At 38.9% G+C, this 144,179-nt stretch overlaps 7 protein-coding genes across 11 annotated transcripts; 4 read left to right on the top strand and 3 right to left on the bottom strand.

The window, feature by feature from the left end:
• Positions 1 to 48,024: 48,024 nt before the first annotated feature.
• LOC129242605 (RCC1 domain-containing protein 1) lies at positions 48,025 to 50,043 on the bottom strand. Its single transcript, XM_054879361.1, has 4 exons — positions 49,935 to 50,043; positions 49,328 to 49,862; positions 49,190 to 49,265; positions 48,025 to 49,132 (listed from the first exon to the last, which is right to left on the bottom strand). Exons 1-4 carry the CDS (start codon positions 50,014 to 50,016, stop codon positions 48,659 to 48,661), a joined length of 1,167 nt encoding a protein of 388 aa, XP_054735336.1. The 5' UTR covers positions 50,017 to 50,043; the 3' UTR covers positions 48,025 to 48,658.
• A 362-nt stretch (positions 50,044 to 50,405) lies between these two features.
• LOC129242615 (ADP-ribosylation factor-like protein 3) lies at positions 50,406 to 56,719 on the top strand. Its single transcript, XM_054879373.1, has 5 exons — positions 50,406 to 50,490; positions 55,572 to 55,700; positions 55,803 to 55,934; positions 56,033 to 56,269; positions 56,362 to 56,719. Exons 1-5 carry the CDS (start codon positions 50,488 to 50,490, stop codon positions 56,398 to 56,400), a joined length of 540 nt encoding a protein of 179 aa, XP_054735348.1. The 5' UTR covers positions 50,406 to 50,487; the 3' UTR covers positions 56,401 to 56,719.
• Positions 56,720 to 59,221: 2,502 nt separating this feature from the next.
• Positions 59,222 to 70,818, bottom strand: LOC129242592 (uncharacterized). 4 transcript variants are annotated; one of them, XM_054879340.1, is made up of 6 exons: positions 70,472 to 70,818; positions 68,408 to 69,527; positions 68,185 to 68,333; positions 62,605 to 62,884; positions 59,718 to 59,972; positions 59,222 to 59,494 (listed from the first exon to the last, which is right to left on the bottom strand). In XM_054879340.1, the coding sequence occupies exons 2-6, from the start codon at positions 69,257 to 69,259 to the stop codon at positions 59,414 to 59,416; spliced, it is 1,617 nt and encodes a 538-aa protein (XP_054735315.1). In that variant the 5' UTR covers positions 69,260 to 69,527; positions 70,472 to 70,818; the 3' UTR covers positions 59,222 to 59,413. The 4 variants fall into 4 exon arrangements, with proteins under 4 accessions (XP_054735315.1, XP_054735308.1, XP_054735322.1 ...); XM_054879333.1 differs by having other exon boundaries at positions 68,408 to 69,397; XM_054879347.1 differs by having other exon boundaries at positions 68,408 to 69,384.
• Positions 70,819 to 80,549: 9,731 nt separating this feature from the next.
• On the top strand, positions 80,550 to 81,735 carry LOC129235528 (luciferin sulfotransferase). Of its 2 annotated transcripts, XM_054869417.1 has the most exons (4): positions 80,550 to 80,884; positions 80,954 to 81,068; positions 81,140 to 81,508; positions 81,554 to 81,735. In XM_054869417.1, the coding sequence occupies exons 1-4, from the start codon at positions 80,550 to 80,552 to the stop codon at positions 81,683 to 81,685; spliced, it is 951 nt and encodes a 316-aa protein (XP_054725392.1). In that variant the 3' UTR covers positions 81,686 to 81,735. The 2 variants fall into 2 exon arrangements, with proteins under 2 accessions (XP_054725392.1, XP_054725391.1); XM_054869416.1 differs by having other exon boundaries at positions 81,140 to 81,735.
• Positions 81,736 to 88,166: 6,431 nt separating this feature from the next.
• On the top strand, positions 88,167 to 89,949 carry LOC129242571 (caspase). The gene has a single exon (XM_054879301.1). The coding sequence runs from the start codon at positions 88,459 to 88,461 to the stop codon at positions 89,434 to 89,436; it is 978 nt and encodes a 325-aa protein (XP_054735276.1). The 5' UTR covers positions 88,167 to 88,458; the 3' UTR covers positions 89,437 to 89,949.
• Positions 89,950 to 90,365: 416 nt separating this feature from the next.
• Positions 90,366 to 91,674, bottom strand: LOC129242581 (electron transfer flavoprotein subunit beta). Its single transcript, XM_054879311.1, has 2 exons — positions 91,475 to 91,674; positions 90,366 to 91,300 (listed from the first exon to the last, which is right to left on the bottom strand). The coding sequence occupies exons 1-2, from the start codon at positions 91,523 to 91,525 to the stop codon at positions 90,590 to 90,592; spliced, it is 762 nt and encodes a 253-aa protein (XP_054735286.1). The 5' UTR covers positions 91,526 to 91,674; the 3' UTR covers positions 90,366 to 90,589.
• Positions 91,675 to 92,763: 1,089 nt separating this feature from the next.
• Positions 92,764 to 94,298, top strand: LOC129235527 (tRNA:m(4)X modification enzyme TRM13 homolog). The gene is made up of 2 exons (XM_054869415.1): positions 92,764 to 94,111; positions 94,170 to 94,298. The coding sequence occupies exons 1-2, from the start codon at positions 92,802 to 92,804 to the stop codon at positions 94,219 to 94,221; spliced, it is 1,362 nt and encodes a 453-aa protein (XP_054725390.1). The 5' UTR covers positions 92,764 to 92,801; the 3' UTR covers positions 94,222 to 94,298.
• Positions 94,299 to 144,179: the final 49,881 nt, after the last annotated feature.

Genomic DNA, 144,179 nt, shown 5'->3' with positions numbered 1-144,179 from the left:
CTAACATGGCAGCCACCGTAGCCGAATAAGTTGATGCGTGACTGTGATTCGGAGGGGCACAGGTTCGAATCTCTGCTCATGGAATACCAAATGATCAAAAAAGTTTTTTCTAATAGCGGTCGGCCCTCGGCAGACAATTGCAAACCTCAGAATGTATTTTGCCAGCGGCACACACAACATATTTTTCTAGTGGAGGAAATAAAACTAAAAAAAAAAATTATAGTAATATTAATATTAAAAAACATGTTTTTTTTTAAGGGTTATTATTTTAAAATACGCAAACTTATACCACAATTTGTGTATAAGACATTATTACTTTTTTTTCAATTAAGGAGACTTGATACAAACCTTAGAAAAATTGATACCAGCCAGCTAAAGGTAATGTAATGTTTCTTAAATTACAAATAGAGCGTCCCAAGAATTGAAATTTTTAGAAAACTGAGTCCTGTTGGAATTTCATTTAGCATGCAAATAGACGACACGTCCTTAGTAACCCAAAACGTAGTGATATACTTAGGTACTCAACTTGACTGCAGGCCTACTTTCTGGGCCTAGATACTGCAAGCGACTACCAAAGAAGCAAAGGTCACGAGTATGCTAAGTAAATTAGACAACACAGAGCAAAAGAAAGCTAATTATGGCGGTCACAAGCTCAATTCTCCTGTGCGGCAGCTAAGTATGCGGAATTGTGCTAAACTGCAAAGCCAAACGTAAAGCACTGGAGGCTGTGCAACGAACAGCAGCACTCAGAGTTGCCTCAGCCTACCGCACTGTCTCAGGCGCAGCAATTTTCGTGATCAGCGGGCAGATACCCGTCGACCTCACGGTTCCGGGAACAAATATATCTATTGATAAATTGGTCCAAAGGAACTTCGGGGAAGTGAACTACTTTTAACTCAGTTCCTCTCGGGCCTCGGAAACTTCGGGAGGTACCTATACCGCATGGGCAAGGTAACCGATTTCGAGTGCATACACTGCGAAGCGCTGAGCGATGACGCTGAACACACATTTTTTAGTTTTAATAGATGGCTCGAGGAAATAAATGCTCTCAGGGAGCAGATTGGCGACCTAGCAACATAATCAGCAAAATGCTCGAACGCAAGGACAGCTGGAACGCGGTAAAGAAATACATCGAGAACGTACTACGGCAAAAAAAGATCGACCTCGACACAGTGCAATAAAGCGAGGCCGCACAAATAGCGACACAAGAAGACGAGCCTATAGCATGAAAGCTGGCTACAAATATGGGGAACCTAGTCGTGGGTGAATAGAACTGGTACCTTATAGATCCGAAGTAATATAGAAAGCAGTTCCGGCGTCTCCCCAGAAGGAGAGGAGGAATCGTTTAAGTGGTCACACCACCCGACGCAGAAGACGACGGTCGCTGTAAGTGCGAAGGAATTTTGAACCCACAAAAAAAACGTATATTGCAAGGCAGATAAGCCGCTGTTATGAATAATATTTAAAAGAAAGTAATTTTCGATAATAAAAATTTATGTTACTTACTTTTATCTCAAAACTTAAGTAGCAACCCTCATATACAACTAAATCTAATTAAAATGCGTTCCGCAGTAAGATTCCAGGAATGCACAGAACTTTACAAAAATTATTTTGTTTTACAATATTTCGATGTCTGAGTTGACCTCCGTTTCGCTATTACTTTTCCTACTTTTAAAGTTTACGGTTTTTTTTTCTTCTAAGCAACAACAAAATTAGTTCGCCATTAGCACTAAAAACTTTGTAAAGTTCGTAATCTCCTGGTCGTAATGTACGCAAAATTATTTTACAACAACAATTAAGTTTCAATTAAATTGATGTAAATGCTAATAAGGCTAACAAGCCATGCCTCTATACCTTGCCAACTGGCGAGAGGTGCGTGAGTAAGAGAAATATTACAAGTGAAAACATGTCAGGAAGACAATTAAGAATCTTAAAATTAGATGTAGAACTTTGCTTCCACCGCTTCTTTTACAAAAACAAATTGATTACATATTCATATCACGGCGTACTAGCCAGCATTTACCACTACCTTTTCCATTTTACCATTACCTTTTACCGCACGAATTTTACCTTTTTAGCGCGCGAATTCTACACAAAAAGACATGCCATGAAACGAAGCATTTTTTGATTTTTTCATAAGAGTGAAAATTCTGATCGGTTATGCGTTATCGAGTGGGAAAAACCTGTAGTCGGAAGGACAGCATCTGGAAAGTTCGGCGAGTGAGGTAAGACCTACAATTTCAGTGTGTCTAAATACGTCTTCCCAGCTTAAGCATCCGAAAGCCGAGAACTATTAAGCTGGAGTTTAACTTTGTCTGTCTAACTTTGGCCGCCGTAATCGATTGCGTTGGTGTGTGACTACCATTCCGAACCACTAAGGCTCGAATCTCCTGACATGAAACAACAAATAATACAGGGCCCGCCATCTATCGTTACGGATTTGAACTAGGTATTATTTGAAGAATGGTAACACTTAGCTGTCATCTGATTTGACAGAAATTTAGTTTTATTCTTCCGCTGAACGAAAATGGTTGTGTATACGCTCAAAGAATGCTGGGAAATGTTGCGACATTACATTGAAAATCATGGTAATGTTGCAGAATGTCTACGAAAATTACGTACGGCAATGGGAAGAAGAAAAGCACCGAATGAAGCGTATGTGCGTTACTTTGCGTTTAGCCGCCTCGGAGCTGCGATTTGACGCCGTTGGATTATTATCTTTGGGGTGCCGTCAAAGACCAGTGTTATGCCAACAAACCAGCAACAATTAATGCACTGAAGACCAACATACGCGATGTCATAGGTGAAATACAGCCGCATACAATCGAAAATGTGTTGAAAAATTGGACCGATCGTATGGGATGGTGCATGGCTAGCCGAGGCAGCCACATGAATGAGGTTGTGTTCCATCATTAACCGGAAGGATTGTACTTCAAAATAAAAAAACAGTTTGGAAAAATATTGAGTAGTTTCTTTTTTATAGCATTTTTAATTCCGTAAAGTTATATGGCGGACCCTATAGAAAATGTTTTTTTTTTAATACCGGTTGCCCTAAGGAAGGTAACGGCAAACTCTCGAGGAGAACCTCGGTCAAACACCTAATTGTTTATTTTATGATTTCGTCTAATATCTATCGTATCCAGTGAGAGTTCGTACACTCTCTCTTTTTGCAAGTAGAAGCCTATTTGAAGTTCTTCTTGATGCTTGGCTCTGCGTTTGACTCCCTATTCTTTGTGTGGTGAATTCCCTTTCCTGCCAGTCTTCTATAAATTCCTATATGTGGGTTTTGGCGAGCCTGCGAAAGGATGTTGGTTCATGTAATTTTGAGATGGTATCTAATTTCACTTGGCAGTCCACCTGCTTGTTGCCATCATAACCTACATGTCCTGGTACCCAGCCCAGCCAAACACAGTTCTTCGCTCTCATGATTTTGAGGACAGCGAAGCATTATTCAACGACTTTGGATGCTTTTATGTAAAACTACAGTGCTCATAAGGCTGTCGGAATGTCTAACGAAATTCAGATGCGCTTCGAAGTTGTGCCATCGATGGCTTTCTCTGCCGCTGATAAATTAGAGCTTGGCCGTCAGCGTGAATGCATACGCGGCCTTTTCTTAAGATTTTCCCTGCTTCAGATTAGTGTTGCAGAAACTTTTTTCCTCGCAAATTATAATGCGATCTAGAAACCCTTCCTTGTTTTTGTCTTTAAAGTAAATGTTCACAAGTAAAAACTCGATTTTCACCGTCTCTCAGCTCCAACTCGCACCCATAGTGCTTGGTCCTGAATCGTTTCCATGACTTTACGATGTTTCGAAGTGGAATTTTAAGTTGATTCTATAGAATGACCCAACTTTGATCTCACCTTCGGCCATATTTGGCCACACAACCTCAGTTCGGTTTGGATTCAGTTACAGACGAAAAAGAGTCGAACATTGGCTGAACATTTCCGTAAATTTTTTTGTTGAAAAATTCTATAAACCTCCCACGGGCAGATATCTAACACACAGCCAGTCAGGGCGATTGATGTAACGCAGAAGGTTGGTGGAATTTAGGTTGGATCACTGCCCCATGTTGTCGAAGAAAGGAGTTATTCATTACTGAAATCTAAGCGCCACTTTGAAAGACCCTTTATTTCGACAAGCGCTTACCACTTACCACAGCTAACCATCTGAAATGGGCGAAAAAAAATGTTCATGCCAAACTATGTATTAAAATTATGCTCAATTTGCGGGTGTATACGCAAATGTATCCTATGAATGTAGCGCGAATAAATTTGCAATCGGTTGCACAAAAAAGGCAAGAATTGAATGCATTAAGAATATTATAATAGAATACAAATCAGAGAAGAAAACAGTAGCTAAACGAAAAATTATAATTCTATGCTTAGTTTGTTATTTGAGTATTAAAATTCAAAAGCTTACGAACAACGACGTAACTACCACTTGTACACGCATCTAATTGTAAGAAAATTAAAATGTGCGCAATTACCCAAATACATACACATGCACATACACACATACGTACACATATACAAGCATGCATGTGGAATAGAATTTACAAAACAAAAACAGCTAATTCAACTCTCAACTGGTTAACTGCTTAACTGGCTGCTGTTCTGCTGTTCTGCCGCGCTGACTTAACCACCTAAGTAAACGAGCGAACAGGCTAAGTACTCACAGCAACAGCAACAAGAAGCGGCGCATAATTTTTTGTGTTTACATTGCAATTATTTGCAGTTGAGTTGGCAACATTGTTGACGGAAAATTATGTTGCGAAACACAGCCGTTATGCTTGTAGTTTTTGCCGTTGCCGTTGCCGTCTGCCGCTTCTTGTGCTGCTAGTTGCTAATTTTTCGTCTTTCTTGCCTGTTTATGTAAGCAAAAATGCTTGAGAAGCAGCAAATATGCGCTTTGTTGTTCTGGCTCCTCCCCATTACACTCCACCGCACGCTTACATGGCATTACATTTATTTTGTTAAATCTAAAGTAATTCTCAAAATATCGTTTACATATTTAATTGCTCATGCGGCATGCACCGAGCATTAACTCTGATGTTTTTTCAATATGCAACAATAAAAACAACAGCTATATATAATTATGGTAGTTGATGTGGCTAATACAGGGTTGGCACAATAAAACCGCCAGTTTAGCTAATAAATGCATGCAGCACACCACTACACATACACCATGTGCTCCTCTATTTATTTGTAGCCAGATAAGCAGGTGTGTAAATGTTTGTATGCCGCATTGTAATTTGACAGCAAGCGCAGCTATTTTCCCAAAGGCCTAAACGGTCGACGGAGCTGAGTATGCGGGCTTACAGGCACACACCTACATAGGTAGCACTTCCTGAACTTGCGCTTTTTTGCTCAAATTTGTCTACACACACACACGCATATGGCTTTACCCCATCCCAATTAGCTGAGAGTCATTTCCACTCCAGCGGCACTGCATCTTTTCGGTAAAACTACACAGCGCGCAATTAAAGCAGTTTAATTGTTTTTTCGTAGTAATGCATATCAACACAATAACCCCCCCTGTAGTGTCCCCCGTGCAACCTACATTAGTATGTGTTTACATGGCCGCTCATAATTTACTCACCCGTTTGCATTTTTATGTATAGTCAAACATTCATAAACGCAGCTGAATATAAGTTGTTGCCTAATTGCATATCTATTATAAAAACATGCATTTGTATGTGTGTACGGGGGCTATTAATTGTTATGTAATTGAGACTTATACTTATAGTATTAACAGAATCAAATCGCTGATCGAAGTTCGCCGTGTGAAACTTTGGTGTCAAAATTCAAGGCGAATTGAATACCTAAAGGTGAATTAGAGGTACCATTACCGCAACCACATAAATCTGCTGACCAAACTAACCTAGGGCAACACTGTCATCGATAAGAGATGGCATACCATAATGTCGTAGTCGTAACCGTAACCGATTCAATTGGTCTGGAATGTTGGCTTTTCGCCTTAACAATAATCAGCTGATTGTTGCTTTTTCGCATTGTGGCATACGAGGTGTATTCAAAAAGTATCGCGAATTTTGTGTTTTTTCAAAAATGATTTATTTATTCATTAATATCTATTTTGTCCCCTTCAAAGTAATCCCTATGAGATACTATGCACTTGTGCCAAACTTTTTTCCAATCTTCGAAGCACTTCACAAAATCATTTTTTTTTATCTTGTTCAACACCTCCTTCGATGCCGTCTTTATCGTAGCGTATCGTCGACCTTTCATGGGCCTCTTCAGTTTCGGGAACAGGAAAAAGTCTCAGGGGGCCAGATCTGGGAATACGGTGGCTGTGGCATCATTAGTGTGTTGTTGTTGGCCAAAAAGTCGCGCACAAGCAGCGATGTGTGAACAGGGGCGTTATCGTGAAGCAAGAGCCAGATTTTGTTCTTCCACAAATCCGTGCGTTTTTCATACAGGTTCTTTGATCCATCTTTTTGCAGAGGTAGACGAAGACGAGACGAAACACGTGCAAGCAAAGCAGCTGTCAACAATTAACTGAACATTCAAAATGGCCAAACTCGTCAGCATGAGGGAGAGACATAACTACGAACATATCGCCACAAAAAAATCGAAACTCGAATATACGTAACCTGCGAAAATTCAAAATTCGCGATACTTTTTGAACACACCTCGTATAATGCTATATATTAATGAATAAATTACTAATTTCCTCGTCACTGCTCATGTTGTTACATTTTCTTCAGTTTCTTCACTTTCGAAATGAACAAATAACACATGGGCTGAAAAGTTCCGGGTCTAACCCAAAGATGGCACTAGTTTTATTGCATTCACCTTTTTTTCAATTAGTACTAACCTTCAAAAGAACGCTGTTAAAATTTCATGATATTCTATTCATTAGTTCGTGTGTTATTCTGCTAAAAGTGGCGCTACTTTTGCTTTTTTTGAAAACAATGGATCAAAAAGAATTTCATAGAGACACCGATGATGCACAACGAAGAATTCAAGAAAACATCAAAAAAATTCCAAAAAGAAAAGTGAAGTTGCGCGAGTTGCCTGGCATCGTAAAGATATCAAAAGAACATCTAGGCTTTATTTTGCACGAGTATTTGACTATAAGAAAGCTTTATTCAAAGTGGGTGCCGCGTTTGCTCACTGTTGGCCAAAAACAAGACAACGCACGGTGTCACAAGTCAATCAAAACAGTGACAAAACTAAGTGAACTGAACTTCGAATTGCTCCTACATTCACCCTTTTCGCCATATTTGGCTTTCATTGATTACTGGCTGTTAGCAGACCCAAAAAAATGCTCGTCGGTTAAAAATTTCGCTCCAATTATCGCTGAAACTGAGGCTTATTTTGAGGCAAAAGTTAAATAAAAAATAATAAAAATGGCATTGAAATGTTAGAGCGGCGCTGGAATGATTAAGTTGTCTTTGATGGAAATTACGTCGATGAATAAAGCTAATTGTGAACAAAAAAACGTGTTTTCTTCGTTAGACCCGAAACTTTTCAGCCCATGTGTTATATGACAAGATATGGAAAGGCTACGGGTAAGGTTATGGCGTCATGGTATGGCACCGCTAATTTAACCTTAAGCTGGCGCCTTCCGAAAACCGTTTATTTTTCCAAATTTGACAAGTGTGAAAACACGGACTAGAAAAATACCTGCAATTCCTGCGTTTTTATGCGGATAAGGCCATGACAAGAAAGTGTATAATTTCTTGGGTCTAGTAGTTTCTTATGATTTTGCCTACTATTCATATTCACAAGGAAGTGATTTCATATATTCTCGGAGCATGACGTCGCAGCGAATTCGTAAAGCGCAACCTCTTATGGTATCATTATTGGTCAAAATTAAAGCCCACTGCAACATCTGAGATTGCACACAACAAAAGCGATGGCGAAGTTCATCCTGAATGGATTTACTTTTAATTTTACGCTGCCTCTGACGACAAAATCTGCTCTCAGTGAAAATGTAAACAAATATTCTTCGCAAACATTGTCTCATATGCAGAAATGCCTTGCGTATTGTAAACATGATATTAAAAACTTTCATAATTTGAATTAATCGAAAAAAAAATGTGAATGCATCCTTTCGCTGATGCGAATTTCATTTCGTTTTTGGAAAAGTTGCGACGAATATCATTTGACGGCTCGGCGAAGTTCGCTCAGCAATTTGATTCAGTTTATACCAGGCGCTTTCGATTCGCCTTCTCTGGGCTCTGCCCGCTTGACGGAAATATTTCTTGTAAATGCAACAACAAAGTTATCGAGCAGTATTCGACACTTCCTAGTATGGTTATACTTTACAATTATTTTAAATGGTGCCAACTCTGTTTCAAGAGAGTTTCATTAATCCACGTTCATACAGCGAAGCTTTCGTTGCCGCAATATTGCGAGTTCAATTTTGGTGTTGCCTGTTGCCTTCCCACTTCCTGCATTTGTTAGTTTTTAGTCTTAAGTCAAACTACAGCATTGAGAAGAACGAGACCATGAAGGGTGTTGATAGAACGCTAGCCTCACAACTAACGAGTTGAAGCAACAAAAGTTGCCCTGTATGAACGCAGTCTTACTAATACTCATTAAGTGCTTCGTACCATATTTCAAAAAAACCAATAACAATGGGCCAAACCACTTCCATTTTCCAGGCGGAGGTCCGCGCCTTAGAGCTGTGTGCCAGAGAATGTCTACGGAGATATTAACATTCTCTCTGACAGTCAAGCAGCTCTAAAATCGCTGGATAGCTTCTCACTCCAATCAAGGCTGATCTGGGAATGTTTTAAAATCCTCAACACCCTAGCATCAACAAACTCTGTTACCTTGGTGTGGGTTCCGGGACATCAGGGGAATGAAGGGAATGAAATTGCGAACACTTTAGCAAAACAGGGGGCAAACATTTGCTTCATAGGTCCTGAACCTTTCTGCGGGGTAAATAACAGCTTCAAAAGCGCCTTTCTACGTGAGCAGGTACAACGAGGCCTAATCGACTACTGGAGAGCCCAATCGGGCACGCGGCAGTCGAAAAGACTCATAGATCCAGAATGAATAAAGGCAGAAGCAATCCTTAACATAAACAGAAAGGGCATAAAACTTTACAGTGAACTACTAACAGGACACTTTAAACTTAATTATCACATGAAAAAGATAGGCGCGATAGAAAACGATTCCTGTAGACTCTGCAAAGAGGCACAAGAAACATCAGAACACTTTCTATGCGACTGCCCAGCAGTGGCACGACGCAGACCTAATTACCTGGGAAATGGGGCTATAGATCCAAACCTTTTGATGGAAATTATGCCTACAGCAGTTTTAGGATTTACTGACAGCCTAAAACTGTTTAAGTAGGCTATATGGCTGCACAAATATCTCTTCAGGTCGCAGTGCACAAACAGCGAATCAATAATAATAAGCGCTTCGAAACAAATGAAATTTTTGGTAGTTCTGGACGAGTATGGTAATAAAACAAATTTAAATACAGTAAAAAACATCTGCGGTGATAGAACCGAGATAATACCGAGATAAAACACAGGATAGTTGACGTATAGGCCTGTTTCCATAATTCAAAAGAAATGAGGTCCGATGATGCTGTCATGTCATGTCACCGATCAGTCAAACAAAAAAAATGTTTAACTGCTTTTGTTAATTAAGGGAACAGATTACAGTAAAAATTCAAAACAAAAATTTTTTTTTTCATAAAATGTTAATATTTATTTATTTATTATTTATTTAATATATGGAAAATAACAATAAATTATTATTTTACAATAAAAAAAAAGAATATGTCAAAAAGATTTTAGAACGTAAATTTAAGTATTTCTTATATTATGGATGGTCAGGCCTGGCGACCCTATTCTTTGCGTTCGAGCGCTGTTAGAGGTCTAGTTACGTTGCCGACTTTAGACGCGAATTGGAGCACACGATAACTGGAAAAGTTATTGACGGATCTCCCTGAAATTTTGCACACTTTTTTATGATATTACTTTCTATGTGGATTTACAAGTTTTCCAAAATTTTTCGAAAACTTAATTTTTTCGAAGCAAAAATAGCAAGAAAATTCGCCCCAAAATTCATTTTTTCTTTTTGAAGCATTTTATTCCGCGAATTTTTTTCCATTTTTTGTTTGGTTTTTTTGTATTCAGGTCACTGACGCCAATGCTACAATGCCCGTCGATTGAGAAGCCCGCTGCGACATTCCATTTAAAATGATTAAATTAAAAAAAAAAATTATGTTATTTTAATGTATAAATTAACTGTATGCCAATTATGAAAAAAATATGTTGACTTCTTCATTTTAAATAATTTTAATGAATATCAGGGAAAATATGGCCCTTTAAGGCTTGTAATTTTTAAAAACTGATTTTAAAATAATATTAATTCTGTCAAAATATATTTAAAATATAAGGTTGTCAAAAAGTCTTGCGGTATTTTTATTGAATTTTCAATTGTTCATAAAATTGGTTATAATAATGCGATTTAAGTCAAATATGCGCCGTTTTGTTCGATGACGAGTTCCCAACGAGATGCCACCTTCATAATGCCCCTCTTATAGAAGCTCGCTTCCCTATTGTCAAAAAACTTGGAGAGCCAATTTTCACAGGACTCTCTTGTGGACAACTTCCGACTACCAAGCTCGTTCGCCATGAACAGAAATAGGTGGTAATCACTTCGTGTGAGATCCGGACTATACGGTGGATGCAAAAGAACCTCCCATCCGAGCTCCCGGAGCTTCTGGCGCGTCACCAAAGATGTGTGTGGCCTGGCGTTGTCCTGATGGAAGACAATTCGGCCTCTGTTGATCAAAGATCAGGCATCTTCTGCATGAGTGCTGCATTCAAGCGGTCCAGTTGTTGGCAGTACAGGTCCGAGTTGAGCGTTTGGCCATAGGGAAGCAGCTCATAGTGTATGATTCCCTGCCAATCCCACCAAACACACAGAAGAACCTTCCTGGCCGTCAATCCAGGCTTGGCCACCGTCTGGGTAGCTTCACCGCTTTTCGACAACGACCGTTTGCGCTTCACGTTGTCGTAAGTGACCCACTTTTCATCACCAGTCACCATCCGCTTCAAAAACGGGCCGATTTTGTTGCGATTCAGAAGCGATTCGCATACATCCATACGGGCAAAAATGTTTTTTTGCGTCAAGTCGTGTGGCACCCATACATCGAGCTTCTTTTTAAATCCAAGCTTCTTCAAATGGTTTATAACGGTTTGATGACTCATGCCCAGCTCTTGGCCGATGCTACGGCTGCTACTATGCCGGTCTCTTTCGATCAATTCAGCGATTTTATCGCAATTTTCGACGACAGGCCTTCCGGACCGTGGCGCATCTTCGATCACCTCTGCACCAGAACGAAAAGGTTGAAACCATCGTTGTGCGGTGGAAATGGAAACTGCTTGCAAAGACAAGCTTGCGGAAATACCGCAAGACTTTTTGGCCAACCTTATATATATACAGCTAAATTTCTTATGATTAACTTGTGCGAATGCATCCAGTGATGCGACCGCCAACAAAAACACAAGCTCAATAGAATCAGCGCGAAGTCCGACTGGGGTTTTTCTTTTAAGCCTCTTATGACGATGACCTGCTCTCATTAGACATGATATCAAAGTATTTGGCTGCAAGAATAATTTCTCTTAATAGCGGGTTGCTGTGTTTTTTACAATATTTCGGTCGGTTTTGACCGAATCTAAAACCTTGCCCAACTAGCTCGGTTGGTTACTTTCTGGAGCCAGTTGATGACACCGAGTGCTACCAGGTTATGGCACACTTGATCTCCTCGAATTGGATTAAATCTTCCTCTTCATCCACCAGTGGATTCCTCTGGGTACCCGCAGAGGACAAACGATTTTTCGGAAACTTTTTTTCTCGAACGCTACTCCGTGTATGTTGACAGCAGCTACTTTGTTTTACTCTCGTTCACCTCAAGACCCGCTATTTCTACTTCGATCTCCAGACTGGAGTACGCTGAACATACGGCACGGTTTTTCAGGCCGAGAATATCTACTTCGTCAGCATACGCCAATAGCGTGAGTGACACTTTTGTAGTAAATTGTGCCAAGCGGTCCAACTCAGCAGCGCGAAGAGTTTTTCCAATATGAGGTTAAAGAAATGACACGAAAGGGGATCGCCTTGTCTGAAACCTCGTTTGGTATAGCTTGGTATTTTGAGATCCCTTTGAATTTGGACATTTGAGACATACCAAAGGTAATTTATTATCACCCTGAATACTTCAGACTGAAATCTCTGTCGTATTTCGATATTTGAGTTGGCTGCAGTACCCCATAGCTGGATACCGAATGCCCAAATGTGTTTTAAAATGGCCTTATACAAGAGAAATTTTGTGCTGAAGCAGCAAATGGATTTTGTTATTTAGTAACCAGTAGAGAGAAGCAAGTTTTAAGCCCAAAGCATTTCTTTTTTTGGTCAGAATGTGAGTTTTGAGTCCATATGGATACCTAAATACTTAGTTTCGTTCGACTGTGGGATCTCGATGCCATTGAACTTTACTGAAGAATAATATTTGTGGATGAATTGATGCTTGATCGAACACCTGGGCACCTGCGGATTGTGTTCGCTCCAATGTGTTCGCAATTTTGCTCGTTGATGTAGCCGCTGAGCCAAAAATTGGTCTCATGCGAAAAAATGATTTGTTAGCCAAAATCCGAGCCAAATATTCATACTATCGTGAAATGATGCAAGATAAAATAGCGAATGTTACGAAGTTTTTTGACAGCTAGACATGATTGAAAACTTAGACAGCTGCTGAATCGTAACAACTAGAAAACCTATCATTACTATCTGGCCATCCTTTAGTAGTCTAAATATACAATAACGCAAATTGAGCCTTTTAAACAAACTCATTATGAGTTTAAACTTTTCAACAATACTCGACAAGTGCAATTAATTCAAATCATTGTAAATTATGCAAAAGCCACACTTTCAATACCAAAAGCCATCAGAAATGCTTGCATACATTTTTCACACACCTCTTATCTAAAACTTCAGAAGATAATAAATCACCTTTCAGGCAGCTCAAATAATTCACAGTTTTTACAATTGAATTTAAATTCAACTTCCGCAATAAATCTTCCACTAAATTTGTACTTCCGTTCGAAAAGTTTCTTCGTAGCTGGTTTGCCAGCACCTCACGCCAAGCGCATGGCTAGAAAAGAAGGGAGTTGATCAAAAAATGCAATAAATTCGTTTCTATGCAAGGAGATGTGCACCTACGCACGTACGCGTATGTATGTATGTGTGTGTGTGTGCGTAACCTTATCTGGCTACGCGTAAATCGCACCGAAAACCTACAACTTCCGCTCTTCATTACGCGCCGTTACGCACTATGCACTTTGCTGTGTACCGTTGTATGTTTGTATGTAAGCAAAATTCATGCGTTAGTTTGCTTTGTAAGCGCTAAGAAAGTTTTGCGTTATTTTCATTACGCACGAAAACCAAGCCAAGTGCGAACGGTGAATTTAGCTCCTAAAAAGCGCACCAAACTACACTACCACCATAGTAAATGTGAGCTATGTGTGTGTGTATACACTACATTGTATGTAGAAATATTTGAAAAAAAATTCAGTTCCCAAGCAGATCCTTGAGCTCCACACTTAACGACTCACTCGGGCGCCGTCGTCAGTTACCACGCAGCCATTCACACACTTCCACACTTATAACTCACCTACGCAAATTCCGCAAGTATTCATATGTATGCTCATACACATGTATGTGTGTAAATATGTAATCGTATAGTGCGTATGAATGCATTCTTCAAATTTACATGCAGTTTTAGAACCCTAAAGTTTCTGCATAATTATTTCGGCGCTCATGCAGTTTTATGTGTGTATAGAGGCGCACATGTGCGGGTGCGTTGCGGATAAAAATTGCACGAAATGGCGTTAGTTTACTTTTCCTGTGGTTGCGTGCGTGCGTGCATGAGGAACTTACACCTTATTTAGTCCAACTTGCGAAATTCAAAAGTTACTAAGGAAAATTGATTTTCTATTTTGTGATTTAGTGCCTTTTGATGGACTAGAAACGACTAAGTCTTATGTTGCAACCTCATTAATCAAACTAAATAAAATAAATAAAAGAAAAAATATTTGAAGAAAATGGAAATCAAGGTACTACAGGGTCCGGCACTCGAAGTGTGACCAACTTCAGACCACTCGCGCAGCTGATTCCCGCACCTGCTGTTACTAGAGCGCGGAGGCATTTTACCGACAGTAAACGCGAAAAAAGAAAAGCAGTAATGGATTTCAAAGAGGAAAATCACAACCAGCGCTTGTTCGTGAGCTCGAGCACCTTAAAGTAAATCAAGTGTTTGTTTATCGCACCATTACTCGTTGCAATGATACTGGTAGCATCGTGAAACTTCATGGAGGTGGTCATCAAAAGACTGCCACGTCACGTGAAATGGTTCAAAAAGTGAAAAGCGACTTGAGCGAAATCCCCACGAAGTGCCAATCAAATGGCGAAAGAACACAGAAAAAATATATAACCGTAGTATCCGCCGCATACTGAAAAATGATCTCAAACTATCGCCTTACAAGATTCAAAAGGCGTATGATCACACCCCAAAGCATCAACAAGTCAGACTTGAGAGAGTGAAGGAGTTGCTTCGCTTGGCCGAAAACGGTCAATTTCCCAACATTGTGTTTTCTGAAGAGAAAATTTTTCAAATTGAGCAGTTCGCAAACTCTTAAATCGATAGGGTTTATTTAACCGATCGTTCATACGAGAATTTTACTCATCGAGGCAGCACCCGTCACAGGTAATGGTTTGGGCCGCTGTAACCGCAGATGGGCGCTCTCTAATCGTTTTCATCGAGCCTGGCGTCAAGGTAAACTCGAAATATTATCGGGAAAGTATTCTGGAGGTTGCTTTGAAGTCATGGGCAGACAAAAATTTCGGTGGGTAGACCATGGACGTTTCAACAGGACTCGGCACCGTCTCACATAGCTCGAGTGAACCAAGAATGGCTAAAAAACCAACGTTCCGGACTTCATAACGTCCACACAATGGATCTCAAATTCACCAGACACGAATCCGACGGATTATTCTCTTTGAGCCATTTTGGAGAGCAACGTCCGCATTAAAAGATTCACCAGTCTCGAGACGTTGAAAAAAGCTATTGTCCGCGAGTGGGCCAAAATACCTGTAAGTCACATTCGGGCAGCTTGCGATTCGTGTCTGGGCCGTCTCAAGGCCATAGTCAAGGCAAAAGGTGGTCATATCGAACAAAAGTAAATTGATATGGGCTTTTTAATTGGTTACACTTCGAGTGCCGGACCCTGTAGCTATGTTTTCCTTATAAAAATGTCACCGTCATTGGGTTGAATTTTATTGCGATTCTATAGTAAACGAAATAGCTATATGGAACAAACCAACTTCATATTTTTTTTCTAAAATAGCTGCGTAATATTTTCTTGAGTTGCCTTATAATGAAGTTAAACGTGTGCACGAACTAGTGTTAACGGTAGTTCCAAAACGACGCCGTTACAAAAACGACTATAACCAGGCGGCCATTAAATCAATGAATGCGGCTATACTAAGATCAAAGGTTGCACAGGAATGCCGAGCAGCCCTAAATGATATTATCGTCGTATTCAAGGTCAGCCTTCTTTAGATTCCCGAGGCACAGAGATATTGAGGGAAACTGTAGAGCTGATGAGCTAGCCAGAAAAGGCACTGCTCTTCAACTGTTCCTGATAAAAGTACCATTGGAATACCATTGGCCACGAGTAAATTAATAGTAAAACACAACATTATCCAAGAGACCAATAGGTCATGGGAAGAAGAAGGTACATGCGTAACAGCCAGGCTACTATGGCCGCAAATAAACAAGAAAAAGACAAAGGAATTGCTTAACCGCTCAAGAGAAGATATCTCGAAGGTCGTGGCTTGTGTCACCGGTCACTGGCTATTTGGCAGGCATTCCTTGAGACTAGGAGTATTCTCCCATGAATATTGCAGAAGTTGCAGAGATGAGGAAGAGGAAGAAACAGTTGAGCACTTCCTTTGCAATTGTCCAGCCCTAGCTAAAATCAGAGCAGGTTGTCTAGGTAAACACTTTTTCAATTCTCTTTCAGAACTATCTGGCGCGGGTATAGGACAATCCTGCGCTTCCTAAGAGCCTCCAAATGGTTTCATGAAGATAAATAAACAAGAATCCAGTGTCGCACAGTGGCATCTGTGAGGTCTAAGTGAGTTGGTCATACGGACCGACTACCGCCATAACCTAACCTAACCTAACTTTCATGTTAAAATCATTCCAGTTGTACGAGAATATACTAATGTTGAAGTACTATTAAAAGAGCTTAGTCTTACTTTGTACTATTGATACAAATAAATAAATAAATAAATAAATAAATAAATAAGAGAATCAAACTAATTTTTGTAAAGAAAAATGAAAATAATATACATTTTTTTGTAAAGTTTAAGTACTAATAAACAATGTATACTTTTTGACGTGATAACGTCTTATAATTCGATTTAGCCGGCTGCACGCACGAAAAAATGTATCGTTACCTTGCTCATTTGTCGTTACCTTGTTCATTGCCGTTACCTTGCTCATTGTCGTTACCTTGCTTATTGCATTGAATGAACTGCAAGCGAAAGCGCGGAACGAACGACAAAGCAAACAAAGCAAACGAACGGCAACGTTCGACATCTTGCTCTCTCTTACTTAAGTGAGCGTATGTATATATGTATGTATATGCGCATATGTACATATATAAATTCACGTATTTGTATTTGCATATGCCTTCTTATTGATTATTATTAATTTGATTTACTTGAAGAATTTAAAATAAAACCAAGTTTGTTAATAATACCTGTTGTCTTAATGTTATTATTATTAATTTTTTTATTATATATGAAGGAAAAAATGTATGGTAATATTTACCATATACCTTATAAGATATGTTGTATACTAATATATGTATATAAACATGCATATACATATACAATTTCGCGCAATTTTCAAAAAGAACAAATCTATATGTAAAGATGCATACAAATCATATGGACATATCAAATATACGAATCTATTCCGTACGCAAGCATCTGGCTCTGTCCTACTTGAGTGAGCATATATATGTATGTATATGCGCATATGTAGGTATATAAATTCACATACTGCATATGCCTTCTTCCTGTGTGCATGGTAATGAACCATTTCTCTGTTGAGAATAGGACGATGATAGAAAAAGTAGGAAATGAAAGGGAGTGTTTCGAGTATAAAGTGTCTTGAAAAAGGCAAATCGATGATGGTGCCTCTTAGGGTTGTTGACTTCTTAACGTCTGATGCACAATCGAAATTGAAGATATCTTTCATGAATTTGATAAATGTTTCGTCATTTTTCACGTTTGTGTAAATGTGACTTGACCTATTCCATTGCAATTCCATTTACCTCCTCCTCTATATCCATACAAAATATCTATCAAACAAATAAAATTAAAATTTTGAATTGAATAAATTTTGAAAATTGTAACCCTTACATCAGTATTTTCTTATGACGTTGTCACGTTAAACTATCGTCAGTAAACCGACTTTACAGACAACCTCTTTTTTTAACAGTTTTTTAGCGCATTTTTGGCGTTGTTGGACGTATGTAAATCCTTAAATGCTGTGAATAAATATGAATCAGTACAAAAACAAGTCAAAGATAAATAAAGAGTGCTATTTGTTGCTATTGAAATCGAAAAATTGAATTTATTTTCTATGTTGAAACTCATTCTTGGCATACTGTACATACACACCTACACGTGCAAGATTTGCTCATTTAAAGCATTAAGATGCTCTTCAGTAATTTAGTATAACTTGATTTAACTGTCTTATAACTCAGAATTCAGTAACTAAAACTAAAGTGAGTAATGAGACAACCATCACAAATTTGATCAAGGAATTAGGGTATTCTTGGTACGTAAGACCTATGTATGTGTGTTCCCATGTATTCATAAATGTATTTGAAATACCCCAAGTCAGCGCTGAATATCCGTTGCAATGTGTAAAAGTTTATACATATAATATTTATATTTTAAGCTGCACGTAATATAATTACCCAACCGCGACGAAGTTAGTATACGCACACACACATGCATACATAGCTTTACTGCAGTCATTATGTGCACACTTTTATATTCTATGCCAATAAAAGTTCGGTCATTTAAGCCCATTCCATGTTTCCATTGCTTACGCACTTTGCCGAGTACGGCACTCCTTTCATGCCCGCGTCCAGCAGTCGGAGTGCACCAACTCGATTTGTTTGGCCGCGTTTCGAGCCCATCGATGCCACGCAGCAGGCCATTCGCCCTACCATCGCGCACGCCACCCACAAATTCATGGTAGAGGGAAACTGAAAGGCTCGCCTTGGAAGAGCGTGCAAATGCTGTCTCTGTGTTTTTGTGTGTGTGTGGAATATTGCACTAATTTCGTTGTTGAGTTTATTGTGTGGCGAAGTTGCGTTTTTGTTGCATATTTAGTGGGGCACGTAGCGCGTTGCGCGTGGAGGGAGCACACATACAACATATGTACATGCACACACACACACTTATGCATTATGTAATATAGACATTTTGCGAGCATTGGAGAGGGGCAGTGCAATGCACTCTATTCATTGGGTTTATTTTATTGTTTGCCCATACAATTCCGCAAATATAAACTACGCAAGTGTGTGTGTGTGTGTGTAAATACACCTTCGAGGCTCTTTTCACGCCACATTGGAAATTTTCCACAAGAACACCCTTTTGCGCAATTTTATGTCAATGCGTTTTTGGTATAACTCAACCACTCACACTCGTGCACTTTTGTGCCACAATCCGCAATGCACGCATACTCACGCACACATACACCCATACATGTGTGGATATAAATGCATTTGCACACTTAAATAGATGCTTTCTTTATAAATAAATAAATAAATAATGCGTAAATTGTTGTAATTTTAGAACGGGCTCACTTTTAAGCACCAGCACGCATTCACTTACACACACACACACATGTGTACTAGTGTATGAACGCACCTACACACATAAATATGCGGGTTTTGCGTATGGAATGCAAATTACCTTAAATTTTATTGACACTAAAAATATGACTTGAATGCGTAAATTACTTAATTTCATCAACTCACCATGAAAGCTGTGGGGAAATGGGGCAGAAGCGAAGCAGTTATGTGCACACAAAAATAGCTTAAGCAGGTGTGAGTATGTGTTTGCATATTTGTAAATTCGAACTGTTTTAAGGCACGCAATTTGTTAGTGACTCTTGAATTTCTTCCTTTTTCACATTCATTATTCTATTCTTGTAATAGCAATAATTTCAAAAGTCAACAAATTTTAGATGGATAAGAGTTTATTAAGTAGCAAGCAGGGGTTGGGCTACATTTCTCTTTCCAGATTGAACCATCCTCAGCTTTTGACAAGGTGTAAAAGGTTGTTGATACCTAAAGTTTATAGATCATCCATATTCATTAAAAAGTAGGATCTTAAATATCTGTTCCTGCTTATGGTTAGAGCCGGCCATGTGCAAAAAAGGTGTTGAATTGTTCGCAAATCCTCCACATTTCTACAGCTACGACAGAAATCATTCATGTGATGCGTGATTTTCTATAAGACAATGTCCTGTGAGGGCTCCTACTAAGGCCCTAATTTGATGCCTACTCAATTTTATAACATTCTTCGATAGACGTAGACTTAGCTTTGGCCATGTTTGCCTAGCAATTTCACGGGTATTAGCACTAATCCATCTTTGATTTACAGAATTGATTAGTACGTCCATAACAGGCAGCTTACAAGTTGCGAGAGGTACCCCCATAAAACGATTTATGTTTGGCATACAGGTACCTTATCCTGCAAATTGGTCAGCTCTACAGTTCTTACAAATTGGTCACCCTTTACAGCCTACAATGTAAGACACTCCTTGATGCTCTTTGGAATGCATCCAGAGCTCGCAGCTTGGCTGTCTGATAGAATGCAGTTGATGATATTATGTTTATCTCTAACCATTTTAAGGCTTAATGAATAGCGTTTATTTCCACTTAAAAAACACTACAGTGATCCGGTGGTATAAAGGATGCACTAATAAAAAGCTCCTCGCAATATAACCTTAATCCTATACCGGTATCCATTTTAGATACGTTCGTGTAGATCTTAACGGGTATATTGGGTAATAAAACTTAATCCAACATCATAATGCTTATATAATTATCCCAAGATGCCACTGATTTTAAACCTTACAGACAAATTTTGTGTTTGATCTGACAAAATCTTAGGGTTTGACTCGTCATGAAGCTTTTTGGTGGAAAAATCCCACGCGGGTCGTGAGCTCATTTTAAGTACCTACCTTATTTTCGCTGATTTGCTGTTTTTTCACATACTCCAGGCTGGACAGGCATATAATATGGCTAAATTGTCTAAAATATAGGCTTAAAATATTCGTTTATTTTCATAGCTCAAACCAGAGCGTCTATTTACATTCTGTCAAATTGTTCAAAAAAACGCAAAATAATTTTTTAGACAACAAAATTTATTTTGTTGTTTTCAAAATAGGCTCCATTCGAAGCAACACACATATGCCAACGATTCGTCCGGTCATCAAAGCACCTTTTAAACGCGTTCGAAGAGATCTTCTTCAGCTCCTTCAGCGAACTCTACTTAATGGCCCCTATCGACTCAAAGCGAGGTGAATACGGTGGTTGTTCGATGATATTTGTCGAATTTTTGGTCAAAAAAGGGTTCACAATATGAGCCTTAAGAGACGGTGCGTTATGATGGTGCAAGGTTCATGAGTTTTCTTTCCACAAATTGGACCGTTTCCTACGCACAAATAATTTTCTTTATTTACCGTAGAACCATTTGGAACGAATTCCGAGTGCTCAACACCATGAAACTCAAAGAAAACGAGTAGCATGACTTTCACTCTTGACCGACTTTGACGTGGTTTTTTGGGTTTCGGCTCATGTGGATATCACCATTCAGCCGCCTATTAACTGGTTTGCATGTCGAACTCATATACCCACGTCTCATCACCTGTTATGACTGTTATGATGCGCTGGATAAACATTGAGTCCGAATTCACTTGCTCAGCCACCTTCTTCCGATGAATTTTTTGAAAAAAGTTCAACTCTCTTGGAACGAGTCGAGCATCCACGCGTCTCATGTCCCATTGATGGTGTAAAATGTTGCGAATTGATTCGTGAGACACGCTAAGCTCACGAGCTACCTCCCTCAAACTTAAATGATGGTTTCGCAGCACCATTTCCTTGACTTTGTCGACGTTTTCATCCGTTGAAGACGTTGATGGGGGACCAGATCGGGGCAAATCCTCCACGACTTCTCGGCCCTCTGAAAAAGCCTTATACCACTCAGAGACCCGTGTTTTTGATAAAGCACACTCGCCATAGGCTTTCTGGCACATTTTCAACGATGCGGCACACGAGATCCCATTCAAAACACAAAATTTGAGACAAATTCTTTGTTCGATGTTTTTATCCATAGTGAAATTCGCGGAGCACACCTGCAGTTGACTGATATACCATAATTGAATGCCAAAGCCAAGCTAATTCACAGATCGCGCTCAAACTCTGCGACACTATAGAGGACAGTTGTACCAACATTTCAGCGAAAAAAAATTTAGGCATACTTGTATATGTAATGCGCGCTTTTTAAATGAACAACTCCCGATATTTTTTTGACAGAATTTATTGAGGGATATTACTTAGTCCTGCCATAAGTTCTGTTACAAGCTAAGTCCGTTATGGATATGAAATTATAATACTTTTTTAATGAAATTTAACGATATAAATATTAAAAAACAAAAAAATTAAAATTTTCATTCGAAATGGTCACCATTTGCTTTTAAGCCTTCAAACGGTTAGACCATTCAGCTCTTGCAGTGCGCAGGGTTCCCATGGATATTGACGTTGCTGCTCGAACTAAAGATTGTTTAAGGCTCTCCAAATTTCTGTGAGGCAGGCCATGTTCTCCAATTCTGATCACAAACTGTAATCCAATGGATTCAGATCTGCATTTCTGCGGCAGATCAGCATTCTGCGGCTATGAACCCAGGAATATTGTTTTTAGCCACTGCTGGGTGGTTTTTGCATTATGGGCTGGAACGGAATCCGCCTGAAAGATCCAAATTGAAGAGAGTAGTGCTCAACTGCTTCACCACGCCTTTTAAGACATCCTTCTGGTATACTTTCGCCCCGGTCTTAACTACTTTTTCCCAGAAATGAAGAGATGTTACGTCTTTAGAAGACACTCCTCACCAAAAGATTGCGGAGGTTGAATGGTGGCCACGCTGAACCCTTGGAACAACTTTTGTCTTTAGAAGATTTAGTGTAGATTTTCTCGTTTTGCTTATTAAAAACTTCTCATCTGTGAAAATAATATTTTCATGGCCGTTGACCGCGAGCCCCCGAAGAAGCTGCTTGCATCTGTCGAGTCTAATTTTCTTTAGACCCGTCGATGACCAGTTGAGCGACGGATGGATTTCATGTGTAGACCAATTCTAATTAGTCGTGACGTGGATCTGGTCGATACATTCTTTTCCTTGATTATGATTTTCTGCTTTCTACGGGGATTTCTGCGAATTCTTTCTCGAATGGCTTTTATGGCTGCACTGGTTTGAACCACGTGAAGACGACCACTGCTTTTTCTGTCTGTCACTTCAGACGTTTGTGAAAAATTATTGATAGTGCGGTAAACGAACATTCTGGGAATACAAAGTTTTTTCAGCGATTCGTAAATCTCACTTGCACTTTTGCTACTTTTTATGTAATGCAATCACTGCAATGCGACTTTCTTTAGCTCCCCACACGATTGCTAACAAGCGAAATTCGCCACGAAACTGAGTATAATTTATGAGTAGACAATGCATACGAACGAATGAGATAATAATGGAACTTTTTTCTGCGAATTTATTCTGACAAGACTAAAATAATAGATATTTTAAATAAATACTATAGAGTTAATACATCTTTATTTCAAATACTATTAAATACTAAATACTGTTGTATTAACTATTTATTTCAAATAAATTTTTATTTAATACATACCTTTTTCGCACCACAGCCGAGCAACTCAATCAAAAATGTCTTTTCAGCTTGTCGCTCCACTTGGGTCCTAATTGGAAGTACTTTTTCCAAATGATTGTTTTTAACAGATCAGGCATGTCTACTGTCAAACTAAATACATAATTTGTTTCAGTATTCATTGACATTTCATCATGGAAAGACTTTCGCCTCAATAACGTTTATAAATCGTGCAATTATATAATATTACGAAAATCGACGCTCAGTGAAAAAAGTTCATCGCGCGCTCAGGCCAACTGGTGGTATACCTAACCATCCTTCAGAACGCACTATTCGCTCAGAATAATTGAGAATAATTTTACATTATTGGATGATACTCGACCGATTAGACCACATACAACCCGAAGTGAAGATAATATTGCGGCTGTAAATGGGAGTTTTGCCGGAGAGGCGGAACAATCGATCCGACACCGATCTCATTAATTTGGCCTATCTTAAGGGACTACTTGGGCTGAAGAACAACAACAAGCCGGCCAATCTTCCAAAGCGTCATAATTTCAGTAGTTGAGCTCTGGAAGCACTCGCCGAAAATCCGCATTTTGAGACTAGAATTTTGTTCAGCGATGAAACCTATTTTTGGCTTAATAGTTACGTCAATAAGCAAAATTGCCGTATGTGAGCTGAAGAACAACGCGCAGCCATTCAAGAACAGCCATTACATCCATTAAAAACCACAAAGAACCGTTTGGTGCGGCCTATAGGCTGGAGGAATCATCGGCCCATATTTCTTCAAAGACGTGGCTGGCGTCAATGCCACAGTGAATGGCGAATGCTGTCGCGCCATGATAAACAACTTTTTAATGCCGGAAATTGAAGCCCGAGAACTCCACAACACGACAAGATGGGGCTACTCGCCATCCAGCGCGTGAAACAATGGATTTACTGCGTTGTCGTTTCAGTGAGCAATTTATCTCTTATCTCGGACCAGTGGATTGGCCACCAATATCATAAAATATCACACCTTTGGACTTTTATTTGCGGGGGTATATAAAGTTTAAATGCTTTTAGGATAAACCAGCTTCGTTTGAGGCATTGGAAGCCAACAGTACTAAAGCTATTCCTGAGATACCCAGCGAGGTCCTCCCGCGAGTCATTCAAACTTGGTGTTTACAGATAGCCGAATTACGGCGCAGTTGCGGTCAACATTTAAAAGGGATAATCTTTAAAAAATAAATTTCATTAATGGTTCTACACAAAAATAATAATGATTGCCCAATCAATTTGAATTTTCGTTGTTTTATTTCAATTTAAAATCCGAGGCCTCTAAATTCATCTTCTTCTTCTTAATTGGCGCGATAACCGCTTACGCGATTTTGGCCGAGTTTAACAAAGCGCGCCAGTCGTTTCTTTCTCGTGCTAACCGGCGCCAGTTGGACACACCAAGTGAAGCCAAGTCCTTATCCACCTGATCTTTCCAACGCAGTGGAGGCCGCCCTCTTCCTCTGCTACCACCAGCTGGTACCGCATCGAATACTTTCAAAGCCGGAGCGTTTGTATCCATTCGGACGACATGACCCAGCCAACGTAGCCGCTGGATCTTTATTCGCTGCGCTATGTCTATGTCGTCGTAAAGCTCATACAGCTCATCGTTCCATCGTCTGCGATATTCGCCGTTGCCAACGTGCAAAGGTCCAAAAATCTTACGCAGGATCTTTCTCTCGAACACTCCAAGCGTCGCTTCATCGGATGTTGTCATCGTCCAAGCTTCTGCGCCATACGTTAGGACGGGCATGATGAGAGTCTTGTAGAGTGTTAGTTTTGTTCGTCGAGAGAGGACTTTACTACTCAGTTGCCTACTTAGTCCAAAGTAGCACTTGTTGGCAAGAGAGATTCTACGTTGGATTTCCAGGCTGACATTGTTATCGGTGTTAATGCTGGTTCCTAAATAGACGAAGTCTTTTACAACCTCGAAATTATAACTGTCTACAGTGACGTGGGTGCCGATACGCGAGTGCGCCGACTGTTTGTTTGAAGACAGGAGGTACTTCGTTTTGTCCTCGTTCACCACCAAACCCATTCGCTTTGCCTCTTTATCCAGTTTGGAGAAGGCAGAACTAACAGCGCGGTTGTTAAGGCCGATGATGTCAATATCATCGGCATACGCCAACAATTGTACGCTCTTATAAAAAATTGTGCCTGAGCGATTAAGTTCTGCGGCTCGTACGATGCTCTCCAACATCAGGTTAAAGAAGTCACACGACAGCGAGTCACCCTGTCTGAAACCTCGTTTGGTATCAAACGGCTCGGAGAGGTCCTTCCCAATTCTGACGGCGCTACTGGTGTTGAGCAACGTCATCTTACATAGCCGTATTAGTTTTGCGGGGATACCAAATTCAGACATCGCGGCATACAGGTAACTCCTTTCCGTACTGTCGAATGCAGCTTTGAAATCGACGAAAAGGTGGTGTGTGTCGATTCTCCTTTCATGGGTCTTTTCCAAGATTTGGCGTATTGAGAATATTTGGTCGATGGTAGACTTTCCAGGTCTGAAGCCACACTGATAAGGTCCAATCAGTTGGTTGACGGTGGGCTTCAGCCTTTCACACAATACGCTCGCTAGAACCTTATAGGCGATATTTAGAAGACTAATCCCGCGGTAATTGGCACAAATTGCAGGATCGCCCTTCTTATGGATTGGGCAGAGCACACTTAAATTCCAATCGGCAGGCATGCTTTCATCCGACCATATTCTGCATAGGAGCTGATGCATGCACCTTACCAGCTCCTCGCCGCCATGTTTGAATAGCTCACCCGGTAGTCCGTCGGCGCCCGCGGCTTTGTTGTTCTTTAGCCGCATTATCGCTATTCTCACCTCGTCATGATCGGGTAGCGGAACGACAATTCCGTCGTCAACGATTGGGGTATCGGGATCTTCACTTTCTCGGTGACATGCGCAGCTGTCACTGTTCAATAGGTTCGAGAAGTGTTCCCTCCATAATTTAAGATTGCTCTGTACGTCAGTCACCAGTTCGCCGTCTTTGTTCTTACAGGAAAACACCCCGGTCTTGAAACCTTCTGTAAGCCGCCGAACTTTCTGGTAGAATTTTCGGGCGTTGTTCCTGTTGGCCAGCATCTCAAGCTCTTCGCACTCACGTATTTCGGCCTCTCGTTTCTTCTTTCGGATAATACGTCTCTCTTCCTTTTTCAGCTCTCTGTAGCGATCCCACATGGCTCGCGTTGCGCCCGATCGCAGCGTGGCTCTATAGGCGGCATCCTTTCTTTCTGCGGCAGCATGACATTCCTCGTCGTACCAATTGTTTTTTCGGGCTCACCGGAATCCGATTTCTTCTTCGGCGGCGGTACGTAGAGAGCGAGAAATGTTGCTCCATTGTTCGTGGATGCCGGTTTGTTGGGCAGTGCTCTCCGAGAGCAGGAGTGAGAGTCGAGTGGCGAATCTTCTGGCTGTCTGTTGTGATTGCAGCTTTTCGATGTCGAACATTCTTTGCGTAGGTAGATGCACGTTTTTTGCTGCACAGAGGCGGGTGCGTAGTTTGGCTGCAACAAGGTAGTGATCCGAGTCAATGTTGGGTCCTCGGATCGTACGTACATCTAATACACTAGAAGCGTGTCTTCCATCTATCACAACATGATCGATCTGGTTTCGTGTTTTTCGATCAGGAGACAGCCAGGTGGCTTGGTGAATCTTCTTATGCTGGAATCTGGTGCTGCAGACTACCATGTTTCGGGCCCCGGCGAAGTCGATCAGCCTCTGTCCGTTACCGGATGTTTCGTTGTGCAGGCTGAATTTTCCGACTGTGGGACCAAAAATTCCCTCCTTGCCCACCCTGGCGTTGAAGTCGCCAAGCACGATTTTTATGTCGTGGCGGGGGCAGCGCTCATAGGAACGTTCCAGGCGCTCATAGAAAGAATCTTTGGTCGCATCGTCCTTCTCTTCCGTCGGGGCGTGGGCGCAAATTAGCGATATGTTAAAAAAACGTGCTTTGATGCGGATTGTTGCGAGACGCTCGTCCACCGGAGTGAACGACAGTACTTGGCGACGAAGTCTCTCTCCCACAACAAATCCGACACCGAATTTGCGCTCCTTTACATGGCAGCTGTAGTAGACGTCGCAAGGTCCTTTGGTTTTCTTTCCTTGCCCCGTCCATCGCATCTCTTGGATGGCAGTGATGTCAGCCTTTACTCTCACGAGGACATCAACCAGCCGGGCAGAGGCACCTTCCCCATTAAGGGACCGGACATTCCAGGTGCATGCCCTCAAATCATAGTCCTTAGTTCGTTTGCAGGGGTCGTCATCAGTATAGGGAGGTCTCATCCGAGGCTTTTTTAAAGTTTTCATTGGGGGGGATTTTTAAGTGGCGGGTCCCAAACCCAACGCACAACCAGCTATGCTGGAATGTTTCGCCTTCTCACTTTAGCTCACTCCCGAACGGGTGTTCGGAAGCTACCCAGAGGATACGTGGGCTAATCCCGGCCGTTGTGAGCTGCTTGAACCATATGCAGAAGAATCGTCCTGGCCATTCCCAAGTGAATGGCGATCAGTAACTTTCCCCACTTGCGTGGACTTCTACACATGGAACCATCCTCTAAATTCATCACCGTTATTTAATAAGTGGAGTTAAATAATAAGTAGTTTTCTATCGAATATCTCGAAGCGGCTAAGTTTATGATATTCAATAACCAAATTGATCAAAAATGACCCAGATAATAATTCCTAATTGTATGTGCGTACTCGTGTTGCAGTCCAAATGTAGAATAGAAGTTCAAGGTTAGTTGCTGCGTATACAGAGATGTGTATAAATATAAATCACTTCAAAAATGTATACAACTAAAATGAATAAATTATTATTATATACTTCAAAATGTATTTATACACAAAGTACACAGCACTAATTTATTACATATCTATGCATCTATAATACATTTGCGTCTAATATTTTCACTTTCACTCAGTCATCTAAAAATATTTGCATACACTTAACGAAATAATGGCAGGACCAAGTGAAGTACATAAAAAAATTAATTTTTAATTCTTAAAGAAATGTATGACATTTTTATTTTTAATATCAGCTTATCTTAGTTTTTTGATGTAACCAAAAACCCATTTAAAGTGTGGACTTAAACAATAAAAAATAACTAAATAATTTCACGGTACGAAATAATAATAAGGCCAATATTTATAAGCCAAAATTTTATAGAAATTAGCCGTTTAAAATTAACGTCAGGATTTGTATATTTTTGGTTATGAGCCTTTAAATCAATCAGTATTCTTACGGTATTTTGGTCAATTTGACCCCAGTCAGATCCGATTACATCGTTGAATTATTTAACATTGTTAAATTGTCGCCCAATTTTGAAAACTTGTTGTTATAGGATGCACCAAAGATTCTCTATTTGCTGGAGGTCTGCACTACAAGCGGGTCATTCTAATAATGAGATACAATTCAATAATGGATACAGCTCCTCTAGTGGGTATGGCATAAATCGGGTGCTAGTGAATTGGATTCGTTCGATGCTGACCCTAAGAATCGTCACGGTGCGAGCAGAGGAAGATCTGCTGGTGCGATCCGGGGTTAATAGAGGTTACCCCCAAGACGGTGTGCTGTCTCCATTGCTCTGGTGCATGGTAATCGATCCTCTACTCACCACCTTAAATGGTGCGGGAGTCTACGCGCAAACATATGCGGACGACGTTGCCTGTTTGGTAACGGGCCCTTCGCTTATGAACATCTGTAGAAAAATGCAGAAATCTCTGGGTATGGTTGACACTTGGTGCTGTGTGAATGGGCTATCGGCAAACCCTACCAAAACTGGTATTGTCCTTTACTAGACGTAAAAAGCTTGATGGACTCGTTCTGCCTAAGCTAAAAGGTATCACAATCCAGTTGTTCAAAGAAATCAAATATTTTCGAGTAGTCCTCGAGAGTAAAGTGCTTTGGAAGTCACATGTTGAAACAAAGACATCCAAAGCACTGACAGCCTTCTGGCAGTGCAAGGTGTCTTTGGGAAAACATGGGAAAACGTTCTCTTAGCAAGATCCTATGGATCTACACAGCTATGATGACCTATGCATCAGTGGTCTGGACGAGCAGACTCTCTCTCTCTCGTGGGAGTCAGAAGGACCTTATAGAGACTGTAACCATATGTTGTCCCTGAGATTTTCCACCTACTTCAGGCCTGGCCATGAAAGGCCATCTACAGGCTGAAACACAATGGAAATTGGCACGGCTCCTGTACGGCATTAGACAACAGAGACTGGACTTCGATGCAAAGATTCTCTCCATGTCCCTCGACACCATGGCATCAGAAGTCGTACCTGAAAAAAGATGCAGTGCGGTGCTGCCAGAGGCTCAATTGTGGTCAAACTGTGAAAATGAGTCCGGCGAACACTGTTTTTGCATTTCCATGGACGGCTCGAGGACCAAACACGGTTCCGGCTCTGGTGTTTACGTGGAATCCAGCGATACAAAACTATACTTTCCTCTTGTAATGTATGTACACATCTGTGTTTAAAGCGGAGTTATATGCTCTTCAAGAAGCAATGAACTTTGTTGGCGAAAACAGGTGGTGAGGCAAATCTGTATGTGTCTGCAGCGACAGCAGAGCTGCGCTCATGGACTTAGGCAGCCGTCCAAGCCCTTCAAGGGTAGTTCAGTTCTGTAAATTCAAGCTGAACTATGTCGGTAGAAATTATATCCTGACGCTAACATGGGTCCTGGGGTACGTGGGTAGTGCGGGTAACGAGCTCTTTAGCTACGACTAGCTCTGAGACCAATTTTTTTTAACCCGTAGCTTGTATCATGTGAGTTACATTATTTGGAAATAATTAACGCCCAAACAACTCCCATGAAGAGGTTCTTGCAGTCCGTTTACGGACGGCGATGATTCTATGCTATGGGATGTACGCAGGTTTTCGCGGCTGAAAACCAACCTGCTGTCTTCGCAATGTATCGCCATTTTTTTCGCTGATATGATTAAGGATAATTTTACATAGGAATTTGACCTACATGCCCTACATCCAGTCTGATGGGAACTCTTCCGCGTGCCATATATTCTGGAATAGAGGGAAAAAATGTATTGTCCAATCCGCTTGTCTTTCCTGATTTCATGCCGCTTATAGCGCGCACTATTTCAACTATTTGTGCGTGAACAGAGCTAACGTGGGATACTTTTTGAGTGCGACGGGGTAGAATTACTGTTTCAGGCAAGGACTCTGCAGCTGCGGTTCTACTAAAGACTTCTTCGAAGTACTCTAACCCACAAGCGAGCTTGGCAGGCTGAGAGAGGCTGCAGATGGACAAAACTGATGTTTGTTGATGAAAAGGTGGGCATCTCCGACAGTGCTCTCTGCCCAGCATGTGGAGAGGACGAGTACCACTTTCGGTGCGTCTGCCCAGCCTTCTCTCGAAGCAGGCTTGAGGTCTTTGGCACTGCTGTGTTAAGAAGCGACCACCTTGGCTCCTTGGTACCACAAAATCTACTCAGATTTCTTAGGAGGTCGAGTAGTTTTAAAGAAAATTAAAAAGGGAACCCGAGTGCAGTGCAATTGACTTAACTGTGTCTGAGTGCTGTACTTGCTAGTCTGTCCCGCCAAACAAAACAAAAAAATCATGCCCTCGTTTGAGTTGTTCTTAGGAATCAGTTTTAAGTTTCCCGCGTTTATCTTTGGCCCTGTCATTATTTCGCTAAGTGTACATGAATTATTAAGCATTCGTGCGCGTAATTCATGTTGATTACCTAAACAGTTATATACCAGAATTTGGTTAACTAATACATACACAAAGCAAAGATTAATTAAGTGCTGATGAAAAACTCCATTTACATATTTTGTGGTACTGGCATCCGCTGCGTACAATTTACTCCTAATTACACACACACATACATACATATACCTATTTACATTCACAAAAGCATTTAGAGATGCCAGATAAAAAGCAACAACACGCATATCAAATCAGCTTAGAACACAAACAAGCACATGACTGCACACATACACACGCACAAATGCTTGAAAATTGCATCAACTAAAAATAAGCACAACAAACCACCGCCAACCACCAACCAGCCACTCGTTCGGCCATCCAGCCATTGGGCCAGACGGCCAACCAGCCAAATACATAACTTTAGCATCACAATGACCATGAACTGAATTCCAAAGTCAATTGGAATTTTTCGGTTTAGGCTTGGATGCGCGTCGCCATCTGCACCATTGTTGCGAATTTTGTGAATGAATGAATTTGCGCGCAGCCACAACAACAAACCACAAATGAAATTTACAAATGCCAGGCACAGACACACGCAACCGTACACACATACATACATACATATATGTAGATAAAAATGAATGTGCAATTCTAAGTTGGCACGAATGCATGAGTGTGAGTGTGTGTGTGTGGTGTGTGGCGCGCATGCATTTGGCTGTACGAATCTATAAGCAAAGCGCCGCCAGCATTAGCACTAAGCTCCATCTAATTCATTCGTGCAGCTGCAATTCATGCAGTCACGCGCATGTGTGTGTGGGTGGAACCAGCAGGAGCTGCTGCTGCTGCTGGGGCAACAACGCCTGCAAGCGACTAGTTGACCGAATGGTGGCTGCACTCAGCCGCTGATCATCTAGCGATGCCAGTGCGAACAGGTAAATGTTGCCTGTTGCACGTTGCATATTGCCAGTATCGCACATGTGGCATGGTCGTGGCGTGGTGTGCTTTGTTGTTTTTGTTGATTATGCTATTACTGCGGCAACAATTGTATGTTGTCGTGCATCTGCAATTCGGCATCGGCGAACGCCAGGTTGTCTGGACTCTGCACTGCATAGAAGTAAGAGATATTTCCATGTATATTCACATATATGTACATATGTATGTATATGTGTGTATTTATGTGTACGAACGTTCGTGTGTTTATCGGCATACTTAGCAGTGGGCTGGGCAAATGTAGGTTGAATGAAAGCGAAAGTGTTGCACGAACAAGCGGTTCAATTACAAGTGTGTTGCATGCGGCTGCAAAGTTGAATCTGATACGTGGAAAGGAAAGGGAATTTTAATTCAAGGTCAAAGGCAACAAACGCTTAAGGGGCAAATAAAATAATGTAGTAGTAGTATTTGAATTATTACAAGTTTCGCTAATGTATTTCATTTTTAAATAAATTCCTTCAATAAATTTCTTTCCAAACCCTCGTATTAAATTTAGAAACTGATTAATTTTCTTGGACAATTATTTTTATTTTATTATTTGGTAGGAACTCCTTCTTCTTCTTCTTTTTTTTTCTTGTTCACTCATCTCGCCAGCATAGGGCCTCGACAAAACTCAGTCTTGCGTTGGTTTCGTTAAGGGGGGGGTAGGGTCACAAAATCGAAATTTTTTTTCTTCACTCATCTTATAGTAAATCATTTCAAGAATGTTGTGTCAAAATTTTAAGTGGATCGGAGCAGAACTCTCAATGTTATAGCCTTTGTAGGCACTCTACCTCGAATGCGGAGCATCGATAATTTCTCAGAGTCATTTTTTCAAACGCGTTTTTCCCGAAACGACTTCTTAAAAGTCGGTGCCAATCACAACTCCGAAACTATTCAACCGATTCTTTTCAAATTTGGCACACGTTTTCTAAATCAAAAATACCTCCGCCCACACTGTTTTTTTTATTTTATTTTTTTTAAGGTTATTTTTCACTTACAAATATGGCGAAATTTTTCGCCAAAAATGCTGGTTTTACGTTTTTTTGCCACCAAAACTACAAAAATGAAAAAAAAAAAATTTATTCATGTGGGGGGAGCATTACGTCATACTTTAACTGAAAAATTCGACTTTTTTAGTTTCAGATGATTCTACGACGAATGCCGATTGGCACCGCAGAGCACCTCTCGAAAAACATATCTCCAAAAAAACTCTGTCATGGGCTTATTTGTCAATATTTTATTATTAATATTTTTTAAAAACTTATTGAAAAGATGTACAATAGCATGCAACTGATTTTATTAAAGTATCTTAAGCCATATTTCTGTAAAAAATTAAAAAAAAAAGTGTTTTTTTAGCGCTAAACCCTACCACCCCCTTAATCTATTTTGATTTGTGACAGGGTAGGAGATTAGCCTGCCGCTACCAGTCTTAAATAGTGGAAATGCACACCTGTCGTTGCTTAAGGGGTAACACCACTGTAGAAATTTCAAAAAATGGATTTTTTTTTTATAAGCTTAAAAAGTTCTTTGAACCTTTTAAAATACAGAACAAAAAGTTTTATACGTTACCGAAGTTTATTTCATAAATATTTTAAGCTTTTAACCAAGCGTTAGTGACTGCTACCTAACGACTTCTCCAAATTTCCAAACTTTAAACGCGTTTTTCTCAAAACACGTTTTCTGAAATTGGCACGCAGCATAACTCAAACAATTTTAAATATTTTCAATCAGGTTTTTCACTACGTCTGTATAATAACCTTCTTAAGAGAAGAGCGTAGGGGATTTTCGATAGATTAATTTAAACGATTGTTATAATTATTTAAGTGCCGTTTTTTTAGTCCAAAATAGAGTTTTTTCCTTCAAATGCTTGCTAATTCCACAAAAATAAATATTTTTTAAATCCCCTACGTGTTTCTCTAGCTATTCTTATCTAGATTAAGAAAAAAAATGTTTCTTTGTTCCAGATTAAAATTTGCACCCTCTGTGTTGCGTGCCGCGGAGCTCCTTCAAGAGAAACCACATCACAAAAATGTCTCCAATGCCGCCATTTTGTAAAATTTTTCGATCAAACTTTGTAGTTTTGTATTTTAGTATATAAGTAATAACTTCCCAAATCAGAGTGATTATTTTCCCTTTCCTTCTATACAAAAAAATTCTTTAAAAATCGTGTTTATTTTACGCGTGTACAGTGGTGTTACCCCTTAATAACAACGCCTTCTTACTGATTGAAGCGCCATCTGTGCGTCACATTTTTCTGCAGAAAGGATCGGACAGATGGTTGAGGACTTTGCTGGCGCCACTAATGCAATGTGTAACTGTGTGTTTTTCTTTGTTTTTGCTTATTTTATCAGCCACAATAACTGACTGCACAATAGTAGAGTGAGGATGGAGAGGATACGTTTGGCTTTGGGAAGTGAGTTTTCAAAATGTTTTTGGAATAGAAAGGTGTTAGAAAGAGGGAAATCAGGTAAATGCGGGGACCCTGCTTCACGTGGGATTCGAACCCACAACCTCTGGGATGGCAGGCTAGTGCACTTACGCTAGACTACCAAGGCCGGTTCTTTATTATAGGATGAAATCCTGTTCTTCGAAAATGTTTATATAAAAAAATAATACTTATCGATAGAGCTGGATGTCCAATACTCGTTACAGCATTTGAGAGACATCCGAATGGCCTCGTAGTCCTCAGCTTGCCCGTCATTACTGATTGAGCCAACTTTTTATCGGGGGTGCGTAGCACATGATTTTTACATTAGCTTCTCCGTTCAACCAAACAATGTGTGTCGCCTATTCCTCTAATCTCTTCGTTTCTCATGAGATCTCTGCGAGTATGCCCTGTGATTGATCGCAATGTTTCCATCTCAACCTTGTTCATTGCTTATTGTGTTATAGTAGTATCTGCTCGGGTTTCAACGGCACCGGTGAGTACAGGTCGCACGCATGTTTTGTAAATTCGAACTTTGCCTTTTAAGCTTAGCTGCTTATTTCGCCACTTTACATCGCATAAGCATCCAGAGATTCGTACTGCTTTGTTCATGCGGTTGTTTACTTCGGCTGTTAATTCTTTCGGTGACGTAATTAGGGTACCCAAGTAGCAGAATTTCATAACTTGTTCGTTACTCTTTCCATACACTGTGAACACATTGAATAAGAGCGGCTGTTTAGGTATTGTCATGGACTTCGCCTTGCTTATTGATATCTGCTGAATGCAGAAGCAGCTTTCTCGAAGGCATACAACATTCGCTGATGGTCGTCTTCGTGGTCCAATATTATAACTGTGTCATCGGCGTAGTACATTATCAGGAACTCCAGAACACCTTTAAAATTTCATCTGGGAAAGTATCAGTCTGAAAATGTAATTTTTCAATCTGCTTAATAATTATAGTTTACTCAAAAAATTTTCCAAGATTTTGAAAATTGTAAACCAGACCTTTTAAAAACTACTTCGTGGAAAAAAATTATGCACATAATCAAACTGAAATACTATCTGCCATATACAATATCAGAGAATTTTGACTTACATGGGGCTTTTTTAATTTCGCGGAAATGTGTACCATATTTTTATGTGCAGAGATCAACTTAGACAGAAACCTCCGGAATAGGCGAATTGCCATTCTGAGCCGTGTCCATGTGGTTGTCAGCTCAGAATGAAACAAGGCGAATTCATTATGTGTTTTCTAGTTTCACAATACTTTTCTTTGACAATCAAACGTTCGGAACATTGTTGTTGGTCTAGTGCCACCACCTTTAATGAATGTGCCTTGGGTTAAGTTCTCATTAGTCTTTGAGTGAATTGAATAACTGAATTAACCGAGAATGCACAATCGTATCCGGCTCATATGAATTCCAGGATATAGAAACGAAGTAGCAGTTGCATTGCTGAGACTGCACCCTCGATATTAATTGGACACGAGCCCTTGCTTGCCATGGGACAACACACCATCAACGAGGAGCTTAGAATGGAACAGCTAAGGCTGGATTCGTCAAGGGCTGCGCCAGGTTCAGACAACTCATTACCCTCCTTAAGAGCAAACTAAGAATGTTGACGGGCATTCTCACAGCTCACTTCAGATTGCGCAACCATCTTCACAGGCTTGAGGTATGGTCCACTGACACTTGTCAGTTATGCGATCACTCCCCGCAGACTCCAAGCACACTTTCCACGCAAATAAGAGAAGAGGATTAGATACTTCAGCCGGCGGAAACTGAAAGAAAGGCACATGCACTCGGTATTATCTAAGGTTTATTGAGAGAGCTGGACTTGGATAAGGTACTGTGATAGGTACAGCGAACAAAAGGCCGTGGGGTCGGAATTCATCAACTTGGCGAAGGGAGTTTAGAGCAGATTATAACATGGCAATCAAAGGAAGCGCTTGAAACACATTGAATTTGGATATGCTTGTTTTCTGAGGTTTAGGTTATTATTTTTTTTTACTGGTAACAGGGTGACTGGTCGACCGGACCGAAGCAAACCATTATACCCAGTAGCACCACTTTCCACTCTCTGTGCCACTTGCAGGTTTGCGTTTTCAACGTTGTCGAGTTCTCATGAAGCAATTCCATGTGATATGATCCAAATATTTTGAATATTCGTCAATTCTGCTAAAAATTGTATTTTTATAGGCTTAAATACTAACCTATAATAATTGCATAATACGTAAACTGAAAAATTATGACGAAAATTCAATAATTTTGAAATTTATTCAATCTGAATAATTTTGTTATAGAGCTTGTCAATATCAAATATCTTCGGTTCTTTTAAACATTTTTACACTTTTTTTATTTACATTTTTTTTCAATTTTTTTTATGATGTATACTTAAAAAACACTTTAAAAAACATTTTTTTCGTCTTTTTTGAAAAACACCCAAGAATAGAAAAAAAATTAATATTATATATAAAATTTTTTCGCAAAAAATTTAAAAATATAAATCATAACAATATTAAAAAGAACCGAAAATATTTGACTTTAAAACTCTATTCAAAAAATGTTCAGTAATTAGTGCGTTCGAAATTAGTCGGAAAATTCCCCTCGACTACATCCAAAACTTCGATATTAGGCATAGTAGGAAACTGCTGGGCTTATGACCTGGCCACACAGGGAACCCTCGGCACAGTTTTACTGCAAAATGGTAGGATTGGGATTCCCTTGAGAACCTGTGGTTTGCTCCTGGAACTATGGCAACTCAGCGAGCGCTGGGTTAGTGCGCAGCCGTGCAAAGTCGCGAGATCCTTCTGACCACGGGTAGATCTGGGGCGCTGGAGGGAAATTCTGAAGCTAACAAGCCGCAACCCTCAAGTTCGAGAGTGTCCTTACCGGGCATTGTCCGTTAGTTGGGCGTGCGGTGAGACTTGGTATTGTCGCAAGTTCTTTCTGCAGAAGTTATGGACAGGGTGGCATTATCTCAGCACTTTCTCTTCAGCTGTTCTGTTCTCGTCGGGCTAAGATTCAGGTATCTGGGATCTCACTTTTTCGGTACACCTGCGGATATTGCGGGTTTAAAATTTAACGTAACAGTTAACGTAAAATGTCACCGTTTGGTCATCATTCTCCTTCTTCTTTCTTCCCTCCTTTCGGTTTTTGTTTTGTTTTCCCCCTCTGTTTCTCCTCTATATGGCATCCCAATGGACAAATTTGGACTAAGAATTCTCGCAATAAAAATTAAGCAACCCCAAAAAATTGTTTCTCAAAATTATAAATATTAATCCCAGTTTCTTACTGATTAACAAATGGATGGAATTTGAATTTCAAATTGATAAATTAAAATTACTTAGGCCATAGAAGAAGTGACGTAAGCAGCTGTTCTCCAAATATCCGCATCCCATTTTCCCCTGATTCTGATTCATCTTCACAAAGTGGAGCCAGGAGAATGGAGAATTTCATCCGAACTTTGTACAAACAAATAAATACCCGAAACAGCTGTAAGCCATTTCACAGCTATTAGTGTTGGAACAACAGTTTTGTGGCAAAATTTCTATGTACTTCGGTTTGTCGCAGCAAGCAAACGCATGGAAAATTTGATAATTTCACAAACTTTACCCTTCTATTGCAAAAGCAACAACAATGCAAGCACAACAACAAGGACACTAAGCATTTCACTGAGCAATGCACCCGAGAGTCGAGTGTTCACTTGTTATAGTTGCAGTTACCAAAAAGTTTTAAACTGTTTGCAAAATTTGCGAAAACCACAGCATCATTTCGTATATGAATCGTACGAGGGTCGCCATTTATATTGTGAGCCCAATGTTAAAAAAAAATTTTTTTTTGCTATTTTCCTTTGTGGTTCATGCTGTTTTGCAAGCCTTCGAACAATTATTTTATGCGATTTTTCTGTATTTGCCTTTAAATAGAAAGAAACCGCAGGGGGCAGCATCAGATCTTTACGGTGAGTGATCCATTAATTCGTTGTTCTAGATGTTATGCCTTGGTCCGGCTCTGAAAGTATTCGATGTGGTACCAGCTGGTGGTATCAGTAGAAGAGGAAGGTCTGCTCTGCGTTGAAAAGATTAGGAAGAGAAGGGCTTGGCTTCACTTGGTGTTTCCAACTGGCACCGCTTAGCACGAGAAAAAGCGCCTGACGCGCAAAGGTAGAATTATCTACATTTGGCGGTGGTATTCAGCTTCAAGCTCATACGAATTATTTCCATATTCGTTACCTGTTCGTAAGTATATGCGTATTTTGACTCTTGGACTCCAAATTTTTGTGGGAAAAACATGTCGCATTGAATCCTACTTACGAAATTTCTTCTTTCTCTCTGGATATGTTGTGTGGCTTTCTGTAAAATATGTGGTATATCACCTAAGAAAGTGCCATGAATTTACACTGCAATGTACGTTCCTACATAGCAGTGTACTCTGCAAGGCCCAAGAGAGGTACTCAGTACTTTAACCAGTTTACCAACTCTAGATTTGTGCCTTTTGTATGAACATTTTGTATGGTATGAAACTTCAGTTCTACATAGATGCATTTTGTCTCGCATAAAGGTTCGACATTTGCCTCCTTGTGTATCGGGCGTTAAGGGGCTAGAAGGATTATTGTCGTAATATCCGACCATAACTAACGGTTTTTACTATCAGAACTAGGTTCAGGATAGTGTAGAATTTTACGAATGAGTCTGAATTAGACTTGGATCTGGATAAGAGATACTTCATGAGCAGGGTTACATCAAACTTGTATATTATCTAGAGTGCGCACTACTGCCTTTGATTAGAGACTCTATAGAATACGTTCCCACGACAGTGCATAAGTTCTACCCTACTCTAACAACCCAGCTGTATTATCCGCCAATGACTGTCATTTAAGCAGCATTTACCGAAAATATGTAGGTGGAGAAACCATAAAAATGCCTTTGTTTATTGGGTACCTGGTCATTGAAGCGCATAGAGAACAATGCTGCTGATGAAGTTACCAGGTGGGGCTCTGAAAGGTGGCTAGTACAGAGAACAATCTTGGTATATTGAAACGTCAGTGAAGTAGTATATCCACAAGTAGGCCTTTACCCAGCATAAGATTAGGTGGCAAAACGTCTTCAGCATTTATCTATTCCCTAAACACGAGATTTTAGGCTACTTGACGGTATTTTAACCGGCCATTATATAAGTACTTATATAAGTAAGGGTTTTCCATTAGGAGGTGTTATTCCCGTAAAAGATCAATGGTTTCGTTGCTTGTGTGGCACGTAGCGCCGTCTTGTTGAAAATAAACGTTGTCCAGATCAATACTATCCAATTCCGGTCAGAAAAAATCGTTAATCACCTTTCGACAGCGCAATCTATTCACCGTAACTGTTGCTCCAGCTTCATTTTCGAAAAAGTAAGGTCCAATGACTCCGCCGGACCATAAACCACACCAAACAGTCACACGTTGGAGATAGAGAGGCTTTTCAACAATAACTATTGGATTTTCTGAACCCCAGATCCGATAATTTTGCTTGTTGACGAAGCCACCGAGGTGGAAATGGGCCTCATCACTCAAGAAGATTTTTCTGGAATTCCGGATCATTTTCATGCATTTCAACGACCCAATCAGCAAAGATAAGACATTGTTGATGATCGGCCGGCTTGAATTCTTGTTTTAACTGGACTTTATAAGCCTTAAGACTCAAATCTGTATGCAAAATACGGTGTAATGACGTTTGTGGAATGCCTAATTCCAAAGAATGACGAGGAATGGGCAAACCTGCGTTTTCTTCAACACTTTCGGCTACAACAGCAACATTTTCGGCTGTTCTTGAGCGACTTGCACGGGTTTTATTCTTCACATCACTAACTTATCCCAACAACTTGAATTTTTTCACCAATTTCTGTATTGCGGTCCGACAAGGTGCTTCACCATTTTTATAGTGAATTTTAATAACTTCAATGCGCTGTTTAAGCGTGTATCGTTCCATTTTTATTAATGGCGTAGTTTCTACTGGTCAAATATCAAAAAATTACAGCTTCAAAAGTGGCATCTACCGAAATAGCGGACTATTCAAAATAGCACCACAGGGCAGCGTCCGTAACCGAGTAGGTTAGTGCGAGAAGTGCATGGCTTGAAAAAACTTCTCCGCACAAATAGGAGGAGGAGCTCGGGCAAACAAGCAACACAGGGTAAAGGGTATTTTTATAGAGCCTGAGAACTTAAAATAATAATAAAAAACTGAAATATTTTTGGATTGAATTTATTTTTATTATAGTCTGATAGATAATTTTGGCATTTATTTTCTAAATGCGATATATGGCATATGTCCGTCGCGGCCACGAGTTACATGGTCCATTTGATCAGGCTAATTTTTTTTTAAATAAATCTGGATAATAAACCTAAACAACGCAGCGATGGTCAATTGGCTGTAATTCTTGCGCGAGCTGTATTTTATAGGCCCTTTAATGGACGCTTAACCCAAGATCCTAACCCAACACGTTGTCGAAAAACCAACAAGCGAGTCAACATTTCGGCGAAACTAAGTAGTATGTGAAACTAATGGCTGATTGTCTCAATTCCAAATTTCACATCGGTTCTTGCACAACATCAATGTTTTCTGACCCAACAACTGAATTAAACGATCTTCACTTACTCTTTTCTTAAGGGGTTAGGGGTAGTCAGAGGGCCCAAAAAATTTGCTTGTCAATTGCTTTATTTTACTAAAATAAAAACATAGCATTAATACATCATTTTCCGACTTGACTCTAGCAAACATTAATAATTGTAAGAGTCATCGCTGTTTGTGTGGAGCCCGTTTCTCCAGAAGTGTCTTGCGATCTTCACAAGTCCTTGCAGATTCCTCTAAAATCAATCGGACAAGAGAAATTAGTTTTATTAATAGATAATATTGTGCCTTATCGAAGCTTTTTTTAAAAAATTAACAATATGGGGCCTCAGGAAATATTTTTTAGATTTTCGAGAAAAAACCAGCCAATTATTTGTTTGGAAAAAAATCGAAATTTTTGGAAATAAATGCTTCGATCAGTCACGAGTATTTTATGTTTTTTAAAAGCAGTATACATTTTATTGAAATCTACTAAGCGGTTTTTAAGTTACAGTGATCACCAGTTCAAAAAACATAGTTTTAAGAAAAACGCATTTAAAGTTTTGCTATCGAGTCGGAGCGCTCTTTGTTAATTCTTGAATAACTGGAAAAGTATATGTCGGCTTCACTTCAAATTTTCACACAATATTTTTAAGACATTATACTTTAAGAAAATGCAAAAAATCCAATTTTTTGAAAATTCTGACTACGCCTAACCTCTTAGTAAAAAGCACAATCGCGTTATAGTTCCCACGACAGTCGCATTTACATTATCGGAATGACCCGGATATACACATGTACATATCCTTCAAGCTCTTCTGTAGAAGTGTCAGCTACTCAAAATGTATATAGTGGCCCTCGTAAGCAGAATATTCTAGCCAGCAAATTCGGTAAGCAGAGGAGGCACATGTACGAGTACGAATGCATCTCAAGACTAAGCCACGTTTGTGTGCTTATTTTCAGTTATCACAAAGCAAATGAACTAGTGCTATGTACATATTTTCTACAATGTTGTTGTTTAACAACAAATAACTAGTCAAAAGCGAGGTACATACATATGTTCATATAGAAGTTTGCATGTTTGATTTGGGTATTAAACCGAAGATTAGTTTCGGTGTAAATACTTTTGCTGTTGTTTCTGTTATAGGATATGTTTTAGCTAACTCAAAGTTGATGTTTTAAACGAAACCGCAATTGTGGCTTGACTATTATAACTTACAAGCCATTAGAGGTAAATATTTCTCAAAGTCAAAACATCTGCATAAATGTGAAAACATTTTTATTGGCTTCATTATTTACTGCTTCTGTTAATTAACATTTGCAATATTTGAAAACTTATTACAATCTCTGTTATATATTAACAATATGTAATTTTTGTACAATTAGGGTCAATTATGTTCTTTTACCAATGTAAGAAGAATCTGTTTTTTTTTTTTTTTTTTTTTTTTTTTAATTACACTGTAAATCTTATAGTTAGATCAGTCTGTGAGTCGCTTTTATCTTCGTTTGATATTTTCTGTCAGTACTATGTATTTTCCACATTTGTTTATTTTGGTGGACTGATAGTCGCTGTACCGGGTTGCCAATATTCGACGGACCCACGTGTGCATGTTAAATCAAAGCAAAACACAATTTTTTTGATGTTGACGATAATAATCATTTTATTTGGTTCAAGTAGATTTGTTGCCATCACTTTTTGAATATGATATCTCTCAAATGGCCGCCTTGAGCCTGTACGGCGTATTGTGCCCGTTTTGCAGCATTTTCCATAGTTTTATCTAACATTTCTGCTGGAATAGCGGCTATTTCCTCACGGATGTTATTCTTGAGCTCTTCTATGGTCTTTGGCTTATTAATATAAACCTTTGATTTTAAATGTCCCCCCCCCCCCCCCCCCCCCTCCCCCCACAAGAAGAAGTCAGGTGACGAACGCGGTGGCCAGTTAAAATCGCTATTTTTCGACATCAAACGACAAGGAAACAATTTCTTCAAAAAATCGATTGTGGCGCGAGCTGTGTGTGGTGGAGCGCCGTCTTGTTGAAGCCAGAACTGCCTCATACGCTTTCGACGAATAATAGGCATCACAAAAGTGGTTATCATTTCGCGATAATGCTCCTGATTGACGGTAACAGCTTAACCATCTTCATTTTCGAAGAAAAACGGCCCAATAATCGTTTTCGCACTAACGTCGCACCAAACAGTGACTTTTTCGTCGTAAAGAGGTACCTCTTGAATTTCGTGAGGATTTTTAGTGGCGTAAATACGGCAATTTTGCTTGTTTACCGTCCCATTCAATAAGAAATGAGCCTCATCGGACATGATGATTTTGTTCCAAAATTGCTCGTCATCTTCAGCCATATACGCACGTTGAGTTTTCACAATTGACCTCTTTTGTTGAATGTAAATTTCAACCATTTGGGAGCGCTCGCGTGGCGTGTACTGTTCCATGGTAAAAATCTGCTTGGACTGACGCTTCCAACGCGGTATGTCATTAAGCGATCTCTGTCAAAAGATACAGGGTTGCCAGATGGGTCCGTCAAATATGGGCAACCCTGTATATGTTTAGTGTTACATTTTGTGATTGTTTCTTGGATTGTGTCTACGTTTAAGTCACGATGTATGGCTTCATTGGAAATAACATTTGTTATATTTCGTAATATTTTGGATTGTGTTCGCTGTATAAGCTGAAGATTTGTGTTTTTAGCCGTTCCCCATATTTCTATTCCGTATTTCCAAATAGGAGTAATAATTGTTTTTTATATAATCACCTTATTATAAAGTGATTAATTTCATTTCTTTTGTAAATGATATGCTGTTTCCAAGTTAGTTTTTCGTCAATAGTTATTCCAAGATATTTTGCTGCTGGGCAGATTTTTATTATGTTGTTTTTCAAAGTAAGATTAATTTTGATGTCTTTTTGTTTGTATACATATATAACGTGTATAGTTTTGTCATTAACTTCTATACCCCATTCGTCAAACCAGTTTACTGTATTGTTTATTAATTTTTGAAGTGTGAAGGTCGACAGTTTTTCGTCATTGTTTGATGCCATTAATACAGTATCATCTGCGAACGTTGATATTCTTCATGAATGCATTGTCGGAGTTGGTACATCTGCGGTGTACATATATTAGCTATAAAAGAAGTCATTGTACACTGCCTTGCGGTACTCCAGCTGTCATTGGTAGGATATAGGAATATTCGTCTTCATATCTTAAAGTTCATAGTATTTTTGTGGCAAGATTCGTTTCAGCTTATGTGTAAGTCCTTTAAGCCAAACTTTATCAAAGGCCTTTGCAATGTCCAAGTATACAGCTACACAATATTTTTTGCCATTCATATCGTTATGTATTTTATTGACAACCCTATGGATTTGTTGGACTGTTGAGTGTTGCCGTCTAAATCCGAAGTGATGGCTTGGTATTACTTTTTTGCTGTCAAAATTGGTTATAGTCGGTCGAACAATATTTTAATAATAATAATAATAATATTTTTTTAAACACTTTTGAAAGTATTGGCAATAAGCAGATGGGCCGATATGAGGCAGTTTTGGTGGCATCTTTTCCTGGTTTGGGTATGACGGTAATTTGAGAAACTTCCCATAGTTGTGAGAAGTATTTATTCTCTAGCATGCATATATTATTTCTTATGAATTGCAATGCTATTTCAGATAACTTTGGAGCTTTTTTATCGTTTAGCTTTCTTATTTGATTTTTAATTTCACTTATGGTAGTCTTTCTTGTTTTGGTTTGCTGAACGTTTATTATGTTATCAGATTCAATGTTAATATTTTAATTATCCATTTCGCTTCTAAATGTGTCTAAGAAGTTTTTGGCTAGTGTATAGGCTTTTTCTTTGCTTGTTTTTGCCCATATGCCGGTTTCTGTTTTGATAGGAGTTTTATGTACTACAGCGCCATTAAGTGTTTTGTTGCTTTCCATAAGGAGTAATTTGTAGATGCTGCTGTTCCCAAGTTCGCCAAACAATTTCGAAGTTTACTCTCCTTGTGTTTTGTAAGCAATACTTTTAGCTCATTTGCCGCCTTATTAAGTTTAGTTTTATCTGCTCCGATTTTCTCTTTAATATTAGTTGAGATATTTTCTTTATTTGTCATTTTCGGTGTTGGTGTAGAGGAAGCAACTGCTTGTATTACGCTATCATTGAAATATAAATTAGCGGAATCCATTTCATCTTGAGTTTTCCGTGATATATTTATTTGAGTTTTTGTTCCATTTTTTGAAAAGCATTACTTCCAGGCGTTTTTAGCATAATTAGTGGTGAATGGTCTGAAGATAACTTGATTTTATTGTCAGACTTCCATATGATATATTTTCAATGATGCAGAAGTCAATTAAATTCGGTTGCTTTTTTTTTTGTATCCGTTGGCCAGTAGTTGGACTAAAATAATACTAATTCAATCTTAACATATATATACAGTTTGTCAAGAATATCTTTGCTCAGTGAAGAAAAATTTAAAGTTCTAGCTTTGATCGAGAATTCCAACAACAAATAAAAAAGCAAACAAAAAATAGAATTTTAAATTTTTCTTCACTATGCAAAGATTGCCGACAAACTGTAATATACTTCAAAAATATATGAGTTGGCTGCAGTACCCGATAGCTGGGTACCATATTACCAAATGGATTTTAGAATGGTCTTATACTAAAGAAAATTTTTGTTTCTTGTTTAGTAGCCAGTAAAGAGAAGTAAGTGTTAAACCCAAAGCTCTTCTTTTAGTGAGGATGTGAGTTTTCCAAGTGAGTTTTGAATCCAAATAATTGCGTAAATACTTAGTTTTTTTGGATGGATATCCCATATCGATGCCATTGAGTTTTACTGGTGGGCAGTGCTCACGTCGGCTTGTAAATGTTACCTGAACCGCTTTAGTCTCACTCGCTTTAGTTCCCCACTTTCGCAGCCATTGGGTAATGTCATCCAGACAAGTTTGCAATTTTAGAGATGCTTTATTCGCGACTTTATCTGCAGCTAGGGCAGCTGTATCATCTGCAAATGTTCCGATTAGGGCACTTGAAGGGGCAGGCAGATCATGCGTGAATAACAGGTATAATATGGGATCTAGGACGGAGGCTTGAAGCACACCAGAATTTTTTGGTGGAGATTGGTTGCTTCATCGCTTTGTTTGACAATATAATAATATAATTAATTTATGGTTATATTGTATATATCCCCTATAAATAATAATAATAATAATATAATATATGGAAATTTGTTGGGAGAGATTTTTTTACTTTGTGAAGCAAGGGAGGCTTGAGAGATGTCGAGTCGAGAAAAGCTGCTGTGCAAAATTCTTTCGTTCGAAAGCGTTATTTATGTCTTCGACGAGTCGGTGCCCTTGCACAAAACATAAGACTCAAAAGTGTGTTTAATGAAGCACAAAAAACTGTTAACATTTCAGTGCTAAGACTCGATTTGGAGGTCTTGTGAAAACTAAATAAAATAATATTTATAGTTTCAACAAAAACACCCAAATTACTCTAAAAGTGAATATTATTTCAAGCACGAAATTATTTTATAATTATTATTTATTTAACTCATAAAATTTAATATGAGGCTGATTATCTTTACTCACAAAAACTACATCAATTTTTTGTCCCGCCGAATTGCACTTCTGTATTTAAACGCTTTAATAATGTAATTATTTTTACAAAGCACATAATTTTACACATCTTGCATATCTACAAGTAGGTTGAGTTAGTTAGCTGTATCTGGCTGATCTGAATAGATCTCACTGAACAGAGCTCAGTGTTGTTGGAGTCGTGTTAAGCATAGTTTGTGTCTTGGCGAGTTTTAATAAACAGTTTAAACTTTTGCCAGCAATATCCTTCAAAGATGAAAAGTTTACGGATCGCAGACACTTGTAACGAATTCTGCTTAGAGCAGGGCAATGGCAAAGGAGGTGTTCTAACGTACCCTTTTCTTCTGCCTCATTTACACGGGTCGTTCTGGACTAATCCCATTTAAGCTACGTGATATGGAGGAGACAATGATCAGGCAGTACTACAAATGTTTAACATTCCTTCCTTGGTAGTTTGAGAATAACGTGAGTTGTTTTTGTATTGCAAGTAGCATTATTTTGGCAATCCTACGGGAAACCGAGGTTTCCCATATAGACTGTGCTCCCAGAGTTAGTTCTTCGTCTAGTTCAGTCTACAAAACTGAGAGCGAAGGATATATATTCGACGTACTCATCCTAGGAAAGCGGGTGCCTGCCTTAGCAAGCTCGTCAACTCTCTCATTCCCCTCTATTCCCTTGTACGCTGGTACCCAGTAAATTATGACCTGTCTATTCTTGCAGAGTTCGTCCATTCTGGATCTACAGTGTTGCACGCATTACGAGCAGCCATTATGGCTTTAATAGCAGTTTGACCATCGATGAAGCTGTTTGTGCGAGTGTCGAGGGAGGTAAATTCCAAAGCTAATTCAGCTGCTTTTGTTGGGGCATAAATTCCATAGATTGAAATAAACTACAGTGATTAGAAAACCTGAAGGACTTTTGGCGATCAAACTGCGGGCAAAAGACAGTTGCTCCTACTTCTTCATTTTGAAGCCATCTGTAAAGAAATTGTATGAATAGTATGTGGAGTCTAGACCTTTCTGCCATCCATTTTGCTCTATAATGACGCTAAGCTTTTTGTCAAATTTAACGCATGGAAATTCGTAGTCTGACCTTCCGTTTGAATCCAGAATGTTGCTTTGGCCAGAAGGGCTCTGTGTCAATTGTACTAAGATCTTCATTCTTAGAGAAGATCTTTTGGCTGAGTTTCTTACTACAGGGTGGGCCAAATAAGACCTACTAATGTCAAGCACAAATAACTTTTTTATTTTTTGACATATTTATTTTTCTCTTTTTGTAGGTTATAATTGAATTGTTGAAATTTATTATGGAACCCTACAGTACAACACAACGCGTTAAGATTATCGAGTTTTTCTATTCTTACACAATTAGCCACTCAGATTAATTTTTTAAATGATATCTTGATGTCGGATGAAGCGCATTTCCATTTAAATGGTTATGTCAACAAATAAAACTGTAGATTGTGGGGCTCTGAAAATCCAAGGGCAACACACCAACATCAGTTGCACCCATCTAAATGTACTGTTTGGTGCGGTGTTATGGCCACTAGAGTTATCGGTCCATATTTCTTCGAAAATGAGGTTGAAACGCCGGAAACGATTTCAGGAGCTTCTTACAGAACATTGATTGAAAACTTGTTGCGGAGAATGGCGGAGCAGTATCCTAATTTGTGGTTTCAACAAGATGGAGCAACTGCGCATACTGCTAGGCAAACTATGAACCTGCTGCTGGACATTAGTAGGTCTTATTTGACCCACCCTGTACTAACTTGATCGGATGCCTCTTTCTATTATATTTCTTTACGGGGTAGTATCAAGAAAAAAACATTTTTTTTTGTCCTTCTTATCCTCAGCTAAGATAATATAGAACATTAATTTACATAATTCTCAATTCTAAAAAATGTTCTTATTCATTTATTTTTAACGGTAGTAATCGCCTAAATGACTGGTTGCCGAAATATTTCGAGAAAATCAAACAATTTAGTGGCTGACAGAGTAAAAGTGCTGAGTGAACTTAATTTGTTTTATCAAGCGTACACAGAAACGTGCATACAAACATTTTTTTATCATATTTATAACTTTTCTACTCAGCTACGATTAAATTTCACAGAAATCAAATATAATATTAAATACATACATACATACATACATATTAAATTTCAATTATATTACTCATTCATCTCAGCTATTTCATTATCACATTTAAGGCTTTAATTATTGTACAAACTAGAGATAATAATTAACTATGCATTACTCATATAAAGGGACTGTTATTCACAAAGTATGTATTAGCCTCATTTTATATACACATGAATACTCTAAATCTGAAACTAATTAATTATCAACTTTTTCTAGCAATTACAGTACTCCACGCGCCACAAAAAACCCCCAATCCTTCAACTATGCCCTCAATAGAGGTTATATGCTCAAACTCATCACAATATTCGGTCTGACGTCCCACACCCAACTGGCCATGTGCATTCCAGCCAGCAGCAAACAATACACCACAATTCATTTGTAGAATCGTATGTCGTGCGCCTGCAAATACTTTTACTGGCACACATTCCGCTGCTACGACCTCTCCCTGTGCTGCGCTATCAATTTCCTCAACATCTTTGGTGCGCAGGCACTTGCACGCTGGTATTTCCACAATTTGTGGTAACACAAACACTGCTGGCTCTTTAAGTTTTCCCGAAATCGTGGATTTAAATATGCGTAAACCTAATTGTCCGTTGGAATTGAAACCCCAGGTATAGAGATCGCCAAAAGCGGAAATAGCCGCGTTATGCCAGCCTCCAGCCGCTACAAAATTTATCTGTAAACAAGCGAATTTAGTTTGCGTTTCGTGTTTTAATATAGAAATGGTAGCTACTTTCACGCCCGCGAGCGCTTCTATCAGCACCGGCGTTTCCTCTACACGCAGCACATCCTGACCCAATTGTCCTCGACTGTAAATACAATTTCATTTATAAAGTTACTCAAACGGGTAGAAACAAATGTATTCACTTACAAGCCGTTGCCCCAACTGTAGATATCGCCATTGGCGCTAAGCAGCAGCGCATGTTCAAACCCACATTGTATTTGACGCACACGAAAATGCTTTGGGAATTGATGGATTTTACTGGGCACGCTGTAGACTGCATTTGTTGCACTAACAGCAACGGTGATGTTGGAACCACACGCGATGTGCGTAATATGCAAACGTTCTGCTCGCTGCGGTGTTGGACGCGGTTCGCCAAAAATAGAGCGTTTCTGCGGCAACGTTTGCACTTCGGCATCAATCTTCACCTCCTCTAGTTTCCCGTCGATTTCGGGGCGGACTTTAAACAATTTGCCATTTTCGCATAGCGCAAGACAGAACTTATCACAAGCGGCCAATTGTGTAATGATATCTGCACTTCGTATGCAAGTTGTAGATTTTGGTTTACCAGATAAAAAGCCTCGCAATACGAGCTGATTTTCTGTGGCGTAAGCAGTGTAACTCCAACTGACAGCAACTAGCAAATTACCATTCTGAAAGTTCGTTAACTTTTCGGAAGATATATCTAAAAAAAAATCAAAAAATATTGTTATAAAACATAGAAAAAAGCATTATACACAAAAAATCTCGTTTGCACCTATAAAAGTATTTTCGCTTCGTTGACGATCGCCGCCGAACTGGCCAAATCCATTGAAGCCACTAAAAGCAAACATTGACATTATGTTGCAAACTAAATAAGTTCGTCTCTCCAAAGTAGTTGATGACGCGCACTCATGCGGAGATTAGTGAGTATCAACTACAAAACAAAGTACGCGGTTGTCAAGATACGCAGTTCAAACATAGTAAATAGAGCACCATTGTACCTACGACCGCTAACGTTACTGCTGCGCCTCCGACCTCTGTCAAATTTCAAGCCTCCTCGCTATTACTTTGCTCCCTTTCCACTTGTAAGCTAAACTTCCGCTGCATGCACATACATGCATACATACGTATGTCGCAGATAATGAATGGTATGACGGGCCGTGGTTTGCCCTCTCAGTTAGTCTACATTCATTTGCCAATAGAAACGGTTATATTTCCTTTGGAATAATCCGCGCTCGTACAGAAATTATTTTCTACAGGAACTATTTTGGTTCAACGTGCGGCAAGTTGTTCCCCGCTTTTTATCTACTCCAGCATCTCTTCAAGAAATGGCAAGTAATTGTGAATGTGTAAATTGATGTGATTATTACGAAACATACCACATAGCGGATTTATCAATAAACTGCGACATTGGAAATTGTGAAATTTTTAACTTTAGTTTGTTTATTTCGTGCGCGTTGTCACGGAAACGAAAAAACTTCCTGCAACGGATGGGAAAGTTAACACACCGCAAAACAACAATTTTTATATAAATATAACAGCTGTTTGCCCCTGTCAAAATATTCATGGCCCACATTTGCCCACAGTGGTGTGGACTGTATTTGTGGAAGCCATAGCGCTATGTGGTGAAAACATTTAGAATTGGCGGAAGTGAAATTTAATGTCGTTAGCAACATCAAACGTCATTGCCTCGTTATTTGTTTTAAATTGTACAGTAATTAATAAACCGGTTATAGAATTGATCGTTAAATTTCTTCAATAGACTCTTGAAACAAAGCACATTAAAAAGTTATATTTGTTGTGAGCAATTTCAGTGACTTGCTTTATTCAAACAGATTAGAAAAAAATGGAAAATTATAATGTTAACCATGAAGCAATAATTAAAGGTGATTTAAGAAGTTGAATTTTCCCCACGCGTCAGCCATCGCAAGCTATTTAATAAATCCATGATGTTTTTGCCATAAAACGTGGGCAAGAGAGGGCGTTAAGTTTGTTAATGTCGCAAAAGACGAAATGAAAAAAAGATTGGGTAAAATCGAGGAGTACTACAAAGTTTGAGTGCCTTACATTTGGATTTTGAGACCGGGTCAGATCGGAAAAGTTGTCCAGTGCCGGAAGCGAAATTTTGCATTGCTGGAATGAGGCCGAGACGACATATCATTTGGTTGACGCTTCTACGTAAACAGAGTAAATTTTGATTTAGATCATATACTCAACCCCGCATATTTCACCTGGAAAAGAATTGGTCAGTCAAATAACGGATGATTTTTTAGCTATTATCTTTTTAAACAGTTCGTTTAAACAGCTGACGCACGTTTCGTGTTTTGTTTCACTGTCAAACATCTTCAGTTTGGCCTATAATTTAACCATGAATCGTCTTGCAAACGAACAACTCTTGCAAATCTTTGAATTTTATTAGAAAAATGCGTGTTCTGTTAAGAAAGTTTATCGCGCGCTTCTTCCATTTTATGGTCAGTTTATTCGACCCACTGAAGCGGCTATTCGAGCTATTGTGACTAAATTTAGAACCAAATTTACATTATGGGACATCAAACCACCAACACGCTTACGTAGAGTGCGAACTGAAGAAAATATCGCAGCTGTATCGGCCAGTGTAATGATGACCATCAATTATCGATTCGTCGCCGTTCGCAGCAATTGGACTTCTGTTACTCAACAACGTGAAAAAATTTGCGAAAGGATTTAGGTGTGAAACCTTTCAAAATACAGCTGGTGCAAGAATTGAAGCCGAACGACCTACCGCAACGCAGAATTTTTGGTGAATGGGCTCTTGGAAAGTTGGCCCAAGATCCACTTTTTTATCGAAAAATCGTGTTCAGCGACGAATTTCATTTTTGGATCAGTGTATGCCAAAATTGGACGTAAATAAGCAGAATTGTCGATTTTGGAGTGAAGATCAGCCAGAAGAATTGCAAGAGCTACCAATATATACAGAAAAGGTCACAGTTTGATGCGGTTTATGGGCTGGAGCGCTTCCGTGAAATGTTATCCAACTTTTTTTTGCCCAAAATGCAAGAGCTTAACTTGCATGACATGTGGTTTCATTAAGACGGTGCCACATGCCACACAGCACGCGTAACAATGGACTGGTTGTGAGGCGACTGCGGTGAACATTTTATTTCACGTTCGGGACCTGTCAATTGGCCACCCAGATCGTGCGATATAACGCCTTTAGATTATTTTTTGTGGGGCTATGTTAAAGCTCATGTCTATTCAGACACGCCTGCTTCAATTAACGCATTGGAAGACAACATTAAAGCATTTATATGTGAGATACCGGCCGAAACATTGGAAAGAGTATGCCAAAATTGGACTAAGCGGATGGACCATTTGAAGCGCAGTCGCGGGCAACATTTGCATGAAATAATCTTCAAACATTAAATTATAAGGACTATACTATCGATTTAAATAAACATTTCATGTATTTTTCTGGACTTTACGTGTGTTTTTTTTTGAAAAACTTTCCTATAGTTTTAAAAAATCAGTCTTTACTTTCTAAAGGGCAGATTAGAAAGTTGAACGACCCAACCAAAACAATTAATTTATCTGTGGATGATATGGCACAGGCAATATCCAATATGCGTACATGGATTAACATAGATCTTCTGAGAATAGGGATTTTTTTTCATATATACGTAGTCTTGCCATAAGTTCTGTTACAAGTTAAGTCCATTATAGATATGAAATTATAATACGTTTTTCAATGAAATTAGTTTTATTTAATCATGTCAATATAAAAAAAGGTTATTTTCATTCGAAATAGTCATCATTTGCTTTTACACAGGCCTTCACACGATTAGGACAATCAATTACTGTAGTACGCATTGTTTTCATGGATATTGACGTCGCTGTCGAACCAAATATTATTTGAGACTCTCCAAATTTCTGTTATGTCTTCGACAGGCGTTCTCCAGTTCTGACTACAAACTCTTCAATTAATTTTAGTCTTATCTAACCGAGCTACTTCCCCTCACATCAATCTATCATTTAGATTACCCGACTACTGTAGCGTATTCCAAGCGGAAGTATGCGCTATCTGGTATGCTGCGAAAACTCTCTTAGAAAATAGAATATCACTAGAGGATATCCGCTTTTTCACCGACAGTCAAGCGGCCGTTCGAGCACTCAGCTCCTGTTATACCCACTCAGATGTGGTTCGATCCTGTCTCTTATCTCTTAACGAGATAAGTGTTCAGAATTCTGTCAGTGTGTTCAGTTATCTGGATACCGGGTCACAGTGGATTCGAAGGTAACTGCAAAGCTGATGAGCTCGCAAGAGCTGGAGCTGCGCAATCAAATGTTAGTAACTTACCCACAATCCACATTCCGCTCTCAACATGCAAATTGCTCATTAATCGAGAATTTCACAGCATTGCTGATCGGAGGTGGCAAGTGGAAACTACTTGCGCTACGACCAGACAAATCTGGCCATCCTACAATCTGAAACAGACAAAAACCCTTATAAGTCTTTCGAAACACGAACTAAGGCATATAATATCTCTCATCACCGGTCACTGCCTTTTGGGCACTCACGCACGTCGGCTCGGGGTTCCTCAAAACGACCTGTGCAGATACTGCGAGGACGAAGATGAGGAAGTATCGAGCAGACACTTGCTGTGCAGTTGTCCCGGTCTAGCCAGAAGTCGACTCGCTCTTCTTGGCTCTCCAACAATTGACAATCTTTCAGTACTCGCGAACCTGAAAATCGAATCTCTCATCAAATTCTCGAAACGAATTAATATCTTTGACCAAAATCTACAATAAAAATCTCGGTTAGGTGGGGAAATCATATAACATAATGAGCTCTAGGGCAACACAACGGACCCAACTTGCGGTCTATGTGGCACTCCGATGCGGGGTCACCCTTAAACCAACCAACCAACCAACCGAGCTACTTTTTTTAGCCGTCAGTGAAAATGATTACATCCTTCTCAGAAAATCTCGCACAACTCTTCACCGATGAGACGGTGCATTATCGTCGTCTGTCAGATTAAGCTTACGAAGACTTAAACTCGGCTACAATGGCACACACACAGAATTAAAATTTTCATTCGAAATGGTCGCCATTTGCTTTTAAGACTTCAAACGATTAGGCCATTCAGTCCTTGCAGCACGCACGGTTTCTATAGATATTAACGTCGCTGCTCGAACTAAAGATTGCTTGAGGCTCTCCAAATTTCTGTGAGGCCATGCTTTCCAATTCTGATCACGAACTGTAGTCCAATGGATTCAGATCAGTACTTCCAGGCGGCCAACCTGCTGCGGCTATGAACCCAGGAATATTGTTTTTTAGCCAGTGCTGGGCTGTTTTTTGCATTATGGGCTGGAACGGAATCTCGCCTGAAAATCCAAAGCTCTCCATTGAAGGGAGTAGTGCTCAACTGCTTCACCACGCCTTTTAAGACATCCTTCTGGTATACTTTCGCCCCGGTCTTAACTACTTTTTCCCAGAAATGAAGAGATGTAACGTCTTTAGAAGACACTCCTCACCAAAAGATTGCGGAGGCTGGATTGTGGCCACGCTGAACCCTTGAAATAACTTTTTTTGCGTCTTTACAAGATTTAGTGTAGATTTTCTCGTTTGGCTTGTTAAAATTTCTCATCTGTGAAAAGAATACTTTCATGACCGTTGACTGCGTGCCACCGAAGAGGCTGTTTGCATCTGTCGACTCTAATTTTCTTCAAACGCGTTGTCAAAAGACGACCAGTTGAGCATTTGCCCAGTTGATACCACAGTATGGTTCTGGATCGTGAAAATCTGCTACCGCCACACCATAGCGAGTTCATCAACAATTTTATATCCTTTTATTCCAGTGCTATATGTACCGTTGTTTGAATGTTGAATTTCAACCTGAAAGACGCTGGGGAATTTGACTTGGAGATTTTCGTCTTGGGACCATAGATTCTCGCACTGACTCCAGTATTTGTTTCCGAACCGTCTGTGAACCATCGGGATCGATCCAAGATCCTCCCAGTGCTTATTGACCACGAGCTGAGATTATGATTTCAAATATACAGTTAAAAACGCAGTAATAGTAGTACCAATAATGAACACTGCGCCACCCAACAGCGGTAGGAGAAATTAGGAAGATACAGGGAAATTGTGTTCGCACCAAATCACTATGTACCACTAAAAAGTTTTACTACCCTGTTCCCCCCCCAAGTATAAACCTCTTAGAAAATCAAATGATTTAAATATAACCAATATAACCATAATATAATGAAAGTAAGCATAGGTGTTAAGTGAGCTTTTGCACTTTCGGTTTAGTTTACTTGGACGATTTCGAAAAAATTTTTCCCTAATTTTTTAAATTTATTTTTAATCCCTATAGTTTTATTCTCAACTTTTTATATTATTCATTATTTTACTTTCTATTTTTCCCCCTTTCAGGGCTTGTTATCATTATTACGAAAACTACGCCCCAGCCCCGATAAAGAAGCCAGAATACTGTTACTTGGCCTAGATAATGCGGGCAAGACGACAATTCTGAAGCAATTGGCATCCGAAGAAATTTCTACGGTAATTTTTTTATGAACCACATAGCGATTGTAACTCTTCGATTTCTATGTGTGTATGAACATATGTCCGCACATAGTCTGTATGTTTGCTCATTTGCCACAGGTGACGCCAACAGCTGGTTTCAATATAAAATCCGTGGCGGCCGATGGTTTTAAACTCAATGTCTGGGACATTGGCGGTCAATGGAAAATACGGCCGTACTGGAAGAACTACTTTGCGAACACGGATGTATTGGTAAAAGTTGCAGCATAAAGAACAACAACAACAACATTATAAATGGCAATGGCAAAGAAATAAAACATTTATTTTCCTCTTTCTTGCTTTCTGCACAGATTTACGTAATTGATTGCACAGACCGTGAACGGTTGCCCGAAACTGGAAACGAGCTCTTCGAACTGCTCATGGACAATCGTCTCAAGCAGGTGCCATTGTTGGTGTTCGCCAACAAACAGGATCTGCCAAACGCACTTACCGCGTCTGAGGTAGCCGAAGCGGTGCAATTAGTGCGTTTAGAGGAGCGCACCTGGCAGATAATCGGCTGCTCAGCGGTCGCTGGCACAGGCATCAAAGTGAGTAGCAAGCACGAATGAATAAGAAATGAATTATTTACCTACTTGTCAGCACACATACATATGAATTTACTCTGTTTTTAACATTGCAGGATGGCATGGATTGGGTCTGCAATAATATGAAGAAGTGAACTACTCTATTTAATTTATTTATGTGTGGGTATGTGTGTGTGCATGCACTGCATACGCATGTTCAGGTAGTATTTAGGCTATGAACTCACTTTTGTGCAAGAAATAGCAGATAACTCAGCTCTTTAAGTACTCAGATAAATGTGTTTGTGTGTATGTATTTAAGAAAGTGTCCAATTAACTGATAATTTTAGTTCTTAGAATACATTTTATTTATAATCATTTAACTTTTGAAGTGAGTCTTCAGTGATAAAAAAATAAAATACGTCAAACTCAATACCAAAAACAAACAAAAAACTCTAACAAAAGCCTGTAAATCGTGCTAATATAGTAAAATATAATAAAATAATTCAATTGATTAGTTGAAGCTTAAATTGTGGTAGTCAAGTTTTGTTTATTGTACTAATAATTTGAATCATACGGGCATCGAACGTACTCGATTATGGCATTCAGTTCAAAATATACTTAGTATTGCCATAAATTCTGTGACAAATTTTACAATGCATACGGCGAGAACAAGTTGGCGAGAAAAAAATTCCGTTATTTTCGTTTTTTTTCGGCATTGCTACTCATAAATTATAATCAGTTGCGTGGCAAATTTCGCCAGTTAACAATGAAGTGGAAAGCTAAGGAAAATCGCATTGCAGTGATTGCAAGACATAAAAAGTAGCAAAAGTGCAAGTGAGATTTACGAATCGCTGAAAAAACTTTGCATTCCCAGAATGTTTGTTTACCGCACGCTCAATTGTTTTCACCAAACGTCTGAAGTGAGAGACAGACAGAAAAAGAAGGGGTCGTCCGCTAGTGGTTCGAACCAGTGCAGCCATAAAAGCCATTCGAGAAAGAATTCGCAGAAATCCCCGTAGAAAACAGAAAATCATGACCAAGGAAAATAATGTATCGACCAGATCCAAGTCACGACTAATTACAAAATGGTCTCCACATGAAATCCATCCGTCGCTCAACTGGTCATCTTTTGACAACGGGCCTAAAGAAAATTAGACTCGACAGATGCAAGCAGCTTCTTCGGGGCACGCGGTCAACGGCCATGAAAATATTATTTTCACAGATGAGAAGTTTTTAATAAGCAAAACGACAAAATCTACACTAAAACTTCTAAAGACGCATAAAATGTTGTTCCAAGGGTTCAGCGTGGCCACGATCCAACCTCTGTAGTGGTTTGGTGAGGAATGTCTTGTATAGGCGCTACATCTCTTCATTTCTGCGAAAAAGGGGTTAATACCGGGACAAAAGTGTAACAGCAGGATGTCTTAAAAGGCGTGGCGAAGCAGTTGAGCACTACTCTCTTCAATGGAGAGCGTGGGATCTTTCAGAGAGATTCCGCTCCCACCCATAAGGCAAAAACCACCTAGTAGTGGCTAAAAAACAATATTCTTGGGTGCATAGCCGCAAAAGATTAACCGTCTGGAAGTCCAGATCTGAATCCATTGAACTACAGTTCAGATTCTGGATTTGTGATCAGAATTGGAGAGCATGGCCTGTCGAAGACCTTACAGAAATTTGGATAGCCTCAATCTTTAGTTCGAGCAGCGACGTCAATATCCATAGAGACTGTGCGTACCGCAAGGGCTGAATGGCCCAATCGTTTGAAAGCTTAAAAGCAAATGGTGACCATTTCGAATGAAAATTTAGGAGATTAAATAAAACTAACTTCATTAAAAAAAGTATTATAATTTAATATCTATTACGGACTTAATTTGTAACAGTACGTATGGCAGGTCTAAGGATGTACCCTCTTTTCACAAAAATACGAACTTTTTATAAATAGGGAGAAATAATCACACGCGTGTGTCACATTTTGGCCGAGTTTAAGTCTTCGTAAGCTTAAGCTCACAGACGACGATAATGCACCGTCTCATCGGTGAAGATTTGTGCGAGAATTTCTGAACGGGATGTAATCATTTTCGCTGGCGGTTAAAAAAAGTAGCTCTGAGAACATTTTTGTAGTGATTCGCAGAGTTCTTCGGCACATCAATGATATCAGGCATGCCCCAGATTAGATATATTACCAGGTATTTTTTTTAGCTGCACGAGAACTGTCGATATCTATAACCATGGTTTGACAGCTGAGGATGGCAAACTGTGCTGAGATTTCTGATCAGTAAGGTTTGGCAAGTCATCATGAATCGTTTAAGGCCAGAGCACGCTTCCAAATTGTGGAAATTTACTATGAAAATAATAAGTATGTTCGGTGGCAGGAAGGAGCTGTCGTTACAGTGAATGGCGAGCGCTATCGGGCCATGCTGGCTGACTTTTTGTTTTCAAAATTTAATCAGCTAAACTTCAACGACAACATTGGTTCCAACAAGACGGCGCAACTGGCCATACAGCCAGGTTAACAATCGCAAAATCTATTCTAAAAGGTAATCAAAATTTGGACTGATCGAATGAACCATGTAGCTCGTACCTGCGGAGGGCGTATGGCGGATGTCATTTACAAAAAATAAATGCCATGAAATTATCAGATTTAAAAAACATAATCATTCCACCAATATTTCTGTTTTGTATTATCATTCAAGTTCTCAAACTCTTTACAAACCCCCAATGCAATCCTGGACATGACAAAAAAATGTTCTGACTCTAGTATTCCTAAGAATGCTGTCGTTCTTCCAGCAAGCAATCGATTTGATATCTTCTGCGGAGGAGCAGGCCTTCATCCTCCTCTGCTTCTCGTAATACTTCTTTTGTAAATTTGAAGACCTGATAATATTATTTAATTTGAATAATACTTCACCGATTTTAAATTATTGTTATTGTCTATGTTGAAAATCCAATTATTGCACCATGACAAAAAAAATTTATTTTTTAAATACATTTACACGTACATATATTAGTTTTATACTCTCAATATAGGCTAAATTTTGTTTTTAAATATAACTAAAAAGCTAACTAACATTAACTAAAATTATGCAGCCACAATCATTTTACATTCCGATCGCAGCTTTGTAGATCAACATCACATCCACAGCTTCCACTTTTTTTGCCATTTTATACTCACAACTCATTGTGCACGTACTCAGTGGTCACTTTAGCCTCGCCCTCATGGAAGCCGCTACAATCGACTGGGTACTTGACCTACAAAGAACGGATAAAGAGAGAAAACACACGCACACAAACACAAGTTAAAACATAGCTATTTACAAATATGTGGTAGGTAGAAAAGTAACTGTAATCTTTATCAAACTTATTTAATCAACGCAATAAAACGTGGAACTGTGTTATATTCTTTGTATAAATTAGAGGCGTTTCTGGCATCGCCAAGTGCTAATTAATATAATGCACGTTCATGTGTACTTACCTCGCAGTTCTCGGGCGCATTTATCACACCAAACAATGTCCAGAACGGTGTGCCAGTTTCGGTGCTAATGAATATGGACGCTCCCATGCTGCCAATTTTCACGATTTTCGGACTGACACCTGAAATAAGGCCATGCGCATTTCCAGCTGCATTCCGTTCGGGCGAATTCAATTCACATAGCACGTAACGGTCACATTGCGGCGATTTCAAGATAAATCTGTAGGCGCGATGAACTTTCAGCACGGGTTCGATGACCTACAAATAAGAAGAAGCATGTTTTAGAATAGAAAATGTATTAATGAAACAAAGTCCAGTGCTTTTTGGATGACTTTCTTAGGATTTTGGACAAATAAATAGCATAGTCCAGACACTAACAGACAAATGGAATAGATTGGCGAACTAAGTTAATTAGTCAAGCGGTACAGTGCAGTAAGTCGAAAATTGAAAGGTCAAAACTATTAATACTGAATACCGAAATCGGAATGAAAAATCAAAATTAGATTTGGCGAACAGTAAAAATTTTGAAAAACAAAAAAAAAACAAAAATTAACAAAAATTTGAATCAATATCAGATTTTCAGTGCTAGTTTATCTGGCCCTAAGCCAGTCGTTGGCCGTAGTAACGAAATGTGTTGGTGCATGACTACCATTCAGAAGTTCCCGGAGACGAATTTCCGGTTATTTTTTTTTTATTGAAACGTTATAAAATTTGTATACATTTCATGGTATTACGCCTTGTTTAAGCTAACAAGTAACATTATTCTATCCTTAACATTGAAATTTAAAAACAATTATAAATATTTTACAAACAATTATGCAGTGTTGGCGACTAAATCTCGTGGCTTAGTTTTTCGAAGTCTTCTTGTGCAGACCGTTTTGGTAAGCTCACTGACCTCCGGGTGTGTGTGCTCTTTCAGCCTGGTTTCATGCTTATTTGCAAGAATTGGGATTATATCAGCGACTTTTTTCACCGACAGATCATTGTGCAGGTCGTGATTTCGCACATACCAAGGTGCGTTGACCATGTCTCTGAGAATCTTATTCTGCAGGCGTCGTACAGCTTCAATGTTTGATTTAGTGGTACATCCCCATAATTGAATGCCGTATGTCCATACCAGCCTAACTGCTTGGTTGTATATTAATAATTTGTTCTGTATTGGCAATGTAGACTTTCTGCCAATTAACCATTTCATTTTTTTTTAATTTTTAAGTTAATTTCAGTTGCTTTCATTTTGACATGCTCTTTCCATTTGAGCTTTGCATCCAAAGTTATACCCTAATATTTTGCTGTATTACTATACGGAACAGTAGCAGATGATATTTTCACTGGGTTATAGGCTATTTTCTTGTTTGTAAAGTCTACGTGAACAGACTTGCTTTCATTTAGTTTGATTCTCCAGTTTTCAGTCCATGCGAAAACTTCGTCTATCGATGGCTGTAACTTTCTAGTTGATTCATTTGCATTATTTCCATAGGCTAAGATACACGTGTCATCAGCAAAAGTGGCTATCTTACTTGTATTTGAAACAGGTAGATCTGCAGTATAGAGCAAATACAGTACTGGCCCAAGAATGCTGCCTTGTGGTACACCAGCTGCAATTTTTTTAATGTTTGAGTATGCTTGGCTTTGTTTCACTCTAAACTATCTGTCTGTGAGATATGATTCCAATAGCGCAGTATATTGATATGGGAGCATCGCTCTGAGCTTGCGGATTAGACCACATTTTATCAAAGCCACACTTTATTTGCTTTATTGGCTTTATTGGAATATTGCTGAACACACTCGATTGTTTCTATGGTCTCTTCTATGATGTGTACTATACGATGTATCGTTGAATGATCTATCGTTGAATGTTTTTCTCGAAATCCAAATTGGTGAGATGGTATTAATTGTTTATTAGAAATTATATTCCGGTTATGAAACACCAAATAACGGCAAACGTTTTTTTGCGATGGATTTTGCACCATGAATACGCACAGTGCCATCAGTATCCATGAATTTTTGACCAAGAATGAAACAAATACCATCCATCTTACAACAGCAATCGAATTCACCTGATATGGCACCATGCATTTTTTTCTGTTTGATGGAATAAAAAAACACTACAGGGACCGCCATAAGGAAGTAATGGAAAAATCCAACACGGCTCTGATGAAATTCGAAATTAATGTTCCAGAAATCCACTTTCAAGAGCTGAATCAAACGCTGGCTTAAGTGCATTGCAGTTGATGGGGAGTACTTTGAAGGCGATAATATCAATTTTGACTTATAAACTTATATTCTGAATTTTCTGGAGCCATTCCGGATTTATTTTAAGTAGGGAACGCGATTTTTGTTTCTATGCAGAAAAGTACTTGAAGCGGCATGTCACGATATTTTGTAGAAAATAAGTTGTTTTATTACCTCTGTGGTATTTTTTACCCAGTAACGACGAACGCCGGGTTAATTTTCCAGTTTTCTAGGTTTTTAGGCCCTTTGCACTTTTTTGACATTATTTTTCGTTCTATCATGCCAACGAAACAAAATATGAAGTTTAGTACTCAGGAAAATTTTAAATTTATATTACAAGCTGGCAGTCAGCACGTTTGTAACTGCAAATTATACCGTGAAAATTATGCTTAGATGCGCCACATTATTATTGTTATTGCCACTATTATCGTTATTATACAATAAAGGTTACAAATTTTCTTCGACTTATTTAACTATTATTTTCTATTATTTCGCTCGACAATTATTTGCTCTACCCACAAGTATTAAGGTCATTATTCAATATTTACACTTCATGCACAAATACTCTCCAGAGCAGATTTCTCCTCGACATATACCAAGTGTTATACTAGTAGGCACATATAATCACAATCACATCACCTCTCACTCTTCTACTCACCTCCAAATTGAGTGTATCGGTTAATTTGTCACTCAGTTCGGTAGCATTGAACTGCAGCAGGCCTCGCGCTTGACCCAATTTCAGCAATTCTTTGGCATAACCCACAGCCGGTTTTACATATTGACGAGAGTCGATCTTCACATTGAGGTGATGTTTGGCCACATGATCGAACAAATTCGAGATGGTCTCACTGGCGCGACTGGGATCGAAGTAGGTAGTCTTTGGATAACCTTGAGATTTTAGAAAACCGTTGAACATCAGTTGCGCAGTCTGGAAATATCTGCGTGGAAAGACAGAAAAAGAGATAAGAATATTTTAAAGGTAACTGTGAATAAGGGAAGACACATATGCACTGCATACACACACACACATACATAAGTAAATGAGCGTAAATAATAAAGGGAAGCTTCGCGACCTGCTCGCAAACAAAGTGAAAGCCAGTACGTACGTAAATAACTACATTTTTTTAACTTGAACTGCGCACATTCTACCAAAAAGATATTTTGTGCTTTTTCCCTTTCATTTATTGGCTGCTAGAAAGTGTTTCTCTGATTTAATGGTGAAATTAACCAGCGGGAAATAAAAGGTTGTGACTTTGTGACTGTGGTTTGCTCTGTCATGGAAGAAACGCTGCTTTAATTTTTTTGTGTTATTTTGTTTTTTTTTCATTTGGTTGACTTTGTTTTTGTATATGCTGCAATATTACTTACTGCATAGACATTGGCTATTTAAATTAGAAATGCTCATTTTCAATTGGAATTTTTATGGTTTCGATATTTAGAGCACATTCGAAATTAGTTTTCATTTAACTTTTCTGGTGCTTGCTTGAGAAGAGTAGGTTCACTGATAAATAAATATGTAGAATCTTAGATATCAGGTCAGTCCATAAGTTCGTGCGTATTTGACCCATAATTTGACTTTTGTACGATTTTTGCATATAAAAAATTATTAGCGGAATATAACGGAACTATTTATATTTTCTTTGATATATTGTGCATTCAACAAGTGATTTCAGTCGCGGATAGAAGCACGTGTTGTTAAAAAATAAAATGGAATCTTTGACCGCGTATAAGAGGCATATTTTGTATTTTGTTTTTATAAAAGTGGTAAAAATGCAACAACTGCTGCTGCAGAAATAAACACTGTTCACGGAGAGAATACCGTGAGTGTAAGGACTGCGCAAAAGTGGTTTTATTAATTCCGAAGTGGTAACTGCGACGTGGAGGATGCCCCGCGTCCTGGTCGTCCTGAAGTCTTTAACTCCGACGCCTTGCTCGAGCCAAATTTGACAGTCGATATGATAGCTCAGAGGTTAAATTCATCGCATGGAACAGTTTACAGGCACCTGGTTCAGTTAGGAAAGGTTTTAAAGCTGGAAAAATGGGTTCCGCATAGACTTTCCGTCGCCAACCTTTAGCACAGAGTGAATGTGTGTTCTCAGCTGCTGCAACGGCTTGAAAATGAAAGTTTTTTGAACCGCATCATTATTGGTGATCAAAAATGGATCCTTTACAATAATCCTGTTTGCAAGCGCCAATGGTTAGATAAAGATGAAACACCAGAACCGACCCTTCACCTCAAGAAGATTCTCCTGTCGATTTGGTGGGATATGGCCGGTATTGTTTATTATGAACTTCTGGAACCAAACCAGACTATAACTGTCGATTATTATTCCCATCAGCTATCAAACCTGTATGAGGCACTTAAAAAAATCGACCGTCTTTAGTGAATAGACGCTAAGTTTTGTTTCACCACGACAATGCAAGACCTCATACCGCAAGCTGAACGAGCTCAGATGGGAGCTAATGCCGCATCCACCATACCCTCCGGATATTGCACCTTGTGATTATCACCTTTTCCGTGAACTTCAATCCTATATGAGGAACAAGAACTATTCCTTAAAAGAAGCTAAAAAAAGGGATATCGAAGTGTATTTTGGCTCCAAGGACAAGCAATTTTTTGAGCAGGGAATTAAAAGTTTGCCTAAATGTTGGAAAGACATTGTCAATAATGAAGGAAAATATATTATTGATTAATAAATACTTTAAGCATCTTTTTTATTCATTTTAAAACCACCTTTAAAAAACGCACGAACTTATGGACTGACCTGATATTTTCTAAAAGCACCAAAAAATTTAAAGTAAAAGAATGCGAAGTTTTTGCTTTAACGAGGCATCTCAGATCCATAGCCAATAAACGAACCCCTCACAAAATATAATAAAGGGTGATCAGATTGTACGCACTTTTTCCAATAGGGGGCAGATCACGCGTGACTACAGTCAAACTAAATACATAATTTTTTTCAGTATTCATTGACATTTCATCATGGAAAGACTTATTCCTCGACAATGTTTACAAATCGTGCAGTTGTATTAAGAAATCGGTGCTCTGTGAAAAGTGTTCATCGCGCGCTCAAGCCAACTTATGGAGTGCAGCGATGAGGCCTTTTTTTACTTAATGTCTACGTCAATAAGCAAAATTGTCGTATTTGGACTGAAGAGTAACCCAAAGCCATTCGAAAACCGCTATTAAATCCATTGAAAACAACTGTTTGGTGCAGCTGGAGGAATCCCCTGCCTATATTTCTTGAAAGACAAGACTGACTTTACACCAGTTGGCAAAATTGTAAAATTTCGGCAAATTTTCAATCTTCTTACTTAGAATTTGTAAAAAAATTTTGGATGCAGTTTTATCACACGGATTTTTAAATCACACTGATTTTTGAGAACTTTTGAGACCGTGTCCGAAGTCTTGTGGATTTTCTCCTTTCAATGCCTACTCCACATTTGTTTAATATGCAAGAAAACACTCAGCACCGTCAGCCGAACAAATTTAAAAAATCAACATAATTTTATAACCAATTGAAACTTGCACTTTATACGAGGTGCAGTCTAAAATAAATAAGACTGGCAACATAAAAATGTTTTTGATGGCGCCATCTTTTTATTGAGTTAGTGCGTTGGAAGTTACATCCCTAGCTTACTTCCAGTGAAAGCTTGGTGACATTCGGTTCAGTGGAAGCGAAGTTATTGCGTCTAAAGTATCAGTATGTTTGTGTCATCGGTACAGAAATGAGTTTCGAACAAAGATCTAATACAAATTTTGATTAAAATCGGTAAAACATTTACCAAAACATTTGAATTGAATCGAAAAAATTTTATGGCGCTGATTGTCTATCTCGTGCCAGAGTTCATGAGTGGTTTACACGTTTCAGAGATGATTGTGAGGCCGTAAACAACAATGAACATACGGGCCACCCAAATTGTTCATAAATTTATCAAAAATGAACCGAAATGAACGTGGAAATTCATGGAATCGGAGTTAAATATCTCCAAAACATCGATTTATCGCATTTTAACTGATCATTTGGGCTTACTGGTCTGAGCACGTTTCAATCCGCACAAGTTAACTATGCCAAATGGAAGGCCCCAGGCGAGCCACCACCCAAAAAATCGCGTTTGAAGAAGTGAAAAATCAAGTCGATGCTCATTTGTTTTTACGATTCCAAGGGAATTATCCACAAGAAGTTCGTGCCAACGAGCCAAAAGATCAATGCAATATTCTATCTTGGCATTTTGAAGCGTTTGTTGCATCGCATTCGGCGAATTCGCCCTAAATACCGCGAAGGAGTAAGCAAGCACTTATTGCATGATAATGCACCATCTCATCGATCCACTCTTCTGACTGATTTTTTGACTAGAAATCCCATGTTAACCATCAATCACTCACCGTATTTGCCTGATATGGCTACCTATGATTTCTACCTATTCGGAAAAAGTGCATATTTGGCGATGAAAGGAAAAAGTTTTGCGTCCGTAGAGGACATCCAAAAGGATTGTACCGACATCCTGAAGCACATTCCGATCAACGACCTGAAACATCCTTTCGAAAAGCTTTTAAATCGCGCAAAACAATGTATCGAGGCCAGATGAGACTGTTGAATAAATAAACTCGAAGTTATCAGAACAAAGCTCCTGTCGTTTCTTTTTTAGCTCAGTCTTGATTATTTTGGACTTCACCTATTTGTACTAAAGTTCAATGGTCTATAAAACTGCATGCCCGAAATTTTTTAAAGACTTCCAGTAAAAAGATACAACACTTTTACTATTATTCTTATCCGAAATACGCAACATTTTCGTGTTCGGGCGTGTGGCAATATTTTCGTAAACGTCGGCATCTATTGAAAAAACATTTTTTTTTTTCGACGGAAGAAAACACTATAAGATTTGTGTCACACAAGCTGACAGACAACGATAATCCGCCGACTCTTAGTGAAAAGTTGTAGGTGAATCGTGAGAAAAGTTATTATTCAACTTCACATTCACCTGATTTGGCATCTCGCCACAAATATCTGTTCTCGCAACTATATTTGAAAAAAAAAAAAAAAATCATGAATGTTGTTGTTGTTGTAGCAGCATAAATATTCCCCAAAAATGTACGGGGAATGCTGCTGGAGCGATAGTCCTCAGCCGAACATAAATCTGGGTCGTTCCGGTAACGTAGAACCGACTGTCTTGGGGGGGCCGTTTGAGGCCATTTAAGCCGCTATTACCACCATTCCAAACAATATTCCCTAATTTTGGTAAACCGAGCAAAATTGTGTACTAAGGCAAAAGACGATTACTGAAAAATATTTATCACAAAATATACAAAAATAGTTTCTAGGTGCGAGTTTCTTTTGGGATATTATTAAAAAAATAGCACAATATTTATTTCCCTACCTAGAGCTCGATAATATAATAACAAAATCTCCTCCATACAACAATAACACTTAATTAGAACTCATTGGGTCTAACTGCTTTTCATTCAGAGCGGCTCGCTGAGCAAATCGTGACAAAAGGAAAATATTTATTTTTCTTATTTGCAGTTTTGGTTAATTGTAATAAAAAGTATGACGCCAAGCGAATAACGGTAACGCCTTAAAGTAATGCCAAAGCCCAGCTTTCGGTGACAAAGTAAGGCACTAGGCTGAAGACGTTGGAGACGCACGTCTGATTTAGTTGCACTGTCATGCATGAGAGGCGGACCAAGCCATTAACGCAGCATATCTAACAGGCACGTCGAAATGTGGGTCAACACTTTGGTAACAGCGAAATTGTGTGCTTGTATGAGTAAGCAACAAAGTCGAAAAGACAGAAGAAATGTATGAAGAAATCCAAAACCGGTGCGGAGAAAATGTGTAAATACCAATGCGAGAACAATGAAAAGAAATGCGACTGCGTGCTCAATTGCGAAAGAATCGGCGCTCTCTATTTTCTTTTTAGGCGTGAGAGAATGAGTAAATTGTAAGCCACCACTGAAGCTAAGCAAATACTCAAGCGCTCAGGCGAAATGTGAGTTGTTTGCGAATTTGCTAATCAGCTGGGCTAACTGTAATTTCTTCAAGACACAAGAACACCTGTATTCGGAAGAGCCCAGTAAGAAAGTAATCCAGCCTGGATTGATTAGCGTGCAAAGAAATAGTCATAGCAATACTTTTTTTAATTTTATGTCACGCCTACTTGCCAGCCAACTCGTAGTTATGGGCCAACCGATGTTCCAATAGTTTCAAGCAACGAAATCTAATTGAGAAACACTTACTTGAGATAGACTTCCGGATTTGCCAAATAGCTGGCCCAATCGGCCAAATAGAGTGTCGCCGATTTGATCCAACGTCTACGGAACGACTGATTGTTCAGCGAATCGAAAAGTTTGTCATAGTCCAATTTTCCATCGCGGCCCTTGAATCCCTGAAGATCACAAAGTAAAAGAAATAATATCAGTTAACCACTCAAACCACGAATCATTGCAGCAACAAACCTACCTTCAATATCTTATTAACGCCCGACTTTTCGTAGAGCGCATCGGCCAGTTCCGAGTTCGAGAAGTGATCCCACACCACATGCAAATGCTCCAAGAATGGCGGCAACACCCACGCATGACCTTTGTGCTTTTCTTGTGTTTGTTGTCCCTCAGGTCCCGCAAACGAGCTAACTGCCTGCATGACCAAGGGTAAGAGACTCATGAAGCCACCATTGTCCTCCGAATCTACATCGACTTCGTTCTGACGCATATTTGCACGATTGTCCGCAGAGCGACGCTGCTGATGATGCTGATGTTGCTGCTGGCTGCCGCCACCATTGTTGGCATTCATGAACACCGAGGCAATTTGAAGTATAGAATCCAAGCCAATGCCTGCATCATTACCGCCATGACTGCGTGAATTAGCGCCCGCATCATCGGCATCTGAATCGCTGTTTGTGAACATTTCGAGAACGTTGCCGATGATGGCGGGATCAAAACCACCGGCGCTGCCACCAGAACGTGCACCATTTTGGCCCGCATTCGCGAGCAAGCTGCCGATGCCGGACAGGATTTGCATGGCACCGGACGCGGTCGCCTTACCTTGACCGGCAGAGCCGCCGCCACCATTGGCCTGCATGAAGCTGCCTATCAGCGAAGCGACGCCTGCGAGACCAGCGCCGCCGCCTGCACCTGCACCGCCCGCACCCCCACCACCATTACCCGTTTGACTGTTCAACGCTTCTTGTATGAACATGGAGGCCATATCGAGCAGTGGATTCGAGTCATCTTGCTGTTGGTTCGCCGAGTGGGTGAAGGATACGTTCACACAAAGCAGTGCGAGCAGAAAAACCGCTTTCCGTAGCAGCAACATGGTGAAGTGGCAGCTACAAATTCACGACAATTTTGGTATTAACTTTCACAATTCGCACGCACAAGCCAAAGCTTTATATTTTTTAGACTTGCCACACGCTACTGATTTTCGTCGGTCGACCGCGACTGCGCGCAACAACTACAAACGTAATAACCGTATGAATAAGCAGATATGTATGTGTGTATGTAGACTTATGAGCTACGTTTGTGGCACCAAAAATCGCAAATGGAGAAACACAACAAGTACGTAATAACAGCTACTTAGTCAGCTATGTATGAATGTTGAAGATATGTAAGAATTAGCACCGCGCATGCGCTAAAGCATCCGTTTAGTTGGCAAGAAGACAAACTACTGCTAAGCGCTTGCACCGCACAAAGACGTTATAGTTTCATAGAGACTTTCTTTCCACTGTTCAACAGGTAAATGAGAAACACTTCTTGGGCCGCTAAAAACACTCAGCCACACGCGAGACTCAGTTAGCAAACTGCGAGCAGCGCTGGTTAGTTGGCCTGAACTTGAGTGGAATTGCACTTTGGCGAACGCCAGGTGCTGAGAATTCATTGTTGGTTAATTGCCGATGAATTGTTGGCGACAGCAAAGGTACACGTCAGTGCTCGGCACTGTGGCTGTGAACAATATTTCACTTCAACTTGGTGCTAACGCAAATGGAATTGTGTGCCTGTGCCCGGTTGTATAGTTGTGTTGCAAGCGCTTTTTCAAGCCGATTCTACTCAACTCAAGCACTTAAAGTGGCTCCGGTTGTTTGCTTCATTTGTGGTTTGCCTACTTTCTTTCAGAATGTCGCTTCTTGGCAATTTGGGCCTCTTTTTATAAAGAGTGTACAGTGGTTTCCACATTGTTGCGGACAGTCACGAAAAAATGTATGTGAGAAAAATTAGTCTTGAATTAGTTTAAAGCAAGGTGCATTCATTAAAGATGGTGGCACTACACCAACAACACTGTTCTGTACGTTTGATTGTCAAAGCAAAGTATTGAGAAACTCGAAAACAAATAATGAATTCGCCTTTTTTCATTCTGAGCTGACAGCCACATGGACACGGCGAAAGAAAAAAACAACCCAGCTGATTTACCAACACCACTTTTAATAGATTCGCCTTGGTTTAAAGGGTAAAACCACACTGGCGGCATAAAAATTAGACAATATTTTTTTTTTTTGTGAAACTATTTGGCGTAGAACTTTTTCACACTTACTTATTCCGCATGAAGCAGTTTTCCCAAGGCACTTTTTGGCGATATTTAACTAAAAGTAGCAAATAAAGAGACGGCCGCCGCACAGTAGTCGAATGATCGGCTTTTATGGGATTCAATTAAAATTTAAAGTTGTGTTAAGGCGTCGAAATTATTTTTATTTTATTATTTTTTCACACAATTTTTAAAAGGTCACACAGGTTTCCCACATTTTTATTCTGTTTACCGAATTCTTCTTCATTAACAAATCAAAACTTTTGTGTAATTAAAGCCGTGAAATTTTACCAACAACAATGATTGTCAAATGAAGAAAAACGACAAATTTAAGAGCATCGCCCCAGAAGCAATTGACGAATTTCGATAAGAAAAATGTTTTTAAGCAAATTAAAACAGATGAATATATATTGACAGAAAAAAATATAAAGAAAATTTACTTACACTTTACATTACTTTACACTTTGCAAAGACGTTTCGCTCGAGAATCCCAATCTTCGGAATATAGGAACTAAGAAACTTAAGTCGCAAACGAACTGTCAGTTTTCGCTCAATGTTAAATGGCATGTGCAATTTAAATAGGTGTGAAAAACTGTTGCGCGGTGTTTCCGCGGCGTGAACTGAGTACTAATTTGCCGTGAAATACATACGAAATTTCACGCATATTTCACGGCGCTGCAATTTGTATGGCTTTTGACAGCCATTTCACGTGAAACGCGAACTTATTGCTACGGTTAAAGGTCAAAATTCTCTTTTTCTTATCGTTAATTAAATGTCTTCAAATTGTCAAATTAGCTGATGTGGGGCTTACAGACAATGGAACATATGAAATTCAAACGTATTAAAGTTAAATTTTTTTTTCATTGTAATTGTAAATAATCAAATTCAGCTGCTACTTCTGCAATTTCTTACAAAATTTAACTTTTTAGATACAATATCGGCCTCCAAACGAGATTTTTTTGAAATATGACAAGATGCGAAAATTCCTTCCGAAAATATGCCTGCCATGAAAACACATACATATATGATACTTTCTAATATTAACCATTAAAAAACTAGTATAGGAACAAACAAAAATTATTTTAAATTTATTTTATTCTTTTGTGTTAAAAAAAACAATGTTTAAAATAAAAGAAATATAATTTTAAAATTAAAAAACTATATATTTAAAACTAAACAGAAAACTTTTTAATCTAATTAAAAAACAGAAAAAAATTAAAACGAATTATGTTTTTTTGTTTATAATTTCAAACTAATTTTTTTTAATAATAACATATGGTAGGATAAGAAAAAAAATATTAGGTACGCAACTAACATAACATAACATCTAACATAACCCTAACTAACGTCATAAACCAAGCTTAGACATATGGTAAACAAACTGTTGTGTCACATTAGTGATTTTGTTTTGGTATCATATACTTTTGCTTTTGTGAAAATGGCTGATTTTGTGCCGAATAATCGTCATTTGTGGGAAGTGTTGATTTTCCTCTTTCATTCGAAAAAAAACGGCACCTGAAGCGCATCGAGAGCTACAAAAAGTTAATGGAGATGCTGCTTTAAGTGAAACAACGTGGCGAGATTGATTCCGTCGCTTCAATGACGGCGATTAATGATTATTAATGTTGACGACCGTCCGCGTAAAGGAAGGCCAAATACCTTCGAAGACGCTGAATTGGAGGCATTGCTCAATGAGCATCCGTGTCACACGCAAGAAGAGCTTCCTTCAGTATTAGGAGTTACCCGCCAATCCAAGCGATTGCATGCTTTGGGAATGATTCAAAAACAGGGGGCTTTGGTGCCTTATGAGTTAAAACCAAGGGATGTTGAACGTCGTTTTTTCGCCTGTGAACAACTGCTCCAGCGGCAAAGAAGGAAGGGTTTTCTTCATCGCATCGTGACGGGTGACGAAAAATGGATTCATTACAGCAATCGAAAGATAAGAAAGTCATGGGGACTGCTCGGTCATGCTTCTACGTCGTTGCCTCGGCCGATTATTCACGCTGCGTAGTTTATGCTATGTACATATTTGGTAGGACCAAGTTGGTGTTATTTATAATGAACTGTTAAAACCAAGCGAAACCATCACTGGGGATCGGTATCAACTCCAGTTCATGCGATTTTCTGTTAAAACATACCTGGAAACACTAAAATGGGAAATCCTACCCCACCCGCCATCCGATGCGCCGTCCGATAATCACCTGTTCCGATCGATGGCACATGGTCTAGCTGACCATCAGTTCCATTCATATGAAGACATCAAAAAATGGCTTGATCCGTGGATAGCCTCCAAAGATGAACAGTTTTACTGCGACAGTATACGAGATCTACCAGAAAGATGGGAAAAAATAGTAGCCAGCGATGGACAATACTTTCAATCATTCAATTGTAACCATTTTTTTTAAATAAAATTGTATTTTCATCAAAAAAAAAACAGTGAGAACTTAGTTGCGCTCCTAATATTTTAAAATTATTTTTCTTTTCCTTTATTATTATCGAAAAAATTAGTTTAAAATTATAATAATTTTTTTTTTTTTGTATAAATTTTTAATTTTCTAATTTAATATAATTTTTTTTTTTTAGTTTTTAATATATTATATAATTTTTTAATTTTAAAATTATATTTCTTTTATTTTAAACTACTTTTTAATAAAATTTTTTGTTGTAAAAATTTGTATGAAAATAAAAAGACCTTTGCCCATTTTTTCTTTAAGATTCGAATCAAATCTCGCAAGATCGACCATCTCGATCACTTTGCGCTGTAGCTACCGAATGAATGGTTTTGTGTGTGTATAACAACTTTTAAGTCCTTTAGTAAAAGTGTAGTTCTCTCCATCTGTGGAACAACATCAAGACACACGCCACTCGGTTAAATATCCAACACTGAATGCACGCGCGACTTACAAGTATTTTAAGATAGTTTGGAGAAATAGTAGATCCATTAATTTTGCGTAAAATTTTTACACAATAGATGATTTTTACGCGGTAGATAAACCCATGTACCGAAAAAATAATGGATTTTCTTTTCCTCTTACTTAATTAAACAGAAGTGTTGAAGTCAGTACTACTACGTCTATGACTATTTCCGCTTTGGTTATCTCCCATAGATTGGGTTCATGTCAGTGGAATCGCAAGTGGTAGGTATGTATTTTATGGCCTCTCGAAAACTCGGTAACCTTTCTTACTTTATGCCCGGATGTTGGCTCATGCATGGAAAAGAATTCCTCACCAATAAGTGTTGGCAACTTAAGAGTTTGTAAACCTAGGCTGTGTTGGTTGTTCTCTTTGCGACAGTATCAGCAGTGCCCATAAATGTTGGCGGAATACTGCTAAATAGGGTTTTGGGCATGTAAATCTCCGCTACGTAGTTCGCTATGAAACTGATAAATCTGACGTAGTGCTCACAGTGAGTTCTCTGTGCAGTCTTTTTCCAATGTTGTAGGCAATGTGACCCGAATTTGTCTGCTCAAATCTGCTATTCTTATACGTTTTCTTCCAATATTATCTTATGTCCTAAACGAAATAGGTTAGTTTTGAGCGATCAAATTGTCTTATTCTATCAACAGCTGATTTGGAAACACCTGCAATATCTCTGCTATCTTGCTTTGGTAATGGAGAATACATTTTTTTCTGTGGCAGCCTCGGCCTATGCTGGTAGACAAAATGTAGTAAAATTCAATTATCAGTATTACAACTACAGTAAAATAAAAAAAAGTAACAGTAAGAAAATGAAAAAAAAATTTAAATGTCTGTAATAATTTGGCAACCTACTGTACTTGGTGCGTATAAACACATACACGATCAGGAGCTTATGCATATACTATGTAGGTATATGTATGTAAGTATGGCTTGCGTTTCAAGTGGCAGCCCTTGAGTAAAACCAGAGAGCGCTGAATTGGAAGTTAGTCTCACACGTAATTTTGGTATTCTCCGCGTAATCAAACGACCGAAAATAGAATTTATGCAAATTGTTCACCTACTTTTTGTGAACACACAAACAAACGCAATGAGAAAAGAATCAAAAATTGGTGAAAGGTAGCCAAGCACACACTTACATACTTTTGAGACAACCCAGCAAACTAAATTTCCGAATAACCTGAATAGCAAAGATTTCGTAAAGATATTCCGCATGGAGAAAAAAATGCAGAAGGTGTGGTCAATATCAATTGGGCGAGTGTTCGAATACGTGAAATGACGTAACAGCTGAAGTTACTTGCTCTATTTTCTATAAAATTAATTATTTTCAGGTTATTAAAAACGTACTCTGATGCTTTCCATTTCAATTCAACCGGACTATTCGATTTTGATGTAACTCCAATATGTTGCTCTCTGGTCAAAATAATGACACACGTATTTTTTTGTTCGCCCGAAAAAAATTGTTTTCAAGATTTTTCGGCAATTTTGTTTTTCGGCTCAAAATCGATTTTTTTAATTATATAAGAATTTTTTTTTTTAATGCTGATAACTTAGTCAAAAATGCACCGATTTTAATGATTCTGAGTTCAAAATGATTGTCATTACTTGCACGAGCGACTTCATGTACAAACAATAGCAAAAAAGTACTATAGTTGAAAATTTTTTATTTTGCAAAAACACAAAAAGTGAGAGCATTACCCTGGAGCCAACTGTGTCGTATCGTCGTCGCGCTCAGCATTTTGACGTCAGTGAAACCACAATGCGGCGCACTTTAAAGGATGATTTACATTTTTTTTCGTATAAAGTGCAATTGACACAAAGAATATTGCCGACAGACCATTCACTTCGCTTGGAATACGACCAAATAGTCGCTCGAATGGTGACACTGAACCCAATTTTTGAAAGCAAATTTTAATGACTAACGAGGCACATTTTAACCTCTCTAGCAGCTTGAATAAACAAAATTACCGCATTTGGGGAACTAAGAATCCACACGAGATCCATGAAACGCCATTGCATGACCGGAAAGTAACTGTTTGGGCCGGCATTTGGGAAAACGGATCGGCCGATGGAAACCGATATCGATGAATGTTGACTCATTATGTCTGCCCGCAAATTCGTGTGAAAGGTTTAGACGGTTACTGGTTTTAACAAGACGGTGCACCATGCCACACTGCGAATGCAACAATTGAATTTCTGCAACGAAAATTCCCGGGGCGTGTAGTGTCAAAAAGAGGCGATATCGACTTTCCCCACAGATCACCTGACTTAACCCTGAAAAGTAAGGTTTACGCCAACAAGCCGCAGACTATTGGCCAGCTTAAGGCAAACATTCGTGCCGAAATCGACGCTATAAAACCCGAAATGCTTGACTAGTGATGACAAACGCAGAAAAAAGATCGCTCTTTGTGATTGCTAATAAAGGTGGAAACTTGCTTGATATTGTATTCAAAAAATAGTTTTAACAAATTGTAAATAACCAAACCAAATAAAAATACCTCACTTACACAAATTAGTGGTTTTTTTTTTCAAAGTTATTCAATGTTTTCATACCGACATAAAAGAGACGCACCCTGTATATTTTAGATAAACGCAACTTCGTCAATCGAAACAAAACCGAAGCCTGAAGCAGCCTCATATACGTCTTTTTGTATAACATACGAATTTAAAAAAAATACGGTTCCTTCATTGGTGTCATACATATACTTATCTGTGCTGCAAAATGCGTCTATAACTGTTCAAGATAGGCAAAAACGCTCTTATTAGAATCGAAATCTTTCTTAAAAAACTGGATATTTCACTTTTATTTGCTTAGTTATTGTTAGAGAACGAACGAGCCTCGACTTCAATTTCAGCCATATTCCGCCAAAAAGTTCAGTTCAGTTTTGGTTCGACTTCGGCACAAAAAAGCAGAACTTTGACAATACAGGTATAGGTATTTCCTCAAATTTGCATTGCTGAAAATTGTATAAAGCATTTGAAATGTTTTTTGAAGAATGATAGCCCACTTTTTATGTGGAAAGAAAAATTTGAAAGATCCATCTGCTCCTCGATCAAGGAGCAAGTGAGCGATTATCCTGTGCTGCAGGTCAGCTCTATGCCGATGGATGGTGCCGCTAGCAAGGTAAAACTGCTGAAATATATTGAGTTCGCAACTAAGTAATTGTGGATTTTTTTTAGAAAATCAAAAGCAATTTTTTCAAGGAACTTAATAACTTTATTCTGTAATGTATTGCCCATTTTGATCAACGACCTTTTGCCACCTTCCAGGCAGCATCATAACCCAACGTTCCTAAAATTTCTGGTTTTTATTAGCAAAAAACTGAATCAGGTACGATGTGATATCATCATCGTTATTGAAATTTTAATCATTCAGGGAGTTTTGTAAGGGTCGAAACAAAAAATAATCAGATGGTGCAAGGTCAGGCCTATATGGTGGACGTGGCAAAACATCAAAACCAAGCTCCAATAATTTTTGCCGAGTGGCCAAAGATGTGTGTGGCCTTGCATTGTCATGATGGAATACAATACTTTTTCGATTTGTCAATTCGGGCCGCTTTTCTTCAACTGCATTGTTTAATTTCATTAATTGTTCAATGTGGAAATCAGAATTGATCGTTCGGTTTGCTTTGACATCCCACCAAACTGACAACAAAACCTCCTTTTGATGAATATCAGCTTTTGATGTTGTTTGAGTTGGTTCACCTGACCTGCTCCACGATCTTTTCCGCTTGATATTGTTGTAAACAACAGATTTTTCATCGCCAGCTATCAGTCGTTTTAAAAATGGATCATTTTCATTAGGTTTCATTAGCAAATCGCAGCTGTTAAAGCAATGCGTTAAATGCGTTTCTTTCAATTCGTGAGGAACCCATGTATCGAGTTTTTGATCATAGCCAAGTTGTTTTAAGTGATTTTCAATGCATGAAGCTTCTCTGCAATCTCACGTGTTGTACTGTGGCGATCCGAATCGATTATTGCTTTGATTAAGGCGTCGTCAACTTCAACTGGGCGACCAGAGCGTTTTTCATCTTTGAGTGGAAAATCACCAAAACGAAATTTGGCAAACCAATTTTGACACTGCCGTTCTTTTAAGGCTTCTTCACCATAAACAGCACATAACTTTTTATGAGCTTGCGATGCGGTTTTCCCTTTACCGAAATAAAAAAGCAAAATATGACGAAAATGTTCCTTTTGATTTTCCATTTTCCCAACGAACGCCAAACGAAAACTACGCAACCGATCAAAAAACTTTTTTTACTGGTTGACAGCTGAACTGCCAACTATCAAATAACAAAATGTGTTTTACATAGTACAAATATCTGCAAACCTAAAAATTCAACTGAAGCCATCTATGAGTGAAATCCGCAATTACTTAGTTGCCAACCCAATATATTGCATATAGATATTTTGTAAACATAAGTTCGTGTTTTGCTAAATGCTGAAATTAATGTGATTGAGACCTTTTTGCCTTGTTTGCTATTTTATTAACAGAAATAAAATATTTTGTTTATTACTTGTCAGATGGGATCCGCTAATTGCAACCGTCATTTTTTAGTTTGAGAACTCACCTTGATGGTTTTTACATACGAAAGGGCCGTAGAGAGCATACCCGGACCCCGGGGGAAAATCCGGGCCCCGGGGGGAAATTGCAAATGCGGGCCCTTTCCAGTGATGTCTAATTCATATAAATACGTATAATCTCGAGTCCGGGCCTCTCTGAAAACTCCGGGCCCGGGGGAAAAAGTACCCGATCCCCCCCCTCTCGTCGGGCCTGACATACGAACTTACCGAAAAGATTTGCTTGGTACTGTTTTGAAAAGATATGTTGAGAGTTGAAAGAGATCACGAAAATTACAGATATTGATAGATGTGGGGTTACCCTGCGGCTGCTATCACATCTCTTGAGTGGCAGTGTTACCAGCCCTTGTCTGCCAGCAACCAGCCAGTGGCCTTTGCCAATGTAAGACAAGTCAAGCAAATGTCCCAAGTCAAAGTTGGCTGCAATAGTTGCCATCAAAAGGTAAGGATTTGACGTAGTGGTTTGATAAATTCATTGAAAAATGGACTTCGGTATGGACCAACTCCATGACAGGGAAAACGCAGACAGTTGCTATCTACATATACAGGGCCCGCCATCTATCGTTACGGATTTGAACTAGGTATTATTTGAAGAATGGTAACACTTAGCTGTCATCTGATTTGACAGAAAATTAGTTTTATTCTTCCGCTGAACGAAAATGGTTGTGTATACGCTCAAAGAACGCTGGGAAATATTGCGACATTACTTTGAAAATCATGGTAATAATGCAGAATGTATACGAAAATTACGTACGGCAATGGGAAGAAGAAAAGCTTTTCGGATGAAGCTCATTTCTACCTCGGCGGGTATGTTAACAAGCAAAATTGCCGCATTTGGGGCTCAGAAAACCCGCACGCACTCGAAGAAAAGCCGATGCATTCACAACGAGTCACTTTTTGGTGCGGATTTTGGTCGAGAGGCATGATTGGTCCATTTTTTCTTCGAAAATGAGCGAGGAGTGCCCGCAACCGTCAATGGAGAGCGTTACCGGGCCATGTTGAACGAATTCTTGTTCCGGGAAATTGAAGAGGAGGATATTGGTGGCATTTAATTCCAACAAGATGGCGCTACTTGCCACACAGCGAATGCTACGATCAATCTGTTGCGCACTGTCTTCGAAGATCGCATTATCAGGCGAAATTCTGATATCGTTTGGCCGCCTCGGAGCTGCGATTTGACGCCGTTGGATTATTATCTTTGGTGTGCCGTCAAAGACCAGTGTTATGCCAACAAACCAGCAACAATTGATGCATGGCTAGCCGAAGCAGCCATATGAATGAAGTTGTGTTCCATCATTAACCGGAAGGATTGTACTTCAAAATAAAAAAACAGTTTGGAAAAATATTGAATAGTTTCTTTTTTATAGCATTTTTAGTTCCGTAAAGTTATATGGCGGATCCTTTATATCTGGCCTTGGGCACTTCTAGTTTTGTCAGGCACCAAGGCGTGCATTCTTTGTTGGGTGTTTGGCCGCGTTCCTGCTCCTATGTGCGTATGTACGTCCTGATATTATTCAATAAATAGAGGGATCTACAGCTTCATACTGACACCAAACGGCAGTTGGTTTTTTATGAGCAGCCTTTTCGTGACAGAAATACACTCGAAGGTTTGTTATTGCCTGCCGATGGGCGACCGCTTTTAGAAAAAACTTTTTTAATAATTTGGTGTTTCATGCCGAGATACTGGATTCCGGGCACTTCCGAATGATGGTCATCTCGGCAAAGAAGTGGCATTACAATATTTTCCACAATTTTCGACGTGGGTTAGTAAGAGAAGAATGCATCGATAAACTAAGGCATTAGTCTAACCTTACTTTTTTTTAGTTACAAATCTTTACTTTTTAGTTCTCTCACTCGCTTTATCTACATTTACGTCAATCCGAAATCTTGTAAACTATCATTCTTGGCGCTACTCCATGCCCGCTATTTTACTAATATAGTTAGTTTGAAAGCAGTCGCGCAATGTGTAATGCTGAATTTTTTTCTAAATTTGGATACTCTAACGCTTTTACTGGAGGGTAAAGAATAATTGTCCTATTAACCTCAGGTTATGGACCGCTATTAATTGCTTCAATTCATCAATGACTGCCATTTACTTGAGCAGGAAGGAGGCCAGTTTTTAAAGCTACTGGTGCGAGGTGTAAAACGCATTCGTGGAGAAAGATTTCTGATTTTTAGCAAATTTTCATTTGTGCATGACCCTACATACGTACGCGTACATACAAAGTATACCAACACATGCAGATTTACTTGCGATCACCTGCAATTTAACCGGTTTATGGTGAATCCAATTGCAATCGCTCCCGGCGTAACTGCGAACAATTTAATTGAAAAGCCAGTGTCTTGCGCAAAATGCTTTTGCTTTCACTGCCATTTCCACAGATTTCCTCCAAAACATACAATTAAGCACACACACACTCGAGCCTGCAAATTTGCAGCAGCGTCACCTCCTACCTGCCATGAACTGCAACATCACGGCAATCGCTACGATTTCTCCCGTTTCGAAATGCATTTGCAACAGTTGCGCGTGAGACGTCAACGCCAACGGATGTGACATAGCCTACATTGCTTGCAAAAACAAATACGCACGATGCAACTAACATTCAAAGAGTTGGATAAAGACATTGCCGTGCGCATCGATGCGCTCTTTCCGAAAAAGGAGTGCTTCATTGAGGTGCTGCCCGGCCATGTGGTGCTGCCACGTAAATTTATGAACATTTCGGAGTCGATACGCGATTTGCCCATCTATGAGGACGATGTGTGGATGATCTCATATCCGCGTACTGGCTCAACGTGGGCACAAGAAATGATTTGGTTACTCGGCAATAAATTGGATTTCGAGGGCGCAAAGCAGATGCAACAGTTACGTTCGCCATTGATTGAGCTGTCAGCGCTGTTCAGCGAGGATCATCATGAGTGGGTCACGTAAGTAGAAGCGCGCGCCGCTAGAAGAATTTATAGTGCACATAATTTTTTTTTTTGTAAATTTTATAGCAACTCAATTGGTAATACCGTTAATGTCGTGCGCGATATGCCACGTCCACGATTTGGTCGTTCGCATCTTACATTGGATTTACTGCCGCGCGGATTTGAAACTGTCAAACCGAAAGTAAGTGGTGGGAAATTTAAACTAGAATAATCAACCCGCTTTTAACGGTAATCACACCTCCCCTCTTTCAGATCATATACACCGCGCGCAATCCCAAGGACCTGTGCGTCTCCTTCTACTACTACTGTAAGTTGGTGCATGGTTTGAAAGGGCCCTTCGATGATTTCTTAGACCTCTTTCTGGATGAACGTTCGCCCATGGGTTCCTACTGGAATCATGTCTTGCCCTTCTGGCATCGCCGAAATGAGCCCAATATCTTATTTTTGAAGTACGAGGATATGAAACGCGATTTGCCAAAAATTGTGCGTCGTTGTGCTGAATTTCTCGATATCGACTATCAACTCACCGACGAGGATTTGACACGGATTTGTGAACATCTGAAATTTGATAAAATGCAGATGAATCCTGCGGTGAATTTGGAGCCTTTGTTGAAGAATGTCGCCGATGGGCAAAACAATAACTCCGAAAATGTTAATAATGGCGAGAGAAGTAAATTCATTCGGAAGGGTGAAATCGGCGATTGGCGAAATTATTTTTCAACGGATGCAACAAAGCGCTTCGATGAGTGGATTGAGAGAAATTGCAAGGGGAGTGAGCTGGTTTTTGAGTATCAGTAACTTAAGTGGAATTGTGTGCAATAAATGCGTTAATATTTATATAAATTTACATATATCTGCATCTAGTGCGTACATATGTATGTACATCTATTTACAAGGGGAAATATGTAATTAAATGCAGTGAACTCATGATAATGTGAACTAATTAATGTCAATGCGAGAGGGGTCAAATTTACAAATGGCGGAAAAAATTAAAAAATTATTTACTGTAAGGTTTTGGTGTTCGTTTAAATTTCTGTGGTAATTTAATCTTACTCTCTTTCAATCAGTCGTTCTTCTGACGACAACGAAGTAGCATGCTTAGTGGTTACGCTGATTTCTTCGTATATCACCAACACAGTCTCATTTTTCGGTGGCCTCTGCTATTATATAAACAAAGAGCTGTCATATCCCGTATTACGTCAGTAAATCAGCTGAATTCTTAAAATTCGCTGTGAGCTGGTTATTATTATAGGCTCTGGCTTTGCCTGTTTTTCTTTACACAAAAATTTGAATACATATTGTACATATTTATACATTAAAGTTTACATATATACATACATTGATACATAAATACATTTTCATATTTAGGGATGTTACACATAAATTTTTGTACATTCCTGTACAATATAATGCATAAGTCTCATATCATTGTTGTGATTGATTTTCTGCTGAAATAGATATCAAACTTTCTGCCCATCGTTTTGGTGGTCTTCTTGGTCGTATTCTTCCTTCTGGTATCCCGCCTCGAGCTACTTTTATCAACCGTATGCTAGGGGCTCGTGTCACATGTCACGAGCATGGATCGTCTTCTGGCTCTTATGAATTTACAACGTCGGTCACCCCTGCCTGCGTTCTTATCTCCTCGTTTCTTATACGGTCTAGTCTAGAACAGCAGAAATATTCCCCATACATATACGGAGAATGCTGCTGCAGAAACAGCCCTGACCGGTTATAGATTCGGGTCGTTCCGGCAGCGTAGAGCCGACTATTGGGGGAACAACGACCTTAACGCCAGTTACTCTGCATAAGTACAAAGTCAAATGAGCCTCTAAATAAAAAAAGCTACAGTCTTTGCGAACACGCAACCGACGTTATCCTTAAAACTGATTTTTCGTTTATTAGTCCATAAAATTTAAAAAGCAAAAAAGTTTAACTTTTTTTATTATTTTTTTTTTTTATTTGAAAAGCGTTACAATATTTTTGAGTGTTTTGAAATTGGTATGCGGTATTTTTGTTATCGCTTTCATCGACACTGCTTTCATTGTTATTTTTTTGTTCCTTGTTCACTCCTCTCGGGAGCATAGAGCCTCGACAAGACTCAGTCTTGCGTTAGTTTCGTTAATCTATTTTGATTTCTGACAGCGTAGATGCCGCTACAAGTCTTAAATAGTGAGAATTTTAAGGATATTTTCCGTTGTTTTTTATTGGTATTGCCTTGCTGTAATTTGTGCCGTTGCTCCGGTTCTGGAATCGCTGCGTTTGTGCGGGTGATAAACGCTCGGAGTAGTGCCACGGTTTGTGCCCGGCGTTTACCGGTCGACCCTTCTCCGTTTTTTATAAATTTTGTCTATTTGTATTCTGTGCAAATGTTGTGAATTTATTTCGATATATATTCTTTCTCTCTCCCTCTCTCATTCTCTCTCGGGTCTCTCCCTCTTTCTTTGTCTGCCTTGAAAGTTTCACTTTTTTATCGCTACGCTAGACGCACTTTGTTTTTTTTTTTGTTTTTTTTTAGAAACATGGAAAGTAGGTAAATTTGGAAAAGTGCGAAAACCGGGCTAGTGCACTTATGCTAGACTACCGAGCCGTTATTAGAAGTTTTCCATTTTCTAATTCGACTGAACATACGCAGATTTTGAAATTTATATGTATATAGGTTTAAGTTTTCAATTGTGAATGTCTTTCAGCGGAACGTAGCCTAAGAAATCAAGCGATAAAACCGAAGAAATGCCATTTTCTGTTATTTTGAAGTCTATAAACTTTATAATGCTCAACGCGTGAACTTAAGATGGTTGTGCAAGTTTTTTTCATTTACTTTCAACCAACTTTTTCCTTTGGGGCCCAAAACAGCTTGACCGGCAGGACTTGAGTCGTAAAAAGCTTTATACCGAATACATTTGGTTTAGTTTGCTCATATAAATACTCGAGCCTGTGATGTGCTTAGTACGCAGTTTTTCCAAAATACCCTCAACTTTATTTGAATATTTGCGTTGTCAGGTCATTCCTGAATAAATTGGACAAAATTGAATAAATTGGATTGTAGACAATTTGCGCAAGTCGTTGCTAAAACCTCCGAATAATACCTTCAACAACGCAGCACTCTCTGCGCGCCAATTATATTGAACAGTTGGCAACAAAATGGATGCCCGATGTTTGCCCTCTAAAGCGTTGATATTATGCATAATTGTTTTTGCGGCAAAGTCCTTCGAAGAACACCCAGTTTTCATTTATAGACTGAGCTGCAATTTCGAAGATTTTCTTACTAACTATTTTGGTGACAATTTCTTTGTATGACCAAAAAACAAATTAACAAATATCGGCCGTCACATAAGAGAACAATTTTCAAATTACTTTAGTTCACCGACTGGGGAAATGTCATGGCCATATACGCCCTCCATCGTTACTAATTTAATAAAATAATGTCATCTTCGTCTTCAGTCATCATTTTCGGCAGACGCCCGGTCCGTAAATATGAAAGCTCATACTTTATCACAAGCCACATCCATGATATCCTTATTGTGGGCCATCCCATAAACATGGGTATTTTCAATAGATAATATTAATTTCGCACATTATTTTAAAATGTAAATGAAATTAATTTAAGTTTGCGGCGATCCACACAAAACCCATAGAGGAAGCCCCTTCGGATAATCGGAAACTACTTTTTTGTCGGATCCGATTAGAAAAAATGGTCGTGTGTGTGCGGGTGTAACGATGCATGCAAAACAGATAGAAAGAACACCTTCGACTAATCGGAAACGACTTTACGGTCGGGTCCGATGCTCTGAAGTTCCGCTTTCCTTTCGAACCGGAAAGGCAGCAAATCGAATATTTAAAATAAATAAATAAATAACTGGCGCGTACACTTCTGTTAGGTGTTGGGCCGAGCTCCTTCTCCTATTTGTGGTGTGCGTCTTGATGTTTTTTCACAAAAGGAGTGACCTAAAGTTTTAAGCCGAAAAAAGGTTTTTCTGAGGAGCTTTTTCATCACAAAAATCGAATGCTTAGGGATTTCTAATTCTCTCCCATTATGCTTACAACTTCAGGTTGTCGGAATCGATTCAGATCAAAGGTTTGCGCATTTTTGTCAAGGGTTTATTCAGCTCAAGCTGATGGCTGTGTGAGTGTTTAGATGAAAAAGTGTAAAGGCCCGTCTACATACAGCTTTGACATTGAGTTGGCATTCGCGTCTTTTTGACAGCTGGCTATGAATACATGCATTCATATGAAGACCTTTACTAAACCTTTTTTTCATTTTTAAGTTTTATTTTAATACTTATTCAACGGGAGAAATATTTTTTCGCCATCGATGAAAATTTCTCTTAATATTTACTTTTTTGTTATTTTTTTGGAGTCTATGAGAAGTGTTGTTTCGATTTTTATTTAACTTTTTTTATAATCTTTAGGTTTTATTTTAATATTCATTATACGGCAGAAACATTTTTTTCGTCGTCGATGAAATATTTTATTTATTTTTATTGTTTTTAATTTTAAATTCATTTTAAATTTTTTTAGTTTTTAATTATTTTATGTCCATTACGGGGCAGAAAGATTTTTTGTGGGTCTATGGGATTTTTTCTTAATTTTTTTTATTGTAATTTATATTTTTTGAGCAACGCCAAAGCAAAGCGAAAAGATGGCCAACTGTCATCCTTTCGCATGAGTCGATAATCAGATGTAAAAATAATAAAATAATAAAAATAAATAAAATAATTTCAAACATTTCAAACCCGAGTTAAGTATATTATAAATTTAGTAAATGCAATTATTATTGTAAATTTTACTAAATTATAAAAAAAATTTCACTAGCTTTATTTTGCATAATTTATCCATTTTTTAGGCTAAAGCGCTGAATTTCTCGCGTTGCATCAAAGCGAAACAATTTTGTTTTGTCCTAAATTGTAATTTTTTTTTAAAGTACTCTGAACTGTCAATTTTTGATTATAGGTTTTGACATTCTAGAGACCTAAAACAAGAACAAAATGCATTGCTCTACTGTTGTTACCTATTTAGCGAGCCTTGGGTAGAGCTAAGAAAAATTAAAGCTGTGAACGAGTTCGTTAAATTATTACCCAACTAGAGAAAACTCCGAAACCACTGGGAAATGTCGGCTATGCAGCGGGCGTTCCGTGTGCAATGATTTTTTTTTAGCAATTTTTATAATAATCGAAGAGCAATGACACAAAATTTAGTATATTGCAAAAAATTACCAATTCACCGTTTTGCTTTCATACTTATATGCATACATTCAATAAAAGCAAACAAATTCAAATTTAAAAAGAAAACATTTAGGTTGTCACACATTTAGCTGCTTTTTACCTAACTTGAAGCTGTAAACCTCCAGGGAAATGCCAGTTTAGGTACTAAAATTTAGAAGCACACAGCCATAATCTAATCTTAAAGTCTGTTCAATGTTTGTATGTCTCGAAGTGATCAAAGTCACCTAACTATACTCAACCACTTAATTGTACAGCAACACTTTATTAAACTGTTTGGGGGTCCCCTTAAGTACTCGATGAAAAAATTATCTCAGTGGTCACAATTAATAACCGATTAAGATGAATTATGAAAGATTTCAGTTTTAGTTGTGCCTTTTTACTAACAAGGCTCATATTAGGTGAAAGTCCTACCTCCTTCGCATATAATTTGATCAAAATATATTGATTTAACATATGGGCTTTTTTATAATTCTTGCTACTTAAAGCTTTTTTTCTGGAAAGTATGATTTTCGACTTAGCCGGTTTTTGGTTGTTGCCACATACATATATTATGTATCTAATATTTCAAATTCAGTTCGATATGCACTTTATAATATTTTATTAAAGCATACCCTATTCATTCCTCACTCATGGCTCATTCACGTAAAGTTTGATAACAATTAGGGCACTAAATTGACCCATTATAAATCGAGATACGTAAACTCAATTTTGGTCATAGATTACGGATATGTTTTCCTCTTTCTTTACATCGTGATTCACACACTACTTATACATGGTGCAAAGAATTGAGGAGATGTGGCCAATAACAGACCGTTATCCGGCTCTCACCGAATTTGACAGAATCAGCTGAGGAGCTGACGTAACTGCGGTCACAAAGCGGTTTGTTTACGAAAATACTAATACTGCGTTGGTGATACACATAACAGAAGTGAAACTTTCAAGGCAGACAAAGAAAGAGGGAGGGAGCCGAGAGAGAGAGAGAGAGAGAGAAAGAATATATGTATATCGAAATAAATTCACAACATTTGCACAGAATACAAATAGACAAATATAAAAAGCGGAGAAGGGTCGACCGGTGTAGGTAAACTCCAGACACAAACAACGTTGGCAACAACGCACAAACGCAGCGATTCCAGAACCGCAGCAATGGCACAAATTACCGCAAGGCAATACCAATAATTTCGACGCCGGAATGGATAGCACTTTATAGTAAGCACAAACACTAAGCAGGAATCGGAAATAAGCGCCAAAAAGTAGGCACCAAAAAAGAAGTCAAAAAAATTAGGACCAAAAAAGGCCCCTAACAATAGGCACCAAGGAAATATAGCGCCAAAAAGTAGGCACCAAAAATAATTTTCCTACGAGTTTGCATCAACAAACAAGCGCCAAAATGTAGGCAGTATTATTTCTCACTAGAAATTAGCAACCACAAAGAAAAACTCAGTTAAAATAGCCTAAAATGTATCTAAGATATATATAAGATATAGCTCTCTCTCTCTCCTTTTCCTCTACGTTATATCTTTTTTCTCTCTCGCGGAACGAAAACGCCCAAAACGTTACATGGCCTTGAAATTTTACTCGCACTTCGTTGACGTCTGAGCAACGAATGATTGGTCTAGTGTGTAGATATGTGTGAAATGATCGTTAGTTGGCTAATTCCCTGGAAGCGGCCACCGAAATTTCCCCATAGCTATGGCCCAAATTTGGTAAATCTAGCACCCTTGCTATTGATACACCTTACAAGGATAGTATAACTATTCTACTGATAATTTTCATCAAAATCACATTTCGCTACATTGCTTCATAAATATAACCCATACCAGGTTATATTTTAACTTTTCAAACCTCTTAAGGTACAAAGAGAACCAAATCGCTGAGCAAATTTCAATGTTGGTATTATTATTTTTTTAGTTGTTGTAACAACATACATATATGCTGCTCATAAATATTTAGGGAAAATGTAGGGCCCAACGAGTTCCTTCAACATCGAATTATTTTTCGTCAATCCAAACATCGCCACATTTATTGAACTCGTACCGTTCGCTTTTAAGTTTCTGCAACATGCATGCAACCCTGCGTCGCACGGTTTGAAAGGTGGCAAACAAAAGGAAAATGCAAGCGTTTGAATGGATCAACGCGCAAGCAAAAAGCATCAAAACACAACGGACATCACAAACGATTGGACGTAAAAACTCGGTGTTTTTTTTTAGTTAAACAAAGTGCAAATCCAGTACATCAGTACAAAGTGACTCATCTTCAGTGAGATCCTCAAAGCAGCTCATATTTCGGCATACTCAACACCAAGTCCTTTGTTGTATCATTAGACACGGTGCAGCAAATCATTTCGCAACAATGAACATATCTGAGGATCAAGTGGGTACAACAAACGATATAACTGACGCTTTCGGTTCGCTTGGTGCGCCTTCACCTTCGAATAGCAGCGGTTATTATGCTGGCGCTAGTGGCGGTAGTGGTGCTTCGGGCAGTGGCGCTATAGGCCAGCTTGCAAATGGTTATGGCAGTAGTTATCACAGTTACACCGCCCGCATGGTCACTGATCGACACGCAGCGGAATATAATATGCGTCATAAGAATCGTGGAATGGCACTTATTTTCAATCACGAAAATTTCGAGGTACCCACGTTGAAGTCACGCGCAGGCACCAATGTCGACTGTGATAATTTGTCGCGCGTACTCAAGCAGCTGGACTTTGATGTGAAAGTATTCAAAGACTGCAGCTTAAAACAGTTGAAGCAACATATAGAATGGGCCGCACAACAAGATCATAGGGACAATGATTGCATTTTGGTTGCCATACTCTCACATGGTGAACTTGGCTATATTTACGCAAAGGATGTGCAATACAAATTGGATCAAATATGGGCCTACTTTACACCGCAGCACTGCCCTAGCTTGGGAGGCAAACCCAAACTCTTCTTCATACAGGCCTGCCAAGGTGATCGACTCGATCCAGGTGTGACTATGAAGCGGGCGAGTCGTACCGAAACCGACGGGGAGTCGTCCATGAGCTATAAAATCCCGTTGCATGCTGATTTCTTGATTGCTTACTCAACTATACCAGGATTCTACTCGTGGCGCAATACGACTCGCGGCTCCTGGTTTATGCAGTCACTGTGTGCCGAGTTGGCAGCCAATGGTAAACGCCTAGATATACTAACATTATTAACGTTCGTGTGCCAACGTGTTGCAGTTGACTTCGAGTCTTGCACTCCAGACAATCCAGAAATGCATCAGCAAAAGCAAATTCCATGCATTACCACAATGTTAACGCGAATTTTGCGTTTCAGTGATAAAACTGCATTGCGTTAAATGCAATAGTTCTTCTATAAATCTATTTATATACATATATATTATGTCAACGAACAAATCCAGCGAACGTGAACTTATAAGGAATTTCGACGTCACTTCAGATTTTAGTCTTAAGTAATATTCAAATTTTATATTTAATTGCTATTGGGCATTTGGTATTTTTCATCAATTTATTCTTTTAGTATAATTAACCTTCATGAAGATTATAAACGAACATGCATTTAAGTGCTACTATATGCTCATGTCAATTTCTCCTTGTATTCTCCGTCCCCTAAATCATTAATTAGGGTGTCGTTTCAAACGGAACTAAGTATTGCATATAGTAAGCACCTTTTAAGTGCTGATAGAAGTAGTTTAGATATTTTTATACTTGTATGACGTATAATGTCCAAATTTTGCATTTCTACTTTTGTAGTCAAGTTTTATCCCCATATGCGTATCTACATATGAGAAAGTCTGCCATGTACTATATTTGTAAGTCCCATTACAAATAAACGCATTTTTTAACATCAACACTCGTTTTTTACATAGAAAATTCCTTAAATGTTTTGCTTAAAGACCCTGACCTCGAGATAATGCCGTTTATGGGGAAGATGCAGTATTCTGTCGTTTCTAACGTAATTGGATGACAATGATATTGAATTAAATAAGTCACCAACACCAAATTTGTGCAAAATCAAACAGTTTTGCACATACACTAATTTCATGAGTTAGAATAGTTTTTGTTGTAGCAGCATAAACATTCCCCATACATATACGGGGAATGCTGCTGAAGTGACAGTCATTGCCCGGATATAAATACGGGCCGTTCCGGTTACGTAGAACCGACTGTCGTGGGAACGAGTTAGAATAGTATTAATCAATGCTTAAACTTACATATACCAGTAAAGTCACGAATCGCAAAGTCAATTAAAAGATTTAATTAGCTGTTCCATTTTCTATCTAAATATATATGTATATGTATTTATTATCTACTGCCAATTGATTATACACAAATACAGCAACACAAGCACATATAGCAAATTAGAGGTGTGGACGTTTTTTTTAATTTTCCATAAATTTTAGGAATAAAAAATAAAGTTTGGTTAAAAAAATTCAGAATATCTTTTGTAAATGCACTTTTTGACTTTCATTGGATTAATTTAATTCGTGTTTAGACGTGGCCGCCTTCCTTCAACTTGCCGACAAGCGCATCTACATCAGGCACCACAGCGCCTGCCTGGCGTACAGGTGGTTCCTCGACGGAGACGATTTCGATGCGTGGTGTTGTATCGATTCCCAAGTCTTTGGGTGTAGTTTTCTTCAATGGCTTTTTCTTAGCTTTCATGATATTTGGCAACGTGGCGTAACGTGGTGTATTCAAGCGCAAATCAGCGCTCAGCACAGCTGGCACCTTAGTTTTTATGGTCTCTAGACCACCGTCGATTTCCCGCGTGATAGTCAAACCAGCATCACTTTTTTCGACTTTATTACAAAATGTACCTTGTGGCCAATCTAAGATGGCGGCGGTCATTTGCGCTGTCTGATTGCTATCATCGTCAATGGCCTGCTTGCCCAAGATTACCAAATCGGCTTTCTCATCTAAGGCTAATTTCGCTAGAATTTTGGAGACGTGAATTGGTTGCAATAAGTCGTAATCTTTGCCCGACACCTCAACATGCACGCCACGATCGGCACCCATTGCCAACGCTGTACGTATTACTTCCTGAGATTGTGTTGGCCCCACTGAAACTGCTATGACTTCAGTGGCGATTTTCTTCTCCTTCATTTTGATAGCCTCTTCCACCGCGATTTCGTCGAAAGGATTCATTGAATGTTTAACTCCCTCGGTGACCACACCAGACTTGTCGGGCTTTACACGAACCTAAAAAAAACATTTTATTAAAATAACGGGCATCAAAATTCTTAAAGCAGTGAACAGAATACATCTTAGCCTAGTTGCTGCGCTGCTGATTACGCAAAACGCAACAAATCAGATGATAAGGGCTAAAAAACAGATCTCATTCAGGAAGAAATTGATTTATTTTGGTTTATGTACCTTCACGGCATAGTCAATAACGCGCTTCACGCCAACCAGGACACGAGCCATATTTTAATCGTTGATTATAAAACTCAAAATAGGCACTTGAGAGAATTAATTTATTCAATAAACTTTTCACGATCTAGTCTACAAAAACAAGATAACAAAAAGTGACAGGTCCAAAGGTTGAGCGCTCAATGGTATTGCCAGCTAAAAAAATGGTATTTCTATCAAAGTCTATCGATTGTTATAATTTGTTTAATTTTCTAAATCACATTTTTAGTAGTAATCTTATAAGACCTTTATAAAAATTTCAAGTTGTTAGTGATAGTCGAATTAGATAAACGACTTCAGCAACTATCCCTACAGGATGTTTATATCGTCGATTTCATATTTTGGAAACTCGATAATTGAGTTTATGTTACTATCTGATGTTTTGTGCTCAAAATAGTCGATTACTCAAAAAGTGACAACAGCAAGAACTGAGCTCCCAATACCGAAGCAGTGATACCGAAGTAAACGATTTTCTGAACGTTCGCGTCACGTTCGAAAGCGGATTGGTTTTTGTAAATTACTTTGTTTACTTTAGCAGAACTTTATAAAATATTTTATCGAATTTCATTTTTTATTTTTATTTAATTAATGTGGTATCTTATCTCGGGCTAGCATAAGACAATGCTCTGAAGAAATTGAAAATACGTATGAGCTGAATAAAAGGAAAAAAATTATTTGCGTATTCTAGGCGTCCAGACAGTTATAAAAAAAAATAATTTTTAAGCAACTCCTGTTAGTGTCAGTGAAATGTCACCGAATGGGACATTTACGACAAATCATTTTCCAAATTTACTTTTTTCGAAAAATCTTAGACAAAGTCAAGCTGGGAATTGTGAATGTGTAAGTAAAAAATTGCTATTGCCTTTGCAAAACTGTCCTATGTAAACGCCAAGTGCAAGGCTGTGTGCGAGTGCATCCTGAATCATTACAAAGCGTCGGTAACGCAGTGTGGAATGACAACATAATTTTTTTTGAATATACTTTTTTAGCCTAAGTTAAACTGTCTAATTAATTTTGTTTCTGCAGTTTTTATAATCTTACTCATTTATTTGATAAAAGCAAGTAAATTCAAATTTAAAAGCCAAAAATTAGGTTGTAAAATTAACTCGCAAGGTTTAGATGCTCTCTTCCTAAATTGATGGAATACTGGAAATCTCCACTGGAATATTAGCATTTAGTGCTTTATTTAAAAAGCGTATTCGATTTAAAATGATTGTGTTCACCCTGTAACAGAACAGCTGGTTTCTGACACGTTAATCATTCAAAACAAATCGAATACGTAAATAAAGAAATGAGCTCCGAAGTTGTGGCAAAAAAACTAAAAATAAGTGAAAATGTCTGTGAGGATAATCCAAATTGCGCACATTGGGTGCAGCGCAAGAAACGTTTCTGTAAAATGACAGTGAAGGCGGGGCAGAAGTATTGTGGGGAGCATCAGCCAGCGGTTGAGTTGCAAACGCCGCAAGATACAACCGCATGCGATGATAACGTGCGCATCCCATGCCCATTAGACGCCAAACATACAGTATTTAAGAAAAAACTACAAAAGCATCTTAAAATTTGTAATGCGCGCGACAAAGGTGATTCCCCGGCTTACATAGAAAAAGGTATAAATACAGATGCGGAAACTAATGCGTGCCCCGATTATAGCAAACTAAGGATACACGATTTACCTGACGAAGAATTCTACAAAATAGTAGCAACTGTAAAAGAGCTTTATGCCAAATATGTCGAAAATACCATCGAAGCTGTGTGCTTGCAGCATAAGTTATTGGACGAGGAATTGGCAAAATCTGAATATGGCCCTGAGGCGAGAAAACACATCATACAGGCAGCCGCACTACTGGGAATACTTGACAGCGAACAACAATTGCAACCAAGCACAAGTTATATAGAGTTTGGTGCCGGAAAGGGTCATCTTGCCTTTTATTTGGCTCAATTGCTGGAATCACTACCTGCTTCTCAGGTAGTGCTTGTTGACCGCATGTCTCTGCGTCACAAAAAAGACAATAAGATCGAAGATCGGTCGTTGGTACACCGCATACGTGCTGACATTGCTGACTTTCGAATGGCCAGTCTGGAACTGCTGCAGCGCACTCGGCGCTGTGTAGCGGTATCGAAGCATTTATGTGGTGCTGCTACAGATTTGACGTTGCGTTGTATAACGCAACCTGGTTGTGAGAATGCAGATAAAAAAGCGCCAGATACTGAATTCGTACTCATAGCACTTTGTTGTCACCATCGCTGCGATTGGCAAAGCTATGTGGGCAAAAGCTATTTCCAGGCACATGAATTGACGAGTCGAGACTTTGCTGTCATTACTAAAATGGCTAGTTGGGCAATTTGTGGCACCGGTATGAGCCGTGAGCGCAGGCGCGCGCTGGAGGAACAATCACAAAAACCCGAAGATGTAGTGGATGCCAACGTCACGCAGCGATTGTGTTTGGCTGAGCGAGAACGTGTTGGTGACATGTGCAAACGTATACTTGACTATGGGCGGCTGCAATATTTGAGAGAGCATGGCTACGAAGCTGTTTTAAAGTACTACGTAGCACGCGATGTGACATTGGAAAATGTCTGCCTGCTTGCAAGAAAAGTTGGGTAAGTATGAAATAAATTTTATTTCGGTTGATTTTTTTCACAATAAACTTTTTTTCAGTGCTTCTAAATGTCACGGGGATGGAAAGGAATGCTCCAGCTCTCAAAATTAAGGATGTCTGTCTAGTTGTTAGCACTTAAATTAATTGAGATATACAGAATTTTAAATATAACACCAAAACTAAAAGTTCGTAGCTTTTTGCGCAATGCCTAAATGTATGCAATAATTGTGTGCTCAATCGCTAATGGAGCATCAAGCAACATCTTGCGAGGTATTTTTGTTATTTATGTATATCTTTTTTTATTTGGTGCCTATCATATTTTTAACAAGTATAATATTATTTTTAAATCGTTAGGTATAATTTATTTCATTGAAATTAAAGCAAGAACAAACTCGGCTGTTTGGGCTTACAAATCTTGTTGATCCCGCTATCATGCACAAGTATGTGTGTGTGTGCATGGCATTGCGATTTCCGTTTTAAAATCCCTTACTTGCGGTCAGTTACTCGCTAGTACCAATTGCAATTAATTTGCAACAATCCCTTCACAACTTTTTTGCACTCACAATTAATTTTGATTCGCTAAAGAGCGCGACTTAACGCCCACACCAACAGGAAACACAATCAAGTGCTCATATTCTACCGAGCGAAAGTATGAATGGAGGCATTAATGAATGAATAGACGTTGAAAGGCTGTAGCAGCTGTGGTTGAGCGGCGCGAAAGTTATAGCAGTTCATGACAAATGAAAACGAAATAAAATTTGTAAACAAACGTCGTCACAATAAAAATAAAAAGCGCAGCAAGTAAAAAATATCGCATCCGGAATGCTATACATTTGCATATCCATGTATGTGCATATGTAGGCATGGTGGTGACATTTGAGATTAGAGCAAGCCAAGAGCGCGCAAATATGTCAATCACTGAGGTGTCTGCTGATGCCTAATTATGGGAATTAGCTGAAAGACAACATGCCCAAGATCAGTGACAAATTATTCGCATTTTAATAACCTGAACCTGCTGAGCTAATTGACGAAAGAGTGCCAAGAGCAACCGAGGGTTGGCGCCGCGTTATTTTTAGCAAAGATTTATCAGTTGCACTTTGCCATCAAAATGCACAAAGAATAAGACAAATATGGAAATTATAAGGTTTCCATGATTTAAATAAGTGATAAAAAATATAAATAAAAAGTACAAATACCACAGAATTTTGAGGGGTAAGGTACGGTGCACTAGAGAGGGCTCAAGGCTAAAGCTTCCAAAGCCACTGGCTCTGACGGACTTAACATGCTGATGCTGAAAAACCTGGGTCCATTGGGAGTGGGCTTTCACGCAAGGGTATTCAACCTGTATATGGCCACGCTCAAAATTCCTTTCCGTGGTCCCACTACTGAAACCTGGGAAACCCCTCATCCAAGGGAAAGCTTATCGCCCGATAACTCTCCTTTCCCCAGCAGTGAAGAATCTTGAACCCTTCTACTCCCACGAAACCCACACGAAACACCTATTCCCAGCCACACATCAGCATAGATTCCGAAAAGTCTACGGCACCACCACAGCACTCACCGCCATAAAAACCCAAACTAACCGCGAGCTTAACCAAAACCGCCCCTGCGAGGGGACTGTCCTAGTGACACTGGCCCTGAAGAAGTCTTTCGAGGGGCACGGTACACTAGACAGGGCTAGTTTACTGGGACGGCAGCCCTTGGCCGGGAAAACCCCGTGTCATTCCGGTAATGTAGAACCGGCTGCCATGCCACAATTACGTTCCGGATACTGTAGCAGGTTAAACTCCTACCTATCCAGAATTGACCCCGACATACTAAACATATGTACGGCATGTGAAGGCACGACACTAACCACCTTTTCACATGCCCTATTCAACCCACTCATCTAATACCCCTTTCCCTTTGGGCCCAACCTGTCGAAACAACAAGTTTTCTGGGCCTACTCTACACTGACAGGGCAAAGTTACTGCTACAACAACAATAACAACTAGGCTTTCACGGCAGTCAGCCACCCCACACTACTACATAGTTGATATCCAACAATCGACTCTCCCTCTGGGGCTGAAGAGGTGGTCCGCGAACTATGAGTATTTGAGTGGTCGGCACTGGTCAGCCATCTTTCGAGACCAAAACTCAAAACAGAGGAGGATAAAGCAAGATGTTCCGCAGGGTGGTGTCCTTTCACCCTTGCTTTTCAACTTCTACATATCGAAGTTCCCTCAGCCACCAGAGGGAGGCTCATTGGTCTTCTATGCTGACGGTTGTTCGATAATGGCGTCAGGCAATGACATCGATGGCTTATGTTCTAAAGTGAACGATGGTTACCTCACCAGCTTTTCTCGCTTTTTCACTGCGAGGAACCTCTAACAATCCCCCACTAAATCCACCTGTACGAAGAAAGTCAAATTACAGCTAAAGGTCAAAGTCGATGACACACCAACGCCGACGGTAAACAACCCCAATTGCTACTAACTTACAAAACCGCAACAAGGTCCTCAAGTCGCTGGCCGGATTCGATTCTGGGTAGGTCTGCTACAATATCCAGAACGTAATTGAGCCTAAGTTGCGTGGGTCACACGAAACAGCTGAAGCTCTTCGTCTGCAATGGGTGGTAGTTGGACTCCGATAATGAAATCATAGGTCGGAAGTTAAGGAACTTGGTGAGATTCACCCTATGAATGTCGCTCAGTGTCTGTCTATATATCGTCCCATCCAGCAATTGCAGTCATAATTGGTCCTGGATCTCATCGGTCTAGTCGAAGAGATGCCTCCCGATCCGCTTGGGTGGTGGGTAAGTTTCTACAGGGGTGATTCCTATGATAAGACTCAAGCAGTGCTTGCTGAGCATTTTGAGTTGTGAAGGTTATGCAAGAGAGACATCAGGAGGCATCCCGCCGCTGTCCTAATAGCAGTATTTTTACAGGTCTGAAGCTTTGTCCACTGGAAATCACTAGTACTAGGCGACCAGACTGCCGTTGAGGAGGGAGTAATATTGCTCGGGTGAGCTCCGAGGAGGAGGTTATATTTGCGTGCCCTCTATGAGCAAGTCTTAAGGTGGCACCACCCGCTGCACTGATTGCATCTAACCGATATTCAGCTTGGATGGAGCCCACTTTGGCAAACGCAGCAGAATCAGGCTTCGGGTCCAGGGTTAGGCTCAATACCAACCCTGATGGAAGTATTGGGAAGTATTGCTCCACGGAGCTGCTCCAGTGACGATAAAAAGGGGGTGAAGTTCAGAGCACGGGACGATAGCCTTTGGCCGTCAAAAGCTCGAGTCATTTCGGTACGTAGAACTGGCTGCAATGCGAATGAACCACCCGCCGTCCGTGTTGTTCTTGTAACAGCTTAAATACCTACTTCCCCATACACTTTCATGGAATACTGCTGAAGTGACAATCCTTGGTTGGATATATATCCGGGTCGTAGTGGTAACCGAGTGTACTATCGCGGGACCATCATTCGTCGTCATCAGCCAGTTCAACTTATTTGGCTAGAAAGCACAACTTGAATTGAAAAGCTGTAAGAAATTTTGAAAAAACTGGATCCGATTAACTCTGCAAATATGAATGAATTACTTTTAAATTTTAATTTAATTTCTGAGTCACTTCTATTCCGTGAGATTATAGAGGGCTCACTAACACACATACAATTTATAGCTATTAAATACTCCAGAAACTTTGTGGTTTCATTCCGCCGGCGAGTCAGTTGATACGTGACTATCGTAACTACTACTACTTTAGTACCGTTTGGTCAGTTCCGGGCTCGGCGCCCACTGTGAATGTGAAGAACGAAATAATGAAAAAAAGTTTTTTCTCTAACAGCGGTGAACCCCCGGTGGGAAAAGGTAAGATTGCTTCTTGTACAAACGAAAAAGAAAGAAAATTATATACTATCCAAGCATGCATTCATGACCTCTCAAAGCAGTGCGTATCTTCTTTTACTGGATGTGGTACCCCTCTATTGCAAAAAAAACCTTATTGCGCAGATAGAAAAAAGTATATGAAAATTTGGTCACAAATATTTCTTATTATGCAACTAAAATATCAAACTACCAAAATTTTGTATACATAACTTACCGGACGAACTATCATTGCCCTATTTCGAGATGTTGTTTAGGTCACAGCAGCTTGAATGGCTGCAGCTAATAAACTCAGCGGACCAAATCAGGTGAATCCGATACATGAGTATCGTTCATCAAAATAATTAACACCTTTGTCAAAAATTCACTCACAAATCTTGACTGATGGATACATTTTTTGGTTGTCTGTCAGCTCGTGGGACACAAATCTTGATTTGAGGTTATGAAGAACTAATGATTCGGTCGAAATCAGATACGCAGATGCCTGAGGAGTACCCAATTTTATTTCAGCGATTTTTAGAGACGAATTTTTGTTTTTTTTTCTTTCTCAACATTTTCTACTCGATGGCGTTCCTTTTATCGCCACTAACTATCTAAAAGTATCTAAAAAAAATTATTAAAAAAAGTATCTACCCTGTTGAAATCTCCCGTTGCTGTTTCGTACAGTTGGCGCTCAGGTTGCACAGAATGGCATTGACGGACCAGATTGCGCAGATTCAAGTGAAAAAATTGGTATACCTTCAATGTCGCTGAAATATATCGAAGAATATACGAAAATAATGGAAAGTAAAAAGTTAGTAAAAGCAAACGGCTACGTAAGTCCAACAGCTGATTTTGTCAAGTTCACTGACAACAGAAGAGCGGCTCTCAGATTTCGAAACCTGAATATACAGGGTGCATGCGGTAGTTGAGGGCGTACATATATGTGGCTAGAACTTCCCCAATCGAAAGAAATGCGATTTGAGTTCAGTAGTCAAAGAACGCAACTGCACTTTACACTGACGGATCGAAGATGGACTGCGCCATCAGCGCCAGTGTATATTCAAAAGACCTCGAAACTTCCAAGTATTTTCGCCTAGAGGAATGGGAATAGTATTGTTCAAGTAGAAGTTCTCGGGGTAAGGGAAGCTTGCGCGATAATTAGAAATCATACACAACAACTATCGGAAGTAGCTATTTTTTCAGATAGTCAAGCAGCCATCTTAGGTTTAAAGTCGCCTATAATTAACACAAAAATCATCAGACAATGCAAAGAAGAACTTAATGCTTTAGCACGCACGACAGAGCTCATTCTCATCTGGCCAACTGACCATAGAAACATCGAGGGAAATGAGAACGGATCCGAAGCGCTGTCTCCAAGGCGTGCGCAAAAGGGAGATCTTCTCGATATTCCAGAAGCAGGCCGTTGGCAGATGGACTAATAAGGATACCTGCAAAATAACTAAACAAACGTGGCCCAAATTTAACAACATATTCAGAACTATGTCAACAATAAACGGCCCCAGGCCTTTGGGAGGTCATATCAAAAAGATGGATGCTCTACGACACAGAATGATTAGGAAATTCTCGATGGTTAACTTGGAAGAAATTGCAGAAAAGAGAATAGATGACATAGGCTGATTCAAATTAAGATGGTTCGACTAAAAGTAGTGGTTCTACAAATGGTGTATCAAAAATGGCATCTTCTGTGCTGGGTTGGATGTGTCTCTCTACCACCACTACCACCAGAACTTCCCATTTTTTTATTATTTTTATTTCTGCTTTTTTCCAGATGAAACATGGAGAACCACAACTTAATTTAAGAAATAAAGAGACATGCAGTTATCGTCGCACACATACCGATTTAGAAATGTATAATTTTCTTAATATAAATTTGCCCGTTTGTTCGTTCATAACGTTCGTCGTGAATTGGAAGTATCAGGCGGAGGCAGAATCTGTTGCAAAACGCAAAAAATACGAGCACAGTTCTGACACTGTCCGATCTACAAAATTTATCCAACAAGTGCACGCGAAGGCCGAGTTATCTGATCAAAAGGCCTTCTAAGCAACATCATAGTTATGGTTTTTTTCCTGACAAAAAAAAAAATTGACCAAAACTAAAAGACCAACCGCTGAAATTACCAGAATGGCAGATGGCTATAGTCCAATCATACAGAGGTTTCTGTTGTCATGCATACGAAGTTTCCAGCCACTGTTATGTTATGCAACCCCACTTCTTTACTCAAGAATTTCTAGTGAATTCTGCTACATATGTTGGGGTTCCAAAGACAGTAGTAAAACCCTGGATTGCTGGCATACGCGGTGGCAACACCAAAACCTTTCAACAAGACTGCTCCTTCACACAAAGTTTTGGCGACACAAGATGGGATGGCTGAAAATTTCCGTGACCACGTAACACCGAACTTATGGCCGTCCAACTCTCCTGATCTTAATTCGTTGGATTACTACGTTGGGAGCGTAGTTGAGCGTGAAACTAGTAAGCCTCCTCATAACACCAATTCTTCTTTGAAGGCTGCAATTAATACCGGTATGGTCAATGTGTATAAAAAAATTTAGAAAAATTTCTAAAAACAAGCGATGAGTCGAAATCATATAACTTTATAGCTTTTTTTATTTACATGCGACTAAATGTCTGTGTTTGTTCCATTTTGATTTGAATTATAATAAATTTTTTTATTAATAAATATTTTATTTCTTTTTATTTTAATATTAGTTGTTTTTTTTTGTTTTAGAAAATTTGTCGAAAAAATGTGCCGTTTGGTCAGATAAAAACTGCGTCCACTTCTTAAAGGTTAATACCCAATTCCCGTCCGCCCGTCTGCTGTTACAAGCCATACGTTCGCTGTCTACGAATTTATTTGATTCCAAGAATCAACGGCCAGCTCAAATTAAATTTTACTGAAATGTGCGCGGGCATGCAAAGTCCCGTCCGGAATAGCTCTGTTTTTTTGGAATGGAGGGTATATTTGTATGTACACCAATGCCACACTGGCTTGAATTTCACGCGAACAATTAAACGCGTTGCGGAATGTCTGTCCGGATGTAATAGGTTGCCATATTCAAATGGCGCACCAGCACCAATGGATGGGGAAGGTCATGAAAAGAGCTGCAACCGCCGCTGTTTTTTCAGATTTCACTCAAAGCATTGAGGAACTGAGAGCGTCTGTGCAAATATTTTGCATTCAAATGTTGCGCTTTTTGCTTTTCGTTCGTCTCTATAAATAGCAGTCGTCTGTGCTTACCACGCGACTCCACTGTCTGCTCGAGTTGACCGCTCGTATTTAAGTTTTATCGAACGCTTACCGATATGACGTCAATGCGCCCTACCCACCGCATAACTAAATAAATAAATAACACAAACAACATTGGCGGAGACTGCTAACAGACACCACAGACGTCCCACCGTCCGTACGTGCATTTGCTCACTCCATGTGAACCACTAACTCAGATGCCACTTTCGATTTCATTTGCGCGTAGCTGGCGTTGGCAACAGTTTCGCTACACAAACCGCAATGCAATCGTCGCTTGCCAATCGCCGCGCCAACTGCAGCGTCTCAATTAATTAGCCCATTATTTTCTATTAGAATTATGCAGTTAATTTGTTAGTATAAATTATTCATATTTACACGACGTCCGCCGCCCGTCGCCTGCCGCCCACGATCCGCTGTATTGAGACATGATTTGTCGGTATGTTTGCCTTACTTGGTACACTTTGTGTCAGGGTATTAAAGTTGTGGTTTTTATTAATTACTTTTAAGGTGGTTAATTGGCGCACCGGTATTTCCGAGACGTACTCAGTAACTGACAATTGCAAATGGGCGGTTCGCAATTAATTGCTGCCGCTTACCGTTTGCCGCATTCGCTGAGTTAGAGTGGCATGTAATCACGTGTTAAACGTTCGCCTGATACCACTTAGTATACCCGTTACTTGCCGCTGCAAAGGCATGTCGGTAAGTTTACGAGCGTACGACAGTCTGTGCGTATAGTTTTTGTTTGTGGCGTCACAGTTCCTGTATGCCAGGCACAGCAGCAGCCGCTATTGGAAGGTCATTGCCCGCATCAGATTGTCACTTTCATTTGGCTTTCGCGCGTCGCCTCACGTTTTTTGTGCCACAGTTCGCAAGAAGAAAAGCCTACCTATCCGTCGTCAGTTTTTGTGCCGGGAGAGAGGTGCACCTGTGAGCGCCGACCGGCTCCGCCAAGTCTCCCATAAAGACAACCGCTCGCTGCGGGCGATCGTGGTTTCACTTTCGCACGCTGCCTAACTTGAAAACTTGCTTGCTTTTACTCCGGTCGCACTCACTCTCTTCACCTGCTGCTAAACCATAGGTTGAGGCTGCGGTGGCGGCTCCATGCAATTTGCTATGTCACCATTTAGGCCAAATTGTTTTTCATTTGGCGCTTGAATGAATTGCGCGAATGAGGCGCAGCTCATTCCGGATCTTTGGCGGCCACTTTTTCCATGATTTTAGTTTCCATTGCTTCGTTGCCGGCGTTTTATAGCTCTTCAGGATGTTTTTCTTTTCTTCCAAATTCGTTTTGGTTGCTATTATTGCCATGTTCATGTCGCTTGTTTTTATTGCTGGGCTCTGGATTTGTTGCAATTGTAATTGCAACGCTTACAAGTGGCAGTGAAAGTTTTCTTGACACGGATTACAACTGCTTCGGAGTTCACTGTTTTGCTATGCTCTTCTTGATTGCATTCCCCCGCCGTGGTCGCACAGATTCTCCAATTTTCATTGCTTGTTGCTGCTGACTGGTTTTCGTTTTCACCTTCTGAATGTGAGAAAATCGAATTATCGCATAAATCCGCATTGAAGAGTTTACAGTGGCTTTGACTGGATTATGAAGCGGGAGGGAAGCGAAGCAAAGATTATTTGCTGGCTATGTGACGGTTTCAATGATTTATGGCCTTTGTTTCTGATGCAAAATAATCCAGCCTCTTACTCTACACTGAGCAATTGTAAGCATGTCTTTGGCCTTACATATGCAGATGGTTAGTTGATGCTTGCAACCTATGAGAAATTAGATCAAAGAAACGGGTAAGCAAAAAGTGTTGACTCCATATACGAGGTGGAGTCCCAATCACCCTAATGGAAGAGTCTAGAAGAGCCAAGCGTCGATAGCAGGATATCGCCGAACACGCAAAAGAAGTGTTTTATTTATGCCTCTCAAAAACAAACTAAACCTGCTCGATTTCGATTTTCGAGGTATGTGAAAATGAATTCGTTCCAAGAGTAAAAGTGAGTCAATTGTCCTATTTATAATATCGAAAACAAAGCAGAGTGAAAGTATAATTCTTCTACTTTGTAACGATTTAAATTTAGTAATGCAGACTTTGCATTATATGCAGTGGGATCAGTGAAGTTCAAAGATCTGAGTGCAAAACGAAGAAATTTCTTTTGAATGCGTTCAAGTCTGGATTCGAGGGCTGGATCAAACGCTGGCATAAGTGAGTTGCAGTTGAAGACGATAATATCACTTTTGAGGGCAATTAAAAAGGCTATAAATTCAATTTGGAATAACACTACAATTCAAAGTAAAAATGACTACGGCCGTGAGGCGGCACAGAAACGAGTCGCAAGCTGGCCGAATGTGCCTTGCAGGTATTATGGCCCACTCGCGAACAATGGCTTTTTTTCAGTGCCTCGAGACTGGTGAATCCTTCAGTTCGGACCTTGGTGAATTTGAGAGCCATTGTGTGGACGTTATGAAGTTCGGAACGTTGTTTTTTAGGTATTCTGGGTTCACTCGAGCTTTGTGGGACGGTGCCGAGTTCTGCTGAAACGTCCATGGTCTGCACCGAAATGCTTGTCTGCCCACCGCTTCGATGCAACATTCAGAATACTTTCCCGATAATATTTCGCATTTACCTTGACGAAAGGCTCGATGAAAACTATTGGTGAGCGCTCATCTGCGGCCCAAACCATTACCTGTGGCGGGTGCTGCCTCCTGGTGGCCATTCAATGACTCAAATTCTCGTATGAACGGTTGATCAAGTAAATCCTATCATTTTGAGAGTTTAAGAATTGCTCAATTTGAAAAATTTTCTCGGCAGAAAACACAATGTTCGGAAATTGATCACTTTTGGCCAAGCGAAGCAACTCCTTCGCTCTCTCAAGACTGACTTGTTGCTGCTTTGGTGTAGATCATGCGCCTTTTGGATCTTGTAAGGCTTGACTTTGATTTACACTTCGTCTTTTGATGACCACCTCCATGAAGTTTCATTGTAACGAGTAATGGTGCGATAAACAAACATTTTATTTACTTTAAGATGCTCGAGCTCACGAACAATCGCTGGTTGTGATTTTCCAACCAAATAAAATGCAACCGCAATATTACGTTTGAAATCCACGTTTGGTTTGGTTACACTCCGAGTGCCGGACCCTGTATATTCCGGGAACTTCTTAATCAAAGTGGTATTTTATTCATGCTGGCATTACTAGATATAAATTGTTCCCTAGGCAGTCAGTTTAACGTCAAGAACTGTCACTTCAATTTCAATTCCAAAAACTTTTGAGCTTCAAAATTGAATATTTTGTACTATTACAACAAAACTACATCGTTTATTCCAGGAACTGTAGCTTTAATAAAACTCAGCAGTATTCAGACTGGGCTGGAGCAGATTGTTTTCAATTATCTGCCACACTTCTACGCTTTGGACCGTATCTGTCAATGTCTATGGGCAAAAATTAGAGCATACGCTAAAACAAATATGACTCTTCCCTTTCTGAGTGGATCTATAGTAGTACCTCGAGGGCTTAGTTTAGCAAGGCAAGGACACAATTGCTGCTAGCGCACATACATTCATACATTTTATCTACTAAGAAAACCATATTTCTGAAATACGTTTGCGGTTTTTGAAATATTTTTGAGTTTTTCTAAAATACATTTGGGGTTTTCTGAAGTATAGTTGGAAGAGGCGTACACATGAAATTATGCTACCCGCATGCAATTTGTGAACGCCTATCCAAAAATAAAGCTCCCTTTCAGTCAAATTGGTTCGTAAGAAACAAAAAGCTGCTCTACAAGTGCGTGCCCTAACTATGGAATAAATGTTAGTTAGATGGAGCCAAAGAGGGCAGATGGAGGGCAGTGTTTCTAAACACGCAGTGCTCGGTGTGAAGAATATCAGACTATGTTGACTCTTTTGATATATTGGCGATTCGTAGCAAATAGAGAATAATGTAATCTAATTAGAAGGACGGAGTTCGTAAATTCATACATTCGTAGCTATCGCCATCTATGAATGAATTCCAGTTTCATGGCTGTACTAGTCATTATCAGTTTATAAAGTATAAAAGACCCTGCTGAGAATTGCTGATAGCATTACCAATACACTTCTGAGATCAGCACTGACCCTGATAATTGTTAAATGGCCACCGCTTTTTAGCAAATTTTGCATTTTCATAAGCCGAAAAACAAGTACCAACTTTTCATTACTTTTTACTTTGTGCCCTCTCCACCCCTCATAGAATGCGTAGATGATAAATCGAAGTTGCCATCAGAAGGGCGCGCGAAACGTGAAATGCTTAAGATCGATGATCCTGGCACACTCTCTTCGACACATCGCATGCCGACACTGTAGTCACAGGAGATGATACCTGCACATTTGGATATGAACGCAAAACCTGTAAACAAAGTCAGCAGTAGGCTGTCCAAGGCGCGACTGAAGCAATGCTAAGCGTTGTTTTATTCGATATCAGCAGCTTCGTTCATCGTGACTATGCTCCTGCCGGACAGATAGCGGCTAGACAATTCTAGTATGTTGATTACTTAGAACGCCTGTAGGTTCGCCGATAACGGCTGGATCTTGCAACACAAAACGCGCCGGCCTAGTTCTTCTTCATTGTGCACAAATGTTTGGAGAAAAAGACATTCCACAATTGTCATATTGCCACTCTATTGCACAAATCATCACTTGCTGTTTTTTCTCATTCCCAAAAATGAAGTTGCACCTTAAGAGAAGTCATTTGGTGGCGTATAGAGGGTCAAGCAGTTCAAGCGGTGCTGCTGATGGGCTAATTTTGGTGGATCAAGAAAATGCTTCCAAACGTGAGAGCAACGTTGTACAGCTGTGTATCATACATTTTCCGATAATGCAATTTCCGAAACGTAGTTGCCACACCTCTTATTCGTTCTAAAAGCGCAACTGTTGCGAAAACATACATTTTTTCACAGCTGTGACATTCGTAAATATTTTTTTTCGAGCTCTCAACTATTTTCGATTAAGTTTTTAATTTTGTTCTAAGTGACGAATATAAAAGTTGGTCTCAACCTCACCTTTGGTTTCTGTTACAAAACTAATCCCAAAATGTTTCCTTTTCCTACTGGGTATACAGAAAATTGTCTGTTGTAAAAGACGTTGGCACGAAAATTTCAAAACACGGAATCGGCCCCATTGCGTTGTGAAAACGCGGAAGATTTTTTGTAAAAATTTTCCAGCGATGGATTTTATGGTTTGATTATGTAGGTATTTACTTTGAGTAGACCCAAGCACGGCGCACGAGCGAGTTAGTCATACGGGCATTTACTAAAGCATACAAAGCACATATGTATGTGTATGTGTGTGTATGTTAGTATCAGTCGGTACGTACATATTTTTCAATTAAATATAATTTGCGGAATAATTTGTTGGATTTTCTGTTTCTTTCTGTGCTTTGCTTCTGTTTCTGCTTTTGTTTCGGAGTTGGAGTTTTCTTTTTTGTTTATGTGCAAATTTTCTTCGTTATTTGCTTTACTAACTATTTTTAGTTTTTCTTTCAGTTCGCTCGCGAACAATCCAAAATAATGCCATTGAATATACAGTTTGTGCCATAAATCTTTTCATATGAAAATGATTGAAAAGGAAATATGTTTGAGGTGGATTCCGAAAGCAATGCACTCATTTATTTATTTTTGTAACAAAACAAACTTATTCAATTTTGCCGCCATTTATGAAAAAAGATAATTACACCGGCACACAAAAAAAAAAAAGTGGGGAGTACTTTTGACTAGACCCATATATCCCTATGTATTTTGACGCGCTGAATCCGAATTCGGTGTCCGTTTTGCCCGTACACCCCCAAAATTTTAAGTAAATAGCGAAAAACCGTGAAACCCCGTGAAAAATTGCTGAAAATCGCATTTGTAGACATTGGTAAATGTTCGAAAGTTTTCTTGTGAGTGTATTATACATGATTTTAGTTCATTTTAATGTGCCTAATACGAGTTAGGTGTCCGTTTTGCTTTTAACTACAGATTTTGCATAAACTGTACATATGCGACTCTGATTGCATGAAGAATAAAAAGTATAAAAAGGCGATTTTCAGCGATTTCTCACGGTTTTTCACGGTTTTCACGGTTTTTCACGGTTTTAGCCTATTTAATCAAAATTTTGGGGGTGTACGGGCAAAACAAACCCCGGATTCGGATTCAGTGCGTCAAAATACACTGAAATCAGGTAAAATACACTCATAAGAAAAGTTTTTAAAATTGACAAACGTCCATAAATGCGATTTTCAGCGATTTTTCATGGGGTTTCACGGTTTTTCACTATTTAATCAAAATTTTGGGGGTGTACGGGCAAAACGGACACCGAATTCGGATTCAGCGCTTCAAAATACACTGAAATCAGGTATAATACACTCATAAGAAAAGTTTTTAAAATTGACAAACGTCCATAAATGCGATTTTCAGCGATTTTTCATGGGGTTTCACGGTTTTTCGCTATTTAATCAAAATTTTGGGGGTGTACGGGCAAAACGGACACCGAATTCGGATTCAGCGCGTCAAAATACATAGGGATATATGGGTCTAGTCAAAAGTACTCCCCACTTTTTTCTTTTTGTGTGCCGGTGTTATTTATGGGGGTAGTCAGAGAGAAAAAATTATGATTTTCAAAATTTTTTTTGCTGGTTAATTGCTTTATTTTACAAAAATAAAAACCTAGCATTAATGATGTTTCGACTTGACTTAAACAAAATTTCAAAAAAAAAAAAAAAATAATAAATAAAATAAAATAAAATTAATAATTGAAAAAGTTATCGCTGTTTATGTGGAGCCCGTTTCTCCAGAAGTCCCTTGCGGTGATCATCACAAGTCCTTGGAGACTCATCTAAAATTAATCGGACAGGAGAAATTTGTTTAATTAATAGATAATCTTGAGCCTGATCGAAACTTTAAACAAAATTAACAATATGGCGGCCTCAGGAAATATTTTTCAGATTTTCGAGAAAAAAACGACAATTAATTGTTTGAGAAATATCGAAATTTTTGAAAAAAAATTCCTTGATCAGGCACGAGTTTTTTATGGTTTTCAAAAAAAAAAATAAAAAAAAAAAATAATTGGCGCGTATACTTCTGTTAGGTGTTTGGCCGAGCTCCTCCTCCTATTTGTGGTGTGCGTCTTGATGTTGTTCCACAAATGGAGGGACCTACAGTTTGAAGCCGGCTCCGAACGGCAGATATTTTTATGAGGAGCTTTTTCATGGCAGAAATACACTCGGAGGTTTGTCGTTGCCTGCCGAGGGGCGACCGCTATTAGAAAAATGTTTTTATTAATTTTGCTTTCACCGAGATTCGAACCAACGACCTCTCTGTGAATTCCGAATGGTAATCACGCACCAACCCATTCGGCTACGGCGGCCGCCATGGTTTTCAAAAGCAGTATACATTTTATTGCGGTTTCTAAGTTACAGTGATCACCAGATCAAAAACATAGTTTTGAGAAAAACGCATTTAAATTTTTGCATTGAACTCCGGAGTGCCCGAGCGGCCTTTGTTAATTGTTGAATAACTCGAAAAGTATTTGTCGAATTCACTTCAAATTTTCACATAATACTTGCAAAAAATGCAAAAAAATAAAAAACCTAGTTTTTTGAAAATTCTGACTCCCCTAACCCCTTATTTAAAATGATTTAGAAAAAAGGCAATTAAAAAAAATGTTTACACGACATTGTCTCAAAATTCTTTTCACATATCTACTAAATACAATAAAAAATCAAATAAATATGATGACTATTTATATGTTAATATTTGATGTGACCACCTGCAGCATCCATGTCGGTTGTAACCTCCTGGGCATTCATGAAATTAGTTTTTTAGACCATATTTCAGTAAAATCTTTTCCCATTCCCATTTTATGCACCGTAGTGGTTTTTGTTTGCAGAAAAATTTCTTGTGACTTTGTTTTTCAAATGCCATAAATTTTCAATTGGGTTAATATCTGGGCTTTGGGCGGGATTATCTAGTACTTTTGAGCGATTCTGCAGCAACCGAGACCTGCATATGTGAGACCTGTGCTTCGGATCATTATCTTGGTATAATTTTAACAAACAATTTATTTCGATTTTCTAGGTCAGTGAGTCTAAACTTTGGCTCAATTCGTTTCGAATTCTTAGATTAAATGTCTCAATGGATTTCTTTTGTCAATAATTTTGAACACTCCGGCAAGAACTTTTTAATTGATGCGAAATAATGAATCACTTTTAACCACCTGACCCACGAACTCTAAGTGCATCAGCAACTAAAAATGTCCTACTGAAGCGCTCAATGTATTAACGCCTCTATTACCATTAGACTTACATATAAAAACAATCGCTACTTACAGCGCGGTGCGACTCAGAGACATACATGTACATGTATTACAACAAAAAACACATGTCCGTCGTACAAAATCCAAAGGACGAATCACCTGTTAGGATGTTCTCGACCAAACATTTCATGCATCACTGCAACCCTTACAGGTCATTGGAAGGTAGCGGATCATGCAGCCAGACTCAACCCTCCCTTCAATCCCATCTGCCGAAGCTCTCAAGCGGAAGGGGTGAAGGAAAGTCTTTTCCACTATCTATGCGAGTGTTTAGGGCTAACTAGGGCACGACTTCGCTCTTTCGCTAAGCCTTTCTTACAGCATATTAATGAGATCTCAGATATCGAGATATAGAATTTGCTGCATACTTGGATCTCACAAAATGGATCTGATGATTAATTTCTACCGCGTCGAACACTGGGCGCACAGTGCCAGAACAAATTATTTTTATTGATTTCGGTTTTCAGCTTTTGCCTTAGCCGACGCCCATGTCAAGGTCATCTATCTGGCTCCTTGGGCGTCCTCTAGTTCATGCTCTCTGTGGACTCTAGTCTAAAGCAGCTCTACTGGCTTCGTGCGCTGGTTTGAGCGCTTCTTTCCCGAATTTCAGTGTTTGATTACGTATAATGAGTAGGTCCGGATTTGAGAGCCAGTTTTCGGGCCACCAGATACGGAGAATTCAGCGAAGACAGCGGCTCACAAGCGTTTGAATTTTGTTTGTTACTTTGTTGGATACTCCCCAAGTTTCACAGCGACAGAGCAGAGCTGATTTAACATATTTTTTCAGCTGCTTCGAATATCAAACTTTGTTTAAACTGACGAAATCGCCCTTTACTTTAACTATTCGATGTTCTATGACTCTTTTAGCCCCGCCGCCAGCTGTTATTTGGCTATCAAAGTAAATAAAGCAATTGATGTCTTCTACTGCACGACTGTCTAGTGTGAAAGTTTGCTGTACGTACTAATACGAGAGAGAGATAGAGAGAGAGATAGAGAGAGGGAGAGAAAGAGACAGATATATATATATATATATATAGAGAGAGAGAGAGAGAGAGATAGAGATAAAGAGAGAGAGAGTACTCGCTGCAGGGCCTACAACTCGATAGTTTGATAAGAGTTAGTGCTATTATTTATCAAGTCATATTAAATGGTGGTAGTAGATAGTAGATCAGAATGTTTGTTGGATCCGAAGTATTTCTTCCGGATACCTTTTAAGGCTCGCTTAAACGATTGCCAGCTGATGGGTTATTACCGGACGACCGGCATTGTTGTTTTGTACCTCCTGGCAGGTGTTGGTACGTGAGTTTGCCCTGTTCTGAGTCAGGCCTCTGTAGTCTAGCGTACTGCGCTAGCCTGCTATCCCAGAGGTTGAGGGTTCGAATCCCACGTAAAGCGCGGTCCTAGCACTTCGAAAATTTACCTACTTTCCCTGTTTCTAAACAAAAAATTAAAAAAAATTCACCGCACAAACCCAAAAACTTATCCTTTCTATCCTTACTCCCGCACAATAGTCAGCGCTTTATTTACATTGTGGCTGCTAAAGTAAGCAAAAAAACAAAGAAAAACACACAGTCACACATTGCATCAGTGGCGCCTGCAAGAGGAAGCGGGCAACCGCGATAATAGCGCAGACACACCAAATTTAGCGAAGTCCTCAACCATCTGTGCGATTCTTCTGTCAGAAAATAGTGGCACACAGCTGGTGCTCCAAGCAGTAAGAAAGCGTTGTTCCTAAGCAACGACAGGTGGCCATTTCCACCACTTGGGACTGGTAGCGGCAGGCTAATCACCTACCCTGTCAGAAATCAAATAGATTAACGAAACCAACGCAAGACAAGTCTTGTCGAGGCCCTATACTCCCGTGAGGAGTGAACAAGGAAAAAAGCAAATTCTGAGTCGGGCTTACTGGCTTCCTAAATATCGAGGTGTATTGCTTGGGTAGAGGCTGGCTTGCGCATACCGTTGAATGCAGTATATCCATACTTAGAAGGATTCCAGTTGAATAGAGTCAATATAGGTTTTTAAATGTCGGTGTAAATCATTTTCTGAATCATCTGAATCTGCTTTTCTTAGGCGTCATAGCTCCAATTTCTTCGACCCTTATACGCTGAAGGTTCTGTACACGTAGTTTGTGCGTTTCAAACCTGAGTATGCATCCTTCATTTGTACGTGCGATGCTCCTAGAATTGAACGAATCCAAAAAGATTTCTTACATTTCGTAATTTACGCTTTTCGGATATTTTCTCTACCTATGAACCGCGATGCTTCCTAATTAACTTAAAATCATTAGAGCACAGGAGAATAATCATTTCTATATCTTTCCTTTTCGATTTGATTAGTGGTGCTTTTGACTGCCCAGTGCTTCTTGGCAGGATTTTCTTCAATATTCCAACCAGAGCCCTTCGTAGTTCGGAGTTTTTCTATGTTCGTCTCCCAAAATATCCTGAGTTTAACAAAATCTCTAAATTTGTAGAGACATTTTTCATTTTCAAAAGATCACCTATTGAAATTTTTAATATTTATTTTATTTTTTATAAATTATTTATAAATATTTTTTATTTGTTATTTATCATAAAAAGTTTAATTGCATCTTCTTTTTTATGCCTATTCACCATAAAATCTGTCTAATTAAACTATAATAATCTGAGACTGAGCTTAAATGGAAACAACAGGAGTTTTTTTCTGATAACTTCGAGTTTATTTATTCAAAATAGTTCCCTCTGGCCTCGACATATTGTTTCGCGCGATGTAAAAGCTTTTCGAAAGAATGTTTCAGGTCATTGACTGGAATGCACTTCAGGATCTCGGTACAAGCATTTTGAATGGCGGACGCAAAACGTTTTCCTTTCATGAGAGCCATACCACGTGAATACGGTGAGTAAAAATGGGATGTCTAGTAAAAAAATCAATCACAAGTGTGGACCGATGTGGTGGTGAATTATCATGCAATAAGCGCCAGCTTCCTCCTTCACGCCAAGATCGAAAATTTTATGGACGGTTTGGCCCGTTTGCACGAGAATTCCCTTGGTATCGTAAAAACAAATGAACATCGACTTGATTTTTGACTTCTCCAAACCGATTTTTTGGGTGGTGGCTCGTCTGGGGCCTTCCATTCGGCACAGCTAACTTGTGCGGATTGAAACGTGCACAGACCTCTCGCAAGCCCAAATAATCAGTTAAAATGCAATAAATCGATGTTTTGGAGATATTCAGCTCCGACTCCATGAATTTCAACGTTCATTCGGTTCATTTTTGATAAATTTACGAACAATTTCGATGGAGTTTTCGGTGATTACTGATTTTGGGCGGCCCGTATGGTCATTGTCATTTATGTCCTCACAACCATCTTTGACACATGTAAACCATTCATGAACTTTGGCACGAGATAGACAATCATCGCCATAAACTTTTTTCATCAATTCAAATCTTTTGGTAAACGTTTTACCGATTTTAAAACAAAATTTGGTGTTAACTCAAAAACATTTTATTTTGCACTTAACCTTATTTCATTGGCTTAATAAATAAACACAGTGCCATTTAAAAATTTAAAATAATATTATTTCTCTCTCACGTAATCTGACTATTTTTTCACTTAAGCAAAGATTATTTCACTTTCTATCACAACTCTGTTTGTTGGCGCAAATGGGTTAATACACAGCATCCAATGAAGAATTTCCAATATTCTGCTTTGACTGATCAAAGAAGTTAAGAAACATACATACACGTATACATATATTTTGCTTACAGAGTGCTGCATAGTCGCTTTCATTTTCTAATCAATCGATATTCATTCTTCATAGATCAAAGAGAAAAATAATTTGTAAGGATTTGCGAAATCTTCTGTCAAAATCCGGCTCACCATGTGCTCGAAGATCTCAAATTACATTTGTGCCTTACATGAAATCGCCTTCCATCAAAACGAATTGAGAATCAACCCTTTCTGGCATATGCCTCCTGACAACCTTGCCTCACATGTCAACGCGTGCAGCATACCTACACAAACACACCTTCCGATACGCCCTCACAAGTGCTGGAGTGGCTGCGTGGCATTGATTTTCGATTGGCATCTGGTTGAAATCGCATAGGAAATCACTTTCGCGCACTTTTCGATGGAAAAAGTGTCATACGAAAAGTTGAGTTATTGAGGAGCGAGCGCTCAATGGCTAACAATGCCAGTGCAGGGGAATTTCCGATCGGCAAGATGAGCGCTGACACAAAGGATTATACAATTTTCAGCGGCAGCTGACACTGTCACATGGCACACGCCACACACTTGTAAAAAAAACACAAACAAAAACAAAAATACAAAATACGATTTCTATGAAATTATTGACTTGGCCTTTAATTTTAACTTACCAATGGATCTGCGCAACAATATATAAATGTTTGTATGTGGGTGTGCACGTCTAGGCGATTTAATTACATAAAAAAGTTTTCATAATAATGCATTCGATTTTTTAATAAATATGTATTTCCGGCAATTTGCCACACATTCAACGGGTTCACTGACCCATGGGTTGGCGCGTCTGGTCTGCTCGATCAGTTCGCAATGAAAATCCTTGAACTTTTGTGCCGGCGCGCTTCCATGTCCTGCTGTCTGGTGTTTTCGTTGGTGCTCGGAACGATTTTGTGCGACTTTCTGCCGCCTTGCCAATGAATGATCTATTCAAAAATACCAATCAAACTGAAATTAATAGTGAAAAAATAAAAATTAAAAAATAAAACACCGAGGCGTTATTCCGCAGCAGACGTCACTCAGCCACACGATTGCTCAGTGGATGCCATGCATTGGTCAAATTGGTCTGTCAGTCGTCCATTCATTCAGTCAGTCGTGTGTCCTTTAAAGCCAGGTTCTGTGGCTATGCTGCAATATCAAGCAGCAAAAAGTGTGTATGTATATGTGAAGAACGAATGCTGTTTGGCGGCACCCTCACAAAATTATGGAGTACAGTAGCAATAGAAGCTGCCAAGCGAATCAGGCCAAGCCAAGGGTGCCCGTCAAAGCATTTCAATACAACAGCAGAAATGATCCCACCATTAATTTGTTGGCACACATACACACGTACACCCACTTGAATAAAAAATAAATAGAAGACAACAAAAAAGCGCGCAGTTGAAGCGTATCCCATTTTAGGAAGCAGCAACAAACGTCAGGCACCCGAAATGTTTTTCCATGACATGCCATGAAGTGCCGCATTGACCAGTCAGCCGTCAGTTAGAACCTTTACGTTTGCGCCAGTGAGTGTGCCTTTTTTTATTTTTTGCTGTTTTTTTCTTTTTTTCTGTAGATACAATAATACGCAATGTTCTTTGCTAGAATTCTTACAAAAAATTTCTTCTAATCGTTGCGCGTTTTGCTGATTGTCAGTGCTTCGTTGGCGTTTTTCTGTTGCTGCTGTACAAATAACATATAATTCCAATAAATTTTGCAACATTTCTGAGTGGGTTGATTTTTTTGCTCTGCAAATTCCACAAGCGCATCCCGATCCCTTTTATAAATTGCATTTAAATGCAGATTTTTGGCTTTTTATTAAAAACATATCATTTCATACCAATAAATTTGTGGGCATGCTGGATTTTTTCGTTTGGCCACGCTAAGACCACAGAAACCTCTCGAACAGTTTAACTAAAATTAAATGCCTATTACAAAAATTACTGGTGTTTGTGGCACAAAAACCAAAAAAAGGAAAGAAAAACGCGAACCGCAAAAAGAATAGTTGTGCAAAATACTTGTATTTATTAAAGCGTTTTAATGCTTTGCTTATTCGTGTCCAATTTGGTCGATTAGGCTGAATTGCTTTAGTTTGAATTTCAATTTTGTTTTTTCATTTGATTCGATTTGATTGATCGAAAGTTGCATGCGGGAATGCGATTTAGAATTGTATCCGACTTGAGCCAGTAGGTTTGAGGGCCTTAAATGCCGATTGCTTAATATTTATATAATTTTTTGCTTAGTTGTGCAAATTCCAAAGATTTTATGAAAAGATCAGTGACTAATATGTGTAGAAGTACATGAATGCATTCTATGCACGTTCGTTTTTTATATACTTATTTACATTTTACAGCAGTGATGCCCAAAAACTTGTTATGGGCGAGCATTATGGGCCATTAAAATCAAGATAACCCCGTGAGAGCTGGTAGGATGTTTCAAGCAGAGCTTTGGAGGAAAGGTTTGTTTTCAGCGTTCTGCCCTATTTTATTTATTTATTTAAGTCTATGATTACAAGAACCTTAAAGGCTATATATGTAGATACAGTCCCTCACACCTTATTTGATACAGATACAAGTAACGTTCTATATTTCACAATATTTTACAAAAATGGAAAAACTGAGTATGTATGTAGATTTTTATTTATTTATTTATTTAAAGAAAAACAATTATAAATAATTGCTACACTTAAATCTAAAGCACTGGCTGCCAGGGCCGTCGGCTAGAAAAAAAAAATAATAAAAAAAATAAAAAAAATTTTTTAACATACTTAGGTAATAATATTTAGAACAGAAAGATGTATAAATGTGTATATTTATAGCTGATGTGAGGATATTAGATTATATGCTTATTTCACATAGAGATACGAATACGATACGATAGAATATTAACATTGGTGGCATTAATAAATTTAAGATGATCAGAAGGTTTAGTGTTAGTAAATAGAGCTGACCTGATGTGTTGTTGCTCTGGGCAGTCGTCGGGCAGGTGAGATACTGTGAGGCAAGAGGGACATGGTAGTGCAGAATCGCCGTTAAGTAGATGAGTGTGTGTGGCAATCGTGTGTCCAATTCTTAGCATAACAAAATTTTTTTATATTTTTGATTAGCAGGTTTACAGGAAAGGTCGATATTTTATTTATTTGTTTTAATTATTTCACTTTTCAATCTAAAGCACAAAAAAGTGTTCATGCATTCATTGTAATGCAAAAAAAAAGACATGCAGAGAGTTCATGACACAGTTGGACAAGAGCTACTGATTATTTCTAATTTTTAAAATTTTAAGGTATTTAGTACTTTATTGGGTATCTTTTATTGTCAATTACAGCTTGAAGGCTGCGGGGCATGGAGGCAACCAATTTTTTTGTGCATTCTGGACTAATTTGGTTGAACTCTTCAAGCCTTAGCCTTTTTAAGATCAGATTTGTTTATTGATGCCATATTTTCTTCCGACCACAAATTTTCGATGACGTTCAAATCGGGTGCTTGTGCAGAAGTATCAACAATATGGGGACATTTATATACAGGGTTGGCCAAATAAGACCTTCTAATGTTAAGCACAAATAACTTTTTTATTTTTTTTATTTTTTTTTATTTTGATTTTATTCTTTTGATCTGCGTGTAATTTTTGGCGTACGTCTGATTTCCAAAAATTTAGATTTGCCTTGGCCACCTCGTTCGCCAGATTTGACTGCGCCCGGCTTTTTTTATGGGTATAGATATTTGAAAGACAAAGTGTATCTTAATAAACCAGAGACTATTGACAGCTGAAGTAAAATATTCGAGACGAAATACTGAGCCTTCAATCAGAAACATTAAGTGGTGTAATGGAAAACGCGTTAAAAAGAGCCATTCTTTGTATCGAGAAAAATGGTGGACATTTGTCTGATGTAATATTTCATACATAATTTCCATAAAATATATTCAATGTATAAAAACAATTAACCAAAATAAATGATTATTGCAAAAGTTATTTGTGTTTAACATTAGTAGGTCTTATTTGGCCCACCCGGTATTAACCTTGGTTGTACGATATTATTTGTGACTTGAGCTTAGTGGCCATAACGTCGCCACTGCTGTGTTTTATAGTAGCTTGCACATTTGGGGGTTTGAGCTCCGTATTGGCCTCACACAAAGGCTGATCAATGTAGAAGTATCGGATTTTAAATTGAAATAAAACAACCCAAATTCAAATTGATTGGGAAATCTTTATTATTTTTAGTATAAATAATATATAATGACATTTACTTTTTAAAGATAATCAGCCCTATCATGCAATTCATCGTAGACTGTTTTTCGTAGAAGGTAAGAAACTGTAATCATACAATTCGAACAGCTCCGAACGTACATTCGAAATTCGTAGAGTAGCATTCACCGAATACACTCGTAACGTCAAATCTTAGAGTTTCGTACAATTTTTCTATGACGACGTTAGACTAACGGACAAAACTGGGAACGAGAAATAAAAAGAGAATTTAAAAGAAAACAAATAAAAGAGCTGCAAAATGTTAGTTCTGTGTTAACTGAACTATAAATAAAAAGGAATTTTTGAAGTATACAGGGTTTGATAGAAAAGTAATGAGCCTTCCCGCGCGGAGCGTCTGCCAAGCGTTCAACCGAATCGGCTGGTGGGGGAAAATGATCGTTGGACTTTCCCCTTCCACTAGAAACTGGTCCCAGTTCGCTGGCAACAGCGGTGCAGTCAACATCGCTCCGCGCGTGAAAGCTGTTTTAAAAGTGTGTTAGGATTTTGCAGTGGCGAAAATGCAGTGATCGTTGGAGCAACGTTACTCGATCAAATTTTGCGGCATCGTCCACAAGGAGTTTGTACCTCCAGGAAGCACTGTAAACGCGGCATTTTGCAAAGAAGTGCTCCTTCGGCTGAAAAACCGCGTCGCCCGGGTTCGGCCCGACCTCGTCAACTTTCTTGGACCCTTTATCCCGACAATGCGCCGGCGCACACCGCCTTTCTCTGCACCTCTGCATTGGCCAAGATGGGGGTTCCGGTGCTTCCCCACCCTCCCTACAGCCCAGACTTGTTCCCTCCGGACTTCTTCTTGTTCCCGCGCCTGAAAAGAAAGCTGAAGGGAAGGCGTTTCGACTCCATTGAGGCGATCCAAAAAACTGTGACAGCCGAATTGAACGCGATTCCGGCGGATGAGTTTAAAAAAGGTTTCCTGCAGTGGAAGGACCGCGGTGTATTGACGCTCAAGGGTCCTATTTTGAAGAATATTACTTGTATAAGCCAAAAGGTTTAACAAAGCTGCTTAAAAAAATAAGGCTCGTTACTTTTCAATCAAACCCTGTATGCACTTTTATATGACTTCCACAGGTGTAAAGTTGTAGCAACACGGCAGCAGTATGCCGCTTTGTTGGAGCTAATAAAGGAGAAATCAATCATGGCATTTAGACTGTAGTAGCCCTTCCGGTTGTGGTAGAGGATTTTTGAAGTGAAAACTTCTTTAGAATCGTTGGGAGTGATTTGAGAAAAAGTGAAACGAAAAAAGCGACACTCTTGGCTACGAATATTACATATATACGTAGCGACGAACTAAATAACTTTTAGGCCAGCGCCGACAGCATGGCGCGATAGCCGAGCGGCTAGCAATGTGAGCTTCCGATCCAAAATCCTTGGTTCGAATCACAAGAAAAAAATTTTTTTTATACAGTTATTTTATTTTATTTTATGATATGTTTATGAGGAGCTTTTTTTCATGGCAGAAATACACTCGGTGTTTTGCCATTGCCTGCTGAGGGGTGAGCGCTATTAGAAAAATAGTTTTCCTTAATTTTGGTGTTTTCACCGAGATTCGAACTGACGTTCTCTCTGTGAATTCTGAATAGTAGTCACGCACCAACCCATTCGGCTACGGCGTTTGTTTAATTTTACTGATGCAAAAATGAGGGAAAATATTTGAATAAAGTTTGCTTACTGTTTACACATTTTCCAAAGGTGACGGAGAACCAAAAAAAAAGTCGATTTTCAAACAAATACGAGTGCATATGTGTAATTGTGTTAGAGTTTCGGTCACGCCCCAGCAAAACCTGCGTGCATATGTGTTTGTAACATTCAAAAAAATGTAATTGTGTTAGAGTTTCGGTCACGCAGGTTTTGCTGGGGACGCTCATAATAGCAACCGCGTGTGTATTTTTATATTCGTAAATGTTTTCATTTTTAAATATTTACCGCAATTATGCCGAAAAATAATGCAGAAAAGTGTCGTGAATATCGACAGAAAAAAAAATCAATAAATAGCATCACGGAATTCATTCACGAAAATTTAATAAAGTATACACCAGAAGTATCGCGGATATTTAGAAAAGATTACAATAAAGTTCCAATGATTTTAAGTGGCGATTTTAACGTAAATTTTGCATTGGACACAGCGGTTCCTTTAATTGACGTTCTCAATACAACATTCAATTTAAAAATGTGTAACAATCGCACTGAATCGACAACTCGATCAAAAACAACAATTGACGCGGTATTTCAAAGACATGTTGACAACATCGAAACCAAAGCATTTGTATCATATTTTAGCTATCATAAGCCACTCGTATCATTTGTTGAAATTGAAAACATTGAGGATGAATGATAATAAAATGAAGAAAATAAAATATGAACTTTATAGCAATATTATAATGAACCTATAATTATCCCGCTCCTAATGCTGCTTTCGTCTCATTCTCTCTCAGTTTGTTTTACGGAAGGTTTCACTTCTATCGCGTCTAACCGTTAGACTGGTATTTTTTTTTCTTTAATGGGGGAAATAGTTTTTAGTGCGCCCCATCCACATACAAAATGATGCCAGGAAATCGATATTTTTGATAGAATTCCATCTTGCTTTGCCGTTTGGCCATTGGCACTCATGTCGAGATTTATCCATTGAGGACACAATCGTGCTTGTAGTGACGCCAGTATGTCTTTTAGTATATAGCTAAATGTGGACTGGCACATTGACACGTCGAAATCTTTGCCAACTCCGTGCTGATAGCATCCCTCTGCAAGAAACCGTAAAACAAGGGATAGTAGGAGATCTGAAGTTTTGGACGACGACCTCACAGAGCTTGCGCTGTCTTCAATAAAACTTAAAACGTATGTAAATGCAGCCGATAATCGGTAAATTTTGATAAACCTGTTTTAAACCGTATTCAAGTACACTTTTTCTTTAACAAAAAAGCAAGCACTTACCTTGGTTCGTCCCTATCGAGAAGGTTGCCTGCATTTCTCAATATTTTTCACTCAATTCTGAGACTTCGTTTGCTTCTCTCACTTTCCTTCTCCATTAACACAACCGCACATGTTAACGAATCAATTTTAATTTGAAAATTCAGATAACTTGACAAGAAACTTAAAGATTATTTGGTGAATTGTCTTGTTTACATTGAATTGAGCTGTTGTCGAAATATAAAAATTTTCACATTTGAGTTTGGCAGCACTTTTTTCGTATTCACATGGAACCCACGATTACAATTTTTTCGTATTCGTAGTAGACATTCGTATTTGAAGGCTTTCTACGACGGATTCTATGATAGGTTTGAATACCTTTCAAATGTTGGCCGCAACTGCGCGGTAATTTAGCGGGTTGCTCTTCAGCCCATATATGGCGATTTTGCTTATTGAAAGCAGAATTTACATAGAAGAAATCTTCTTGTTCTTCATTTAGCAAAGTTCCAAAGCTGAAAGAAAATAATTGTAGAAACACTTTTCAATGTACCAGGAATATTTTTTATTTTCAAAAGTTTTAAATAATTCAATTTATTTATTTATTTTTTAGCTCAGTCTACATTACTAAGTTCGTGTTTCTCGTGAAAGGACTGTCAAAATCCATAGTAGTACCAGTGCACGCGTTGCAAACACCGCGCAACATATTTTCATACTTATTTAAAATGCACAATCATTTGAAATTGAGCGAAGACTGGCAGTTCGTTTGCGAGTGAAGTGCTTGAGTTCAAATACTCCGAAGATATGGCATTTTTAAGCGAAACGTCTTCGCAAAGAATGTAACTAATTTGTTGTTTTATTTGTTTAAAAACACTTTTCATACCGAAATTTGCCAATTGCTTCTGGGGCGATGCACATAAATTTTCATTTGACAATCAATGTTGCTAGCAACATTTCACGGCAAGCCAAATGCATGTTGCTGGTGAAATTTCACGCCTGTGAAGTCTAGTGTCTTTCATTAGCTTTCACAGACTAATTAAATCATTTGTCACTAGAGGTCTTTAAAGATCCAGATCTCACGATATATACGCATAGCCAAAAAGTCTGCGTACCACTTACAAATATTTTTAAAATGTGGCCTTTGCTTTTTTTTGCCAGATCCATATTGTATGGTAATTTAAATAGAATATTATTTTTGAAGAAAAAGTTTTTGACAATTTTTCGTGAAACGGCGTCCAAAAATGTATGCTGCTTATAGGCTCAATACAGTAACGCATGTAACAGCAGTCAGTGGTTAAAAAGATTCTGATCCACCAGTACTAATACGGACATGCCTTGAAGATGAGGTCGGCCCATCATCGAAATCATAGCCCGCAAGCAGGAGCTGAAGATTAAGTATACAAAAAACTTCATCTAAATCATATAAAATCACCTAAATTTTAGTAATTACACAAAATCAAAACAAACTTAAATTTTAATAAGCCAATAATGTATTTACTAAAGAGTAGCGAATTTTTCGACTTGCAAATGCACTTTTTTTGCCAATCTGTGTCCACATATTTGGCTCTACGAGATAACAATAAGTTATTGCCAGTTGAAAATGAAATTTTGTCGCCTAAACTACTAGAATAAATTATAATTTCCTTAAAGCTTGTTTGCGCACCCAATTCAGTTGGGAATTTGCTTAATTGAAGTAGATTTATTAGCTGCGATATTGAGAAAAATAACCAAAACATACTTGGCTTTATTCAATATTGTCAAATGAGTAATTGATTGACGCTAAACAAGTATTTGACGGAGGACTGGCTTGATCTACGCAAACACGAAACGTTTCGAGTCACATGTGCAGACGCCACCATACATCCCTGCAGTCAAACGCACTACTTGCGAACTACTTTTCTACCACTTTGCTTTGCAGCTGAATTAGTTCGTTTATATTTAACTTCAGTGCTAGCAACTGGCATTTCTACGATGCGGTGATGTCCTACGAAATATCTGTTGTCCGTTTTTGTATCAGAATTATAACAGTTAGTGCACTAGTCAGCCTCAAGTCCGCTCTCCATGAAAAAAATTAACACTTTATAAGGCTCTCAACATGCCCGTCCTATTTTACGGAGTGTTTGAAAAAAAAATTTGCACGTTTGCAAATGGAAAAAAATGCCGAAAGTCTTGAAACTTGGACTTTTTGGTGTTATTTGAAAGCTAAAACTCCAATGAAGATAAGTTACTAACTTATTTTGTGATAAAATAGACGTTAAACCTTATACTTATATGTACATCCCCTCAAATCACAAGCAATTTGTTAATCCTGCTTTTTCACCAACTTCCACAAATGTGTTATTTTGAAATGCCATAGGTTAGGTTAGGTTAGCCTGGTTGGCAACAAGCCACGCATAGACCTTTTGGTCCCTAGCGATACCAGATGGAGACCAACCTCTATGAATACCTAATGTAGACTTCATGTAGGATGTCAACGCTTTTGGCGAATCTAAGCAGCGCTGGGAGATCCGCTTTTGAGAAGTCCTCCAGACCCTCAAACAATGGGGCTCACAGGCATTTTAAACGCGTTTTTGAGAGAGCGTGAGTACGAATTGAGTCAGTTTTTTGTCTTTAGTTCTAAACCTAGCTGCCACTCGCTTTTTCATGCAGTCGTCCATTTCGTTGTATATAGTATTTAGCGGTATTTATCGGTTTTGGTATGTCGTTCTCTTGTTCAAAAGGTAGTCTAACAGCACTTTTTTCTATCTCATCTACTATTTCGTTCCCCATAATGCCTTTGTGACCAGGTACCCAATAGATATGCAGCCTACTGTTTGCGGCTAGCCTTTCTATGGCCTCCCTGCTCCGTCGAACATTTTTGGACTTAATACAATATGAGCTTATTGGTTTTATTGCTGCTTCACTGTCCACGTACATATATATGAAATGCCATCAAATCATAGACAATGTTTTTGCGTTTTATTATTGCCAAATATATGTATATTTGTTGGACTAAATAGTTTGAATTATTTTATAATAAAGGATTTTCCAATAACAGGTATCATTTTGAATAGTCCACTATTTCGGTAGGTGTCAGTTTTGAAGCTGCAATTTTTTGATATTTGACAAGGAGAAACTACGCCATTAATAAAAATGGAACGATACAGACTTAAACAACGCATTGAAATTATTAAAATTCACTATAAAAATGGTGAAAATTTGGCAGAGACAGTTCGTAAAACACTTTTGGGTCATCGTGAAGCACCTTGTCGGACCGCAATACAGAAATTGGTGAAAATATTCGAGCTGTTGGGACAAGTTAGTGATGAGAAGAATAAAACCCGTGCACGTCCCTCGAGAACAGCCGAAAATCGAAAATATTGCTGTTGTAGTCGTTGTTGAAGAAAACCCAGGTTGATCCATTTCCCAGTTTTTGGAATTAGGCATTCCACAAACGTCATTACACCGTATTTTGCATAAATATTTGGGTCTTAACGCTTATAAAGTCCAATTAACACAAGAACTCAAGCCGGCCGATCATCAACATTTCTACCTCGGTGACTTCGTCAACAAGCAAAATTGTGGGTCAGAAAATCTAAGAGTTATTGTTGAAAAGCCTCTCTATCCTCAACGTGTGACTGTTTGGTGCGGTTTAAGGTCATTGGACTTTAGCTACGTGCCACACAAGCAACGAAACCATTGATCTTTTACGGGAATAACACCTCTTATTGGAAAACCCCTTCACTTAATTTGAAAATAAAATTTAATCATATGTGGGTTAAGGGTTAAAAAATACATTTTTATCCTTAACAAGATGTACTGCTGTACTTTTCTAAAGCTACTTATGATAAGCCCAAAATATATGACAAAGATTTTGTTTTAATATTACGTAAATACGCATCTTCAAGCTATAACCCCAAAAGTGGAAAAATTTAGAAACGAAAAAACTTCATAAACTTATTAAATATTTTTTATGGCTTATGGCAATTTGAAACCTCTTACTAGAGGAAAATATTATTTTCTTCCTCTTTTTCCGCCTCGCGAAAATATTTCATTTTAGAAAGTGCCTACATGTCCCTTTTCGTATTAGTTTTAGCTTATCTACAGGCCATGCTCAGCTCATAGTTTGGTGATTGCTAAGAACAAGCAAAATAGCCGAGAGGCCATCCGAGTCAATTTTCGATGTAGGCTACATCTTCCTAGTACCAAAATTAAGAAAGAAAAAACTATTGGAGGGCAGTGGAATCTAAGCCCAAAATTAGAGCAAAAAAAGTCAGCAAATAAATAAGCATTAAATTGCTGAAAATGAAACAGATAATAGCATGCAACTCTTTGCATCAATTACAAGTTCCTTCTCTGAGGATTTAAGTTCAGAAACTGATACATAATACACAATGAATATAGCATCAATTTATATCTTCGTTTTACTCTCTTAATTTAAGGAAAACTGTGTTATTTTCTGCAGACTGTTTTATTCATATTTTTTTTTTAATATACGTATTGGGTTGCCCGGAAAGAAATTGCCGATTTTTTAAAAGAAAGTAAATACATTTTTATTAAAACTTAGAATGCATTTTAATCAATTATATATTTTCCATTTTTTTCGATAACCTTTGCCATCTTTCCGGCAAATTCATAGAACTTCTGGCCTTTATTGCAAAAAACTGAACCAAGTGCGATTTTATAGCCTCGTTTTACCATTTAAGGAGTTCTGCAAATAACGAAACAAATGGTAGTCTGACAGTGCAAGGTCAGGGCTATATGGTGGATGCATCAAAAGTTCCCAGCTAAGCTCTTTCAGTTTTTGGCGAGCGACCAAAGGTGTATGCGGTCTAGCGTTGTGCTGATGAAATATGACACCTTTACGATTGATCAGTTCTGGCCGCTTCTCGTTGATGACTGTATTTAATTTGTTCAATTGTTGGCAGTAGACATCCGAATTAATCGTTTGATTCCTCTGAAGCAGCTCAAAAGATACAAAACCCTTCCAGTCCCACCAAACTGACATCATAACCTTCTTTTGGTGAATATCAGCCTTTGAAGTGGTTTGTGGTGCTTCATCATACCTGTACCATAATTGTTTTCGATTGACGTTATTGTAAACAATCCATTTTCCATTAACAGTGATAATCCGCTTCAAAAACGGATCGGCTTCATTGCGTTTACGATGCATATCAGAAGCGTTGATTCGGTTTGTTAAATGAATTTCTTTCGATTCGTGTGGTACCCCAATATCAAGCTTTTTTACCAATCCAAGCCTCTTTATATGCTCATGAACGGTTGATTTTGGTATCTTCAACTTTTCTCCAATCTCACATGACGATCCAATTCGATTAAAGCCTTGACAACGTCTTCATTGACATCACTTGACCGACCTGAACGGGGCTCATCTTTAAGTGAGAAATCTCTAGAACAGAATTTGTTAAACCAATTTCGATACTATATTTCTTTTAAGGCTTTATCACCATACAATTCACGCAACTTTTTAATAACCTTCTCTGCGTTTTTTCCTTACATTTCCTGGAAATAATAAAGTAAAATATGACGAAAATGCTCTTTTGTGGGCTCCATATTAAAATTGACGCCAAACAGACAAATATAAACAAAATTACGCGCACTTTTTTTCTAAAGCAAGCTAAAAGTGACAGCTAATAACTGTCAAAAGAAAATATTAAAATAAATAGTCACAAACTGTTCAAAACAATTATCATCGCCGTCTACATGTAAAATCGGCAATTACTTTCCGGACAACCCAATAATTGTACATGTCGACACTAAGTATGCTTTATTTTAGTAAAAGAAGAAATTTGTTTTGCACATACCTCCAATTGGTCCTTTTGAAACTGGTACCCATCTAATCATTCGGGAGCTAATCGAATGAGTTCTCGCATCAAATATCCGTCCACGAACGAGAGTGTTTGCTGAGTAGTTGCGCTTTTCACTACATGGATAGCATATAAATACATACACATGTACGTGCATACGTTTGTATGTACCTTTAATAATAACAATAGACAAGTGAATCAGTAAATTGAGCATATGGAAAACGCACAACACCTTTTGAACGATCAAGTTCAATGTTGCTCATACGATATGTGCGCTGAGGCTGCGCTCCCGCGTGTGCATGCACGTAGGTATGTATATATGAGTAAACACATGCAGGTATGTATGTGTGTATATGAGGGTGCAGTATGATAAACAAGTATTTAGGTGCTTTTCAGTGGGTGCGCTTGAAAAACAGCATTTTCTCAACATTTGAGCCACTGCACAGGGATAGCTGTGATGAGCAGTTTTAGTGGGTCGAATGAATACTCGTAGTCGTGCAACCTTGTGAGCTAACCGACGACGCGTCGTCAACCCTCAAGCGTGCGCTGAGCCCTTGTTGCTTCCTCCGTGAGCGCGCGTGCGCGTGTGTGTGTGTGTGTTTTCAAAAACATGATTTCGCCAACTAATTTGATTCAATTTCGCTTAAATGGAATAATTTGTGCCGTTTCTGCCATTGATGTGTGTTTGTGTGTATGTATGTATGAATGTATTTTAGTTTTTGTTGCCCCAGCTGATTTGCTCATTGCCTCATTTGCGATTGTGCTACAAATAAATTGGGTCTAGTTTACGAGCATTGCGGTTTATGAATTTGACCTTTGTGTGTGCGAGCGCAATCGCAATCGCAACGCAATTTCATGATCAGTGCAAATACATTTGAACACCAGTTAGTGCAAGTGCTTTGCACACACACACACATAGGCAAATAAGAGTATGTGTGTATGTGCGTGTACATTTACTTTGTCTATGAACGGCAGTGCGTGATAAGTCAATCGGTTTGTAGGAAGTCGGCCCAAAGCACCCAAAAACACGCGTCAATTGTTTGTTACAACGAAATTCAGGCAAAATGCGCTGAGCGCCGAAGAATCTTTGCTCAAATTGAATGGTGTTGACACTTTCGAGTAAGGAAATTAATAATAAATGCGTTCCATTTACAGTCGCAGGCGATCTGCAGTGGCTCTATCGCTCTGTGGCCAATTCGCTGATAACAAACGCAACATCATATTGCACTGGAAGCTCTTATGTATGCGTGCGTGCATGCGTATATGTGTGTGTGCATGTGGAAGCGAACTTTATACGCACTTTTATCAGCGCGCGGTTCATTGCACTCGCTATTGGAGTGTTAATGCGGATTACTGCGCTTGCTTTTATTGTTGTTGTTCTTGCACACTTCTTGCTGCACAATCGCGGAACTGTGAAATCGCGATTGTGACTGTGACTGGAGTTTTATTTAATTTTTATATAGGAATTTATTTATTTACTGTTTTTTTTCTCTTTTTTTATAATTAACCCTGCGTCGCATTATAAAGTTCGCCCGATTTTCTGTAGGTTTTTTTGCTTTTTGTGTTTTTTTTTTAATTTGCAGCTGTAAATTACATTAAATAAAGTTTCCATTATCTCGAGTGGTCGTTGGTTGGCGTGAACTAGTACAGCTGTATTTTGTCTCTGTGTCTGTTTTTCAGCGCACCCAGCGCCCAGTTCCACTGTCAGTGCCAGTGCCAGTGCCAGTCGGTGATGCGCGTAATCTCTTTATACGCATTAATATAGGTTTCCTTTTATTTTTTTATTTTGCGTTTTGTAAATTGTGTCTCTTATTCTTCTTACTGCAATATTGCATTGAAAGAGGTCAATTACATTGTTGTTATTGCGGATCGCAATCTGTTTTAATTTAATTTTTTTGTATAGGCGCTCGTAATGTTTTTGTTTTGATTTCGCTTAATGTGTGCAGTGGAGCGGAGGGGAGCGTAGCAGAATGACGCTGAATGTGGTAGACTTCCGCTACGTTTTATGATTTAAATTTAGTTAAGGGCGCCTACATAGAAACTACTGAAACTTTCTAGTTCAATTGAAAACTTGGTTAGGTTGAGGTGGCAGCGGCCATAGATGGATGTCCCCTGGGATAAATATCCCAAACTAGATTAATGGATATTTAGGAGAGTCTTCTTGAGTCGTCCTAAGTCGATTTAGAATTTCTAAATGTGTCTAAATATGGAAGTTCCGAGCTGCCTAGGCCTGTTTCTGGATTGTTCGTACTACATTTTTCAGCTTCCACAGCAGCTTCAGAAATGCACGCCCTGCTATTCTGCATGCTTCTCTATTAATTTGTGTTGAAAGATCACTGCAATGACTATCGACATGCCCTCTATTTTCATGCATGTATGCATCTCGCATTCTTTTCCAATCTAGTTTTGTTTTGTACTTATAAATTTGAATCTCAAACTAGATTAATTGATAAATAGAAAACATGGTGAAACAGATTTTTATCTAACCCGGATTCTTAGTGGGCACACAGCACATAATTCGATCTCGACCTGCCTGGAATGCCACAGCGAAGATGAGAGTGCAGAACACATGACTTTTCACTGCGCAACATTTTACGAAGAGCGCTCCAAGCTCGCAAATGTGCTCGGCGTCGTTTCCACTCCAGATAATCTGGTAACGCAAATGCTGAACTCAAAAAAGAAATGGAAAGCAGTAAAAAAGTGCACAGCAAGGATTGTAATAAACCTCCGAAACATAGAATAGGAGCGCAAAGCGGAAGCAAGGCGAATACGACCGAACTAGTACATCCAACAGATACCCTTCCAAAGAAGCCATGTTACAGCCGATCGTCGTGGCTTTACCTTGATGAAATGCTTTTAGTAGTCCCTGGAATCAGCCAAGAGGGAGGAATGTTATAGTGTTAGTGGTGTGTCAGCACCTTTGACTTTTTTGATTCTAACCTTCTGTGAAAAAAAGTCTAATTTTATTTCCAACGTTCACCAGCTGCCACAGTTTCCCTCAATTTTTGTATGATCCGTCACTCGGCTGAGGTAGAGTATGTTTGACTGGTCCATCTGCTGCAAAGATCAATAACAGTCCGGCCTAAGATTGTAATTGAAAGTGCTCACTATTTACTAACTAAATATGAAGTTGTCTCAAGCAAAAGTTTTGGTTCCGATCTGTTGCACAGCTTCCATAATATCTGGCACTGCAATCTGAAAAACAACCAGACTAACGAAAAAAAGCTTAAGCGTGGCTGGGCTTTGTGAGATAATATCACTCTTTAGAACCAGTAGTCGAACTTAGAGTCATCCATATACCGGGAAGAATGTAATAGCTGTATCGCCACCCTTCCTTACTTGCGATTTTTATGTCGGTATTTGCTCTCAACTACCATTCGGAATTCAGAAAGAACATAGGTTCGAATCTCAGTGAAACACCAAAATGAAGAAAAAAAGAAAAACCCTCCGAGTGTATTTCTGCCATGAAAAAACTCCTCTTAAAAAATATCTGCCGTTCGGAGTCGGTTTGAAATTGTAGGTCCCTCCATTTGTAGAACAACATCAAGACGCATGGCACAAATAAGTGGAGGAGCTTGGCCAAACACCCAGAAAGGGTGTACGCGTCAATTATATATAATATATATATATTTGCTCTCAGGAATCGAGGTCAAAGCACAGTTATGTGTGCGTAGTTCACAGACGTTTCGGAAACGAATACTGCAGTCGGTGCGAAACACGAAAATTTCCGAACCAATGGGCAAATCGGGCCTAGCGTTTTTCAGGCTGTAATCACATTCACATTCTGTGGGATCGAATGGAATGTACGAATGCTTTAGTAACCTAAACCAACTTATAGCAACAAATAAAATTGTACTTTTCTGGGTGTCAGGCCACCTTGTAATAAAAGGTAATGAAATTGCTGATGAACTCGCTAAGGCGGGGTTTTATTGTTGCAAGTAATCCACATACAAAATTCCTTTCACATCCCAAAAAACTGGTGCTAATACCTCTTTCAGTCACTCGCCGATTTTCCAATACGTTTGCTTGTATTTTTTCTACGATTTCTGCTGTTGCTGCTGTTTTTGGACGTCCTTGACGTGGATCATCTTGGATGCTTGTACGACCGCGTTTAAATGCAGCAACCCATCTTTCTACTGATTGTTCATATAAAGAGTGTACCAACAAAACAAAAAAAAAAAATATCGAAACCAAAACTTATTGAATAACCTAGTATGTCTTGTCTGATCTTCTTATTCTTTATTTCACACTCTTCAATGCTATGCCCAGAACGCAGCTGGGTAACATTAAGGTGATACAGTGGATTTAGCGGTGCACGAGAATGCTTTACCATTCTTGACTTCACAGCAGATTGGCTTTTTGCAGAGTACCGGCTACGTTTCTCCTAATAAAAATCGGCGCCCGGAAGACGTTACACTTATCTGGCAGACAGCACGACTGTCTAACCTGCAGATCCTTGTGCATTTTTATTGGGTGTTTGGCCGAACTCCGCCTCCTAATTGTGGTTTGCTTCTTGATGTTGTTCTACAAATGGACCGCTCTACAGTTTTATGCCACCTCCGAACAGCGAATGTTTTTTTATGAGAAACATTTTCGTGACAAAAATACACAGCCATTGTCTGTTGAGGGGTGATTTCTATTAGAAAACTCTTTTTTTTATCATTTGGTGTATCATGCACGGAGTCTCGAATGCGGGTACGAAGGAATAATGGCTATGCACCAACCCATTTTACTATGGCGGCCGCCAAACTTAGGTCAATTAGAACAGATAATAGTTCTCCATTTTCTCGTTGGTATCCCTTCCTTCCACAGTATTTTTGTCAACTAATGTCAACTATGTCTTAACAATCGGCTTAACAACCGCGCTGTTAGTTCTGCCTGGATAGAGAGGCAAAGCGTGTCTGGTGGTGAACGAGGACGAAACGAAGTACCTCCTGTCATCAAACAAACAGTCGGCGCACTCGCGTATCGACACCCACGTCTCTGTTGACAGTTATGATTTCGAGGTTGTAAAAGACTTCGTGTATTTAGGAACCAGCATTAACACCGATAACAATGTCAGCCTCGAAATCCAACGTAGAATCTTTCTTGTCAACAAGTGCTACTTTAGACTAAAAAGGGAATTGAATATTAAAGTCCTCTTTCGACGAACAAAACTAAAACTCTGTAAGTCTCTCATCATGCCCGTCCTAACGTATGGCGCAGAAGCTTGGATGATGACAACATCCGATAAAGCGACGCTTGGAGTGTTCGAGAGAAAGATTCTGCGTAAGATTTTTGGACCTTTGCACGTTGGCAACGGCGAATATCGCAGGCGATGGAACGATGAGTTTTACGACGACATAGACATAGCGCAGTGAATAAAGATCGAGCGGCTACGTTGGCTGCGTCACGTCGTCCGAATGGATACAAACGCTCCGGCTCTAAAAGTATTCGATGCGGTACCAGCTGGTGGTAGCAGAGGAAGAGGAAGGCCTCCGCTGCGTTGGAAAGATCAGGTGTAGAAGGACTTAGCTTCACTTGGTGTGTCCAACTATCGCCGGTTAGCACGAGAAAGAAACGACTGACGCGCTTTGTTAAACTCGGCTAAAATCGCATAAGCGATTATCGCGCCAATTAAGAAGAAGAAGAACATTCCCTGAAATATTGTGAAAATTATTCTCGTAGAACATTTTAGTCTTCGAATGTCCTATCTAAAACAAATTCCTGGAGTTTTCTTAAACACGAAGTAAAATTTTATCAAAAAGTGGGAAGCTGGGCCTCCACTATAAAATGTTGCCAATAATATTTAATTAATAATTTTTATAACCAAAATTTAAAAACTTTGATCCACTTTAAAAAAAGTTACATGGACTGAAACTTTGTTTTTCTTTTACTTTCTGCCTTGCAATTTGTGTTATTACTCCTTTTAGTTATAAAAAAATAAATTTTCTACAAATTTTTCTTAGTGTTGAAACTTAGCAGTCTGTCGTAGTCGAATGGGTTGGTGCGTGACTACCGTTCGAGAGTGCGTAGAATCTTCGTACATGAGACAGAAAAATGAAAAAAGTGTATTTCTGCCATGAAAAAGCTCCTCATAAAAACACGTTTGCTGTTCAGAGTCGGCTGAAAACTGGAGGCCCCTCCAATTGTAGGAGGAAGAATTCGGCCAAACACCAACAAAAGTGTACGCGCCAATTATTTATTTAGTTTTTTTTTCTTAATGTAGCTTATTAAGAATACTTTATTTGTCTTACTTTTTCTTAAAATTAATTTGCATTCAATTTCAAATGACCACTTGTCTGCCGATCACTGCATGCTATGCCGTTGCGTCTAATTTGCGATCTATTACCTCATCAAAGTTGACCTAATCCAGTGGAGAAAGTTTCACCAAGTGTACGGATCCGCTAACTGCACTGAATGTCCAGCTGTCCATCACAACTGCTCCACATATGTTGCAAAAACATAAATATTGTAATTTATTGCTTGGAAGCTGGCGAAAATCGTGATAGAATCAGTAGCTCTGGGAATCAGCAGCTCAGCGCTGCAACATCTGGGATGTCCGTCAAAGCAGACAATTGAAATTAGCGAGATGACCTCATCGCAATGTCCGTGTCTGGAAATAGGTAAGCATTGATAGAATGATTTATATACGTACGTAGGTATGTATGTAGGTGCTCACACATCTACTCACACACACACCAACTGACAACTACTTAGTCGCACATACAGACACTTAATAAATAACTTAAGTAGGTAGCATGCAGATTAGAGCATTTTCTAATTTAAAACAAATGCGAGATATTCTTTATTCAAAGGCGACGCTAATCAAGCGACCAGTTGACATCAGAATTGTTTCCTCCTCTTTTGAAAAAAACATAATAATTTCATGCAAAGTACGACATGGAAAATAAAAATAAAAAGCGAAATGCATGCGCCCGGGGAGGCGAGGGGAGCGGTTGCCTACATCTCGATGCATACAGACGCAGTTACATAAACGCAAATGCTAAATATGCCAATGGTATGAAGTTAGTGACGATGTGGGAAGGTGAAAGGGGAAGGGGGCATGGTGGCCAACTGTCAATAATAAAAGTATCATGTTGACCATGAGAACGTGTTATAAAATTGAAATTAAGTCCACATAGGTACATAAGAATGTTACCAATGGTAATCGCACTGCAGCGAGGCCAGATAGACGGGGGTTGGCTGGCCAAGTCGGTTGGCTGAAAAGTAGCATGAACACTTGCTGGAGGATTAGGTGTGCGCGAGCTAATATCATTTCTTCATTATATTTGCGTTTTTGCTGTTGTTTGTGTGCCATTTATAAATTAGTTAGATAAATGGCGGTCTGCATAACTCGTATGTATGTACGTATAAGTGCATGTGTGCATGTGTGTCTGTATGTATGAATGTGTGTATGTACATATATTAATTGCAACAAGCGTTGCAAAATAATGCGACTGCAGCATACGAGCTCTCCGGCTGAAAGGCACTTGCGTACAAGTCTCATGAATCATGGAGAAGACAGGCCAACGACATGCTCGAGAATAACAGCAGACTAAGTGCAGGGTGGCGTGTTATCGTTGTTAACAGTGGCGAACAAAAGTTTGAGTCCAAGAAGATATATGAAAAAAAAATCAAAAAAAAAAAACTGAAATGAAAGTTTTGAAATGTGCAATGCAGTTTCGAGCAGTCGTAACCAGGAGGAAATACAATAGGATCAGCCCGTTAAATAACTTGGTTCGACTTCTCGTCTTATAGGCCACCGAATACCACAGGCTTACAGACGTCACGTCGCACTATGATGGTGATAAACTAATGACAGAGAACCACAAAAGCGCTTTTAGAAATGTCTGCTTCCAGATTCTGAGTTTGAGTTACTAGTTAAGAGCGGATCACTTTTGAAGTGGTTTTAGAGGTAAAGGTATTTCGAGAGATTTCATTGCAATTCAAAGTTTATGGGTACAGTTTGGTGTTTCCCTCGGGCTGATAGCACTGGCACGCAAGAAAATTTTAATCCGATTCCTTGTTTCAACTTCTCTTATTATTAAATTAAAGCAATAGGAAACAGGCGTCCAACCACATCATGGGTAGTCGAGTCCTGTAAATCGAGGCTGAACTATGTAGGTAGACATAACAGCTTGATGCTAACATAGGTCCCGGGACACGTGGAATCGAGACCTCTGACTCCTTAGCTAAGATGGGCTCTGAGACCAATTTCTTCTTTGCTTCTGGATCCGTTCAGGACATTATAGTTATTGATTTGAATGTCATGTTGCTGCAGAGTTAATTCCAAAAGACCTGAATATCAAGCGAACATGGAACCAAAGCATGATTTCCAAGGTGGAACATTCATCAGGCGGTCCAAAATTCATAAAATGCATCATTACTGGAAATGATACCTGGGTTAATGAGTACGACGCACAATCCAGACATAAGGCAAGTGAGTGGAGATCTCCGAATGAACCCAGACTGAAAAAAATGAACCACGTCGTTTTCAGTCAAAAAATAATGCCATCTCACAAATTTAATGGATTACCACTGTACCATTTGTACACCACGACTTTTTGGCAGAAGATTAGACCGCTAACAAAGACACAAAGACTGAAGCCAAACTGGATTTTGCTCCATGATTACAGTGCCATCCTTATCCGTGAAATGTTGACCAAGAACGAAACGAACACCATTCAACAGCCATCGAATTTTTTCACCTGATATGCTTCCCTGTGATTTTTTTCTATTTGATCCGTCAAAAAACTACTTCGGAGATTACAAGAAGACCCAGAGCCCGCATTTGGCTACCGAAAGTGAATCTGAAGGGTCCGAAGATCCTCCACGGCCTCAAACTTCAAAACCCTGAGATTCCTATAGACAACTGATCTACGATCAGAAAAATAGCTCGATTGCACTGCTGCTAATTTCTAAAGAGTCCCTGAAGGTACTCGAGGAAAAGAAGCATAAACTTCGTTTTCGTGGGCCAACTTAAGATCTTCCCTTCGAAAACCCTTTGGCCCCAATACAATATACGAAGGCCTTAGAAAGTCCTTTAGGCTGTTCGCTATTCAATTTCCAAACTCGTAGCTGTGTTTACCGGTTACTGGACGATCGGCACACACGCGGAAAAGCTAGGGTTGCCATTTAACCAACATTTCAGAAGCTGTGAGGACCTTCCAGAGAAGGAGACCTAAATCCCATAAATTTTCTTCATTATATCAACAGCTCTGGCTGCCTGTAGATATCTTCAGTACTACTTGGGGAGTGCCAGAGTGACACTTCAATCATTTCACCTACCTACCTTCCCATTTTAACAGCCTGAAGGAAGTACTACCGAAAAATCTTGTACTATGAGCTGTTAAGGCTGGTCGAAACTATCAACAGTTAATGTTACAAATAATAATTAATTAATTTGAAGGCGCGTTCCTCGAAAAACGTCCAGAATGGTACTCAAGACACGAGAGAGTCATTCTACTGCGCGATGATCTACCGTTCCATCGTTTACCCATTGTTTAAAACACCATGAGAACTCTCAGCTGCAAGGTGCTACCTACCACGCACACCATATTCGTCAAATTTAGTGCCTTCTGAATATCGTTTGTGCCACTCGATGGGTGGCCAAGAGTTGTTCAATTTCGATCATCAAAAAGTGGGTATCTGGACCGTTTCGAAAAATACGTCCTTAGCGGTATTTGTTTTTCACCCGAGAGTTGGGGTAAATGGGTAGATAGCAAAGAACGATACTTTAAACATACAACTTGATTTTTTTTGGAGTTTAATTTTTTTTTTTTGGTTTGGATATTTTTTTTATATTTTCATGTGAGTTGATGCGCTTGATAAAGGGGTTATTGGTAATCAGAAGCATGAAAAGTGAGAAATTTTCATAATTTTTTTCGAGAGCAAAATGATAATCCTAACTTTTTTCTGATTCTGTATTGGGTGTTTTTTCTATTTTGTATCGGCTGTTTTTTTAGCTGTATGAGAACTATCGATATCGATAACAATGGTTTGACAGCTGAGAATGGCAAACTGATTTCTGGTTTGAGGTTTGGCAAGTCATTAAGAATTGTCTAACGCCAAAACAACGCTTCTATTGTAAATGTTGGAAAGTTAATTTGAATAAAAAGAAATCTGTTCACGATGTTCATAGAACACTTCGTACATTTTACGTGCGGCTTACACGCTGGCGGCACATTGTTTTGATCGAACAAAAATGTGCCGCCGTCATACGCGTTACGTATCCTAATTATTTAAAAAGCGGAGTTTAATGAATAGGTGCCGCTGGTGTCGGGTAATTCCGATAAATCGAGTTTTTGGTCCGACTTGGGCCAGAATATACATATAGTATATTAGTTTGGGAAAAAAGAAATCCATTATTTTTGCGCAAACTGTTGATCAAATTCTTTAAAACTGTCAACGACTTCCATTGTTAACACCCTGTAACTTACAACTGAATGAAGCAAACAATAAAATAGCAAACGAATTGTTTTATTGTGAAATGTTACCTTGTCCACGAGCATAAACTTTAAGGGGACAATTATGAAAAAAAAATTTTTTTTTCATAAAATGTTAATATAATCCTTTAGGGATATGTCAAAAAAATTTTAGATCGCCAACCGTGACGACTCTATTCTTTACGTTCGAGCGCTGGGAGAGGTATAGTTACGTTGCCGACTTTTTACCTGTCTCTTGAATCTCTTCACCTTTCTACCTGTCCATTATTGAAAATTTGTATGAGATTTTTATTGACAAATTTCAAGTAAATATACAGCATTATAGTTGCTAGAGACTTTGGGAAAGATCCGATGTTGCTGTTAGTTTTCTTCAGTTTAGTTTTGGAGCTCATTCAGTACAACTACTTCAAGATATAAATATAAAATCGAGTTCTTATCCTAAAGGAGATAAAAATACATCAACTCGGGTATCACACCCGCCTTCGAAAAGTCACAAAAGATAAAAAACTCGGAGGAAGAGGCAAACCCACTCAAGCTCTCGTCAACAAATTATCAGTATACTACGGGTTAGCTATTCGTTGAATACGGATGACAAGCCATGCCATGAGTACTGCCCACCTGGTCCTAACAGCTAAACAGCCAAATTTTAAACACCCTGCACCACTACATCCAGATATTCAGCAGCACGTAGAGCCAACATTTTTAGATTTATCACGAGATGAATTGATCGAAAGATGTTTGGGTGGTCATACGCAAAACGCAAATGAAAGTTTCAACTCTACCATTTGACGTCTCGCTCCGAAACACCTACATTCAGGGTCAAAAATTATTGAAATGGTCTAATACATTGCTGCTGGATTATTCAATAAAGGCTAAACGTCGATTTTAGAAACAATGAACTCCTCAAATATAATAATTGGCCGAGAATGTAAATCTTACGCCGAAAAACTGGATGAAAAGAGTAATTCAAGGAAATCGGCTCAGCTCATTAGCCACTAAAGAAACTCGTAAAGCACGTCAATAGCAACTAATTGAACAGAATGAGTTCTATGAGGCTTTAGAAGGACAATTATATGGCGCTAGAATTGCTGATTAATCGGTAAGTCACAAAAATCATTGAATTTTCATGCATTCAAACTTTAGACGCGCTTTTCTCAAAACTAATTTTTCGAATTGGCGTACACGATAACTCGAAAAGTTATTGACCGATCTCCCTGAAATTTTGCACACATCTTTCTTATGATATTACATTCTATGTGAATTTACAATTCGAAAATTTTTCGAAAAAATAATTTTTTTGAAGCAAAAATAGTAGGAAAATTCGTCCCAAAATTCATTTTTTTCCATTTTTTTTAATTGATATAGAAATTATGGCATTAATAAAAAAAAAATTTTTGCCCGCCGATTGAGAAGCCCCGTTTGCGACCTTCCTTTAAGAATTGAGTGTACATCTGCCATTTTAAATAATTAAAATAAAAAAAAAAAATTTATATTATTTTAATGTATAAATAAACTGTATGCCAATTTTGAAAAAAATATATCGACTTCTTCATTTTAAATAATTTTAATGAAAATCGGGGAAAATATGGCCGTTTACAGGTATCTGTCCTATTAAATTCTTTAATCGATTCGTTACGGTGTAGAAGTAAATATGTATATAGAAGTAAATATGTGTATAGAGCCGTTAACTGACTCCGTGGCCAAGATATCCTTATAGACTTCCAACAAATTAAAATACTATTGCCGATGCCGTACTCACGAAATGTGTTTTTAAGGCTAAGAACACATCCCGTAGCGCTTGAGTAAGCGACATCTTACATCCAAACTATACTAGGATATAAGTTTAGTTAGGTTACAGTGACTGTAACCATGCTCTATGAGATGTAGAGGAGTTCACTTAGGCTTGATGGTCCTAGTTTATATTCTAATTCCCCCCCTAATTCTCAATGTGCACTACATCTCTTTAATAACACCGGCAAACAGTATGTCAAAGTTCTGGACAAGGATGGTGATTGTTTTCAGTACTTGAGAGAAAAGTTTCCGGCGATAAGTGATGCCAAATTAAAAGAGGGAATTTTTAATGGACCCCAAATTAGAACTCTTTTTCAGGCTGCTAATTTTATAGGTAAAATGAATGATACGGAGAGAGCAGCTTGGGTAAGTTTAAAAAATGTGTGTCATAACTTTTTAGGAAATAATAAAAAAGGAAAATTACAGCACAATAGTCGAAGAATTAGTGACAAATTACAAAAACTTAGGATGCTTAATGAATCTAAAATTACACTTCCTAGATTCTCACATCGACTATTTTCCTGAGAATCTTGGGGAGTACAGTGAAGAACAGGGAGAACGCTTTCATCATGACATAAGTGAAATGGAGACTAGGTATATGTTATATGTACATATAAGGAAATTGGAATATCAAAATGATGGCAGACTATTGCTTGACACTCAAAAGAGATATACCAAAAGATAATAAGACACGAAAGAGAAATCCTCTCCGTAGATCATTGGAAAATAAAAGAGTTCGATACCACCGGACAACAGTTTGAAAGTTAGGAAAATCATTCTTCTAATTCTTTTTATACGTCATTTTCATAGATTTTACAATTTTTTTGCATTTTCAGATTTTAATTTTGTATTTTGTTCATAAACAATACAATAAAATTTATTTAATTGTGTTTAAAAGATTTTTTTCCATTTTTAGAGCAGCAATTTTCTGCTATTTTATCCATTTTTTGCTATTTTTGCTATTTTATGGTAATTTTCGCTATTTTTTGGGGTTTTTTGCAATTTACTCGTAATTGAAGGCTGCACGGCCCAAACAGACTTCAAATTCGAATTCAGCGGGTCGAGAAACATGCCCGTTGATAGGTGGCGCCCGGTGTACAGACAACTTTTTTTTTTTGTGTGCCAGTGTAATTAATAATGGAAAATTGTGAATGAGTGCGGATTCTAGATCTGCCAGGCACCCTAAGAAGTAGATGTTTAGACAACGATGTCACATTCTAGCGAGAGTGAGACAATGTCAGAGGAAGTATTTAAGACGATTCACCTCCTCTTCGCTTCTGCAGAAGTCTTTAGAGGAAAACCCAATACGTTGTCATGTGTTCCCCGATATGATACAATCAACCGTACTAATGGAAGGCCGGTATAGATTAGTGAGGGCTCTATTTCTGTATTCATTTCTTCTAGGTCAGTCCTTATCTAATTATTTCACAAGTGGGATCCGTGATACATGCGTGATAAACACGACCTGACCCAGAGCTTGTTTGAGTATAAAGGGATGCCCGCATACAGCAAAGAGTTGACTGATTTGAAATCAGTTCACCCTGGCCATGCAATTTTCAGGAATATTTCTGTATCCATGAACCAAGTTAACGTTTATGGCTCTTATTTTTTTCGAATGGATGGAGCTGCAGTTTGATGAATGGCCTGCGCTTTCGAGCCATGCTTAGCGAATTTTTCTTTCAAAAAATTAATCATCAATTTGATTAATTTAAAAAAAAGTGCGGAATACATTGTCACTAAGAATTATTGAATAGAATTTTTTTTTGTTGTGAAGTGGGAAAGATAAAGTAAAAAAAAAGAAATAATTTTTTTAGTTTCACACATTTTTTTTAATATTGAAGCTTTTCAGGGTTCTTATAAACAACAGCTGGCGTTTTGTGTTTTAATAAAGCGCGAAATGCACAACTTTCTGTATTCGCTCAACCGAGCGTTGACGGCATAGATTGCGGGCATTTTATTCATATTTTATTAGTATTTGACCCATGTATCCACTAGATTTTCTACAAATATCTAATAGTAAAGTGTCAGTAGCTACTTATGTTTTGACCGCTAGTGTTCACACCACAAGCACAAAGTGTTCCAATGCATCTGGTACCTGCATCCAAACATACAAACATTGGCAGCATGAAAATCTGTGTGGCTGCAAAAGTGCATTAAAAATACATAAACAAAATATTCCATGCTTAAATACACACACATACATGTACATAATATTAAATTTGAAGTGTAAGGCGAAGACCTTAAGACCGTTGCCATTGTCAGGTTATTAGATAATGCATTGGCGCACCAACCATTAGCTCACCCTCAAGCGCCACATTTCCCGCTCGTTGGCCGAAACAGCTTCAGGTACAAGTTTTTCATTGTTTATTTGCGTAAATCACTGCAACGCCTCAAACATCTCACTTCAAACGTACGATTTTCACGCCTTGAAAGGTCGACGACAGGAGGCCTGGCCCGTGCGCCATTTACGCGAAATACATTTTGCAGTCGACGACGTCAGCAGCAATTCGATTTTTACCCCTTTTTCGGCAGGTTTTTAAGTGTTTATTTTTAGCGTCGAAATCACACACATTTTGTCTTAAAAATATCCCAGCTGCGACTTTTTTTGTGTGCATATTGTGCGCAAACGGTTTACGCAACAACAATAACAACAACTTTGCCAGTGTCGTGTTGGCAACAGAGTGCCAACAGCGCCAAAGTGAATGCATTTCACTTTCAATTGTAATACAGCTGAGATAATAAATTTTTAATTATAGGCAGAATTTATTTCGATTATGTAATCGCGAAAGTGTTTGCGGCCGAGAGTTGTTTTTGTTTTTGTTTTCGTTTTCATTGCTGTTTTTTCTGCTGACTTTGTAAGGACAATCATTCCAGTATTTGGTGTACAGCGCAAACTCGCGTAATAAAAGGAAAAAACACCTAATTTTGATTGAATTAAACAATTAACATAACTCTCACACGAGCGTGCCAAGCCAAATTTGCTAATCTCAAAAAAAAAAAAACAAAAAATTGTATTCAAAAATAAACAATAAACAGTAAAAAAATCCAAAAAGCGGCCAAAGAAATAAAGTTGCCTAAAACAAGATTGTTCTAAAATTTTAGTCAATTGATTAAGATTGGCTGGAGTGTGGTTGTTCTGGCTTTTGTTTGTGAACTTGAATTTAATTTAATGAATTCTTAGTGCTTCCTCTGCAGTTGTGCAGTTGACCTTGCAGTCCCACAGTTTATTCGCCGCACAACTTGTTAAAAAGTAAAGACATCATCTTTTCGCACATGTTTTTTTGTTTTTGTTTTTATTTCTATTTTTATTTTTATTTTACTTTTTCATTTTAATTATTTCGTTTTTTGTCACATTGTCTCTGTGATTAATATACGTGAAATGGCAAATAGAAATATTCTGGATTTATTATGGGAGTAGATATGTATTCAGTTCGTCTGTTGTTTCAATTACTTTTTTTATGGAATTCAGCCTGATGTTTATTATATTTTATTTCGGTAATTACTCGCATGCATTTAAAAGGCAGGTAACAGAAAAATACACATATGCAGTAAAATAAGATCTTTGGTGAAAACCGGTTGCCATTTCTTTAGATGCGAAACTCAGAAGAAGCTGCGCGTCTAGGACAATACTCCTAATTACTGAAATTGCAATTTTGTTGTAGTTAAGCTTAACGAATTTATAAGAATTTTTAAGATAATCTAGTACAATAAAGTCACATGACTCTTGACACCCCGAACTTATTTTTCTATAAAACCCTCTTAAACCTTTCACTTCAGTTCGTTTACGAAGTCTATGATTACAAAAACCTTTAGGCTACTATGGATCTTACAGACTTAATGCTGGTTTCTTAATGAGTAAGTACACAAATTTTTTCTTTGAATAATAGCAAGCAACCCTAGCAGCAAAAAGAGATCTTGGCATGACAACATCGGGATCTAGTTTTCTATAGGATTTATTAATTTTATTAGCTGCCCTAGTAATCGGGTTAAAATAAAAATAATTAGACTTAGCTTCTACAACAAAAAAGAAGTAATGTAAACGTATCCGCTCAAGCAATGATGAACACTAAACTGGACCACTAATAATGTCGAAAACAAACCTGACTGAATGGTTCGTCTACTTGCAAGAGATTTCTGATTTGTCAGCAGCAGCGCGCATTGTAAGATGGATATGTGATAAGTTGGCTGGAAGGCGAAACGAGAGAAATTTCATTGTTCTTGCACAATTCTCTCAGAGTGTGAGTCATAAAAGGGAATCCAGATAATATGAAAATGAAATGGATTCCAACTTGGATCGGACTAGAGAATTAAGCAGCGATTTTCTATCTTTTTCTCTCGTTCACTCCACTCGGAAGCATAGCGCCTGGACCAGACTCTTACATCGTGCACGGTTATGTACTGTTGTTTTTGCATCGTCCCATGTGACTTCGGCCGCCGTAGCCGAATGGGTTGGTGCGTGATTACCATTCGGAATTCACAGAGAGAACGTCGGTTCGAATCTCGGTAAAAACACCAAAATTAAGAAAACATTTTTCCAATAGCGGTCGCCCCTCGGCAGGCAATGGCAAACCTCCGAGTGCATTTCTGTCATGAAAAAGCTCCTCATAAACATATCTGCCTTTCGGAGTCGGCTTGAAACTGTAGGTCCCTACATTTATGGAACAACATCAAGGCGCACACCACAAAGACGAGGAGGAGCTCGGCCAAACACCCAAAAAAGGTGTACGCGCCAGTTATATATATATAATATGTGACGTCGGCATCTACTAGCCCGCGCAACATCGACCTTCTACAAGTATTATTTGGCCAACCGCGACCTCTGCTCTGTTGTGCGTTCCAGTCTAGTGCCATCCCCGTGATGCTATCAGGTAGTTTTCTAAGCGTGTGACCTATCCATCGCCACTTTACGCGTTTGATTTACCATAGGATGGGCTCCTCATTCGTTGATCTTCACAGCGCGTCATTGCTGATGTTGCTCGGTCACAATATTCGTCAGATGATGCGGAGGCATTTGTTGACGAAAGATTGTAGCCTATGTGTGATAGTCTTAGAGACTGGCTGGTTTGGTTATACTTCCGTATAAAAATACTGATTTCACTGATATTCGTAGTTTAGAGCACCTAAAGGTTTGAGAACTCGCCCATACTGTAAGCATTCGCCCGAACGCCATCTTTGCTTCGTTTAGCCTGCAGTTTACATCTTCATCTGCTCCGCCGTCTATCGTGATAGTGCAGCCACGGTAGCTGAAGCTTCTAACAAACTCCACGGGGCACTCGACATTATATGCCTTGCTTTATTGTGGTTGACTCTCACAGCTTTGGTCTTAGCGATCTTGTGATCTCCAGTCCGAGAGTGCGTTCTAGCGTGACTAGTCTCTCCGCCTTTGGGTGCTCATGACGTCATCTAAGACGATGGCGAAGAGAAGGGGCAAAAGCCTTACCTTACGGCTACGTTGGTGGTGAATGGGTCGATATTGGCATTGTGAAGCACTGCCAATTGGAATCTGGTTTGTAAGATCGTGGCTACAAATTTGTAGATGGTGTTGAGCAGGGTTATCCTTTTCCAGTTGTCGCAGTCACGCAAATCGCCTTTCTTGGGCAACTTCACGATAATGCGGGTCGGTGATTAATAGTTCTCGCTGTATGACATCTTCGCCCGCGGCTTTGTTGAGCTTCGGCTTCTTAATTGTACACTTGATCTCTTCTAGATTAGGGTATGATGTTGTTATTTTGCTGCT

The sequence above is a fragment of the Anastrepha obliqua genome, chromosome 1 (assembly GCF_027943255.1).
Source record: "Anastrepha obliqua isolate idAnaObli1 chromosome 1, idAnaObli1_1.0, whole genome shotgun sequence".
Lineage (NCBI taxonomy): Eukaryota > Metazoa > Arthropoda > Insecta > Diptera > Tephritidae > Anastrepha > Anastrepha obliqua.
Note: the sequence above shows the minus strand (reverse complement) of the source record. Positions and strands in the feature narration are given on the sequence as shown.

Bases quoted from the DNA above. Each gene is read 5' to 3' on its own strand.
- LOC129242605 (XM_054879361.1), bottom strand. From the start codon at position 50,016: ATGTCAATGTTTGCTTTTAGTGGCTTCAATGGATTTGGCCAGTTCGGC. The intron at 49,863-49,934 runs GTGCAAACGAGA...ATTTTTTTTTAG, and splicing joins AAGCGAAAATACTTTTATAG to ATATATCTTCCGAAAAGTTA. The intron at 49,266-49,327 runs GTAAGTGAATAC...TTGTATTTACAG, and splicing joins TACAGTTGGGGCAACGGCTT to TCGAGGACAATTGGGTCAGG.
- LOC129242615 (XM_054879373.1), top strand. The intron at 55,701-55,802 runs GTAATTTTTTTA...CATTTGCCACAG, and splicing joins CATCCGAAGAAATTTCTACG to GTGACGCCAACAGCTGGTTT. The intron at 55,935-56,032 runs GTAAAAGTTGCA...CTTTCTGCACAG, and splicing joins TTGCGAACACGGATGTATTG to ATTTACGTAATTGATTGCAC.
- LOC129242592 (XM_054879324.1), bottom strand. The intron at 62,885-68,184 runs GTAAGTGTTTCT...CTTTCCACGCAG, and splicing joins AATCCGGAAGTCTATCTCAA to ATATTTCCAGACTGCGCAAC. The intron at 59,495-59,717 runs GTAAGTACACAT...CGTTCTTTGTAG, and splicing joins ATGCGCCCGAGAACTGCGAG to GTCAAGTACCCAGTCGATTG.
- LOC129235528 (XM_054869416.1), top strand. From the start codon at position 80,550: ATGCAACTAACATTCAAAGAGTTGGATAAAGACATTGCCGTGCGCATC. The intron at 80,885-80,953 runs GTAAGTAGAAGC...TAAATTTTATAG, and splicing joins GATCATCATGAGTGGGTCAC to CAACTCAATTGGTAATACCG. The intron at 81,069-81,139 runs GTAAGTGGTGGG...CCCCTCTTTCAG, and splicing joins TTGAAACTGTCAAACCGAAA to ATCATATACACCGCGCGCAA.
- LOC129242571 (XM_054879301.1), top strand. From the start codon at position 88,459: ATGAACATATCTGAGGATCAAGTGGGTACAACAAACGATATAACTGAC.
- LOC129242581 (XM_054879311.1), bottom strand. From the start codon at position 91,525: ATGGCTCGTGTCCTGGTTGGCGTGAAGCGCGTTATTGACTATGCCGTG. The intron at 91,301-91,474 runs GTACATAAACCA...TGTTTTTTTTAG, and splicing joins TTATTGACTATGCCGTGAAG to GTTCGTGTAAAGCCCGACAA.
- LOC129235527 (XM_054869415.1), top strand. From the start codon at position 92,802: ATGAGCTCCGAAGTTGTGGCAAAAAAACTAAAAATAAGTGAAAATGTC. The intron at 94,112-94,169 runs GTAAGTATGAAA...ACTTTTTTTCAG, and splicing joins CTGCTTGCAAGAAAAGTTGG to TGCTTCTAAATGTCACGGGG.